At 43.2% G+C, this 136,984-nt stretch overlaps 4 protein-coding genes and 1 long non-coding RNA gene across 8 annotated transcripts; 2 read left to right on the forward strand and 3 right to left on the reverse strand.

Moving 5' to 3' along the window:
* Positions 1-5,045: 5,045 nt before the first annotated feature.
* Positions 5,046-8,012, forward strand: CITED2 (Cbp/p300 interacting transactivator with Glu/Asp rich carboxy-terminal domain 2). Its single transcript, XM_048075775.2, has 2 exons — positions 5,046-5,317; positions 5,967-8,012. The coding sequence occupies exon 2, from the start codon at positions 5,974-5,976 to the stop codon at positions 6,706-6,708; it is 735 nt and encodes a 244-aa protein (XP_047931732.1). The 5' UTR covers positions 5,046-5,317; positions 5,967-5,973; the 3' UTR covers positions 6,709-8,012.
* Positions 8,013-25,010: 16,998 nt separating this feature from the next.
* TXLNB (taxilin beta) lies at positions 25,011-59,713 on the forward strand. Its single transcript, XM_013175331.3, has 10 exons — positions 25,011-25,204; positions 30,889-31,320; positions 33,299-33,390; positions 38,448-38,618; positions 45,077-45,271; positions 46,935-47,054; positions 52,253-52,327; positions 57,057-57,149; positions 57,355-57,450; positions 58,572-59,713. The coding sequence occupies exons 2-10, from the start codon at positions 30,903-30,905 to the stop codon at positions 59,361-59,363; spliced, it is 2,052 nt and encodes a 683-aa protein (XP_013030785.3). The 5' UTR covers positions 25,011-25,204; positions 30,889-30,902; the 3' UTR covers positions 59,364-59,713.
* LOC136790447 (uncharacterized) lies at positions 59,480-65,905 on the reverse strand. The gene is made up of 2 exons (XR_010830373.1): positions 60,696-65,905; positions 59,480-59,557 (listed from the first exon to the last, which is right to left on the reverse strand). It is a non-coding gene; the product is annotated as an uncharacterized lncRNA (long non-coding RNA).
* Positions 65,906-74,151: 8,246 nt separating this feature from the next.
* Positions 74,152-101,229, reverse strand: HECA (hdc homolog, cell cycle regulator). Of its 2 annotated transcripts, XR_010830372.1 has the most exons (5): positions 100,867-101,229; positions 84,757-85,797; positions 81,438-81,592; positions 77,475-78,555; positions 74,152-74,398 (listed from the first exon to the last, which is right to left on the reverse strand). XR_010830372.1 is itself a non-coding variant. In XM_066994230.1 (4 exons), the coding sequence occupies exons 1-4, from the start codon at positions 101,117-101,119 to the stop codon at positions 78,391-78,393; spliced, it is 1,614 nt and encodes a 537-aa protein (XP_066850331.1). In that variant the 5' UTR covers positions 101,120-101,229; the 3' UTR covers positions 74,152-78,390. The 2 variants fall into 2 exon arrangements, 1 of the variants encoding a protein (XP_066850331.1); XM_066994230.1 differs by having other exon boundaries at positions 74,152-78,555.
* A 25,162-nt stretch (positions 101,230-126,391) lies between these two features.
* ABRACL (ABRA C-terminal like) lies at positions 126,392-130,140 on the reverse strand. Of its 3 annotated transcripts, none has more exons than XM_048075782.2 (3): positions 129,989-130,140; positions 127,939-128,005; positions 126,392-126,795 (listed from the first exon to the last, which is right to left on the reverse strand). In XM_048075782.2, the coding sequence occupies exons 2-3, from the start codon at positions 127,997-127,999 to the stop codon at positions 126,611-126,613; spliced, it is 246 nt and encodes an 81-aa protein (XP_047931739.1). In that variant the 5' UTR covers positions 128,000-128,005; positions 129,989-130,140; the 3' UTR covers positions 126,392-126,610. The 3 variants fall into 3 exon arrangements, with proteins under 3 accessions (XP_047931739.1, XP_066850332.1, XP_047931740.1); XM_066994231.1 differs by having other exon boundaries at positions 129,996-130,044; XM_048075783.2 differs by lacking the exon at positions 129,989-130,140 and adding an exon at positions 129,790-129,936.
* Positions 130,141-136,984: the final 6,844 nt, after the last annotated feature.

Here is a 136,984-nt window from a genome sequence, read left to right on the forward strand (position 1 = left end):
GGTGTAATCATCCAGGTCTAATACATACTTAAAAGTATGTACTCTGCTTTCTAATAAATTTTAATTAAATAAAATATTTCATTCTACCTGAACATTTTTAAAAGCCTTTGTTGACCCAAAACAGTATTATTATTAGTTGGCTCAGCCAGCAAACGGAACAAGATTATGTTCATACAGCCTTGCTGGTGACTGTTTTTCATCTCTGTGCTTAGTTTGAACCTGGTGTCATTTTGTTTACGACAGAAGATACTACCACATTTTCAAAGGCACATGAACGTTTTCCTTTTGTTATTTCTGTTATTTTGTTATTTTTGTTATTTTATTATTTTTTTATTTCCCACTGATACCCAAAAGTAAAGAGTAGCAAAAAAAGTCCATGTTGGGGTCCTGTGTGACAGAACAGAATGAAGTGATACTTGATCAGTGACTGATGTATTTATGTGTTTACTTTTTGTATAATTACATTCTCTTGGACCTCTTCATGAAATAATGTTCTTAGTAAGCATTCCTATGTTTTACAGAATTTTGTTTTCAAAGAAAATACCTTGCAATAAAATTACACTTATGGAAGAGCCTCAGCAGTGATTACACAGTCTTGAAGCACTGCATTGAGAGGGCATAACAGTAAAACAACAGAGCCTATCACCAAGACTTTCTCACATGAATAAAACAACTTGGATAAAAGGTGCAAAGCCACATTCACTATCACCGGTATAAAATATACCAGCATATTACTATCTTGAGCCATCTAAACAAACAGGAAATGGTGAGTGGAGGGAGAGCAACACAATTTGCATAGCCCATATTCCTTTATTTAGAACACCACTTTGATGACTGCATCTTCAGTTCCTGGCACATAAACATGGGATGCGAGCCCATGAAACCCTTTAATGTACTCCCAAATGGCTCAGCAAGTTTCTTGCTCCGTGTAATTCTTTGCTTCTCATAAAGATTTGTTGCTAACAAACAGGCTGGTAACCACCGTTCTCAGCAGAGTAACCTCTTCTAATCAGCACAGAGATCGATTACCTTGCGAAGCCTAGCAAAGAGAAAATGAGCCCTGTGCTGACTAATGGAGAGCGCATGCTCTGTTCCTCCCCACATTGCCACCCACTTTCCCACACTAGCCAGCTGTGGGGAGCATGGCACAAATTTTCTGTTGCTTTGACATCATTCCAGTAATTCCTTCTAACATAAGTCACCATCAGTGGGGTCATTACAGGTACATTACCTCACCAGACTGCAGCCTTCCCAAGAAGAAAAGGCTGCTGGAATAGGAGGGCTTATGCTGAGCTCTGTAGAATGCCTGGCTGGTGCCTGGAATCAGCAGTGGGGAATTGTGATGGCTTTAGGAAGCTCGTATTGAATGAATTTAACTGAGTTAATACTGTGTCTTCTACCATAGTCTTGACTTTGGTGCTTGTCAAACAGCAGAACTTGCCAAGGTCATTCCTTCCCACCTGGATACTTGGAGGATCTCATGCCCAGGCCCATAGCTAACCCCGTGTCTGCCCTTCCCCCCCAAACCATTTAAGAACAATAGGTCTCTCAGTAAAGCATGTCAGAAAAAGGAACCCGCCTCCTAGTCAAAAACCCTGTGTTTTCACCCCACAGACAATAAACCCACTGTTCTCCTGACAAAGGGAACTCCAGGAGAGAAAAAAATGCATTTTTAGAGACTGAAACAGATTTCTGTGCTTCCTGGGTGCCCATCTGGAAGAAACTTGTCAAGTTCATTGTTTTTCCTAGGGATGGGCAGTGAAACGCAGCAGGCATCCAGCCTTGGAGCTGGTAGGGCAAGGCGCTGGGACCCTCCTGCGCCACAGTTGCCCCGGGGAAGGGCGGGAATGAAGGAAGCTGTGACGAGGTCAGAAGTAAGAGCAGCCAGAAAATCATGGCTGTCATCTCAATAGAATAGCTTAATCATTTCTACAGAAGGGGCATTTCTTCCAGGATATCATTCTAATATAAAATTTCCTATCAGATAACCCTAGCAGATGTCATGAACTAGGTTTTCCTGACTGCTTTGTGTCAGCGTGGGAGGGAACGCACAGAAACTCACATCCAGGGGTGATGTGGGAGAAACAAGTCACACAGAGTTACAGATTATATTTTCAGAGTTGCAAACAAGGATTTAGAGATCCAAATCCTTCCAGAGCTCATTGCTCTGTATTCCCAGTTCCAGTGACAGATCCCTAGAACCACAAGTATTCAGTTGACTTGAGCATTTCCAGTGAATACCTGGAAAAACACCATCTGGGATTCTCCTTTATGATTTTCCTTTCTGTTCCACCATGCGCTGCAGGCGTTCCAGCCTGGAAGGAGTGAACTGGGCCACATCCGGAATCCATCAATTCCTGTGTGACCTTCTCATCTAAAATGTTAACACCCAACTGAGGATCAATCTTTTCCTCATTTTTCCATTGCTGTGTTTGATAGTTCTCAGGGATTCTTCCTAAATGTGCATAGAAGCAGCATTTTGCTTTCAACTGTACTCCGCGTCTTCACTGAGGAGCATCTCTGTGAACTCTCTGCTTTCATTCCCACCCCTGGCCACCTCCAGCTTTTTCCGGATACTCACTGCCCTGCTTTTTTGTTGTTTGCCTAAAGAATCAACTCAGTTATGCAGATGACTCTGTAGACTACGGGTGACAAGATTGCTTTAAATAACTGTGGCTCGGGTCGGGAGTGACAAACAGAGGAGATTCAGAGCTTGCTACCAGCTCCGTGGTGATGGGCTCCTCATGCTTTGTCCTGCATTCCCTTAGCTGCCTGTCACCAAGTGATTTCCTGAATGGCTGTCACCAGCCATTTCCTGGAAAGCAACCAATTGATTGTGTTCCCATTTTGCTATGGCCATAAACCCTGTAACAATGAAAAACTTGGCTCATCTTGCACCACGCTGCTGAGCCTTATCTGGACCACATTGCAACCCCCAATGAAGAAAGCTCCATCCTGCCTGCTTCTTTGCATACAGGCTGTAAATACCTGGAGATATGTTTCATATGAGCGAGGTGCCATGGAGGCTGTGACATGCATACTATTGCTTCTGGCAGTCTCTTGCCAATTCTCCATAACTCACTTTGGCATCTGATACCACCTTCCAACATCTGAAAGCTGAAAATAGGAAATGGCATTTGCAGGGCTGTGATATGATGTGTGCCTGGCTTTAAAAAGGATCTCAAACTCAAAGCATGGGAGAGCAAAAAGGCATACCAATATCACCATGGATATGTGACATTAAACAAACCACTTGTCATGATACACAGCTGACTACTTGCCAAATGGAACAGGATCTTCTTATTATTCATTGTTTTGCCCTGTAAAACCTACAGAACATTGAGAAAGAAAAATCTCCAGAAAGGTAGTGTCACTCTTCCAACCACCCCTGGCCAGACTGGAGGCCCTGGTTCAGTAAGTGCCCTCCCAAAATTGTACTTACTCACACGCATCAGAAGACCAAAACATGAAATCGTGGTGGGCATCATATGTAATCCCTGCAGGAAACAGAGCTGCAGGATGAAGTCACTTCCTTGAGGTAACTCTGACACTTGCAAAGCTGCCTGTCCTCCAAAGGCTCTAATTCCATCCTTGCCGTGCCTCACAGCTGGGGGTTCAGTGGGATGTTTTTCTGGTATCTTGTATGCATGAGGATTGCGGCAGCCACGCAGGGGATTGTCCCTCTCCTCTCCTCCATCACACCTCTCTGCACTCAGGAACCCAGCTCTGCTTCCACCACAGTGGAGATGAGCTGGAGTTACCCCTCCTTTTGGTTTCACCTCCATAATTCACTGTGGCCAGGTAAGGGCCTAAAGGAGGGCAAGAGGGCTGCCGCGTGGCCAGCATCTCCAAGGATCCCCTTTGCCCTTACCGATGCCTCCCCCCAGAAACTCTGTGCATGTCCTGCACTGCTGTGTCCTTGCACAGCACGTGGAGGGGCAGAAACTCCAGCTCAGCCTTCATGTTGGCTGCTTTGACCTCAAAAGACAAGCCTCGTGTCCGGGGAGTGTGTCCTGCCTACGGCTTCCCCCTCCGTGCTCGTTTGGCAGAGGATAGGGGGAAAGCAGAGAGAGGGAAAGCCAGGTGAAGATGCTATTGAAAATAGGACAACACCCAGCTCATCCCTGCAGCAGGCCTCCCCCCATCTTCTTGGCTACTTCAGCACAGGCACCCTTCCGAGGAGAGCCGGTGGCTTTGGGGCGAGAGGCACACAGTGCGGGAGCGCTGATGGCGGGGGCATTTGGGACACGCATGTCCCTGCTGGGGCAGCACAGGGAGAGTCTCGCCACAGCACTGCGGGGCACCAAATAGGTGGCAGGGCCACGGCCAGGCAGGACGATCACGTTTACAAAGCCCTTCCCCACGGTCTGTATTATCCTATTTTGCCTGCCAACGCAAGGAAACAATTCACTGTAAGAAACCTCACAAAGCCAACCACAGCCCGCACACCTGGGGCGGCCGCAATTTAGCGGCCCAAAGCCGGGAGCAGAGGCAGGGAGGGCCGGAGGGGCTGCGTGTGCCCGCACCCCCTCGCCTCCCGCATGCGGCGCCCGCGGCTGTGGAAAAAGGTGGATCTCGGATCTCGCCGCCGGGAGAGGGGCCGGCCGCGGGGAGAGCCCACGGGGGTCCGCGGGGGTCCCACGGGGCTGGGACCGGGCACCTGGAGGCCGGGATGCCGCCGGGAGCGGGGGCAGCGCCGGGCGCGGGGAGCCCCGCGGGGGCGCCCGGCCCCACGCGTGTCCGCGGCCGGGGGGTGGCCGTGAGCGGAGCGGGGCCGGTGGGCAGCGCCCTGCGCCGGGGCTGCGCTCCGGGCCGCGGAGCCCCGCTTTGTTCCCGGGGGGAGGCGCCGAGAGGGGCGAGGGCGACCCGCAGGCACACACGTGTGGCCCAGGCGAGGAGGAGCGGGGCCCTTTGGATGCCGTCCAGCCCCGCCTGGCCCCTTCCTGAGCCTCCCCGTGTGCGTGTGTGTGTGAGTGTGTGTGTGTGTGCTGGGTGTTGTTTCTTTTTTTTTTTTTTTTTCCCCCTCGCTTGCTCCAGGTTTTACTTCTGGTTGCCTGTAAGGGTTTTGCTCCTCCCTTCTGAAATCCTATATTAGCTGTGGCCAAAGCTGGGTAAGAAACACAGCTCATTGTTGGCAAGTGCCGATGAGCCTCGCCGAGGAGTGAAAAACAGCTTTGGGGCTGCGGCAGCGGCAGCGATAATATCACCATCACGTAAGCGCCGAGGAGAGAGACAGGGAAGCCCTCTCTATGCTGGGTGACTTTTACTGACTGATTTCACCGCCACCTTTGAAGCAAAAGAAGAAAGAAACCGGGAGGTGAGTGCGGAGGTTGTGTAGCTGGTGCTGTGTGTCCCTTTTGTGTGCAACAGGAAAACGGGGACCGGTTAAATACCCGAGGAAAGGTGTTTCTCGGCTGCCTGGCTCAGTCTCCTTATCTGTGCATTCTGGTATTTTTCTTTTTTATTTTTTTTTTTTTAATCGGGACTTAATTGCAAAAGTTGCTGCCAGCGGCTAGGTGGGACTTCCTAATTCTTTGCTCGTTGCCTGCAAGTTAGCAAGAGTGCCTTTTAAAAACGCTGCCTTCGCTGACAAATCCGGGGGGCTCGGCAGCGTTTTGGACGTGGCCGGGAGGAGGCGGCTGTTGCCGTATGCAACACTTCCCGCTGATAGGTATGCACAAGTTGAAGTGGGAAGGCGTGCTGCTGGCTGGATGAGCCGAGGGGACCGGGCTTTTCGTGCCGCGGGCTCCTCTTCCTTTTTCGTTTCTCCCTTTGTGCTCCACGGCGGAGTCGCGGTAGGAGGTTTTTTCTCTCCCCCCAATCCCCCCCCCCCCCCCGAAAGCGAGGACGGCGGCACCGGCGCGGTCGCTTCTCCCAGCGCCAGCTAGCCGCAGCGGGTCCAAGAGCGGGCGGCTGGATGTCCGAGGGGGCGCTTTCCTTAACCCGCTCGCTCGCTAACTTTCCAGGTGGGCGATGGCAGAGCACATGATGGCCATGAACCACGGGCGATTCCCCGACGGCTCCGGCGGGCTCCACCACCACCCTGCGCACCGGCTGGGCATGGGGCAGTTTCCCACCCCCCATCACCACCAGCAGCAGCAGCACCAGCAGCAGCAGCAGCAGCAGCAGCAGCCGCACGCCTTCAGCGCCCTGATGGGCGACCATATACATTACGGAGCGGGGAATATGAACGCGAGCGGCGGGGTCCGGCACGCCATGGGGCCGGGCAGCGTGGCCGGGGGGCACCCGGCCGGCAGCATGCCGCCCGCCGCCCGCTTCAGCGGCTCCCAGTTCCTGGCCCCCGCCGTGGGCAGCCCGGGAGGGCAGCTGAGCGCCAGCATGCAGCTCCAGAAGCTGAACAACCAGTACTTCAGCCACCACCCGTACCCCCACAGCCACTACATGCCGGACTTGCACCCCGGCAGCCACCAGCTGAACGGCAGCAGCCAGCATTTCAGGGACTGCAACCCCAAGCACGGCGGCAGCGGCAGCGGCTTGCCGCCCGCCGTCCCCCACGTCCCCGCGGCGATGCTGCCGCCCAATGTCATAGACACTGACTTCATCGACGAGGAGGTCCTCATGTCCTTAGTCATCGAGATGGGGCTGGATCGCATCAAGGAGCTCCCCGAGCTGTGGTTGGGACAGAACGAGTTTGACTTCATGACAGACTTCGTTTGCAAACAGCAGCCCAGCAGGGTGAGCTGCTGATTCATTTAAAACAAACAAAGGACTTTCTATCGGTGTGAATGAAAACATTCCCCTAGACGCGGTGTCTCACTTTTCAGTGCTTGAAAAGGTGAGAATCTGGAAAGCAAGAGTAAACTATGCGCTTGTATAAATTCTTTTTGTTTTGTTTTGTTTTTCTTTTAATTGCTGCCACTTTTTTTTTTTTTTGTAGCTTTGACATTCACGTCCCCTCCCGTAGTAATAATTTCTAGCAAACTCTGCCTTTTTACGTTGTTCGCCCCCTCCCCTCCTCTCTCTTTATTTCCTCGCAGTAACATGCCCATAATTCCCACAGTGCTGAACTGTTAGATATTAATCTTGGCAAATTGCTTAATCTTGTGGATTTTGTAAACGACGATTTCCAATGACTTGAACTGCATTCAAATTCTGAGTGAACAGGGAAAAAAATCACATTAGTTGGTTGCATGAACTTTGAAGGGCAGATTCTACTGCACAAATGCTGCCATCTTGCTTAATTTTTAACTATGCATTGCAGTGCAGACTAATAATTTTTTTTTTCCCAAATATGCTCAACTGGAAGCTTAACAGATGTGGGCCAAACCTTTCCAGATCAGGAAAAGTAATACTGTTACTTAAAAGTCTGCTACCCATTCCCCCTCCCCCATATGTACAGACAATAATATGGTGTGGATGGAATGCTGACTAGTGGCAAACATTTCACAGTTTGTTTTTTTTTTTTTTAGTTAGAATTATTTTGTTTCTGTCTTCAGCATTTTGACACTGTGCTAATATAGTTTATTCAGTACATGAAAAGATACTACTGTGTTGAAAGCTTTTCAGGAAATTTTGACAGTATTTTTGTACAAAACATTTTTTTGAGAAAATATTGTTAATTTATTCTATTTTAATTTGCCAATGTCAATAAAAAGTTAAGAAATGCTTTAGTTTTTCTAGAAGTCATTTACCAGTATTTTTCTTCAAAACTCTCCCCACTGTCCCTGGTAAGTAGAGCATCTATCTGTACTACCATGTCGGTGTTCAAAAAGACATTCCAACATATAAAGTATACTACACCCATGTATATGTCATGGTGAACTCGGTAGGTGAGCGGGATTTAAACATACTTACAGCATAAAGCCTCATACGTAACATTGTAATATGCCTGTCAGTGTGGTTTTATGAAATTTAAAGTTGCTGAGGTGCAACTTTTTTGTGACTTGCCAACATACTTGCTTTAAATGTAGTTGTCCAGAGTTATGATGCATAAAGTATTTATTATATTTATCTATTAAACTTGTAATTTTATAAATCTGCTTTCATTTATATAGTAGATTTTGTTCTTTTGTATATTTATTATCTCACCTGGAAGAACTATTTAAAGAAAAAGAGTGTTTAACATATAATAAGTATTTGTAACTTGGGAAAAGAGGGTGGTGGGCTTCCTCCTTTCTCTCTCCCCTGAGATGGTTAGCACAGAAGAGTGCAATCCAGATCTGCATCGCATCAGGACTACGTGTCATTTCTAGTGACTTAGGTGAAGGAGGCAGTAGCTAGCACATCTTCCTAAAAGTATTCCACCATTGGACATCTCTAAAACCTTTCTCTGAGAAATTGCTACCAACTAACACCACTAAGACAAATTTATAAATATCTACTTTGAATATTTGGGAGAAAAAAAAAAAAAAAAGCCTGTTATTATAAGGCAACTGACATCTTGTTCCTTAAGTGTCAACTGTTGCAGCCTTCTGCCCGCCCCCCCCCCCCCCCCTTAGTCTTTGGCAAAACTCCCATATAAGTTATTACTTTAGTGAGGATTGCAGGATCAGGACCCTGATAATACACTTAATCCCATTTAGCCTCACTTCCCAAGCTCATTATAGGACCAATACCACCTTGCTTTCTTTTTGCTTAATTTTTCAGTCTTGTGTTCTGAAATTATTAGAAAGAAAAACAGCATGGTGGATGTAGTTAAATTTTAAACCTGCACACGTAAACAGGGGAGGATATCACCACACAATGGGAGTGTAAATAGCAGTGTTTTGAATCAAGCTGGGAAATTAAACTCATTACTATTGCTAAAATTGTCCCAGATGGTGAGAAAAGTGATACTTGGCCTTCTTTGCCTTACACAGACATGAAGGAGCTAATATGTTTTATGACTGTAAAAAAAAATATATATATAATAATAATAATAATACTTGTACTAAAGTATTAACAAAATTAAAAATTGTGAAGTGTACACTTCTGGGAAAATCTGGGAATAAAATGATCTCTGTAGTTGGTAACAGCCCATTCTTAGACAACTCTCAGCATCCAAGAATTTAAAGACCAACCATCTGGTTTCAGCCAGTGATTGCTAATGTTTTATGACAGTAAATTTAACATCAAATGGGAGTGAATCTTAATTTATCAACTCACCAATAACATTAAAGAGTGTTTAGAAGAATAAAGGTGTAGTTTTAAGAGCCATTGCCCATCTTGCCACTATATAAATCCTTTTTCCATTTTAAGCCTGTTTGATCTGCACACATCGCATTGCTTTCTTCTGCTAGAGTTTGGGAGGGTGATTCTGATTCTAATCAACTTCTTACAAAACAGGCTCTCAAATTCTGTGCATACCAAATTGCGTAGATGTTTAAATCCTACATGATCTAAAACAAAAGGGAATATTCTTGTTTTAATGATAAAGTGCTTTTGCTTCATAAAGTTGGTTAAGCAACAGATTCTTCACAGTTGAGACATCACTACTTACGTCTGTCAACATTAAATCCTTCCATATAATCTTTTCCAAGAACAGGCAGTTTCACGGGCATGCTGGTAAAGTCTATTTTATGTACAACTGCTTGTAAAACTCCTGAGAGCCGGTGCCTCCAAACAACAGCAGCTACTGAAAGCACTGGCTTTGGACAAGGCATTGTCAAGGATTTTTGCGATTTCTTAAAAGTGGACCCTGGGGAAATCTGTAAAACAATCATATTGGCTACATTGTCCCTTAATTTCTAATGAAGAGTCAGATCCCAGTGGATATCATGGTTCTGTATACTCTTATTCATAATACCATCCACCAAACAATATTGGGGGCCTGACCCTCATCTTCCCGAGCTGAACCCCTTGGCAACGCTCCCAATGGCTCTCACAGCTGAAGCAGTAACAGACCTTTGAGTTGATCCTATCTAGCCACTACGTTGTTTATAAATAAGTTAAAATAATTTATTATTTGAACCCGGTGGTTAGTGAAAAATGCACGATGACCCAGTTTTCCAGCTACCGCCAGATACTCGCAAACGACATTGCAGCCTCGCGTCCCATTAAGTTGCTTTTAGTACAGGAAACTTGACCTCTGTACTTTGGCTGCTTTTCAAAAACTTCCACCATGGTACACGAGATCTGCTCCTCTTTAAGCCACGTCCATAAATAGACGCGCGGCTTTATTTGGAACGCACATCAGCCCTAAGCCTCCCCGCCGCGCGAGGCGGAAAAATAGGTGCCGATGGACGCCGTCATCTGCCTTTTTCGCCGGGAATGCCGAATTTACGGCTGGCCGCTGGGGCGGGCGTCGGCGGCAGCGGCTGCCCCTCAACCACGGGGCCCGCTGCAGCCGCCATTACGCGACGGGCCCGCGGTGCCCGGCCCGGTCCGGCCCGGCCCGGCTCCGCCGCAGCCACCTGCGCGGGGCTGCGCGGCGGCAACATGGCGCCCCCGTGTGGGCGGCCGCCGGCCTGCGGTCGCGGCACCGGGCTCCGCGCAGCCGCCGCCGGGCTCGGGGGCAAGGCCCTCGGCCGTGTGAGGAAGGAGAAGCGGGCTGGGGCCCTCGAGGCGTCGGTCTCCGGCACCACCTGCCCCGAGGGCCCGCAGGCTGGACGAGGGGTGGCCGCAGGCTGCGACGCTCCCCGGCACCCGGCTCGGCGCGGCTGCCGGAGGCGGTGCGGGGCCTCCCGAAATTTCTCACTGTGGCTTTTAGAGAATAAGCAAACAAACCTTGTGAAAACATGCCTGTTGGTCTCAGGTTTTATTTAAAAAAAAAAAAAAAAAGTTATATAAACGAGGATTATCCCCTGCTTATCTTGTCTTGCTAGGGGGATTGGAAAATTCCAACATCTGGATTTGCAGCGTTCCTTCTATTTTTTTTTTTTTTTTACATATTTTTTTCTTTCATTCTTTTTTTTTTTTCTTTTTTTTCCCCAGGAGATGTTTTCCACACACCAGATCTGCAAAGGAAGTTGCATGCCAAAGTAACTGCGGATCACTGGTGTTTGGCCGAAGGCTACGGCATGTATCTGTGGTGCCACATGGTTACACTTCTCCATGGCACGGATAGTTTCTGCATCATCGTCCTACTTTAGCAGTCGTCCTGCTCCCGTTTCTGCCTTCTGCCTCCGCTCCCTCCTGGCTGTGCTGCCCAGCAGGGCTTAATGTGGGAGCTGGTACTGAGAGGACCAGTTCCCCCTTGAGCTTAAAACCTGTGCAGAACGGGGTGTGGGCAGGGGCATGGAGAGGAGGGAAGTGATGTCAGAAAAAGCAGTTTTTGCCCATGGCCTTATGGCTATCCTTTCTGAAGCCTTCATTTCCTCTGAAATACTCACTGCAGTGCTACCGTGGACGAGAATAAGAAATGCCTGTGTTACAGATCTGGGCTACACATACTGACCTTAACCTGATCTATTTCTGTATCATCACTCTTAGGGATAGAAGTATGAACAAGGACTAAGCAACATTGACAAGAGCTGTTTAAATGATGACAAAGTTTGTTTTTTTTTTTTTTAAATATTCAGGCAAATATATTTGTCAGATAGCACTGCATATGCAATAAAACTAAGATGACAAATCAAAGGAATTGGAAACTCAAGGCAGTAGCATTTTCTCAGGGTTTTGTGTATTCTAAGTGCATCATTTTGTCAGTACAGAGGAGGTGTTTTACATAGTTTCTTAAAATATATTTACACATTTCAATATGGTGCCACTATTGTGCTCATGCTACAAGATAAAGCAGAGTCTCTGCAACAATATTGTTGCAGTAGCTGCAACAATAACGAGATACATCAAATGACTGAACAGATGAGCCACTGTTATGGTAGGTTCTCTGTTATTTGCTCTGCCTCATTTTAGAAAGAAATTTGCATTACCAGGTTTATAATAGAGATGGATCAGGTATTTCAGTCCCAGTCCATCTGCTGTGCCCTTCCCCCCTTAAAAAATTACAGAGGGGCAATTTCATCACAAACCTGTAACTGATTTTGAAAGATACATATTTAGCATATTAAAAATAAGCAAAAGATTTTCCAGCTTATCAAGCTTCATAAAATGCTGATAACTTTTCTCACCTTTTTCTTTCACTGGGACATTTTGTTATTTCTGTCTATTGGAGTTTTCATCTGGCAATATATTCCCTACTTTATCAGTCATAAAGTAAAATAAAAGAAACTTTCAGAATTGTCAACCTAAAACTCTGGCTGAAGATAACAGAGTGAGTACATAGCATTTCTTAACACAAAAGCTACATATTTAGGAGATACTCATCACAATGAGATTTTGGAGTTGCACCTACTTATCTGCAGTTTTGACACTGAGCCTCCTAACAATTGCTCTGTGAATTTTATGCTGCAGCCTACTTAGCCAACATGAACATACTGCCCAGGAGAGGGTGGAGTTCTTGAAAGTCTATAAAATGTCTTATCTGCTGCTACTTAAATATAAGTAACACAGAGGATTTCAGATTTTTTTTCCCCTCTCCCTTTGCTGAGATAAGTATTTAAAGGCTAGTTACTCAAAATCTTTTCTGTTTTCTTCAAACTACATTATTTAGCCCAATAATTAATATTATATCTGTCTACAAACATGTTCTCCATCAACTTTGTATGCCATAAAATATATATTTGAAGGCAGGAATGGATTCCTGGAATTTTCCAAAGATAGAAAATTACATCAAGCCTCTGCATGTCTGCTTTGTACAGGAGCTAAATAGTTATATTTTGTGTTGCTTATAGGCAGGCTTCTGGGTTGGTTATCTGCAGGCTGCTCTAAGGCTAACATGTGATCCAACAAGGAGATGAAGGACAAGGTGTGGAGACGAGTATAAAGCATTTCTAAGTGGTAGGCAGAAGAAAAGTAGTTACAATCACCACAGAGAAGGTTTTAGGGATTAGGTCTAAAAAACAGTCAGACCTAACCAACAACAAGAAAAAAAGGTGCCTGTCTGTGGTATGACTGGAACAACCTGGTTTTGCTTTTCATGTCTGACAGTGCACAAAATTGTACCCCAGATAAATGGAGAATCATTCAAAAAAATGTGATGTTAGCCTTTCTCGCAGATCAGTATTTACAACATAAATCTGAATTTACTCTGATGGAGGTATATGAGTGAAACTGCCATTGGATGAAGCCAATGAAGCCTGCAAACATGTCCTGGCTGCTCTGATCTCAAGGATGGGCAGGAGATCTACATCCTTGCTGCTAGAAGATGACTGGGAAACGGTACTGTTCCCAGGTCAGTCACCATGCTAAAAGCTGTTTTAGCCAAAACATGAACTTGAAGGGCTCAATCCTTCTAAAAAAAACACTTTCTCTATTTTTAAATCCCCTGTAACCCAATATTTCAGTCTCATCTGGCAAGGTTGGTTTTTGGTGGCCAGGAAGCATCACAGGCCCTGTGTTTTCTCTTGTCCTCGCTTCAGTTAAATCAGGGCAGAAACAAGCCATTGAAAGTGTTGTGAGGTGGCGGTGTGTTTGCCTTTGGGATGCACGGTGAGCTTGTGTGGTGGTTCATTGCAGCTGTGCCCTAGGATTGCAGGGGAGGGTGACAGCTGATCTGTCACAGGTCACCTTGTGTGTGACTTTGCCGAATAAGGCCAAGAGCAGCCTCTGACGGGCATCTCGCCCTGTCCCCTGGTGCACAGATGGGGACCGGGTGTGCTTCGCTGGAAGCCAGCAATGCCCATGGCAGGGTTGTTTTTCCCTTCCTTTGCTCTCACCTTCTGAGCCGAGGTCCTCTTTGCCAGACCTTTTAATCAAGCACTTCACATTAAAGACAACAGTGTGCAGATAATCACACGGATTTTTTTAAAGCGGCTATTTAAATTGTAGATACTTACCTGGAGGTGTTTAGGTTCAATTCACAGTTTAAATATTGAAACAAAGCAGGAGTAATTTAACAAGACAGATGAGCTAATGGTTGTGGAAAGGCTGCAGTACTTGGCGTTTGTCCACTAGGTGTAGCTGAAACTCTGCATTTCTTATTGATTAAAGTCTAAAAGAGAAGCCTTTTAATTTGATTTATAGTATATATTTTAACTGAATGGAAGGTAGTCAGAATGAAAAGTGATAAATGCTTATAGAGTAGAGCCTTCACCTAATGCAAGAATTGCATCTCAAGCATGCAGCAATATCATCACAAAAATAGATTAATGTGCACAGGAATCCTGTCTCCTAACCTTCTAATCCAAAAGTCCTTTTGACATATAGAAAAGACAATAGAAAGCTATTAGAAGGCTTGGTTTTGGTTGTGTCTTTTCCCAGACGCTATTACCAGAGGCTCTGTTTCAATGAGGAGACTGGCTCCAGAGAAACCAGTAAAGTGAAGCACTTCTAAAACCCTAAGCTAACTCACAGTTTTTATTTTGTCCTAAGGAAGAAAGGGATAACATTTTGCTTCCTTGCTTCTTTTTCAGGTCTCTCTACCTCTTGCTGTACATAACAGCTTTACCCTGAGTGGTAACCTCATTGCTCTGACTGCAGAGAAGGCAAAGCAAGAAAAGACCTGGTGTGCAAGACAAATTCAGGAGGCTTGTTCCCCATATTATTGTTTTATTTTATTGTTTTCTTTTACGGTTAGCTTTCAAAAGACAGTGATATTGATTTGTGAATTGTGAAGATTAACAGGAATTAAGATCATCATTCCCCTGTGATTTTCCCAGATAAACTTCATCACCAAAATCTAGATAGATGATTCTCTGGGTTCTGAGCTAGATAACTGCTTAGCCAGTGGTGTCCAAGTCAAAGATCAAGGCTTGGCTGACAGATTACCCAGTAAAGCTATACCTTTAGGGTCCCTTTTGGAGTGCAGGCAGTACTTTATGACAAGACTGCATTGCATATTCTGAGTCTAACACAGTTGTTCAGTGTCCACTTAAGCCACCCACCAGTGTCAGTGGGCCTGGAAGTGCTCTGCAACCATTATTCATTTTAAGTGGACTATTCATGACTTGGCCAGGGCACGCGGTACTGGTGAAAGCCAGTCTCTGGTCTTGTCAATCCTTCTTGAGACTCTGGAATGGTACCACTGGAGCAAGCCAAAACATTGCATGACCACAGCACCACAGGTACAGATATTAACCATCCTCTGTAACTCCAACACTTCGTGTTATGATCAAAATTTAAGATTGGATCAAGTCAGGATTCACAATTACTATGATGACCAGGAGCCAATCCAAGGTCCTTATTAACTGAATTCATGTATAATATTACATATTTGAGTATATTCTTAGTGTGGCGTTTGCATCAGGAATAGATTGGAATATTTTTCAATCCATATTTTCCTCTGTCATTAGTTTATTGTTTTAAATTATTTTATAATCATACCATTATTGACTTAGTGGGACTTTTTTTTTCCTCTGCGTAAAATGAAATTATCTGAAAATGTCTTTTTTCCTAGTTTTGTTGTTGTTGCTGTTGTTTGTTTTGTTTGTTTGTTTGCATCACCCTAGTAGCAGGTAGCCTGTAACTACTGAAAAGGAAAGGAAGGTAGATGGAGAGCTGTTAGATGTTTTCTGCTAAATCCGACTGACTAAATTTTTCCTAAAATGTTTGTGTTTTTTGTTGTTGGTCATTTTGTTTTCCTACAAAAGTGGAGAGCTCCAAACTGCTTTTGGTCAGTGGCGTCTGCCATCCTCTTTCATTCTGAGGAAATTGCATGTTACTTTTTAAGGAACCTTAAGTATATGCATGCTGAGGTCTTCACTTTCATGTATGTCACAACGTAGGGGTATAGATACTTTTCTTTTTCTGCTTGTTCTGCTAAATTAATGAAGAAGTAGATGTGTGTCTTATTTAGTATTCCAAACTATTCAGGTTGCCAGTAAAGCATTCATTGTTATCAGGGGATTTTCATACTTTCCTTTGAAAAGGCAAGTTGCCAGCTTATACTTGCTTGTGCAGCAGTTACTGGCTTCGTGATTCCTCATTATTTGTTGCCTGAGATGGGTGATCATGCTGAAATGCTGTATTCTCCTCTTCTTCCACGTTTTGATCAAGGTTACCTGGAAGACTGATGACCTGTGTGTATCCTCGACACCTGACAGTCTAGGAAGGTACAGGATGACAGAACAGGACTTTGAAATTGATAAAGTGTTGTAAGGATGCAGCTAGACAAACATTAGTTGGTGACATATAAGGAAAGAGAAGAGAGAGCAAGCCAGATGTAAAGGAGCTGTATGTTCTTGTTTGGTGTTGGCTGGCACATGGGTAGTTGGTATTTTCTCGGGAGCTTCTTGTCCAACATGCCCTCTGATAGCTTTTTCTTTTTTGTGACTGTTTAGCAAATAAGTTAGAAAGAAGAGTAGGACTAAAGACTTATTTTCTTTCCCATGCTCTGGCTGGTGAAACAGTCCACAGACTTATAAATGGTGACTATCCTTCCTGTCTACTCTACGGGATGATCTCACTGTGAGAAGGGATTACACCACCAGTATTTTTCTCTGCTATATCTAGCCTGTGTAGACACAGGGAGAATTCACATGTTCCACATGAAATCCCTAATACCAGGAAAAAATGTCCACTTGGTACTGCTGGACACTGGCAGTCTGCTTCGTGCTGGTTGTATTGCGCAAAATTGGTCTCAAGATCTGAGTGAAACATATCAGGGTAGAGGAATAGTCACCACTGACCTCTTTCTGACAGAAGGACTGTACAGAACAGCTCTGCGTGCATGTATTTCCTATCTTAATAATGTTCTCAAATGCAATGCTTAAGGTGCCTGGCAGGTTTGTAGAAAAAGTTACTGATCATGATGCAATTTAAAAGGAACAAATTTTGCCCAGCTAGCATGGAAGAAGTGCAGATAGAATGAACATAAATCCAAGTGCAGTTTCTAATACAAGTTCATAATATTTTTTTTGTTTGTTTGGTTGGTTGGTTGTTTAATAAGTGCAGGGTTTTTATTTATTTTCTTTAGTAAACACAGTTTTTAATTCTAACCCCTCTTCTTCTTCGTAATTTAACTAGCTTTAAGATATAAGAATTTTAAGGGACCTTTTCACTGAGAAATAGACAATAACACTAAGGAGAGCAAGTGGCTTGCTGCAGTTGTTATTTTGTGCTGCTCCGGAGCCTAAAGGGAGCTGGAGCCTATGGTGTAGGTACAGTACATGCACGTGACAAAAGGGTGGTCCTGGCACTGGGGAACTTGCCCACTGGCTATCCTATAAGGCAGGAAAGGCAGGTGGAAGAAAAATGTTAAGGGAAAAAATGAGAAAATGTTGTATTTATTAGTTAATAGTGTGAAAATATGACAGCCCAGGGTGGGTTGTCATAGGTGTAACCCCAAAAATGACTCAGAGATCTCTAGATGCTATATGAATTTAATGAAAATTAGAAGATCAATTTTCTATGGTCATGTGAAGGACATTTCTTTTGTATAGGTAATATTACTTTATACTGACTAACATTTAGACTCACTTGTCACATCATTTACCTAACTTAGCCCTCCTACTTCGTACAAAGCAATGTGGTTTTCAGACTGTCTTTATTCAAGCTGACTAGCCAGGTTCTGTGAATTTGACAACCAATGCAAACCATTTGCAATTAGTAAAAGCACACAAAGACCATTTCTGTGAGGTGGAACTCCCTTTCACTCTAAGAGAGCAAGCACACCACAATTTAAGTAGAAAAGAATCTGAACACATCTTGTTCCCATCTGCATGACCTTGGGCAAGTCTTTATTTATTGTGTATTAACACTTTTTGTCACTGTTTACCCTTTCAAATAATGAGTACAATGTGTTTTTTGTTGTTCATTACTGCTTGAGGTTGAACTTGCTTAATAGATTATATTAGATGCTTGCATGCAAGATACTACACAACTAGAAATCACTGCCACAGAAGTTTGTTCCTACATCTTTAATTTAAAAAGTTTGTTCTAAATATTTTAACCATGGACAACCATGATCTGTAGTAAGATACATTTTGGACTCAGAAAACAATAAATAACATCCAAAGGAAAAAAAATAATAGGGTAAACAGTAGCTCGTGATGTGTCTTCTGGTGCTATAGGAACATAGACAATATTGCAGATGGCTGATGGTGATTTCAGAGCACCAGAGTGAAATAGAATTGTTCTCTTTGATTCCAAGGAGGGTGCTGAATAGTTGATTTTTCCCTTGTTCAGCAATTCTACATACTTCAACTGGTTTGGGTGTGTCTGAGTTACCATAACCATTCCATAAGGAGTTGGACTTGATGATCCTTATGGGTCCCTTCCAACTCAGGATATTCTATGTTTCTGAAGGTATTTAGAAGCACTGCAATCTAAAAACATGTCTTTCAAAATGTTTTAAGGGGGAGTTAAAAAAAAACAAAAAACATTTAAAATCCATGTATTAGCAGAGTTTTGGAGGCACATATGAAGATATCCAAGGCATATCTGAAGGTATCTGTATACTCCTATTCAAGCCTATGATCTAAGTTAGAGACCAAATTTACCTCTCATAATAAATGTGACTTGTTTAGGCTTTTTACCTACACAAAATGAAGGTTTGCTATATTCTAACAGAATTATTGACATTGTTGTTGCCTTTGTCATATTTGTCTTTCAGCTCAGAAAAATATGAAAGTCACTCTCAATCACTCTTTTCTTTGTTCATCCCTTCAGATGTTGGGTTTTATTTTCTTCCCAGGTTTTCTTATTTATGTTATTCCCAACAGATGTTGGGATTCTTGTCTTCCTCTGTCTTTATTTATTTATTCCCCCAAAACATGGCATGTTTAAGAAGCTGATCCTACCAAGACTGATAGAAAAACCTTATCTACATATACAATTAAAACCACTTCATAGTTTTTAGCTGTTAATACCAATACACCTTTTGCACCCCTTCGCATTTTCCATGCAGTGATTCTCTTTCCATGTGTGTCTTAAAATAGGTCATTAGTATTTACATCTACAATGATTATTTTAGTCATTACACAGTAGTACTGCCAGCTCTGCAAGTCACTGCATGGTTCCTTCTGAAATAACAGTTCATCAGCCACTCTGTCATTATCCTATAAAATAAGGGTCTCATTATGACCTATTTCACTATCTGCCTCTATTATTTTTCCCCTTCTTTCTACATGCCTTTATCTTTCAGCACAAATGTCCCTATCACTTCCAAGCTTTGTTAAAGTATTATCTCAGTCTGTGTCATTCCCATTGTGTCAGTCTCCATTCTTCCCTCCTGTATTCTTAGCTAGCTGCTCAGCCCACCACACCCACAGCTTGCTTAGGATTGTCAGCAGAATTTGGACCTTGTCCTTTCCAGAGAAAGATGTTTGGATCCAGTTATGAAATGCTTTACCACCCTTGTACAGCCTGTACAGCTGAGAGAGCTAGCCTTCAATTTCTAATTTGCTTTATTCTCTATTCTGCTCACCAGCAGGTGTTGCTTGCGAAATCAATGGGAGCTCCACATACGGAGCAGCTGCAGGACCGAGCCTTTAATAAGTCTTTTCCATTTCTAATTTTTACAAGCCAGTTCAAGCAGCAATCTAAAAAAAAATAATAATACAATGTTGCATGGTGATAACAAAACTGATGCAAGTGAACATTACCAGCAAATGGAAGGGGCTAGAAAAAGAAAGAGAAAAAGCAATCTTATACAAGGCAAGTCAGTTTACCCTATCTTACTGGAATAGATAATTTTCTTCTCTATAACTCATCTTTAACTGATGTACCATTGACATTTAAAAGACTTCCAAATTATATTTGATATGTGATTTACAGCATGATTGCATCTGAATTGGTCCCAGAGATTTCCCCTGGCAGGATCACAAAATGTTCAGGGTTGACAATTGATTGGGCCCAACTCTGCTCCCACTGTCTATTGATAGAAGGTCATTTCTAGCTGGAGGGGCATCATTTTTAAATCAGATTAGATTAAAAATAGACAGTGTCAGCATTCAGTACCTTTTAGAAGTTTCATAGTAGATTATATATTAGCTTATAATGGTGTAAATCAGCAGTAAGTTCACTGCAGTACCAGGAAAACTGGAAACAGATAATACTGCTCTTTTCCTTCCCAATAAATTATCTGTACGTATTGGAGAAGGGCTATTTCCAAACTGCAGAGATGCATTCAGGTGTGACTGCATGCCTCACCTGAGGGATTCCTTTGCCTCAAGTGTGATTTTTCAAGTGAAGCTATTCTCCACTTTGCCAAATTCTTCAAATAGCGCATAGCATAATGTATTTATGGAGAGTCTATCTCTTGGGCAAGCTGAAGCGGTGGAAATTGCCTGGAGAAAATTGAAACCCTGATAATTGATTTTGTTTGCTCTTAAGGTTTCAAAAGACTTGAATCTTTCCAAGAATAAATCAAAAACTGTTTAAAGGCAAACCATGGGGAATTCCTTCAGATTCTTTTCCTTGCTAAAATTCAGAAATTATATTCTTTCTGCTATAGATTAAGAATTAAATTATTTGCTTAAAATAGTTATGTCTATTTCCTATTGGGATTTTCTGTGTCAGCTAATTTGCCTGTGTTATTAACTGTAATTTGTGGCCAGGATCTTTGAGGTATAAAGAGAAAACCTGGCAAATCTTAGGTATATGACAAACCCTTCAGGACATAAAATCTTATTAGAAGGCAAATCATAACCTCTCAACCTTTAGAGAATGATTTGGAGCTAGGAAAGCTGTAGAAAATGGATGCAGTATGGAGTACCTGCTTTGTGTATGCAAATAAAGGAAAATATGGTGGGTTTTTTTATTAGTTTTTTTTTGGTTGGTTAGTTTTGGTGTCCTTTTTTTTTTTTTTTTTTCCGACACAGGACTAATCAGGAGAGAAATGATTCTCAAGAGGTCACCATGCAAAATGTCTGATTAGTCCAGATGTTTACAACATTTGTATAGAAATAAATTAAGCCCAGTGGAGATCAGTCTTGACAGACTTGGCATTGGGACCTCGTAGGACTCTTCTCACAACACTCCCTTCCCACAGCAGGGGAACACTGCCAGATTCAGCAAGCTTCTGACTTTTAGACCACTGTGTACATATGACTATGCTTTTTGTACATATCCCTATGCCCTCTCGAGACCTTTATGAGAGATATTTCTGAACTACTTTATGTTATACTTTTATTATATATCTTACATACATGCTTGTTACTATATATTATGGTTTATTATCCTGGTATAAGTGTATTATGACAGTATATAATAGCATAAGTATATTATAGTACATGTTTAAACAGAATGGATCAATTTTATTTCCAATATAATTAGGTGAAGTGCTAGTGTTACAGAGAATGACTCTGCCCAGGCACAATATAATTTGAAAGACTTGCATCTTCCCAAAAATAAATACAAAATTGTTCAGCAGGAAAGCAGTGAAGAACGCCTCCACATTGTTAGCAGGGTTTCCTTGCTAAAATCCAGAAATGATACTCTCCCTGATACAGATTTGGCACTGAAGTGCCAGCCCATGGCAGTCCTCTGCAGTCTGCATCCCCCCATATGACTTGATAAAGAACAGTTGTCTCCAGATTTTCCTGTGCTGCTAGCAAGCAGCTATAATTTGCAAAGGGGTGCAAATGCTCTCTTCCGGCCAGTGCAGAAGGCAGAAGAACCTATCCAGCCTCTTCACCGTCTAGAAAGAGACAGGCCTGCAGGCCAAATCAGTCCATATGGCTTCTAGGGGATATTAGGGCTTAAGTGGTAGATAAACTTTCATTTAGGAGGAAAAAGAAAAACCCTCAAAGGTTTTTAAGTGACTTTAACCAACGCAGTATTGCTTGCAGACAGAGTCTGCATTTTCATAAAGCCCTTGAACATTTGAGAGGGAGACTCTAAATTTGAACTTAGGTCTTGAACCTGAAGCTTCCCATGGCACACCAAATGAATAACCGCCCCCCCACCCTCAGCCCCCCCCCCCAAGTAGGCATTTCAGTGCCAGCGTCTTTAGCGTTGGTGGGAGTGGGGAACATCAGCAGGTGAGAGCTGAATGTTGCAGGTGAGGAAAACAGCCTGTGGAAAGAAAGGAAAAAAGTATATATACACACACATATATATATATTTATGTATATATATATTTACATATATATATATGTATATATATATGGAAAGAAAATCAAAAATCTTCAACAGCAGTGACTTAATGGTGAACTTGGTAAGGCCGAATTCACTGCATGTCATATCAAGCAAATGAGAAATGTAGGTAAAAATTACTTATTAGATTTTTTTTTCCCCCCTGGGAAGCCTGTTTCTTCAGTAGCTTTATGCTGCTGATGATTATGTTTAATCCAGACACAGGCTACAAGGGGAGCAGTTTCTATGTATCATTACCAATGACATCAGTAAAAATGCCACAGTGCTGGTTATGGATGTGTAATCCGTCTCGCAGAACACAATTGAAGAAAAAATTCAGCCTCACTACAGGAAATTATCAAGAAGTGGTCTATCTTTAAAATGAGGAAGGTATATTTTTCTTCTTTCGCATGGATTAGAGAAAGCTTTTCTTTGTCTTACCCTAAACAGGGACATGAAAAGCCCTAGGCATTCCAAAAGCAGAAACCTCAAAAGCAGTGCAGGTTTTACAGAGAGTGTTTGCAGCATGCTTTCTCCTCAGCTTTAGTCTCAGCTCATCAGATGTAACCATCCCAGCGTGCACATTCAGGATGCCTTCATTCTCAGCATGTACATTGACTGCGTGACAGTTTCAACACGCTCTCTAAATTTCTCAGTGCCTGAGTTCCCCTTTTCATTCTTAAGGTGGTTGTTTCAATTCACAGGCCAAAATCCAGCAGATCCCTTATAATCTTCAGGACCTGCACATACACGCTACCCACGTACTCAGGAACAAGGATTTTGTTTGGCCTGTTCCATTTCCTGACTACCAGAAGCTGTTTTCCTTATTGGATAATTAGGAACAATTCAGAACACATAGCTTTGGATTTCTTGTGGCTAATTTTTATAATGATGTTCTCAACTAATTTCCTATTATCAGTACTTTCTAATGGCTCAGATACATGACGAAGTTACCACTGCTTACCGAATATTTGCATGTCATCTGAGCTGTGAAAACGGTCTGTGTGCATGCTGTTAGTCTGTTGCAAACACGAGCTAACGCATAATAGCCTTAACCACAGTGAAAGAGGGTGAAGCTGAACGTGTCTTGCCTTATGTTTGCCAAGGAGTGAGAATATGCTTGAGTGACTTTCCGCAGCTCGGCTGTTGCTTAGCTCTTTGGTAGATCAGTTGTGCATTTTGATCCCAGAAACCCTGGAGCTGATTTTATTTCAAAAGAAAAAATGAACAAGGGCCTGGAACAGGAGAATTCTCCAGTCAAGACAGAAGCAAAACAAGGAGCCTGTACACTCTTATCTTCACTTGTATTCTGTTCACTCACTCTGCCGTATCACAGACCACAGTTTTATCTTCTCTCAGAACATGTCCAGCCAGTTTCCAAACTCCTCCAAAAGATTCCCAGCAGAAGTCCCTGACCTTGCAAGCTCCTTTTGATTGTCCTTAAATCTGTGACTTCTTTAAGAGCACTACTGAGCCACCACTAGTGTCTGAAGAAGGTTTGAAGAACTGCTTTTTCACTAAACCACAATACCCACACATCCAAAGATAATATGAGCTGCCTTTTCCAAGCAGATAACTATTTCCACAAATATAACCACACCTTTAGTCCTCTGTAGTGAAAGACTGGGATGCTCCTCATGTACTGAACATTTCTGTGCCAGTACTTCTTGATACTGAGCTGCCCAGTGCAGTTTTCTCTTATATCCCGTATAAATCAGATATGGTTATGGAACATTTCTGGATCCCCTAGTGCCACACAACAATGGGTCAGTTTAAGGAACTACTCCAAATCATTGTAGTATACGCATATTTTTACTCCTATTGTTGTTCTGAGCTTTATTATTTTCCACCAGAACCAAAGTCACATTTCTTTTCTCATAGCACTGCCTGCCACTTCCAGCACCAGCCTATCACTGCCCAGTTGTTTGCGTTTTTGTGCATTGAACTGACCTACATCTCTCCCTGGGGAGTGCGCAGCAGATGGTCCCTAGGCCATCTGGCATCTCAAGATGCTGCCTGAGCAGCTTTGGTTCACAGAATTGGGAGATGCTGGTCACTGGACAAACAGCATGCAGCTGAACTCCCTGGGGAGCGCTCTGCTGTTTATACAAACAACTTCAGGCCAACGTGAGCCGGCACGGTAACATGCACAAAGTAGGCCAGACAGGTTACCTTGGCAGCAATGAAAACATTTATTTGAGAACTGCTGGATTCAGAGGGATGACTACACCAGCCATCTCCACCAGTGTTGTTGCCCCAATGGCAGAAATGGGTAAACTATGGTGGCCAGGGTTGGATTACTTGCCCATGAGGAGAGGCTGGGAAAAGTGGGATGTTCAGCCTGGAAAAGAGAGCTCTGGGGACTCCTAACTTCAGCCCTGCAGTACCTATCAGGAGATTATCAAGAAGATAGAAATGGACTCTTCATAAGGGTGTAAGGTGGGAGAACTAGAAGCTGAGCCATGTGAAGTTCAGACTAGATTTAAGGAGAAACTTTTTCACCATGAGAAGAGTCAAGCAGGAGAACAGGTTGCCCAGAGAGCTCATGAAGTCTCTATCCTTGGAGATTTTAAAGACAGATATATGGCCCTAAGAGACCTAGTCTGAACTCACAGCTAAGCTTGCTTTGAGCAAGAGGTTGGCTGAGAGACCTCCAGCGGTCCCTTCCAGTCTGTGAGTCTATGATTAAGAATCAGTCAGGTTTATAATAGATCCAGTCCAAATCCCAGGTTGCAAAGAGCAGTCACAGGTGTGAGCTCACATAGTGGAAAGCCAGCCCAGTCTTTTTGGTGCAGACAGAAGAATTACACAGAGTTTGACAAGTCCACAGTGAATACAGACAAATTTCAGGGAGCACAACACATCAAATCTTTGAAGGACTAAGACTTAGCTTTCAAGGATAGCAGCTGTATATGAGTCCTTCCTGTATTATCTCTTTCTAAGGGCTTGAGTCTCTGGTCTCTCATGCTATCTCTGTCAGAGAAGGGAATAGCCAACATAGCTGGGTTACGCTGCCAACAAGCAGGCAGCCTCCCTGCTCGCCTATCAGAGCCAGTCCCCTGCAGAGCGTGCATTCAGTCTCTGCAGCGTTTGCTCCTGCTGTGTCATTCTGTCCTTCCCTCCTCGCTTGGTCTTCCTGTCCCTCTTCTCTTGGTGGTAGGATCATAGGACCAGTGTCCTGTTGCTGTCGTGCCCTTGTCTGAGCTTTCTGCCTGACTTTTTTCTCCGTTCAGCTCTTCTCTTTGCTCTGGTAAGTCTGACAAACAGCTTCCTCGTTGTCACTGCTTGGTGGCATGACGTAAGGACTTTAATCTAAGTACTTCCCTTAGAGATGGTCAGCCCACATTTTCTTGGAATAGGTTTAAAAACCTGGGCACTGTGTGGCGTGTGAGGAAAACAGGGGAGTAGGTGAGGCTGTTTCTGAAATTAATAAATACTTTTCTAATGAGTGATAAAAATAATAAGAATAATAATAATAAATTTTTTAAAAAATCAACTTTGGTAGAGGTTGCTTTTGAGTGAGAATAGGGGCTGGTCTGATACAACACTAAGTGATCAAGACTCAGATGCCACATGAGATGTGAGGCAGGTGACATCAGAAAGTCTCCGGATCTGGGCTCTTTCCATGCCTGTAAGAAAATGTGCCACCACACTCCCAAAGTTTTGTGTGGTTTTGTACTAGAAAATTGTACATAAATCATAAAGCTATCCAAGTGTAGCATGTCGTTGATGAAGCTGATTTTGTCACAGCTTTCAGAAGTAATATATATGACAGCGTCTAGGTTATAACAAGGCACTTCTATATTTCTGGAGGGTAATTGGAGCTACACCAGTGAAGGCCATTCCAGGGTTTAATACTTGCTGCTTTGAGGTGTTACTGTAGCTCAGTCTGGTGTTATACCGAGGTAAAGCTTTAGGCTTTATCAGCATATGCTGTCTGGTGTAATTATATGGAACACTTTGTTTTAGGGAATTTATGTGTGAGAGTATGTGAATTTTGAGCATAAAGTGCTAAATACCATTGCCCATTTTAGAAGTGCTTAAAATAACTTCTGGCTGCAGAGCAGGTGCCATGTGTCTTTCTGCTGGATACATGGGGAGGCAAGAGCTAAATATAGGCAATGTAGTAAACCCTCTAGAAGTTTGGGCTGCAAGAAGGGAAGGATAAAAAATTCCCATGAGAAGGAAAGAGAAATACTGTTTAAAAGTGATAAAAAAAAAAAAATAAATTGCAACACCATGCAAGCCCAAGCTCAGGACATGTATTTTGTGCTCCGTTTGTGCTGGGACGGTGCCTCCCAACACAGTGACAGCATCCACGCCAGCAGGGCAAGGCGGGCTGGCATGGAGTGCTGCATGGGAGCTGTTTGTCCAGCAGCAGGGGTTGTTTGTCCAGCAGCAGCAGCAGCATGGCTACTGCGTCTTTGCTAAGTCATGCGTGGGCTCTTGCTGACTGGCCTTTTGCCTTGGAAGCACAGACTGATGTTGAAACATGGACAGATATCAAATCACGGTGAACACAGATTGTGCCATAAATGTGAAATGCTAATGGTTAGATCCAAAGAAACTCAACATGACACCAGACTGAATATGCACAATTTTTTCTGTTGCTTCTGGCTGTGCTGCAGGCTTATCCCATTTGTGTGTCTTTGAGGCCAACCTGCTGACTGCTGCTGTGCTGGGCACCAGTCTCAGTACAGGCCAGGAGTCCTCCTACAGAAAGGCGTCAGCCTGGGATTGGCATCTCTCACCTCCCACCCAAGACTGGGGCAGCATCCTGAGGAGGTCCACTGTCGTCCTGAGTTATGCCAAGCATTTAACAGAGGAAGGAGGGGAATGGAGAAGAGGCTCTGCCATGGTCAGCACTGGATCTCAGGGTGCTTCCCAGTGGTGGAGAGGAGGACCATATCTGGAGCCAGGCCCTGAGTTTTGTCATGGTCGGGGCAACCAAGGGCTGAGGTGCAGTTAATTGCAATGCCCACACTTCCTCCCAGCAATGACTTGCAGTTTGCAACCCCAGAGACTCCAGCTTGGCTTTCTCTAACTTTGCTAGTGAGGGGGACAGGCTTAGGGTTTTAAACTTAGGCTGAGAATCAAGGTGAAACACGCACCTAGAATCTGGGCTTGAAATTCAGTCTGGCTATCTCAAGCAGACAGGGAGCTAAAAACTCCAAGGCTGATGTAGGGAAAACCCATTGTATGGTTTTATTAACTGTACTTTCCCATTAAAATAAGTATCTGTAAGGAAGAAACTACAGGTGTCTGGTATCAAAATTAGGGCTTAGAAAGTACTGATCTCAGGGTCATGGAATGGGTCCAGGATCTGGGAACACAGGAGGAAAAGAGTAAACAAGACCCAACACTCAGACTCAATCAGATGACTGGTCAGTCCACTCCCTCGCCATAAAATAGCTTAAGGCCCAGTCAGAAATTCAGGTGTGTGGAGACAACAGTGGTGGTAGTAGGAGTCACAAAAGTCAAGAGGAGGGTCATTTAAATCAGGCTGTGTTTCCCTTCGATCAGTCTGTTTGAAGCCGAGGAGCCAAGGAATTTCTCTGCTGGCTCAGTCACCTAATTTTTAGGCATTACTTTGTCTGAGACAGCATTTAATGTAAACACTTGTGCTGAGAATGACACCGTAAGTTTTCAATGGTCTGATAAGAAAGGATTCCTGATGTATATCAAGGTTAAGCAGGCTGGAGCAAGAGGAGGACTGGGGCCAACTGCAGTAAAATTTCCCCGCACCAAAGGCTGTTCTCAGCAGATGAAAGCTGCCCCGTCTTCCTAAATATAAACTCTGACACTATGGAAGCCATTACACAAAACAAGGTGCAGAAGTCTTAACAGACATTGCGCCTGTGCTGAAAGTAGTTATCAGATCTCTGATCTGCCCAAAAGGAGAATGGACAAAAACATTAAAATATTTACTTGTCTGTGTAAACATGATCCCCAGTATGATCCAGCAGGTGGGAACCCTTGAGTTAAAGGTTCGTCATTGTGGTTCGTCGTATTTCTGTGGTTTCTGTCTGCTTAACATTCCAAGCTGGTGGCCTAAACCTCAGCAACTGTAAATTGCCGTGGCTTCAGAGACTGATTATAATGAATCCCCTTCTAGTCAGGAATGATATAGATTATATTAGGAAAGATTTCCTGTGAGACCAACCTTTAAATAACTTGTGTCCTTGGTTCTAAACATCCAGTTTCTCTTCAACTCATCCACGTTTCATTATTACTGAGAAACACCGTTTATAACTTGATCACTGTTGTTGATTTAGAGCCTACTGTGTTTGTAGGCAAACTTAGTGGTTCTCTTAGGAGGAAAACTTAAGCCAGACAGCACTGCTTCATGAGTTAGGACTTGGAGGGGCTTGGAGCCAGCACGATGACATGGTTGATGGGATCTGGGACTTCACCCGCAAGGAGCCTGAATGTGAGGTGGCAGGTCAGGGTCAGGATTGGGTCTGTGGGGTGGTCTGGGACAGATACAGCCTGCAAATCCACCAGCACGTCCACAGTGACAAGGCATGTCCATGGGCCAGCTGGGAAGCTCTGGTGCTGGATCCAGGTCAGGGCTGGAGCCAGTGGAGGTTCAAAATGGGCATGGATGTCGCTGGGACCTGACTGCGTTGGAGGGGGGCAGTGGTATGGCCACAGCTGAAAAGCAGCTCCCGAGGGAAAGTAAGGGCAGGTCCTGTCTTTTGGCTTTCTTCACAAGAGCTCCTAGTGGAGAAGAGCTGACCTGGGACACAACCAACCTCCTTCACTTCACCAAGAAGACCCCAGGGATGCACAGGGCCCTGACCACAGGAACATCGACCTGTGCCTTCTTACAAAGACAGGAAGACAGGAAGAAGAGAAATTCATATTTGGAAATGAAGGATTTAGTGGTCCAATTCTCCTTCTGTGCTGAACGTGTTACAAAACTACTTGGTTTAAATTGGGAATATACTTCATGAAACTTTTTTCTGTCTAAGAAAGAGCTGATGATCCTAGTTTTTCTAGCTGCTTGATTGCCAATTGCCAATTAGCTCAAATTAATGAAAACAGATTGTAAATATTAGTGTAAACATGTCAGAAACAAACATATTTTGTGGAACTTCTAGCTTAGCATTTACAATAATGTTACTGAACTGGAATTAATTGACAGTTAATTAACTCCAGTTAAAACAAGATCACAAACTCTAGTCTAACATTCTTGCTAACTGGAATTACTTAACCAAACTTCACATGTGGGGTCTAATCTTTCAGTGTAAATTAAAGTCAATAGGATATCAAATCAGACACAATTTTATAATCACTTTGTGGTAGTATAACAACCATGACAAAAGTAGGAAGGAAGGTATCAGATGCATCAGACTCACAGGATCCTTGAGAACAGGGCCATCTGCTTTCCCAAGCCATTGCTGCTGGTGTGTTTTACCTGTAGGAGGACTGCCAGGTCATGGTTCTTTATATACTGGCTTTCAGGCACACCCAGAGCCCCCCACAAAGCTTCAAATATACACACATCAAACCTTTCAAATATAGTCCCACAATCAATTGCTCTAGAGATGATGAAACATAATATTTGGATATCATATCCATAAGCCTGACCAAATAGCTCACCAATTGAATCTTGAAAAATATTGCCTTAGTAATGGTCATCACTGCAGTACCAAGAATCACTTTGACTGAGAAGAGTTTAATAACAAACACCATGTCATATATTACAATAAATTACAACTCTCTTATCATATACTGCCTTTGGCCAAATTTGTTTATCATTCTGAAAGCTGCAGAAATTCAGACACCATAGAAAAAATACATTACAGCCAACTGAAGAGGGAACGAAATGCTTCTCAGTTCCATATTTTATAAACAACTTGTCTTTTCAAAAACAAGAAAGTAAGCACCCTAGACACTGGAACAGAACAAACAAAGCAATCTTCCTCTCCTTAGTCCCTACCAGGGACTGACACTACCAGACTTCTACTACCCACCTGACTGACAATATTGTGTATCATATCATTACAAGGAGGAACAAAATCAGGCTGAAAAAGAGAGAGGAAAGGGCTCATGGCAGTAAGTATCACAATCTTTAGTTGAGCAGAAGTGAGGACTAGTTGCAGTGTTCAAAGGGATGGGAAAATGTAAAGTTCCCATTGCAAATTTGGAGCTAATTATGTGAAATTCACACCAGAAACCACTGTAGATTATCAACCCATGTTACACCTGGTTGTTTTTACAATCCTGTTACTTAGTTTGTATTTTGTACCTTATCAGACAAGCTGTCAGCAGCACACCACAAGTGCAAGAGAAAGGTGGTTTATAGTTGTTTATCTTATTATGAACTGTTCATTGCTGTTACTTTGGCAGTGCCAGGCCAGGCCACTCATAGATCAAGAATCATGCTGGGCCCTCCAAGAGTGCAGCACAATTTTCAGTTCTCTAGTTTCATTTAAACTCATCCTTTTTTCCTGATTATTGACTTAAGATGTGCTGATGGGTGAGAAACAGGAAATGAAACTGATGCAAATATGAAGTGAAGCTGCCCATGTGGGTAGGCAGCCTAGCAGGTAAAAAAAAATAAAAATAATAAAAATCTAGGAAAAAAAAAAAAGTGGCAAACAGTATGTTCAGGGAGGGAAGTAGTATGAATGGCTCTGGTGCCATTTTGTGCTTTATCACTGGCAACAAGAACAAGAGGTTTTGATTTTTCAGTATTAGCTTTGGGCAGACTTCTCTTCTTGGCAGGTGTAAAATTTGCTTTTGTCCCTGTAGGTAAATCACCTTGATGGTTCATTTCAGTGTGATGTATTCTTCGAGCCAGAGCCAGAGTATGATCTGCTTCCCCAAATTCCCCACCAAATCACTCATGTCCTGGCTGAGCTTTGTGATCAGCAGGAAGACTAATTCCTCTGCTTTTACATTAACTCTGCGTTTGCTTTTCATTAGGTATTGCACCAAGCATGGAGAATGACCAGTCCACCGAGCAGCAGCCACAGGCTCCCACCTCACCCAGACTGGATGTCCAGGGGCAAAGCAAGGAGAAACCTGTCCCCAGCTCGCAGCCCCAGGCCCCCATGGACCAGCCAAGCACCTGTCCCGAGGTGGCCGTGTGTGATATCTCAGAGGAGCTGAGCCGGCAGCTGGAGGATATCATTAATACCTATGGATCTGCAGCAAGTCTGATGGAGAAGGAAAGCACTGCAGCAGGAACTGACAAGCCTGAGAAGGGAGAATCGGGCAGCCTGGAGGATGCAGAGTATGAGGATGCAAATGAGGAAAGTGAGAAAGACAAGCCAGCTCCTGGAGATGCTTCAAGAGCAAAGGAGCCCAGTCCCAGCAAGGAGCAAAAACTGGAGAAGAAAATCCTGAAAGGCCTAGGCAAGTGCTTATATGCTTACACAGCCCTTCTGCAAACAGAAATAAAACCACCCTGGTCCTTGTTCTTTCCCTTGTTAAGCCTCTACTGTGGCTGATAGGGACTTCTAGCTACCACTGAAAATGACAGTAATTGTTATAACTTCTTTTCTAGTTGATAATGTTCAGCAATTACCCCCAAAAAATACAGTAGGCTGTATCAGACATTAGTCCTACAAAGAGGAAAGCTTAGGATCTTATCACATGACTCCTGGGCCACCCAAACTAGTAGCCAAAGCTGTGAGTCTGATGACACACTGCAGAAAACTGCTTCTTAAAGAAAGATAAATCTGATCTCGTTTATGCCCTTGTGCATTTATTTCTTCCCCTGCTTCCTCAGATATGACTTCTCACTGCTCATAACTCTGCTAATAGGGCTACTACATGGAGTGGTCAAGAGGGAATCTGCAGAACAAATTCACTTTCACACTCAGGTTATTTTTCTTCCATCAGACTTCTCGCAGACTGATATTGGCATTAAGCCAACGTGCTTGTTCTCCCTAAGCACAATCATTGAGCCCCTTGGCCACTGCACGATCCTCTTAGCTGAGCTACAAAGAAGTCTCAATAAGTGTTCGTAAAATCTGTCCTTTCTGCAGGACAGCCACTAGAGAGCAATGTAGCTACATCCCAATCTGGCAAATGTGTAATTTATTTACCTTCCTACACTTAACTTCTGCTGATCTTCATACTTCTCTTATGCTTGAAAACTCAAACCCAACAGTAGACTAATCCTACAGAAAATTCACTGCAGGATGTGTTTACAGAAAAGGGACTAAACGTAGGACAGGGCTTTTTTTTTCTTTTTTCTTTCTTTTTTTTTTTTTTTTTTCCAAGTTCCTTGAACGTCCAGGAGAAATAAAGTTCCTGTTTCTATGACCTTGGCTTTGGTGCAGTTAGTGATGCCTCTCCAAGATGAGTGGAAACGCTATCAAAGCACAGTTCTCCAGCTCCACTTGCAACAGTTTTCACTCCATGATTGTTTTTAGCTTACATTAATTTATTTATACCAGAGCTGTAGAGAGAACTTAGTCTGAAATTGTGGGTTTTCTCCACAGGCAGTACCTCTGAACTGCACCAGACTTGAAGTAGAACAGGTCCAGCCTAAAACAGAAAGTGATTTGTCCTCACAGCCTTTCAGGAAAGAGGTGCATTTGGAAAAGCATGGGCAAGCCCTTTGCACCACAGCCATCCTCATCTCCAAGGGATGCCAGGGACATTTTGTATTCTAAGAACAAGTGGTGTTCAAACTCCAGCTCACACTCGGGGCTGAAATGAATACGAGGAGATATCAACATTGAAGCAATACCTAAGTGGCTACACAGTGATTTAGCTATGTATGCCAATATAGTTATTAGACTGTGAATGCATTGTCTCTGGTATCCATATTCTCTGCACCAAGTGAGGGAACTAATTTACACCACACTCATATAGCCCAGACCTGGCCAGCAATATCTGCTATCTGTTTGTTTCCATGTGCACCATAGTCTCTGTACCTAACTTAATCTTCCTTGTATCTTCCATGGGTTGAGCAGCACAGGAGTACACCAGCCTTTATCTGTTTGTTCCTGAAAAGAGATCTTCTTTGGGGCCAGGCCCTTTGCATCCTATTCCAGTCAAGTGTACCGTATACGCGATCCAGTCATGTTACTAAAATATGAAATGAAAAACAGATTACACAGGAAAAAGTCATTTTACTTGCCAATGATTTTGCTAGAAGACAGCACATTACTGAGGTCTGAAATTGGAAGAAAATTCCAGCATGCTTTTTTGTACAGGGGAACAAACAAGAAATTCACAGCAAAAACAGTTCCTTTCCTTCCAAAACGCCCTGAGTTTTTACGGCTTCATGTACTAAAAAAAATACTACTAATAAAAAATCATGACAGCACATCAGGTACAAACTACATCTACCATCAAATATCTTCTTCTTCTTTTTAAGGGAAAGAAGCTACCCTGCTGATGCAAAGCTTGAACAAGCTGAGTACCCCAGAGGAGAAGCTGGACCTTTTATTTAAGAAGTATGCTGAGCTGGTTAGTACAGCACTGGTTCTCTCATAACTGTCTATACAGGAAGGTATAAATACACATGCCACATAGCATGGCCAAACCTCACGTCATAGTAGAATCTGTCCTATTAATTTTATCCAAAAATAATTCTCATGGTTAAATAACCAATTACTAGTGAGAAGGAGTGGGGAAAAAAAAAAAGTAAGGAAAACAAGCTGGACTTTGGGTTAAATTTGGAAGGGGCTAAAAAGTTGATGAGGCAGAATATTCGTACTTAAAGGGAAATCTGTGTAAACAATTCTGGTAGAATGAAGATTAACTGAAGGCATAGGTTCATCACTCAAATGAGAGATTATAGCCGTAACAAAAAAACCCACCTCTTTGTTAAATCTGTTTATTCACCATTATTCTTAATATAGTTTTCATAAGTTGATATATTTATTTTAATACCATAAGTATAATTCAATTTTTCGGGGAGAAGATGATTTTATTCTAATCCTCTACACATCTCTCCCTTATTCAAGGCCTGTATGGTTCTTCTGTTGTAGAAACTGTTTTTGTTAAGAGATTATCCATGATTATTTTAGACTAAATATTCATTTTATGCATCCCTAGAGTATTCACAGGAATTCATATAATACCAGATCTTTATGTAACAGGTATTGGAATAGGCCAATGAATTTTGAAACCCTAGATATTTTAACACAGAAAAAAAAAAAAAAAAAAAAAAGGCAAGCCTTTTCTCTATTATCATCTTTTGAAAATAATACAATCTTCCTTTTCCTTGTACATACATCGTACTTCACAGCAAAACTGCCTTTCTTCTGCAGGCAGTAGGGATGCAATAGGCTCAAGTCTTACAGCACAGCCTTCAAGCTGGCACTCAGGCACTGCTAACATGTCCAGATAGCTAAAAAAGACAGGATAGATTCATTTGCAAGGTTAAGAAGAATAGAGATACGAAGCTGTTTCACAGCACCAGACCAACCCACGAGCTGCAGATGAGCACAAGCCCTGCTTTCAGGCTCTGGTTTGCCAGCCCACAGCAGCTCAGAGTGGCTGGCACTCTCGTCTTCCCCTTCTGCAAGGAGCCTTGCATATCTCTGCATGCAGGTGTTGTTTTACATTACATATCAGTGATTTGATCAACGAAAAAACAGTATGAGATTTAGTATAAAATGTTAGAAAGTAGAAAATAGAGAACTGAAGCTAATCATCAGAGAAACCAAAACAGTGAAATGAACAGTCAAATTCTCTGCCACCATAATGTTGCCCCTGTAATGATGCCAGCTACTTGACTCCCCTTCTCTGTTTTTTTTCCACACTGGAGATGCGTTATTTACAGATGAAGGATTTTCTTCTCAGTAGTTAAAGGGCTCTATGATCATAAGCAGTGGAAATCTTACAAATGAAACGGCTGCAACATTTTACAGTTTGTTGAGCACTGAAAAATATGTGAAGTAGGCCATTGACTTTGTAATCAGTTTTATGCATGGATGTGTTCAAGTCTTATCATAATATGAAGTTCAACTTTCCTTTTTTTTTTTTTCATCTAAAATTCTCTGACTTCAGAAATTGGGCTCTGGCAGTTCATAGTTTAGCCCTTGCCTAAAGGAACTTCATGCTAACAGGTTAACTGAAATAGGACTTTCTCTGTGATGTACTCTCCACTGCATTCAAACATTGATGGAACACTTTATAAAAGAGGACCCATATTGCCAATAATCCATGCAGGAGGAAACTGCTAAAACAAAAATACTGTGTATTCAGTTTTGACATTCTGTGCAATATCACTAAAATGAATCGTTTAATTTATATAATTAAAAGCTTGTTGGAAAAAACAAACAAACAAACAAACAAACAAAAACCTTCCACTGCTTGTTCAGCACAGCTAAGGAACGTAGCGTGGTTAACAGGTTGTTAGCAGTCAGCACTAGTAGCTGCCACTCTGTCCTCTTTCCCAATCCCATCACACACTGAAGGTCACTTTTTGCTTTTGCTGAGTCCTTTTCCAGATGGATCAGCTCCCTGGTCCAGTGAACCATGTGGTGTCAGAAGCACTTGTTGCAGCACAGCTCCGGGAATGGTACAGTGCTATGTCAGGATGAATTGGGTGCTGGCAATGGCTTCAGCTGCATTAGGTGGTGCTGCTGGTGGCTCTGGCTGAAGATGCTGCTCATGCCTGGGGACCCAATGTAGTACCAGCATGTCCCTACAGTCACCCAGCTATTTATATTATTTATGTTATTTATGTTATTTAACTGTTAGTACATGCCTTGGCACAGTGTATAGCAATGAGTACAAGAGAAAATGGGTGGCATCAGAGAATAGCTTGGGCCACATCCCTGCTGGAGTGAATAAAGCCATGCCCCCAGGGACAGGGAGGAAGGCAGTTTAGTTACTTGGGCACAAGCTGCACCACACTACTCACTACCAGAGAACACTTTATCTGCTGATACTGTTGTAGTCAAAGTGGTTCAGGTTGGTAGAGCAGACTGTGCTTTATTTTAGCTTTTGCTACAGTTGTTACAGAATTCATAGAATCATAGAATGGCTTGGGTTGGAAGGGACCTCAAAGATCACCCAGTTCCCACCCCCCTGCCATTGACAGGGATGCCACCCACTAGATCGGGTTGGCCAAGGCTCCATCCAGCCTGGCCTTGAACACCCCCAGGCATGGGGCATCCACAGCCTCTCTGGGCAACTTGTGCCAGTGTCTAAAGAACCAACGCCCGAGCCACCTCCACCACCACCACAGCACACCCCCTTCTCAAGCACTGGCCCCACATGCTGCAAGCGCTCACTCAGCACCACTTCTGGAGCAGATTCCTCACTCTCTCGTATTTTCAGAAGCCCTGAGTGTCTCTCAAGTTCTGTATACAGCAACTATACACTAATACATAGACATAAGTATTGTCAGTCTGCAGCAGGATTAAGATAAAACTTTTTTTCCCCATAAATTGAGAGTTTATCTAACTAGGTCAGCCTTCAAAAATCAGAATTCCTTCTATTTGAAGTTAATTTTAGCTAATATTTCATCAATTATTATTATTTTTTAAATCATCCCTGGTGCTCTTGTGTTCTTCCTATTTACTAGTGAGTATCCTTCTTCAGTGCAAAAGTAATGTCATATCCTAGATATTTCTGAGAACTTTCAAACATAATTTTCTACAGCAAGTCATTTTTATGGGAAAAAAAAAAAAAGGCAAAAAATGCTAGGAAGACTTTTCCTATCATGATTAAGATCAGTTTCATTCTAAGCCCCCTACCTCAAGCACAGCTTGAGTGAATCATCGAAAATTTGGACAAAGCATTAACTGCTAAGCACAGACTGCACATGCAAAATGTGAAGCAAAAAGAACATTTTGTGTGTGTTTTTAAAAAGGAAAGGGGAAGGGGCCAAAATCAAGCTTATAAAAGAAAACAAATCTCAGCCTTAATTACAGAGAGGGTTTTTTTTTCTCCTTACAATACTAGAAAAATTACTTCAGCTAGTGCAGCTTGATTAGATGTAGAGGCCCCTATTCTAATCTTCTGGGGTAAAAATACACAAAACACATGCTGAAAGTTGAGCGTAAACTGTAAATATACTTCAAGCTGGCGATTGCATTGGTTTGTGGTATGACTAGCTGTGATTTGATTGATAATACACAGAGCTCTGTACTGTAAGCATAAATTACAGAACATCTGCAGAGAACAGATCCTTGGGCAGAGAAAGTGCAACATATTATTTCTGTCGTCTGCCTTGTTTGAGCTGCACATTGCTCCTCTGCACTCACAAACTTTCCCAGTCATGCGGGGGTTAATAATTAATACCAGCGATACCATATTATTACATAATATATCCTAATAACAGCCATTATTATTAAAGTTTGCATATCACAGCTCGTGAATAACTGGAAAACATCTGGACTTTAGAAATGTCTCACAATGCATTCATGCCTGTAATACAGCGAGGAGGGCTGCTGTGGGTTGGAATGGAAGAAGAAATCTTTAAAAGCTTTAGAAGTGAAATGGTTCTTTGACATTTCTGTTATGGTGTTAATTTGTAGTGCAGCAAATTTCTCCAAACAGCCAATAATAGGCATGTGTCAGAAGAAATGACCAGTCCATTAGCAAGGCCCTTGCTCCCTCTCATCCCACCTCCAGCGTCACGCTCCCCACCAGCCCTTCGGGGAACGCAGGAGCTACGCATCCACAGAAACAGTTCCTAAGTGAACTTCATAGCCTGGCCATAATTTCCTCAGCAATTACGTGGAGCCAAAGAGCTGGAAAGAGGCTTGACTCACTGTAACCCACCCCCATGAGGGGGACCTTCAGAAACATAAATGGCAAATGCTCCCACGTGTCTGCGAGTGAGAAAAGCCTGGCCAAGAGGAAGTGCCCACAGGTTGTTCTGGAGAGCTCTTCCCTGAAGAGCCTTGTCCTGGTTTCAGCTGGGATAGAGTTAATTTTCTTCCTAGTAGCTGGTATGGTGCTATGTTTGGGATTTAGGATGAGAATAATGCTGATAACACACCGATGTTTTCAGTTGTTGCTGAGCAGTACTTACAAGTCAAGGACTTTTCAGCTTCTCATGCTGCTTTGCCAGATAGGAGGCTGGGGTTCTCAAGAAACTGTTCCTATCTCAATTCACAAGTTTGTGCACTTTTCAATTTTCTCCCCTATCCCACTGTGGGGAATGTGAGTGAACAGCTGTATTGTGTTTAACTGCCTGACGAATTAAACCACAAAAAGCCTTCTGCCTCCAACAGCAGCAAAGCCCTCACACAGACTCTATCCTTGGTGTCCAGCACCTTTTCTGCTGTTTTGTTGTTGTTGTCACTGTTGTTTTGTTTTCAACAGTTTTCTGGGTATCTAGGAAATCTGGGGACTTCTCTTTCATGAAGCTGCAAAATAGAATGAGCTACTATTGAGTTATCTTGATGATCTGGAGAAATCTCATTGCATTAAGAGCTACCAACTGCTCTTGTTCTTAACACTAAAACAAAAATAAAATCTCACAGCTGCCCTTCAAATAAATTAATTTCCTTTTCTTTCCTTTTCCTCTTCATCTGTTTTAACCCCCATTCCCTGCCCAGCTTGAAGAACATCGTGCTGAGCAGAAGCAGCTCAAGTACCTGCAGAAGAGGCAGGCCCAGATCACCAAGGAGAAGGACCAGCTGCAGAGTGAGCACAGCCGAGCCATCCTTGCCCGCAGCAAACTCGAGAGCCTGTGCAGGGAGCTCCAGAGGCACAACAAAAACCTCAAGGTGAGTGTTGGCCTTATTGAGGTGCCCAGCAGAGAGAAGGAAGATGCCCAGTACATGGTACTGGGCAGCTGTCTCCAGGTGGTCCTGCTTTAGCAGGGCGATGTGACCAGGTGATCTCCAGAGGTCCCTTCCAACCTCAGCCGGTCTGATCTTGTGATTCTGAGTTCACCTACATCAGCTGTAAGCCATTCTTGTGTTACCAGGTAGTCCAGCACAGGAAAAATAAGTAGTGCCAACAGATAAGTCATGCCAAATTTGCTGTGGCAGGTCACCCTCTCCCTCCCAGCAGGGTCAGTCACCCAGCACCAGGCCTAGCTGCGAGAAGTGTCCATGTTGCTCCAGCTCTCAGCTCCAACCTGCTGGCATGGAGGGTCCAAGTGTGAAGCAGGCAGCTGGGGAAGGGTGTTTTTTAATCTGTAGCAGCTGGGTCTCCCAGAAGATATCTTCTCAGATCCCTGAGACTGCAAATGTGAATACAGGTGTGTGGCCAGAATTATACAAACACCAGATTTGCTGTACAGGACTCACAGAAGGCTGGCAGCTGTTTTCATATGATTTGAGCTCCTGGGCATTTTCAAGCGATCTGTGATGTCTGTCAGTCAGGACATTTTCCTCAAGACATCAGGCTTCAAAACAGCAAGGATGCTGACACTGTTTGTGGAAGTTGTCTGGATTACAAACACCAGTTCAGAAAGGAAATCCTCAAGAGTGTCAAGACGCTGGGACCCATATACCAGATCTGCCTATTCCTTGGTGCACCATGCCATATAAATGTGAAATTTATAATCTGATTATGGTTCTTAAAAAATTCTAGGTTGAAGGTATATATTTCTGTTGTGATCTTTCTTTTTACTTTTGAGAATATGTTAGTGACAGTAGTGTTATACAAAAAGCCTCTGCTTGCTCTATTCAAAATCCTTTATGGAGGTATAGTTATGTGTAGAACAACACATATGAATTCTTAGCAGCAACAACCTCACCTCACATAACTTCTATTAACTGTATAGATTCTCATTCATTTCTACCACCTCAGGAGTGGGCGTTCAGGGACTAGCCTTAACTTTTACTGTGTGTTCGTAAGAATATATCTGTGAGAGGAAACAGCCATGTCTAAACACAAACTATGCATGAGTAGGTGTAAAGCAGTTTAACAGACAGGAAGCATATCTCTGTGTGCTCAGTTACAGTAGCTCAAAACTGTCAGTGTCAAATAAATTCTTGCCTATCATTTGTACCAAACCTGGTGTATATTAAGCTATATCTCAGTATCGATCCACACTGATCTACCAGAGCATCTTTGGCAAAATCTCTCAGCAGAAATACAAACCAATTTTAAAGTGATTTAAGAGTACAGTGCTTTGTATAGACTTAACTGAGACTTCTAAAGCAATCAAATCATATGCCCAAGTCAGTGGAAAAAGGTATAGAGAAAAACTAATTATATTCAGAAAACGTATTTGAAACAGGTTTTGTTGAATGACTTGCACTATCTCCCAGCTATCATATGCTTATTAATCCCACTAGTAGAGAATAACTGTTTTTCTTTCTCTTTGCATACAAATAGTTCATCATGCATTTTGTCTTTACATTTAGGAAAGTCTCTTTCCAACATCTTCCCACTTGTTGGTCTGTTTTACTTTGCAACTAAGTCCCCTAAATAAAATCATCAATTCCTCATTCAGTTCTGATTTTTTCCCTTGTACTTAAGCCAGGGGAGCCAGGAAAGGTACCTAAGCTGATATTTCAGCTAAGGAAGAAGTGTTTGAAATTTGGGCTCTTCTTTCTAAGAAGCTGGAGAACTTTTAAGAAACACTGAATACTGGCTTTCCTCTCTTTCCTGTGTCTTCAGCATTAAAAAAAAAAAAAGTATAACAAATATATTTGCAGAATAAATTAATAAATAAAGAAATTCAATATATTTATCTGGTTTTGTCTCTTTAACAATTTTACCACAATTCTTGGAATATTTGCCTTTAAGCTTTAGCTTCTGGAGATCTGTGAGTATCCAGAATCTCATCTTCTGTTTATTTAAATTAGTGTAATTTTCTTTTGCTTATGACTATATTGAGAGGGCTCAAAACAGGGCTATTGTGTGTTATTTTTAAAACCCCATGCTTAAGTAATTTTTATTTTGGCTTTAGCAGGACAGAGAAGCTGATTCATAATTTTTTTAACATTTGGGATTAGCTTTTCTGATTACGTTCCAAAGGAATGGAAAATAAAAATTGTTGGAGATTGTGTCATTTTAAGAGCAAAGAAGCCTGGCCTATCCAGATCATGAATATCCTCTGACTTGCCATGTGGTACATTATATGCACATCATGTCATGTAAATGTCATCTTCACTCATCTGGTGTGTGGAACTCCCATTAATTGGAGATTGGTGCAGCCAAGTGGTGATGAATATGCAATGCGGAGCTGCACTGAAAATCCACAGTGCAGATCAGAGAAGAGAATTTCTGGTTAGTATTAGATACTGGCCTCAAAATTTCACTTACTTACAGTCCAGCTATTCAGATTATTTCCTAGCAGTTACAGCTCACAGCAGAAAACAGATGTTTAATTCTCCCTCTAAGAAAAGCAAGATAAATGTTCGTGAAGTAACAACATATTCCCACTGCAATGGAGAATAGCTCTGCTAAGAGCAATAGCATCTCATTTCTCTGCATTGTGTTAGTGTTCTGCCAATTAGCTGAAGGTCTGGTGGCTACTTAGTGTCTTGTAGTAACATATCTCAGGTCCCTTGTCCTTCCTGCTACTGGCATTAAGCAGTGACTTTCATACAAATGTCACAACAGTCAACAGCTTTGAATATGGGCTCGGCTCCAAACTGCAGACCTAAGGCTCAGACCAAGCTGCCTGGGAGTGGGGAGAGCAGTTCACTGAAAATGAGGAGTCTGCACTCACATCATCTCTGCTGATACGGCTTCAGCAGACTAACAGTTGTCTTGATTTGCCCTAGAGAGAGATGAGGACCAGAGATAACATTGCCCTTCTATTTGCAAATTATTTCACATTCCAGTGCTAAATCCCAAAGTGCAAAATATCCTTGTCTTAATTTTACAAGGTTTTGTTCAATGCATTTTTACGTTGTTAGCAGCAAAACACACGAGAGTGATAGCGGTGCTGCAGCAGGGGTAGATACAGAGCACAAAGATTAAGAAAGGACAGAGGGAAAGAAACAGTAGTGGCTGGATATTAGTCTTCTACAACCAGAAATCTTAAAAGAATTTACAATTTTTTTTTATTTATTTTCCTTCCCCTCACTAAAACTGAATGTTTAATTTAAAACTGTTAAAAGAAATAAACAGAGAGTGCGGGAGTGTGGTTCACACATTATGAATTCACTGTGGTGATGCTGAGAAGTCACCACTCCAGACGCGCTCAGCTCTGCTCCCTACAACCAAGCAGGGCAGGAGTTCCAGGCTCTGTGCAGCTAACGCAGCTGTAGCAGCAATAACACAGGGTGGAGGGCAGTCTTCAGTCTTCCAGTCAGGGGACAACCTTAATTTTACAAGGATTTTACTTTGCAGTATGGAGTCTTGAAATGGGAGGGACTAAGGAACCTACTGGAAAAAGGGTATTTTCTCACATTATGGGGCCAGGTCTAAAGAAACAGCTGTGGCCTTGTGATAACAAAATCTGTGTGATGCTGATGACTTGGGGGTCTGTCAGACTGTGAGGTGGGTGAAGGGGAGCTGGCAGGAGAGCAGGGCTCCATGGGCATCCAGACCCCTCCCTGGCTCCAGTGCAACCTCAGCCATCAGCTTTTACAGCTAGTAAAGGCTCAGTGTTAAAGTAGACACCTCCACAGACCCATCACTATTCCCATGGTATTATCAGTACTGCTGACAAACCTCTGAAGCTGAACCCTTTTTACCTTTGGGCCCAGGCAACAGTCTAGCATCAGATGGGAGCAGCAGCATCGCAGGCAGCTCCCTGGTATGGCACAGCGTCAGGCACAGAGGGCTTTTGTTCCCTGGCACAGGGACTCTGAGGAGCTCGCTGGGGCACACCCCAGCCCCCATAGGCTTGTTCTCCAGAGGAGAAGAGGTCAAGAGAAATTCACTGCCCTGCAACAAAACGCATCTTAGTTCTCAGCATTTATAACCATGAAACTTTGTATTCTCTCTGTCCTCTGTGTAATTATTCTACTCAGGAAAAAAAAAAAGATGAGCAGAAAATAAGATCCTCTGGGTAACACACGCACTTTTCTTTTTTTAAATATTTGCATGATTGCTACTCTCAGGATGTCTCATTTCACCTTGTAACAGAGCTGTTCAGTGTGACTTATGTGCAAGACACCATTTTTTTATTTTATATTCAGATGGATTTATTACTCCGGTGAGCTTTAAATCACAGCAGTGACATTGTGTTATAACACTGTTTGGTCCATTGAAACAATGAAGTATTTTTGAGGAAGGGTGTTTTGAAGCCATAGAAATAGGACTCCAAACATGTTCAGTTTCTCACTCTTGTATTTGACTACTTGAAGTGGAGGCACCTGGTCAATCTTCTCCCTGCTCAGAGCTGCACCTAAGCAATGGAGAAGAAAGAGCCATGAGCAGTTTTTTAAACAGTGTATTAAAGGTAAAACAGAATTCTGACTTGACTAAACCCATCAAGGAGTTCGAGTTAAATTTGGCAAAGTTTCAAACAAGAATAAAAGTTTCAAACAAGAACAAAAAGGACTACTTTTATATATATATTTTATATATATAAATATCACTTTTCAGAAGAAAATTAAATGTTTCATCTTGGGAATGCTGAAACCGTTGTTTTAAAATGCTTTCTAAGTAGCATTTTAAACTCTATTTTAGAACAGTATTTCTGTTCTAAAATCATCCTTAAAAGAGTTAAACAAAAAAGAAAGTACAAACAGAACACAGCTCAAATTCTCATCAAGCAAAATATTTCAGGATAACTCAAAATCATTCTTACAAATTCCAAAAAATAAAAATAAAAATTAGAGAATTTCTCTTTCATCTTGCTCCATATTTTTTGTGTGTCCAATTTCCACCCCAGGTATTGAACCAGGAACCCCCCCAGCCATTTGCCCAGCTCCCTCTGTCATTCTTTCCTCCCTTTAAGAGTTCTGGGCTCACACTTCGTTTTACACTGTTAGTGAACACACATGCATGTTCTTTTGTAAAATTCAGCGCACAACAGGATTTTACAGTGATTTCTGTCCACTGCTGTAATATTATCACACATAGCTCCAACAGCTTTCCTCCTGTCATCCAAAGCATTGTCATCCTTATTGCTTCCTGGCAGCAAAAGGACAAACGTCTTCTACCTTGAACAGGAGTGTTTCAAGATCAGTCTTGTGATTTGCATGTTAAGTAGAAATTGGGTCACTTGGTATTCAACTTACTTTAAGAGTAGGACCTGAACCAACACCCTTTATGTCACATTTATGATATAAATTATACTTCATTAGAGTCAGTGAAGGCTTTATTCAGATCTATTTACAGAAAATATTCATATGCAGTGTTATCAGAGATTTTTATGTAAATGACTACACTAGTTGAAACCTTATTAGAGTACGCCATTTGCATGCTGTGGAGAGGTTTCTTAAAATGGTTCTGGCATGATTCGTAACGACAGTAGATATTGTACTTGCCACTGCATATGAGGATTACATTCCCCAGAAGGGCAGATTGCCCTGGAAGCAAATGGGTAAAAGGAAATAAAACTTGTCCACGGTTCTTCACTGAAATCAAAGAATCTAGATTCTTTCCACATTCTCTTTTATATATAAAAAGAATTTCAAAACAGAATTTCAACAGTTGGTTAAAACATAATCCATCAATCTTTCTCCAAGACAAATTCTGATTCTCTACGTTGAGTCTCTAAGAACCAGCCCACAAGCTCTCCTTGATTCTACCACCTAATAAGTTCAACCCAATATTAGTGACAGTTAGAAAGCAAGGCTAGGAAATGTGAGGAATGGGAAGGGATTCTACAGAAAATAGGGAATTCCTCTTAATAAATGATAATCCAAAATTCCATAAATTTGATATGAGGGTTTCTAGTTAAACGGAGGCATTTTAAAGGGTGAATTCATAATTCAATCAAAAAGCATTCTGATAAAAGAGCTTTTGACTACTTCCACAAAATATCTTCCAAAGTAAAAGCTGTGCTACAGTATCATGAATTAAGACATGCATGAACGTCCCCTTTTCCAGGATCACTTTGATCTGAAACTCTGTTCTACATCCATCTTTATAAATGCAAATTCTTAGTTCTGTAATTTTTTCAAGACCGCTGTATAATTTGCTCTGTAAATTTAGAATCATGCCTAATGCTGGAGCACATGAAAGGAAGAAAATCTCCAAAGAGGAATGTAAAGATGTATAAACCCTTCAAAGAATAGCTTTATGCTACTCTGAAACAGTATCTTTTTGGAACTGCTTATTATGCATCTTACATTACTGCCTTCTCTCCTGTTATAAACAGGAGGAAACGATTCAGCGGGCACGGGAGGAAGATGAGAAGAGGAAAGAAATTACTAATCATTTCCAGGGCACGCTGAGTGAAATCCAGGCTCAGATCGAGCAGCAAAGCGAGAGAAACATGAAGCTCTGCCAGGAGAACACAGAGCTGGCAGAGAAGCTGAAAAGCATCATTGACCAGTACGAGCTGCGGGAAGAGGTGAGCGCAACACCCACGGAGACAGGCAGCAAACCCAGCTTCCCAGGGGAAAGCAGAACACATTGCCAACCTGTCCCCCCGCACGATATCGTTTGGGTATCTTGGGCGACTTCCACTGTGCTTTGCAATCCGGTTGGAGCTATGCATGCATCGAGCCAGTGGGATCCCATATGGCGAACGTGGGTGAAGAGTTGTCCAGACCGGCATCCTGCCTGCAGCACCCACAGCATCTTTGCCTATGATGGGTGGGGAGAGGGACCAAGGTGCCCAAGCAGCAGGGTACCTGCTAAGCTGCACCCCAGTCCACACACAGCTCCCCCAAGTCCATAAGGAACCCCAAAGTCCCCAGTGAGCACCATCTTTTTGCACAGTCTGGCCCACTGGTGATGCCAGATGCACTTCTGATCCCCCAAGACACAGGTTGCTGAGAAGAGTCCTGGTGTGAATGCTTCCGCTCTTCCCAGAAGCAGAAAACTAATAACAAAAGAGAGAGAGGGGCCCTTTGCTTTGGAATATATTCTTCTTTGCAGGAACAACGTTTACCATAAAAACTAGCAGATAACACACGGATGGAAAATTGCATTAAATGTAAATATTAGAATAGGTCAGATAATTTTGACACAAAAAAAAACAACTCTGGAAAAGTCCCAAGCTACTATTTTTGTTTTGATTTTATGAAAATGCTAACAAATATCACAGTGGGTCTTTTTATTGTTTCTAAATGTGTTGATTGTGAGTCTCAATGCAACCAGACAACATTATCATGCTGAATAAAACATAAGTAACCTGTCATTACAATCTGCAATGCCCGATACAATACACTCATTTCTAAATCTGTTGCATCTTGTATGAAGCCTTATGTTGAACGAAGGGAATGTACATCCCTGTCTTGTGGTTTCTATAAAAGGACAATGTAAAGCAGAGGGATGTGCTCAGAATATTTAGTCTTATTTAAATGCAGCACAAGTTAGGAGGGCTATCAGCAACGCTTACCTCCTGAAGGTCACCATGGAGCCAGAAGTTTTACAGGCCACAGGAGACCTATGGTTCATCTGGTCTGATCTCTTCCACATCCCCACTCATGTACTTTTACCCAAGCCCTCCGAGCCCACATTATGCACGTGAGGACAGAGCAAATGGGATGTACAGGGCATGTGTTAACAGAGAGGGCAGTAGGAGATGTGCATATGCTCCCAAGTACTGCAGGTGCAATGTGTTTCTACACGTTTATCTACACAGTGACTTAGATCGACTGGCCACTTAGCAGCTACAAAAAAGTGCATTCCTTGCATGTTTATTATTGATGGCCAATTATTTGATCTGTAATCAAATTGGAATATACTGATGACTTTATATTTAGATCATAGAACTGGCAAAGATGCTGAGGCTTTTCTTTCTCTTTCTCCCCCCCCCCCCTTTTATTTTTCTTTTTGTTACAAATCAAAATAGATCATGTAAACACATTTCCCTTCCTATGCAAATTCTGGCACAGTTTTTTCTTATCAGCACCACAGCTTTTTTGTAACTGCAGTGGGTTGGGAGTCTTCCTGTTTTGCAATATTTTTGTCTTGTCTTGTTCCGGTAGATAGCCGTACATGCATGAGCATGAAGGTCTGTGTACGTAACTAAACCTGCACATTCAGCAGGATTTGTTTTCTTACAGCACCTTGATAAAATATTCAAGCACAGAGAACTTCAACAGAAATTGGTGGATGCCAAGTTGGAGCAGTCTCAGGAAATGATGAAGGAAGCAGAGGAGCGACACCAGAAAGAAAAGGAATATGTAACTATCTCACTAACTTGTCTTTTATCTAACTTCAGGCCAAAATGAGCCCTGCATGATATTTCACTAATGTTCTACAGGTCAGAGCTGTGACACAGTAGTAGAGAAACACAAGTTTTTAATGCTACTCTCAGTGCTTGATGTAAAAGAACAGCCTCTGAAGACTGCTTTCAGCAGTGTTTACAGCCTTTGACACAAACTGTGAGCAGTAGGTTAGAGCACAGTCTGCTCCAGCTAACTCACTGCTACTGCACAGTTGATTCATCATGATGTTGTGTCAGATGATGCCATTAGTTTCCAAACGGCTCTGATATTGGATGCTCCAGCTCCTCACATGGTGAATGAGCACATTTAAGCAAGAACAAGGAGAACAAGAACATATGATTAAGTCAGCTGAAGGCTGGTACCCACCCCTGACTCAGCCTCCCCAGATGTCCTCCTGTGGGTCTGGTTTTGCCAGTGGAGGAGACCAGAGGAGCATCAAGGCTCCCTTTTCTTCTGCAGAGGCTCCCTCCCCACATTGCTCTGCCAGTGTCTCTTCCAGGCAGGAAGAACCCAGGTTCATTTCACAGATTCATTTGCTGCTCCTCCCTGCCTGGTGGAGGGACACCTCTGGTAGGGGGACAGCAGAGAGCAGCTCCAGGCAGGATGTCCCCACAGGCACAGCTGGAACAGGGGGAGGACACCCCGCCCTGGCCTCACATGTCTTGAGACTTACGCAGACCAAAACTCGCTTCCTCATGCTGCCTGGTATTTTCACAGTCATTCTACCAGTGTTCACCACTGGCACCCAGACCCTTTTCTCTGTGGTGGCAGCAGCCGAGGCTATGTACAGGGGAGCATCGGGCTCTCAGCAGCCGGAGGAAACCTTTAGTCCTCACCAGTCCTGTAGCTAGCTCAGGAGCTGCATTAGAGAGCTCTGAAGGGATATTTATCCCTTTTTTTATCTGAAAAGAGACACATTAGTACAAGCATAGCCAAAATGCCGTAAAATGTGGATGAAACTGTGGGGCTCTAAGCCCTGTGGAGAGAGCACAATGGAAACACAACAAACACCTCTCACCAAAAGTTGTTCCTAAGAGAATTTATCCTCTTTCTCTACACTGATCTTGTGGCTGGGACACCCATTCCTGCTCAAGTTTTACTGCCAGCTGAAAAACTGAGGGGGAAGAGGAGCTGAGACTTCTCCGGGTGCACATCCACATGTCTCTGCATAACAGTGTATGGTCCAGCTGAGTCTGCCCTTTCACTGTGGGGTCTATTTAAAGCCAAAGTCCAAAATTTCACTCATGACAGTTCATCCTAAGCAGGTGCAAACCCCGGGAAACATTTCCAAGAAATGCTTTACAATGACAAGGCAAAGTTGGGCTTACTTTACTACTGCCACTGTGAGTTTTGCTACTGAGTCTCAGATTTCAGATACTGAAAAAATAAAATAAAATCCAAAAGACAGATTGGCCATGTGGAAAACTCACAAACACAGCCTTGTGTCAATGACCATTCTTGCAGTGCCTCAGAGAATATGAGCTTTGGTGCTGTCTGCTGCAGTGCCTGGCCCTGATTGTAGCCAAATCTTCTCTCTGCATTTTATTCAGAGTTGATGCACACAGTTTTATTATTTTTGTTTCTTTTAAAGCCATGAAAGTCACCACCATCTACATTTGGGAGTGGGAGATTTCCTTTGTGGCTTTGCTGAATGTATGACTAGCACCTATGAAATAACAGGTTCGAAAACAAGACACACAGACTTTAAGTAGTGGGTGTATAATTAAATGCACCGTGTTCAAAGATTTTTTTCATACTTCCCAAGCTAATGCTCAGAACCCTGCCTTTGAGATAGTTTGGTGATATATTACTAACATCACCTCAGAGCAAGGTAGCTTTAGCTGGAAAACTTCAGTGACTGGCCAAAGCCATGCCATGAGACAAGGCACGACCAGTATGTCACAATTCATCACAGGTAGCCCAGTACTGAGAGCTAGCCTACACATCTCCCCTCTCAGTCATGCTGCTGAGCTCTTACTCCCGCCCACCCAGCTATTGTGTGGGGGTATGTATATATATGTATGAAATTAAGGTGTTTTTGACTGAGTCCTCTCATTTAGCTCGCTCTCTCTCCAGCTCAAATGTGCAAAGTCAGAGCCTTGCTGCACTCCAGCCTCCTGTACATACCAGTTCTCCGCATACCATTTTTTGACATCCTTGTGCATCAGTTTGCTGCAGGATTTTGCAAATATCTTTAAATGAGACTTTTTATATTCTTTTATCAATTTGATTGCTCCTTGGAGGCTCGCTTTGATGTTTTTCTATGCAGTTCTTCCATGTAGGAATCTTTGCTCGTATACAAAATTTCTTTACCTCATTCAGGGAGAGATGTCCTCTCCTGCAGCCTCTGCACATCACAGCTCAACAGGCAGATTGACTCATTCTCACACAATTCATTCTTCACATGCAACAAGAATGTGATTCCCTGAGTAAGCAGCAATTGTTTGTTTTGCTGTGTGGCCTTCCCAAAGGGTCAGCCTGACCTAAAGATGCAGTTTTACTATCATCCCATTACTGGTCACCACTACTGGGACTTCCTCGACATACCATGCATTTTCAGCACTCGTAAAGCAAACTTTGATTTGTAGTTAACTATAGTTTAAAGCCTCTGTGGCTTTCAAGCATGTGACTGGACGGTAATGATCAGATTTCTACATAATCGGAATTTTGTAAAATCTGGCAGCAAAAAGGGGAAGCCTAATTTTCACTAAACCAGCCCCTAGGTCCATGTCATTAAATCAGAATGTGTGTTCCTGGGGACTGGATCTTTCAGACCAGAGCATGATGTGACTGCCTGGGTCTCCAGCAGCTATCTTAGCTCTAATTATATAGTCTAACAACACCAGGCTTCACAGAAGTTCTGTTTTGTAAACACCACATGCAATATTTAATCATTTCTTTATACTTCAGCCTCCTTGTTACCACTTCATAGCCAATTAATAAATGTGTCAGTTCTCCTGATGCAGTTTCTCTCAGCTTGGTGTTTGTAGATGACCCCAAGCTGCATAAGAGCGCACGTTAATTTGAGCAAACCTCTCTGCAGCTTGCTTTCCTTACAGAAGAATTTATTAACTCTTGGATTTTAACTAGCTACAGAAGCTATGTGGGTCAATAGTAGAGAAGAAACATTTCATTACTAGGCAAAAGAAGCAACTTTGCTTTCTCTGCCCATCTCACGTCTATCATACTGTGGCAGAAGACATGGCAGGGGAAGCAAGGCCTCTTCATTATCCCAGGCACACTGGATAAGAGGGTAACCCTAGCCAAGATTTAAGGAATACAGATAAAAGCCCAGTTCTTGGAAGCAATGACTGGCCTGGAGACTGGGTAGCCCTGGAGGTTTTCAAAGAACTTCCAATAAATGTTCAACCCAGACACCCTATAAATACTCAAATGATTTTTTTTTTTTTAAAATCACCAACTAGATATCACAGAAACCTGAAATTTAAAAATCCAGATTTCATCCAAACTTAAAAAATATATTTTCATGTGCAAGGAACATACATTCTCCCAGGAAACCCTTTTAACCTAGGCCTTTTCCTATCACACCATTTTAATAGCTAGGACATGCTGACATGACCTATTCGAAATCTTGAAATTTTAGCCCACAAGATCTAAACTCAGAATTTGACTTACCTCAATTAAAACAGACATCAAATTAAATTCTTAAAATAATTATTAAGAGGCAAGTATAAAACTAACAGAACATGGTATTTCTTCATACAATACATGGCTAAGCTGCAAATCATTCTTATCCTGGAAACTGTAGATGCTAATAATTCAGTGGGTTTGAATCAAAAGGCCAAATGGATGGAGAAAATGTACCTTTTAGAGCTTATATATAAATATGTATATATATACAAGTCTAATTGAGTCTCAGTGCCACAAATAGCTGGAGAAGGAGAGAAGTCATTATATTGTTCGATCAGCATTTATAGCATACATCCTCAGCCCTTTTGCCAGGTGAAATTCAAGTAGTTTGCATGTGTTATTTCTAACTAAATGTTTAGAATCAAGGTTTTTACTAGGATCAAATATATTTTCTGCATGTGGTTCTACTCATCTTTCACTTCCAGCATGAGTGGGTTCTATTGACTTATACAGAAATTTTCAACATATTTTCAAAGCCCAGTTGTGTTATTTTAAATGGTACGATTTAGTCCAACAGAAGAAAATCCAGTGGCAAATGAAATTGTTTATATTTCATTTCTCAAGCTATCATTAGCATTTTTTTTTCCTGAAATACATTTAGCCTAACCAGTAAAAGTAACACTGTATACATGATGGTTAGGCACTAGAAGTTTTTTTAACACTTCAATAAATGTTCCCCAGTTTCAGATAAACCAATTGCTAGAATAGTTTGGAAGTGCTGATTCCAAACTGCAACCTGTAGAAGTGTCCACACACCTTTTCCTACAATTCATTCACCCTCAGCCGATCCTCCAATGTGCAGTCTACACGTCCCAATATCATTTTGCTAATGCCTTGAAGTAGGGATAACATCTTCCCAGGAGCAGCCAGGGATGAAACTGCAATCAAACTCTTCTTGGGCTGCCTCCTTGATCTAAGTGAGGCATTTTTCACCCCGAGCTGGGAGTCTCTGCTGATGGCATGTCAATGCAAATAGAGCCCTAAGATAACAGACACCAGAGCTTGATTTTGCGTGACATTTACTGTGCATTCCCTTTTTGGAAGCTAGCAGATTTTTTGAGACATGCCTGACTGTGACCACATCTGTATGCTAAGTCCTGATCATTATTGCAAAAAGGAGTCTGCCATTCACAGGAGAGCTGAAATTTAGCCTGAGCCGTGCTGAAATGACAATGCCAGAAGGTGTCGTAACCACACTCTACAGGTCACATGAAGATATGCTTAAATACCATACTTCTTAGGGCATACTGTACTACACACTTCATTCCAAGCAGTTTTTAAACTAATATTCAGATATGCCTATTCTAATCAAATGCCCCATTCCTCTTCTGAGGATAGCAATAAGTATTCGATCTTGCCTGACGCCTCTTCCCACATTCATCTGAGAGTTAAGTTACTCCTTACCAAGGTAGCAGCAACAGAAGCACATGTAGCTGGAGGTTGAGGATTTCCAACTGAAAAATGGGGATCTAACAATTTGCTTTCTGTTGCCCAAACCACAGCTCCTGAACCAAGCTGCAGAATGGAAGCTCCAAGCCAAAATGTTAAAGGAACAAGAGACTGTCCTGCAGGCACAGGTGACGTAGGAGAGGTGATTGCATGGTGTGCCTTTGTTTGCCCACTTTTAGTCCATGAGACACATTTCAGGTAAAGTATACAAACTGTTTTCTGTGTATTCCTTCTAGTCTCATTCGACATCACACAGACTATGGTGAAGGAAAAAGGTTATTTTTGAGCTAACTCTAAGGCAACGTCCCCTACTGCAGATCATGTTGTGGTATTTATGAGTGTTTACAGTGCTAAACCTCACAACAACGTGGGTGCCTTGGCTTGATTATTTACCAGAACTATCCTTCAGGCAGGCTTCTAACCCAGCAAAGCACTGAGGTACAAGCATACCATGGAACATATCTACCAAACGAGCTGATGTGCTATGCGCTTTTCTGGACCGGGGTGTGACAGCAGAGTTTTCTTTAACTTTAGCTTGAACTTTGCCTACAGAGGGTTTATACAGAGAAGCCTCTGGGCTTTTGGTACTTGGATTCTGAAACATTCAATAAAATAACATGACTTCCCCAAATTATATTAAAAGTCAGGCTGGAGTAAGACAGTAAGAGCAAGAAACAGAAAATAGGTAGAAAAAGGTTTCCCCCTACACAATAATTCAGCCTCAAACACAAGTGAGAAAACTAGGTGATATGACAGACTTTCACTGCAAAACAAGACAGCGCCAGTAGATTTTCCTGGACTTACAGAAACTGTCATGGATTCTTATCTTCATCTACATATCTGTGAGGATGGTCCCTCCCAGCAGAGTTTTGGGGCAGTCAGTCCTGCAGCCACTCAGCTCCTCACCCATCAGCAAGTACTTTCAAAGCCCTTGCTCACAGTTCAGCATACTGCTAAGTTGTTCAAGTTTAGCTCTTGTAGACGATCTAACTCCTACCTGTCGATCAGTCAAGATGGGCTAGTGTTAAAATGACAACCCGGAAATATGTTGTCCTTTATGTGGTGTTTCAAAGGCTAAGATAAGCAGGTAGCACACCGAAGAATATCAGGTGAACTGCTGCCGACACCTGTTGGACAGGTTCTGCAATCAAACCTCAAAGGCCTCCGGCTGAGTCAGTCCCAAATGCAGTCCCAATTTTCTCAGAGTGGTTTTAATTAAACTTTTATGGTCAACTAAAAAGAGTTTTGTATGCAGGCAGACCTCTGTAGCCAGTTTAATGAAGGTGAACGTGTTGATAAAAAACAGAGTACATTAAGCATACATTTGAAATGGTAAAATTGTTTTTAGAAAAATCCAGTCAAACAAGTGTGCAAAGGCGTTGATAATACATGTGCCCCTTGCAGGACTGTTTAGATGAAAATTAAGGGGTTCACTTGCTGAAATGAAACGTGCAGTTAGGTGTTCTGTTCACGTATGCACACTATCACTTACACAGCAGCCTCCATTTGGAATTACTGGGAATAATAACAATAATTAGCATTATTTACAGCCTGGTAGCACTGAAGGGCCTCCCACATGGACCAGACACCATTGTGCAAGGTACTGTACAAGTGCAGAACAGAAAAAGCATAAGGAGCTCCTTGATGCAAACAGCAGCATAAAATGACCAATAGATATTAACAGAGAAATGACTGCATGGACATTATGAGAAGATACTGATCAACGAGACAATTAGAAGCCTTAATATAGCACTCACTGCATACTGTACTGAGTGATATAACACCCCAGTGTGGAGGAGGTGATGGAACACCCTGTGCTTCCTTGAGCTGAAGGGAACCTGAGGACAACAGCTTCATGCAGTCCTGTCTCTGGTCAGCACAGCGTGTTTGAGACAGCCAAATCCAGCCCTCCAAATGGTTGCAGGGAATTGGTGCCTGCTCAAGGAATACACCCAAACTGTGGTGGCACCTCCCAGAGGATGCACACCCTCCCCAGGAACATTGCTTATGTGCACTTCTTTAGCATCATGTTTTGAAACAAAGCAAGAAGACAAAAGTCAGCCAAGGCCTTCCATTTTTGGTAGCCAGCATAACACAACCACAGGCCTATGTCAGCTGAGAGGAACATGAAGGAGATGAAGGGGAGTCGTCACTGTAGCAACACACCAGGGTCAGCCTCAGAGCATGGAAATGTGCAAATGTCACCATTTCCCGAAGCCATACGCTCGCCAGCTGTCCCTGTCAGCAGCGGCCCCTCTGCTCTGCCCTAAGACCTCACAGCGGGGCTGGAGGGGTCCTCATCTGCTCCTTGGCCCTCGTCTCCCAGACCGTGGAGCGCAAGCACGCGCTCCTGTGAGAGACAGCTCCCTCGGCCTGCTCCCAGCCACTGTAAAAACATTTGCTCATTTATTATTCAAATTTAAAGTGCAGCAGCTATTCTTTGTGCCGTGGTACTGCCTACGGCCCCAGCTGAGATCAGAGCTGGCCCTGTTCAAACCTGACAGGTTTTTTATCTAATTAAACAATAGGTGAAAGTTGGGAGGGAAAAGCAGAGACAGAACTGAGGTAAGCTTTTTCAGGACAAAGTCTCTGGGCTGCCACCCCAGCTCCATCACCTCACACCAGGCATTTCTCTGTAGGGACAGCCAGTCTGCCGAAAACGGCCTGCTTGGCATCAGGTCCCACCTACACGGCAGCACTCAGGCTGCTAAAGTAAATGTCTCTGAGTTTCTGTTAATGCACATGTCCCAGCTCTGGCTTCAGCCTCATACAAATTCAGGGGTATGCTGTATGTCAGGGAGCTCCGCTATCCGCAGCGCAGAGCTCGGCAGGGATTAACCTCCCGTGCATTTACACAGCTTGGCAGGGAAGGGCTGCAGCCAGGGAGGAATCACAGCCACCGAGACCCTAACTGCCCAGTTTCAGCTTAGCTCAGGCATATCCACACAACACTGCAATTATGGCAATGACGTGTTCCCAGGGGCACCATAACAGCTAACCAGAAGGAACATAAATCATAACATAACTCTATCCGGTTTGAAAATCAGAACTAAACCTACCCCAGCAACACTTAGCAACACTTTCTACATCCTCTTTTCTTCAGCACCTGAACAGTAGCGCCAGGGGAGGTGTGTCGGCTGGCTGGCACCACAGGAAATAAAGCTCCTGGTTAATCTTTTCATCAGCTCCCCGCAGGTGGCAGCTCCCTGGCTGCTTGGAGCCCCCGCCTGCTCTGCGCCCACCCTGTCCCAGGCAGTGTGTGCCACGCCAATTGCACTCTCTCTGAGAGTTGTCAGGCTGGACAGACGAACTGTCCGATCACCTCAGCGTTGCTGGGCTTTCCTGGGAACCAGGATGAAGTGTCTGAGCTGGGGCTGGTGGTCTTCTTTTCAGAAGAGCTGATAGCTGTACTTTATATAGCACCCTGCATGGTTTTGGAGTTTTGAGAGTACTTTGAAAAAATAGTCTCAGATCTTTAGAACAGATTTTTCAAAAACATCCACAAACATTAGATAGAAGAACATGGAAATATGGTTTTCTGACAAAATGCAGCCACAGATGAATTTTCACGTGGCTACCAGAGGTAAACTGATAAGCAAAATACAGACCCCTGCTAGTCTTAAAAGCTGGTACATTGTAAAAGACCTTTTTTTTTTTTTTTTTTTTCTGGTCTACTTCATGAAGTGAATTGAAGCTGGCAGAAGAGGTTGCCAGGAAATTATTTTCTCCACCTTTGGTGGCCTTGCCTGCAGCTGCAGTACACACGCAGGCTGCAAAACAGAGCTGACAGGGTGCCCTCTCAGCTCTCTCACGTCATGGTGCCAGGATGCAGGTTGGCAGCACCCAGAGCAGGATCATGGTGGCATGATGCCAAGGGTGGGCTTCGCTCAGCAGCAGGGCTGCCCCCATGTCAGATAACCTAGGAAGAGAGCAGAGACACTCCTTTTCCGTGGTGGTGTCCAGCGAAGCATCAAATGCTGCCTGATGTCACTGCTGTCCATGACTTGTGCCACAAGTGGGGACTGGAAAGATGAGAGAGGGGAAACCGTGGCTGCAACAAGATGTGGGGATGCCTCACCCCTAGATTGCTCAGATGTCAGCAGCAGTGTAGCTGGGCTGGTATGTAGCTCCCAGCCTGGCTTGCCAGGTAATCAAGATGCTGGGTGAACAGGTGAATAAGCAGGGCTTAATGTTAGCTCAGGCACAGCTCTGACTCTTACCTGGATTTAACCCCACTGCCTGGTCCTGTGCAGCATCAGTGGTCAGACCAGCTCAGGATAGTCCCTGCCCACATTCCAGTAGCCCAGTGCACCCACAGAGATGGCTCAGTTACCACATTACTATTTTCCATTCAGTAGGTCATCCTAGGAGTCTTCTCCAACAGATGTCAGCCACAATCACATACAGGGTTTGTGAGGAAAGCAAGGCACGGGAAATCCATTCAGATTTATTGCTGTCCTCCTGAAGACTCCAAGGAGTTACTTAGGGAAATGTTTCCACTAGTCTCCACTTCTAGGAAAGCTTTTCATTTCTGGTCAACCTGCATAGAGGCACCAGCGCTGCAAAATTCACAAGAATACAGCATCCATAATTCCCAGGTCTTTTCAAAATCACTGGCTTGTGTCTTTCCATTCTTCCTCAGATTTTCTTTCTGCAACAGAGGCATCATAATAATTTGCAGCCTTAAAAAGATACAGTTTTAGTTCGCTTTTGTTGGTGCTTCTTGGTCTCCAAATATTTACATGGTAAAAAACAATACCCATTTTATTATCTTCTACCAAAGTGAGGTATCATCATTCAGTTCACTGTTCTGGTGTCTCTGAAATCACTCTGTTTTTATTTTTCCCATTGATGTAGATCACTCTCTACTCTGAAAGGTTTGAAGAATTTCAGAAAACATTGACCAAAAGCAATGAAGTGTTTGCCACTTTCAAACAGGAGATGGAGAAAGTGAGTAGCTGCTCATATCTGAACTCTGTGCTTGGCTCTCTCCTTTTAAATTTTGGTATTTCTCACTGCAATAATTTCATCTGGGATGAGGAGATTTTTGCATATTTTGGAGAGCAGAGTTATGAGTACAGCCAAAGGGCTGCCCTAATTCCATTTGCAGTGTGGGATCCCTGTTGAGATTCAGCTTTTCTTCCTGATTCTATAGATGACAAAGAAAATGAAGAAATTGGAAAAGGATACTGCTACATGGAAATCCAGGTTTGAGAACTGTAACAGAGCATTACTGGACATGATTGAAGAGGTGAGTGTTCTTTTTCTTCTCATGATGCACCCCTTCCACCATATAATGCTTTAATTGGGAAATGCAATGATCTGAAACTGCCAAAAGTCAATTAAAAACTGTTCTTGAACCTAAGGGTCTTTTTTTTTTTCAAGCTACCTTGATAGTAAGATCTCTTTAAAGAGAAAGACAAAACTCACATCTGCTAAAACTTTTAGATTGTGCAGAAATATGCATCATGTCCATGAGAAATTGAATTATGTAACTGTGAATTTTAAGTGCTCTAAAAATGCATAACTCTTAATGTTGTAATAGAGACGCAAATTGGCATTAGTTCACTTTATGCTACTTTCTTTCTGCATAAGAGCATCCACCCAGGGAACTAATGTGCCCTAATGAACTTTACATTCATACCTTTCGTTAACTTCTTGTGTAGACAAACTCTAAGAGCTGAAAGCAAGCACTGTGGCTCATTGTAATTTTAAACATGCTGTCACAGAGGCGGTGCAGAGGAAATTAGTAAGCATGCTGGAACTCATTCAAATAAGATAAGAAGCTGCCTGAAGTTTCACTCCAGACTTACACTGAACTTGGACCAGGTCTTGATGGTTAGCCAGAAGCTGTGTACTATTTCTATTTCTATGGATTTTTTGTATTTCTTGGTTCCTCACTGGGTGTAGAAGCAAGAAAATATTCCTTTTCAGGCTACTCTCACAGAACCCAGAAGAAAAATAAACTAAAAACATAACAACCTTTTCCCCATACTCAAAATTCATATCCAGCCCCACCCCCCACCCCCATATGTCCAGGTAGGCTTTTGGATGCATATCTGTATGAACATATAGTATGCTCTTCCATCTGTACAGATTATCAACGGGTATTCCTTCAAACATTTTGGGATGAAATTGATCTAAATCTGTATGGAGAATTTTGATACACTACAGTAACAGGGGTGAATTTCCTTTTGCAGCCTCAGTACAAAAGATCATAGTTATTGTAGAGCAATTAGTGAAAGCCAGCTACCTCAAAGAGTCCTGTGAGGGCTGACTAGATCTCAAATTATTTTTTAATTGCCAATGCCACCAATGATTTGCATGCACACAAACTTAGCCTATGCCTGTGTCTAATATCTTTGACCACAGAAAGCCATGAGGACCAAGGAATATGAGTGCTTCGTGCTGAAAATCCAGAGACTAGAGAACCTTTGCCGAGCTCTGCAGGAAGAGAGGAATGAATTGTACAAAAAAATAAAACAAGCACAGTTCCCTGAAGAGGTGAATGGAAATGACATCTTAGAAGAAGAAGAAGACGACGTTGATACAAACCCTTCCTCCTCTGAGCAGGCAAGCATTGAGTTGCGTGCCACTGATGATAGCATGCTAAAGGAGCTGGCTGAGGCTTTCAGGGTGTCCCACAAGGTGGATGAGTCCCTCCCAAGCAACAGCAGCAACCCAGAGCCCCGTGATGCTCAAACATGTAATGCCGTCTCGGAGCCAGAACTCCCCTCTCATCTCATCCCATGGTCAGAGGCTGGGAATCTCTGTGAGCAGCCCAGCACGAGCACATCAACACCTCCTGAACATGTGCCAGCACCCACTGAAAATACAACGCCCACCAAGAATGTGCCAAAGCCCACCAAAAACATGCCCACACTCCCAGAAAGGGTGCCAGCACCCACAGAAAGTGTGCCAATACCTCCCGAAACCATGCCAGTTCCCACTGGGAATGAGGCAAAACCCATTGAAAACATGCCAGCAACCCCTGAGAGCATGCCAACACCCACTCTAAACATGCCTGCTCCCCTTGGAAATATGCCAGCATCCACAACAAGTCCACCAAAAGCTGCAGAACATATGGAAGACCTAGCAGAGAAGTCTGCTGAAGGTCAGCTTGCAGAGCAAACAAGGGATACAGACATGGAAGCGGTAGATTGAAGACACTGATGTGTTCAGGCCTGTCTTTTAGAAACCACAGCTCTACTTTGTTCCCCAAGATTGATATCTTTTTTTCTTTTTAAAGAAACAAAAAGTAGAAACACACTCATACATACCTGTGAGCAAACGTAAAGTGCTTCTCTTTGCTACCACTATCCAGTAACATTGAGTCTGCATATTTTGCTGTCCTTCATCTGCTTGAAGCATAATATTTTCTTAATGACAGGAAAATACAACAAAATTACAGTATCTTTTTTTTCCCAGGCATAATGAGTCATCTCATTCAACAAAATAATTTTAAATTGTTGAAGTTTCATGTTTGAAAAGTCATTGCAATTCTCATACATATATTTAAAGTCTCAGAATTAATTGTATCTGTTCGGTTTGATGTTGCATAAAAGATGCCCTACTTGGAAATGTAGAGATCTCAATAAATGAGGGGAAAGGAATCTGTGATTATAAAGTAAAATAGTGAAACCATCAATGTGGTCAGCCAGATCCAAGGTGAGGTGTAAAACAAAAGGGGAATTTTTGTAAGAGTAAACTACTGCTCAGCACTATGTGGACGGAACAACCACAACCCCTTAGCCTTACCCTGGATTTGTTTTTTCTGCTTGTTGCTCAAAAAGAGGTTTTGTTACCAAGAGAACAATGGGGGAAGGAAAAATGTATTTTCTATATTCTTCATAAAATGTCTGAAAACAACAGCAACTTCCAAACTAATGGCAATTCCCAAGGTAGGGATAACAACCCCTCTCCTGCATCCAACAGAAACTAGTTTTCCAGTTTGTTTTACCATTTGAGATCACAGTTGCAACAGAGGGACGCGTGCCTTCTTCCAGCCAGCAAACGAGTTTGTAAGTTCAGAAGTTGGATGCAGATCCTGGAACTTAGGCCAGGGGCAGAAAACAGAGCGAAGCTACACAAGAAGGTACCAGAAGGTACCCCAGAAGATCCCCTTGTGGTCATGCTTCAGGAGAGTGTGATCCCTCCCGGTCACAGCCATATGAACAGTGAAACTTCCTCACAGCCACACGTTCAGTGAAACTTCCTTCTGGCCCTGCTGCATGTAGTGATGCACTGATGCAAGTGCCTGTCGTCCTGTCCAAGTAAATAAGAGAATAGGTACCAGGAAAGCAGGAATCCCTCTTACCTTCGGGAGACCAGCTGTATTCCCATCCCCTCTCTCGTCTAACCAGCCCTTCCTACCTGCCTGCCAGCACACCATTGGCAAATAGTTTTGCCACCTTGTCAGAACTGCCAAGCCAGAAATGCTGATTCTGGCATCGAGAACAAGGACGAGGAAGGAAGCAGGTAAGAGAGTGCACCTACCAAGACAGCTGTACAGTCTCAAGCAAGGAGAGTAAGAAGGCTTTGGAGAAAAGGTTAAAAAATCCTGCTGGAGCATTTCTTGTTTCTCATCCCCTTCTTCTGAATTCAGTCTAGGTGTTTTGGATCCCGATCTGAACACCTTAAGAACCTGAAAAGGGCAATTACATGGGATGTCCGTATGCCGGAAAGAGAAATGTTACAATCAAACAAACACATGTTTAGAGACAAATCCCAAGGAGCCCCTGAAGAGAATCCCAAAGTTGAAATAGAGTTGAACCAAGAGAAAAGATGCCACTTTTGGCAAAGCATGGGAGACAGTTCACAGAGTCCTTCCTGCACATCACCCTCCAAAACCAAGGTTTGAATCTTTGCTTCCTGCCAACATGCCTGCACTGCTTGTCCAGCCTTTTCGAGAGCTAACCTTTCAAGGATACCACGAAGGATACCAAAGACCACAATTTGCAACTGTAGGTTGTTTTGATATGGCCTTACAAAGTAGCTATTTGGGCTACAGTTTAAAAACGTAGATGCCTTATGATCGATACGCAGACCGGCAGGATTTATTTCATGTCTTTAATCATGGTGGATTGAAAATGGATTATTCAAGTCTTAGTTATCTTAAGCTCCTTTTATAAGTAATGGAGATGAATAGGCATCTTTTAAGGACAAGTCATCTTACGGTAAGACTGGCATCCAAGACAGAGGAAAGTGACTTTCTCTCAGAAGGTGCCATTTCTCTTCAATGATTCTAGGGCTAGCCTAAGACAACTAGTTTAAATTAAAAATGATGATTATTAGGTGTCTAAATAAGGCAAGAGGAATCTCACCAGACATTCAGCTTCAAGGCCCTAAGCAAATCATCCTCTCTGAAATGCAAGCCACTTATGTGCCTGTGAAAACATTAACTTGTAACAAGTCTTCATCCTAAGACAGAAAGCTGTACTCACTTGATTTACTTTCTTTAGTTTCCATTGACTCGAGTCTGTAGAAATCTAGTTTCAGTTATGAGTTTTGTTTGGCTTTAGAGTGGCTTTTAAAATTAATGTAATTTAAATAACTTTTTTTTTTCCTTTCTTGGTTATGTTTATTCTGTTGCCATTTTGGTATTTGCTGGCATGTAACCAGCTTCTTTTTCTTTAAGTAGGCCCTTGGAATACCTTTAATTGTTGGGGTTTTCTTATACAGTCAAATATTCAATTACATAATAATAATGATCAACATGCCCTCATAACTTTAACTCGGTTCCTTTTTACATTAATCATTACAGCCACGTCTTTAATTATAGAATAGTTACCTCATACCTTCCAACTTCAGCAAGCAGGGAGGTGAGGATCCTACAGATAAAACCTTCCTACATAGTCATGATTGATTCTTACAGCCTCATCCCTCATGAATAATTACACAACCTTCTGGGAAAATCACTCCCACTCTATCCCTCCTTCTTCATTTGGGCCTTTTTTAATATTTGCATGTAAAATCGCACTCACATACTTGCAATTCTTATTACTCCATGAGCTTCTACCCACATACCTGTTCCTTCTGCTCTTCCATGCTGTCTACCTGTTTACACTTTATCCCAGCAGTTTCCTCCTTGTTCTCAATACTTACACACAACACTGAAAGCACAGGAGGTGGAATCTCCCTGCTTTCAGTTCAGGACTTGGCCTCCGTTGTTCTCAATAGATGGCAGAAAGAGTTGCAGGGGAGATTTTGGCTGATCCAGGCTGGATGGAGCATTTACAGTCACACCACGGGGGTGGTTTGTCTGTCATCTTATGGTCCGTGGGAGGGAGCATCCTCAGTAGAGAAAGAAAATCTAGAAAATTTGGCCATGTACCTGTTCATTATCTGTTGCATCAGACTGAAGTTTAAGCCAACACCACCATCACAGATTCCCATGCGTGAATCCATTTTCTCAAATTCTTCTTCAACACTGACTGCCGGCCTCCTCTTGCTCTCTTCCTGTACTGGTGCCTTATATAAAAGCTGCCTCTGCATGGTAGCACTGTCATCATGAAAAGCCTTTGGGATTGCAGTCTGTACAGCAGCTCTGCTGCACATCCCTCAGTTACCTCTGGACTCGAGGCCCAGAAACCCCAGCACCCTTATGCGGTCACTCGAAGGCAGTAAGTAGCAGTGGCACATATGACTTCCCCACTGTTCGTTCCTATCATCATTCTCCTACTGACGTTGCCAGCCTCATCAATCCTGGTATGGGCTGTGGTTGCCTTTTTCAGTCTTGCTTTTTTTTTCATATACTTTTTTCCCATACCATTGAGCACAGATTTTTGGGGAGGAAAGGGTTATGGTAGCTCTATCCTCCCGTATCCTGTATCCTTGCTAAAACCACCCATTGCTGTGGTGCTTCCAAACCAGCCATGGCCTTTGATTTGCAAAAGCTGCAAACAAAGAAGCATAACATTTCCCTATTCTGCATGCCTGACCTTTGTCACCTCAAAAATTTAACAGCTCCCCTGCTGAACATGTAAAACAACATTTTTCAACAACCCATAATTTATCCAAATGTGAGGGGATTTTCATGACGACAGCTAAAATCACATCCATGATGTTAACACAACCCTCTCACCTAATTTCTGATCACTGTGGCAGACCGCAGCAATGATAAATCTTGTTGGCCAGAGATTGGTAAGAAACATTACAACCCAGGAAAAATAGTTTTTAACTGTCGTCTCCGAAAAAACTGATCTGTTTCAGCTTAACTTTTCCCACAGAAATTGAACAGAAGTAGACACAGGCATGGAAATATATACACCAGATGACTGAACTTCAGCAACAGTATTGGCGGCGCAGAACAGGGACATATAATATAATATGGGGCAATGTTTTCATAAGCTTCACTGTTAACAACATCTTTAAATTCACAGTCCATCAGACTGCAGCCAACCACAGATGATGTTCATGCCACCTCTCTCACTCCACAACGAGCAGCGTTGCACTCATCAGTATGGCATTTAGACTTTTTGCTCTATTAGAGAATTACAACAGGACTCGTTTCTCTCCTGGGCCCACGGACTAACCCTGCGTTGCCATTCACAATAGCCTTCAACCATTACCTTTGCTTAGCAAGGGGGCAAACAGAGGGATTGGAGGAGGCTGGACAAGGGAGCAGGGAGGGCAGATGGAAACGGCGTTTGCCACTCCCCTTACCCTCAACAGCTTGCACTAACACAGTTCACCACTGTGCAACGCTGTCTTGTCTACTGAGAAAAGACTTAGTGCATCACTTCCAAAGATGGAGAAGACAACTATGTCAAACCCCTAGGAAGACCCAGAAATGTCACCAGCCAGCCCCGGGAGAAAGGCCAGAAAGACGCCAGGAAGCATGCCATTCATGAACAATTTTCTACACCAGCGAAGTAGCTTACTTTCTCAGTTTATCCCATTGAAAATATTTTTACGCTTTTTTTAAAAAAAAAAATCAGGAAGAGGCTTAACTGCAAGTCTGTCTCTGACAAAGTTATTAGGATTTAGCTTTGAGATGCAGATGAAACACTTGCAATGCAGCCTGAAAGAAGGACAGCCTTAGCAAAACATGATATGCTCAGCATAAAAAAAAAAGATTTTGGAGTTGGACTAAAATGTCACACCTTGCAGCCACGAGTCATGAGAAAAGGAAAAGATGAGTAAAATATCTCACATTTGCTGAAAAATAAAACACAAGTGTAAGTACAAGAAAATAAGTTCTGAAATAGTAAAATATTCCTTTTTATAATTTAAAAAAAAAAAAAAAAAAAAGGTGTTCAGGAAGCCCTCTTATCTGCATGAATCATTTTATACATTGATTCCCAAAATATGCCATGGAGTGCCTTTCATCTCAGAGGATCCTAAAATGCTTTTCAAGCTGTAAGTATTGACGAATGACTTCAGTCCAGGCTGGAGAGCCACCTGCTCTGGGCTGTAATTCAGCAGCAGTGCACAGCAGAAATAGAGAGAGTTGGGCAGAGGCTCTTATTAGATATAAACCTTCAGAGCAGAACCCTACCAGTACCTGCCTGGTATTAGAAAGAAACATTTTCAATGATCAGTTTATTCTCTAATTGCCTTTTTTTTCTGTATTTTGCTCTGATAATTCTGGTACTGCTATCAGCAGAAAACAAAGGTCCAACTCTTTGCAGGTGTAAGACAGAGCAGCTCCTTTGGAGCCAGTTGAGCTACACGCATTAACATCAAATGAGAATATACTCCAATTACTGAATTACTGAGCCATTAGCAAGTTCTCTGTTCCTGTGAGTGAACATTTTACCCAGCTGATATTTCAGGGGCCCTGAGAGAGTCAGAATGGATTCACTCAATTAGAATTTGGCCAACAAGTCACACTTAACGAACCTATTTTAGGAAAAGTGCCAAGACGCAATCTTTATTGACCACAGGTGGCCATGGCCTCAGCCTTGCAGCTCATCCAAACATCGAGTGCTTCTGTGTTCCAGCTAACATCCTTTCCTCAAAGACGATCAAGGACAGAGCACAATTTCGTGAACCACTATAACCACTTCCTGCAGCTCTTCATTCTTTCTCACGCTTCTCCTACCCAATGACTAGTCTAAACCCATTCTGCTTACTGAAGCTTGCTGGATATACCTTGTTAAAAATAGACCAAAACATGATTAGTTTTAGATTTCATTTCACACCAGATCTAGGTCAAGTCTGACGAGATGGTTTGAGCTTACGGATGCAACAGCTCACTGACACCATGAAGAATCATAGAATCATAGAATATCCCGAGTTGGAAGGGCCCCATAAGGATCATCAAGTCCAACTCCTGGCACCGCACAGGTCTGCCCAAAAGTTTAGACCATGTGACTAAGTGCACAGTCCAATCTCTTCTTAAATTCAGAAAGGCTTGGTGCAGTGACTACTTCACTGGGGAGCCTGTTCCAGTGTGCAACCACCCTTTCGGTGAAGAACCTCTTCCTGATGTCCAGCCTAAACTTCCCCTGCCTCAGCTTAACACCGTTCCCGTCGGTCCTGTCACTGGTGATAACGGAGAATGAAGGGGGAAGTCCCGCTCCACTCACTAGGTTGCAGTGCTACTTTGTAAAAATAAATAAATAATTAAAAATGAATTCTTAGTGTAGCTCCCAAAACTGGCTTAGAGTTTTGAGTTAGAGTGCTAGTGCTTTGCTCAGCACAGAAGCTGAAAGGAGTCAAGGACTTTTGAGCATTCTTGTGCCCCTGCACATCAATAACAGGTCATGAATTGCTCTTCCAATAGATCATTCTTATTGCACATCACTTTCACTTTGTGAAGCAGGGCAGCCTACAAACTGCCAAGTAGTTCAGTTTCTGGAAAAAAAAAAAAAAAAGTCACAAACTGAACACCTCCAGTGTCAAAGCAGTTGTACAAAGGAAAAACCTTGAGCAAGTCCCAAGGGAAGAGTCAAGTTGTGCTAGCCATCTTGTTATGCAGCTACCACCTCCTCCCTGGTGTTTCCACCCCTTTACCCAGAACTAAAAATGAAACGCTGGCATTAGCAGTAACGTGACTTACAGCTTCCTGCCCCACTCAAGGCATTGCTCCTGCCTGTGCACTACAGCCCCTGCCCTCCCCAGTGCGCTGATGTGTGGCTGCACTTCAACTAGGTCACCCAAAAAATCTGGGTTAAAAATTCCCCCCACATATCAAGAAGAGCTATTTTTTAACTCAGATCATAGCAGGGTGTTTTTTCTTTTTCTTTTAAATGAAAATATCTCATGAAGCTATGACCTAAATTCTGGTCACAGCAACTGCTAATTGAACTTCATCAGTCCTTCGCCCAAAGCAGTGGAGGCAAATGTATGCAGCTGTGCATTATTTGGATGTTAACTCTGGAGCATAATGCTGTTCTCAGAGTTAATACTAGCATTTCCATTGATTATTTTGCAGAAACCTCCACTACTTGTGGACTGAAAACTGAATTTGAAGAGGGAAATTTGTATTTTAAAAATGAATCTTATGCTATACAAAAGACAGGGAAGATACAATATACATTTCACTATGATAGTGAGCAACTACACAGTTTGGAGCTGTGCATTGCATCTTTTGATGGTACAGGAAATAAAAGCTATCCTGCTTTGATGCAGACACCCTGGGCTGAGTTTTTTTCTTTCTTTGCTTATCATACCACTAAATGTTATTAAATCAATGTCTATAGACCACAGAACACCAAAGACCTGTTTTTTCATTACATCAGAGGCTGAATGGAATGGAAAGATGAGGCATTTGTCCCCAGGAAAGGGAAAAAAATAAATTAAATGGTGTGGTCAATGATATTTGTCTTAGAAGCAGCCTTTTTTTGTGTTAGTAATGCAGTGGTTATCTCCTGAAATCAGGGTCACATCTGAATTACCTCAACTGGAGACCATGTTGGTTTTAAATTTGAGCTGCTAGACCATTGCTAAACTGCCAGACTCTTGCACCAAACCACACGTGACTGGTGCTATTCCATACAGCTAGAAAGCCTGTACAGCAAGTCTTGCTGACAGAAATAGCCGCATGACGTAGGGTCAGGAAGAGAGGTACCTGCCACCACAAAGATGTCTTAGTCAGCGGCTCTTCTCTCCAAGTGCCTAGGTCAACCCATTCCTCTTCACTTATCATTTTCAGTATCATTCAATACACCCACATTGCTTTAAAATACAGATCAAAATAACCTCAACTTACAAACAGTTGGCTTCACCAGAAGGAAGATTGAACTTCCCCTTCTAAAAAAGACACCATTTACTTTGTGTGAGCAGAACAGTGGCTCCCATTAACCCAACCAGGCCCTCCACATCTTTGGTCTATTTTGTCTGCCATTACGTATCTTTATGTCTATATTAATCACACGCTAGTTTAGATTCTTGATGGAATATAGCTTCATTTGCAGTTACCAGTGAATTAACAATATACTACACTAGCATCTTAATTATATACTAATGTAACATACCATATGTAATTCATGTAGCGTGTTCTGTCACAGCTATAGACCTGCAGAGCTGTAAAAGACATTTTAATGGCTCCAGCCTTGTAATACCACAGCTGCAGGGGCACACTGCAACTTCCTGGGCAGCAGCAGTAGTGGGAGCTGCAGCTGGAGCACTGCTGCTCCACTTGGTGTCCTTCTCCCCTCAGGGATGATCTGGGATCCTCATGGCACCCTACACAGCCCCATCAGTGCTGGCAGATAGCACGGAGAGAGACATTCCAGGCTGCACACCTGGAACCCCTGCAATCTTTGCATTATACACAAACCCCTGCTCTCAGGGTCCCATGTCTCAGGCAAATGAATGATCTTTCTGCCTCAGCTTCCTGATGTAAAACTGGGACACCACACCAGGTTGCCAGTTATTTTGAATGCAAGTTTGCTTATCAACTTTTACTTCTCAGTAAGATTAATTGCTTTCATCCAATGTAAAGAGCCATAAACAACTACAATAATAGAATACTTCATGTTGATAGGGACCTCTAGAGGTCACCTCCCCTTCCTAACTCCTGATTTTGCTGTTGTAACAGCTCACGTGATCATCTCCTAACCCAGCTTGGTAAAATTGTGTCAGGTGGCTTTAGATTTAGTATGAAAACACTCAAGCAAATCAGATCATTTTCACCTGGCTTTGCTTGGTGGGATGACTTACAGGGCAGCTGTGCTGGCAGATTAGGGAGCAACCTTTGGGATGTGTGTGTGTTTGTCCAGATCCACTGGGAATGCAAACTTCTCAGCCCCTGCAGCTGCAGCTCCAAAAGGACATGTGGCACAGCACCAGTTACTTGCGTTCTACCTCCCACCAGCTCAGGTTCCTACACTTGATAAAGTTCTTCTGAGGCTTTGACAAAACATTCCAAATCCTCAGCAGAGTAGTAATTGTTAACAATATTTACACAGGTGTACGAACTTCCCACGTGTTCTGTTCTTACTTGCCATGCAAAATGTCACAAATATTAACACAAAGAAAACTGTAGCATCACTGAGAACTCCAGTAAAGCCTACCCATACATGTTACATTCAACTAGATAAAGCAAGTAAAAGCCTTTTATAAACCTCAGAGGTTAAGAAGCTTAAGTCAGTCCTGTAAAGACAAAAGCCAGTCTTGTTATACCTGCCTATCACAGAGAAGCCATTCTAGGAGGTGTGCCAGGCTGTGCATCTCTCAGGGCTACTCTAACAAGCAGAGTCTAAACAGTAAGCATATGGTGACCATTTTGAAGACCACTGGATACATATTTTTGTTTTAAACTTTTGCTGAAATAACTTAGTTTAAAGTCTCAGTCACAGATGATGATTAGCAAATGACAATTAACTAATACTTAGCTAGTAAGAGTTGTGAGGTGTTTGCTACTTGGTCCCAAAAGCCAGGGGCAAGGTTAAGACACTATGAGTAAGTTCACATGTGTTGTGCCCTTGCACTACTGACCCCAGGAGTCAAAACATGGTCAAAGTACCTTCCACTGTGCCAGTGCAGTGTTCATCTATGGCAGTCAGAGGGAGTTATGGTGCTAGGGAAGAAAGTCAGGCTTCTTTTGACCACACCACAGCTTTTCAGAAGTGCAACACAGGAGTTTCTTAGTCTTGTTCATGCCCATCCATTTTCAAACTGATGCAGCTAAACCAGTGCAAGTTCTTGCATGCTTGTTTATTGTGCCCTGACCTTTTTCAAAGCAATCAGAAGAAAATGAGAGTTTGCAGTTATAATTTTTTTTTTTTTCTGGAGATTATACGCATCCACTTCAGAGTTTGGCCCGCTCTCTCTGGCTTGGCTCCCAGAGCTATGTTTCCACGAGCAAGCATCTGAGTGCAGGAGGAAAAGAGGAGAGTCCAGCTGCTTTAAGGAAAGGTGTGTGTTTGCACAGACTTGGCCCCTGTGTGGTGAATGGCAGAGCTTTCAGCCCAGGAGCAGAGCAGGGCTGGGCTATGCCGCACTCCTCTCTTGCCAGTACATTTTCATCAGAGAAGGTCAGAATCCACAAATGTGCCAAAATCCACACAAATAACAAACTTCCAGCAAGGCTTTGACACCACTGCCATCCCAGAGGAGGAGAGAGACAGAAAGCAGCCACCTTCCTGTGCAAAATCAGAGTGAAACCCGAAGGCTCTCCCCCCTTCTCAAGGCACTCTTCATTGGCCTGTGCCAAATACTGCAGTGTTAACCCATGCCAGCTCTGATGATGGTAATGACAGGAAAGAGAGATCAAAGCAAGCCTGTTGGATTTGAAAAGGGTTTCTCCAAAGCTAAATTTTTCATTGCAAGTAAATTAATCTAGGCAACCAATGCCTTGTTTGAACATCTCCCGGTCTTCACCAAAACGCTAATTCCATCTTTTTCTCCCCGGCTGCTGCATCCCCTCTCACCATGCTCTGTTGTACATTGCCCAGAAGGGGAACTGAAATGTCATTTCTCCCATCACCTCTTTTGATCTGCATGCCCTCAGCCAAATGTCCTCACCTTGCTTTGTGAATCAGACTTCTGAGACTTTTCTTTCCATGAAAGGGATTTACAAGTGTAATTCCTCATTAGTAAGAACATTATGATTCTTATTAAGAATTCTATGTTAGTAAGAAATCTCCCAATTTATACAGTGCTTACTCTCAGCAATGCCAGTACTCTGAATTTTGGATGTCCAGCAGTTAAACGGAAGCACTAGTAGAAACTCTCTTCTGGCCTAAAGAGGCACACCATCACCTCCACAGACTTAGAAGACAGAGGGCAGCTACCTTGCCAAAATCCTGGCTTGGCTTCCTGGCTCTGCTGCAAGCTACACCTTTTTCATTTGTTTCAGCAACAAATGGGCAAAACTACATCTATAAAAATCTCCCCAGGTAGAAAGGTGGCTGGGGGCTCCTGTCCCACCTGCTGTGTAGCTGCTCAGCCTCCAGGCACCTCAGCTGAAGCAGTCAAATCACAGACACAGGAGCATGTCCCCACCGATCCTCTTCCAGCACATGACTAAGGAAGAAACCTCATGAGAAAGCTTTGTGATGTGGGGAACTTGAGCAAGCTCACAATGCTTTTCGTTCCCCTGGACAACAGGTACTATGATGTCAACATGTTGCCACAGGGCAGTTAAATGCTCTTTTTTTCCCTTCATTTTCTACATAAACTTTAAGATAAAGAGTCCTCGGAAACATGTCACAAGCACTTTACAGATGAAGGAGGGAGAACACAGAGGCAGAGTAATTCACACCCATGCTGGCTCTCTCCAGGGCCTGCTTCAGCGCCTTGGAGGTGCTGAGCCAGCACAGTGGGTCTGGAAGGAGCCAGGCCCTTTTTCCCAGCCGTAACCATCACCTTGGCCCTACCACCGCTGGCCATGAGCCAGGCCAGGTGCAAGGGAAGAGGTGCAGAAGGGGAACAGGGACCCTTCCAGATCCCAGATGCACCCAGAGCTACCAACAGGAAGTTAAATTCAACAAACACTACCAAATTTGAAGTGAGGACTGCTTACTAAAACATTAAGGAACAGCGCTTGACTTGCGCTCTCAACAAACCTGGCTGCCGCGCTGACTTAAGCGGTGAGTTACAGCTCAGGCAATATGTTGCTACTGCCCATTAGCTTCTGATGTCCTTCACTACCACGCGCCAAGGTCTTCGGCCTGCTCCTGTTCTGCCGCCAGCCAGCCTAGCACGGGGCTGCGCTGAATGGAAAGACTGCCCGATGGTGAGGAAAGACTCCCACACGGTTCAATATATTCTTTGGCAGAAAACTGAGATTAAAAGCAGGCTAAACTCAATTACTATTTGTGTAACTAGAGTATCCTGGTTACAGGGCCTGTAACCATAGCAATCATTTAAACAGAGCTTTAAGGAAAAAAAAAATCCCTTGTTATTAAAATGTTGATCCTTGATTCTGATTCAGCTTCTTGATCTTCCTACTGGCTCAGGTCTCAGAGGTGCTGTCTGCCTGCAGGTTTTGCAGGAGACACAGGAAAGGAAGAGCTCAGCTCAGAGCCACCGAATATCCTCAGCTAGTATTCATGTCTTGTGCTGACAGAATTATTAATAGAATTATGCTTCCAAAACATACGAATACCAAAGGATCAGATTGTCATGCGGGGATTCAGACGCTTGTGAACATAATACAAGTAATCGGCTAGCAGGGATGTTTCTTACAACAAGTCTCAGGCAATTAAACCGAGCCTACTATTATTCACATTCCAAACAAGGTATTACTTAGTTCGGAGCCAAACTCATTTAAAACCTTAGGCACAGAAAAAGAAAAAAAGGAAAAAAAAAGATGGAAGCATTTGGCAATTCTATATTATTATTATTTAAGTCTCCTTGATTTTACTGCCGGATTACCTCCCATCTCCAAAGACTCCATTCCACAGTCACGACTCCTGTATTAGTTAAGAGTCATTACACAAAGGGCAGCATTGATTTGTTATTCTGTAACTATCTGGATAACCAGGGAGATTTTTATTTTGAAAAGATCTTGCTGGAGCTTTTTTTTTTTTTTCCCTCCTTCAAATGCTTGTTAAATGAGTATGTAGCCAGGAAAATGGGACACAGAAAGCAGTAAGATGGATGTGATCTGCACACGTGTTTTTCTCACAAGAAAACAAGTGCAATGCATGTTTAACAAAAGGAAGTAGCTTCAGGGTTACGTTATATAACGGACCCAGATGTGAACTCTTGAATGTATAGCACTCCAGGCAGGTCCATTAGAAAAACGAAACCTTTCTGTTCACAGGAGGCAGTAACAAATTTTTTCTTGAAACATAGCTTAAGAGCTGTTCATGAATGCCACCACAGCTGGTTTACACCCAGAAGCTTTGCTCACATGAGCACAGCATCAGGCTGTCTCTGGGTTAATGAGCTATACCAGCAGCCACAATTTCTCTGCGTATCCCATTGATGTTACTTGGACATCACTGAATGAAAAGAAAATATGCAGCAAACACAGTGACTAATAAATGCATTTAACGCCAAAAAATACTAATGTATCAAGTCAATGACAAAACACAGCAGCTGCAGCCTTAACAGGAGACCAGGTTTTGTTTTATATGGCCAGGTTTTACTAGCATCAGAATGAACAGAAGTTGTTTCACAGAATACTGTCAGGATAGAAATCAAATGCGAATATAGCTGTGTGAAACCTGGACATTTATTTTTAGGTACACACTCCCACACACATATGCAGCCTGAATAGTTTGTTCCCCTCCCCTGATACAATTAGGGATGCCTCCAGCCAGAACATGAGCCCAGGCTTGCTTTTAACCCAATTTGCCAGTGCCACCCCTATTTAACTACATACTATATCATGTAACAGCTTGACAAGGGTTTTTTTTTTTTTTGACTTTTTCTTTCCTCCACATTCTCCCAATGCTATTCAGTTTCTTTTAGCAACACGGTAATTACCATTCCAGATCAAACCCGAAGTTCTGCAATTTGAAGCTCAATACCATATGCCTCCCAAAAAGTGGCAGAGACTGCAGTAATTAAACCAGGGGAAGAACAGTCTCCCCTTCGCATTACTTCCCATTTTGTTTTCCCACTCAGGCTTAAGGCTTAAACCATTACCTAAGATCCCTTTAGCAAAATACGAATATGGAATCACTGCATTTACTTGCAATTACCTGACTGTGGCTTATTTACATTTCCATCTCATAAATAGATCTTCATATGTTAAGAGGCAGGTATCCAAAGTGCTTTCTACAGTTAACACAACATGCAGTTATTCAACTTGAATGTTATTCAAGTCAGTCACAGTATTTGCTTCCAAAATTAAATCTGAACAGCTACAGCCAGCTCTTCAGAGCGCTTCCAACCTCCTAATCACACCTCATCTCTTTTGAGCTGTGGCCCTCCTTCACCCGTAGCAGTATTTGCTTTACCTTTTGTAAGTTTGGATTGCTTCCATCACTTACATCCTTCCTGAATTCTGCGGTAATATGCAAAGGTTGAAAAATCTTGCTGTAAGCATATGGAGAAAGGTTTGCTAGATTAGATGATTAGTCAGACCGCCGAGAACCTTACACAGGAAGCAGGGATGTGAGGCTCCCTCCCCTGCAACAGGTTTCGGAGATGAAGTGTTCAGTCGTAACACGGGAAGCCCTTCTGCCTAGGACCACTCTGCCGCACTGCCGTTCACAGAATCCCTTCTGAGATTTCTCTGGCAACAGAGGGCACGTTCCCATTAACAGATGCAACAAAAGGCAAAGGATTCAGCACTCTGCCCTCCGTTCATCCGTCCTGGCAGCACACAAGCACTTCCGAGACAACTCCCACACAACCACACTAGGCTGCAGGAAGGGCATTTCAAATGTCAACACACCGAACAGGACTTCTGTTGTGCAAAGGGACTCGTCACACTCCCATTTGGAGCAGCAGTCTTCAAAATGACTACATCAAAGCTTCATTTTAAATGACACCCAAGAACTGTTTACCTTTAATATTTAAGGTGAATAGATTAAGTCTCTCAATAAACAGCAGGTGTGAGAAACTAGTTGACAGAAGAGCAGGGAAAGAAGAACCGACAGTATTAGGTGTCTGGTATTTATTATTTTTTAATACAGGGAAGTCACAACAAAATATTCTCTAACAACACACGCGAATGATATCATAACCAATTATTTTGATTTCATCAACATTCATTTTCTATGTACATATTCTTCCATCTGCAAAAGTGCAATCCAAAAATGTCTCAACAAGAAACCTTTACGGACAAGTATATTTTTGAGGTGTTTTCTCACCGGTGGCCTTACAACAGCATGTTTGTTCTCAGTTACCTGGTACAGCAAAATGAAGAGTACATGAGGGGGGAAAAAAAGAAAAGAAAAAAAAAGAAATTGTGTTAGATGCCTCCCTCGTAGGAATATTCCCTATTTTCCCAACTAATTTCATTATGAATACACTGCTCACTACTGGACACATGAATGCAAATAGACTATGAAATAGTCAATGGGCTATAGAGCACTGTAATTTTAATGTCTCTGCAGCATTAGACAGAACATGAATTTCAGCCTGCTCACGCTGGTAGATGTCAACTTATGTATCAGCATGTAAAAGATGTCTTCTGTGTTAGTTATGGTTATCAAAATTTACTTTTAAATGCCCTACTGATGGATGAATTCATTTACACATCCAAAATATTAAGTCTATCTAAATGCAAGCCTCTCCTATGGAAAACACTGTTAACTACTGGAAAGAAAAGCATTTGCACATGCAACTCCTATTACTATCACAAGGAGTATCGTGCATTTAAGAAGAGTAGAATGAACCTCCAAATCCAGAGGACTGTATTCTCGTTTACAAAACATACTTCAGGCACAGTTTAATCCGACCACAGGCCAGACTAAAAAGAACACACAGCATCAGAAAAATGAAAGGTAGTGAAGAGTAAACTTTAGCCAAACAAGCAAAGCAAGCAGCTCCCTACACTGACAAACCATTTCCCTTTTGACACATTTAAAAGCTCAATGACTACTACCAGTGCTCATCATGCCAGATAGCAAACCAACTGTTGTCTAGTTCAACCTCTTAAGTAGCCATTAAGTCCCAAAGTTCACTCTGACTTTGTACTTATGCAATGCCTAGCCAAAACTTTCATGGCCAAAGGGTGGGCCTGTCTGCTTGACTGGAGTCTGATGCATCTTATTAAAAAATATATATATATCTTTACTTGCATTGTGCAGTAACACAAGACCAGTTTTCAGCATCAGCAAGAAGCAGAGAAAGTATTCCCTATAAATTAGGGACAATTTACTTTAGAGGAAAAGTTCAGAGGAATCTTTCTCTAGCTCAGCTGGTTTCCATCGAGAATCATTTTACGGTACTACATGTGCTGTTAGCCTCCAGTTGAGAGATGTGCTTTGCAAGAAAATAGGCGTTTCCTCAAGTGGTAGTTAAGACTCACTTAAAATCAGAATTAAAAGGAAAAGGTGATTGAGAACTAAATTGTTGCCTTGGATAGATTTGTAAACAACTTCTTGTTGCTATTAAGACTTTAAACATGCTTTCCCCTCCTCACTTTCTCGGTCTGCTGCATTCTTAATTTTGACTTGAATATATTGTACAACCTTTCACATGTTTGTGTTTTTAAGAAGTGGCCAAATTCCTTTTCTCCACTTCTACTCATTCTCGATTGTCATACATACATACCTGGAGAGGCATCTAAGAACATAAAGAATTATAAATTAAGCTATATTAAGGAAAGTAAGTGAACAAGTATTTAGAAGAACTCCATATCCTGTTTCTGCCCTACCATGTGCATTGCAGTGACACCTCCCCTCACCAAATGGGTGAAAAAAAATAGGTACAGAATGCTACTATTTTGTTACCCTTTCAGTGTATGTGGGGATTAATACCTTAGGCTCAACGCATGAGTGACTAGCACTCAAGATCAAATGCTATATGTATTCTTTAATTTTTATCATTACAGGAGCTTTGTCTTTCTGCTACAAGAGTCCAACATTTGTCTATGTGATCTGGTACCCACGGTACTGCCAGACAACTTAACTCCAAACAACCCTAACTCCAACAGGTTGTGGAAATATACCATTGAAGGTGAAGGGCTCATCCTCCCCAAGTAATTAATTTGAATTATAACTTGATTGTTCTCCATAAGGGAAGTCTACACTGCACAGCTAACCAAGTTTTATCTGCTAGCTAACTTCTTCCAGCCCACGTACACCTGGGCCAGATCCTGCTTCTATGGCCAACGGTTACAGTGCTGGTGCCACTGTAACTGGAGCAGGCATAACTTGGTTTGTGATAGCCACACCAGGACAGTGTTAGAAGTGTCCCAAAGTTCTTCCCACAATTTGTCTTAAAAAGGAAACAGTTTTCCCCAAACTGTCACAAATAGACCCCCAAGGAACAACTGCACAAAACCCCAAGAATGTGCTCCAGACACAAACACACGGACAGAAGAGAGGACAGAGCAAGGGGAGAGCCAGTGATGTAGACTATCACAGCCTGTTAATGTCGCTGTTCAGACCAGCGGTGGTGGATCACCAACATAACCGTTATGAGATAGCCCAGTCCTACCCAGATGTGAAAATCATTAACCTGACTTAGCTGGCTTCTAAGGACATTACCACCCAAGTTAGCAGTAAGTGATGTGTGCCAACATAAGCCCTCTATGCAGCCTGAGTATTACTTGAAGAGTGGCTAATGCTTAAAGGAGCTAATTCTGCAGTGAAGACAGCCAGGAAATAAAACTGTGAACTTGGCATTTTTTACGCACAGAGAAACATGGATATTCAGTTCAAATTTCACGTGCACATTAATTTCTTAACTTAGCAGAAAGCGTAATTCTCTGTCCAGTATATGCAACACTTTCTTGGCTTCTGACTTTTCTGTTTTCCTTCCCAGAGTGTGCAGATTATCAGGGACATTTTTAAGATCATGATTTCAACGGATACACTCTTTGAGATTCTAATTTGGGAAAACCAAAAAAACTTCAGAAGAAACAAAAAATAAACCCACCTCATAAACAAAACCCATACCTCGAGTGACCGATCACTCCATAAACAACAAAAAAACTTACAAAAATCTCAGCTGGCTTTAGAAGCCAAGTAAAAGATTAACGACCTATTTTAAAACTTTTATTTATGTAAGGGAAAAGTTGGGAGCAAGAAACAAAAATTGCAGATTCTACAGGGCCAAACCCTATGACACAAATTCACTGCCTAATGCATTGACTACTATATACAGCACAGAGGCATGTAGAAAGTAAATACACTAAATTTGCTTTCTTAAAAAGTCTCCAAGGTTTTAGATCCTGGACTTACATGATTTTGAAAGACAAAGGTGCAGCAATTAATTGACTTAAAAACTGATGCCATGTGTCATACTAAGTACCTCTCAGCTCTTACTGGTCTGATGGCCCAGATCCCACTTCGTGGTCCTCTTTCCAAGCCAGTCACACCAGTCTGCAGTAGGCAGCAAAGCCTCAGTCCCAGCAGACACATACAAACATCCCCATTCAGTTCAGCCTGTTCCTTCCATTTATCACAAGGTCCTAAAATATCTGTGAAGAAATACCTTTAAATAAAGCATTTTAAGATCTCCAGCTTGTTTTGGTATAAACAAATAACCTGACCGCTAACATTACAACACTGGTGGAAGCAGTACTATTGCCGTACAATCCGTCAGAGAGAAACACACAAACGTATACGGCAGGAAGACGCTATGCCAAAAAATAACTCAAGGTCACTTTTTCTAGCATAGATTTACATTCACTTGTCACATTATCTTAGTTTATCCCATCTTGGGAAACCTGAAAGAAAGCCCACTAAGATGACAGTCTGGGGCATGCTCCTGTGCCCACTGGGACCAATGCAAAAGACTCAATGAATTCAACAGCTACAGGATTATTTCTTTCCAAGGATTTCCCATTTCCACCAAGCTAGAGGGACAACAAGCCTACACAGTTACCCACTTTCCAACTGGACATAGTTCTCTGACCCATGTCCTTCTTACAAACTGTATTACAATAATACAAAAAATAAAACCAAATCATTTTAGCTGAACTTTACCCCACACTTGGGATATATTCAAAGGCCATTAAATTGGCATGCCTCCAACCTTCAGAGATCTCGTCAGGAGGATTCTGGTTTAACAACATGTATATATACATATTCATATGTATACAGACAAAGAAGCTGCTCTTTCAGTTAGAAAAGAAAGGAATTTCATCACAGAATGAATCCTATAAAAAGATATGTAATAAAGTTGAAATACCCATAAAATAGCTATTACTAAAGCAAAGCTTTCGTCAATAAGCCTCCAAAACTTTAAATGAAGAAAATGGCTTCACAAAGTGGTAGTCTAGATTTCCACAGTGAGGACACTGCTGGACGTTGCTGTATTCGGAGAAATACTGCATGCCAATCCGTACATCTATTACTGGCTTCCCACAGTGCTTACAGTTCAGTCGAGCCTGTGGAAAAAAAAGAAAACAAAAACACTTTTGAAATAACCAGATTCACCTCCATTCCTTGCCTTAGCTAAAGAGACACTCAGCCCCAGCCTCTGGCAAGGCCACAGCTTCAGTCAGGAAAATGACAACCATGGGGCCTGCCGGTAAGGATGTTTTTCACCCAGACCAGTAACTCACAGGCACGCAGAATGGTTTTCACATGAAGTAACACCTACAGCCCAGCAAAGTCTGGAGAGCAAGTTATTTCCCACTCTGGCAGGAGGTACAGAATTTCAGACCTTACATATATATGTATAGGTTGTTTTGTGCTAGTTCACCTCTGAACCAATTCATGAGCTCATCGTAAGAAGTGCTGTCTCCATAAGCCACAAACAAAGCCCTGAATTGAGGAGAGAAACTCCACATTTGTGAAACTTCACATTTGTGCCATGCAATCCTTACCTTAGAGTTCCCACTGTGTATTTGTTTAGGTCTATGTTTGAACATGATCTCTCCTTGAGATGTATCAGCATTTTAATCTTTTGGTTTAACAAACGTATAACTTGATCTACTTTATCAGCATGGCATTGTATCACTTTAAATATCTATTTAAACATTTATAATACGTATCAGGTTATATAAACTTAACACAAACTATTCTACAAAATCCAGCTGAGACAGGACCAACATTAACTGGACAGGTAGAAGAAATAATTAAAGGCGAAGGGTGATGAGAGGCAGAGCTATTCATAGTCAGCAGTAACAACAGCAACAAGTGTCTTCAGGAGACATCTAGCTGAGATATCCAGCCCATTTTCTGTGCAGAAAGCAACAGGCAGTGTGAAAGCTCAGCAGGGAGTACGAAACACTCAGGAGAAGCAGGAGATTTAAGACCACAAAGGAGGTTAAGAGTAAAAACAGCAAATGAGCAGCGAGGGCTTGATCTGTACCATAGTTTAACCTCACAGCCTCACGTGCTAACGAAAGCTTCAGCTCTTCATTGAAAAGAACACCAAATGATTTTCTATAGCAACCTTGACTTAAGGGACTTTCTTGGGAGGAGGGGAGGAAGCAATTATTAAAGTACTACTGCTGTTGAGACAAGACTCAAAAAGAAACAAATTATGAAGTCCATAGATATCTGCTTTGCTTGAAAAGCAGAAATTCTAAGAAATGCAGTCTAATGGGGCATAGATTTATGGTAATTTTCTTAAAGTGTGGGTTTTCCCCTCGCTGGTGTCCAGCCCATCAGCCAGCTGCCATCAACCTGACAGTGGATGTAGTTCATTATCCTACATGCACATTCTTGAAGCATAATGAAATATTTTGAAATAAGGTATGAAATTATTCAAAACAAAAATTAGCAAGGCAATTCAGAGTTAAATTATATACCATATTTAAATGTCATTCCTCTATATGCAGAATCATCTGTAACAATAAGAGTGAAACAATGACGCATATTACCCAGCAATCAGTCGCTGAAGCTAGTGGTTTTATATTCAGATCTATTATTTACCATGTACTGTCATACTGTCCATTAATCATACAATTAAGACTCTTTTATAACGAGACCTTAATTCCTGTCTTGTACATTCAAAAGAAGCAATTCAAATTTAAATTTCCTGAATTTTACAGAGCTAGTAAGTTAGCATCTGTGTTTTATCTTTAAAAGTCCCTATTTAAAAAAAGCTGCAGTCTCAAGAGGCACAAAAAGGGAGGCATCTCTGCTTTTTGTTGCAGTCGTTAACAATGTAATTTTATCCAGTACCAGCAACTCCACTTGTCTTGTGATCAACGCATCTTGGTAAAAATGTTAAATTTAAAATTAAACTGTGTCTCACATATTGGTAAAGCTCTATTAGAGATTGCTCTTGTATCGCCACATCTTCAAGGGCAGGGACTGTCTTCCTTTTAAGCCTCACTCAGAACTAAGACTGCTGGAGCTTAGACATTTTACTTATTTTTAATCTTAAGAAATTAGGAGACTGCAAATCTTTATGGAAAGCATCCACAAACCATGAAGTGACCATTCTTGGAACGTGAACGTCTTGGCAAGGCACTTGCTCTAACCCAGTTACAAATCCTGTGTGTCAGGAGCCAGCCACGGCCTTCAGACATGCCAAAAGGGACCCCTGCGCTGCACCTACAAAAACAGCACCCTGTGCTATTTACACAGCTGCCTACCATGGGTCATCCCTACCTCCGCAACACAACTCTACTGAGCTTTGACGCATCAAACAGAAGAAAAACCTTTTGGATGCCAATGGTCCTGCTGCCTCAGGCGTGTTATGTATCTACTTTGGAGTAAACCTAGGCTCTTTCTCACCCAAGATATGAGGTGAGCACTTAACAAAAGCTAAGCTTCTTCAGGCTGTGGCAGAGTACCATCAGCACAGTCAATTGCAGCAAAGATTAAGGAGAGATGGGTAATCTCCAAGGACAAAGACTCTTAGACCTTTAGATTTCCTCAGCTTTTTTGCAATGATTATCTTATGACAGAACTCAACTCAAGCAACTAGAAGGAACTTGAATGCACATATCATCTGCTAAAAATGTGCAAATATTATTAAAATACTACTAGAATTTTACCTGATGCCAAAGGTAATGCTTAATGATCATCCCAAGCACCAGCTTTAATTGTGAATGCATTTAAAGGGGCTTTATTAAAAAAAAAAAAAAACAAAACTTAACCACTGACCATTACATTAGCTTTTGTCTAGCTATAGGCCTTTGTGCTCCATAAGTTAAGATAAAGGGACATGGACTCAGCTTTCTTGTACTGCACGCATAGGCTGAAAAAGAAGGATGGAGGAAGGGAAGGGAGGAGAGAAACACAAACCTTTGCTTTATTTATCATTAGTTGGAATTTCACGTTAGGAATCTTACTTATCTAGGATACTGACCTGACAACAGGGAGATGCTGCCAGAATATCGTAGGTATACATAGTTCCCAGCTGATGCCAGCTTCCATCCCACCGGGACTTGCACTTAATGCAGATAATTTTGTGAACCCCTTCTAAGCAGTCTACACAAACAGCATAGAGATGCATAAGCCTTCCTGTGGACAGGAAACACACTTCTTAAGGAGACTGTAACAGAAGATTAAAACAGACATTTCCTGCAATGTGTTATTTGCCCTTTAGTGTTACAAATCACACCTTATTAAAATCTTTTTGAAAAGGGTGAACGATAAGTAAAAGATGTTTCTCTGTCACAAATACATAGGACTTAACTGAAGCTATTTTCCATGAACGCAAAACTCAGGAACCAGTCATCATCCTGCCCACCCCAAACCCCATTCCTTTATTTGCTGGTAGACCTTAGCAAAGTATTTTGTAAAAGGAGTTGCTTAAGCTACATGAGCAGATGCCAGGTTAAGCTATGTGGTCAGCTGCCATTTTTCCACAAAGACAACTACCCTAGCTTCATCCCCACCCAACAGAAGTGGAGAAGCGTTGAAGCTTTTTAACAAGCCAGGCACAGACTCATTTAACAACTTGCCAAAATCTTTCAGCAAACAGGTAACTAAGGACCTAATACTCTTCGTGGAAAAAAGTAACAGCCAGAAGAACTTTCTTTCCTGCGCTTTTTCCTGTTGATTCATTTACAGTAACTATATTTAAAAACATATGTTACACATACAACTTTAACGTGCCATACAGAACTACAAATCTATCAAGCTCTCCCACGAACTTAGGTTCTGTACGAACAGTGATTTCGAAAACTGAGTTACACTGCCTTCTGTAAAAATCAAGTGGCTCAGACTTTAACACAAAATACTTTCTCCACAAAAAGGTCACTAAACTCAACAATTTGAAATCCAATATGCAAATTTCCCGCAAAACAAAATGCCTTACACAAACTACAAAGATCTGCTATCTAGATTAGGCCTGATTTGCAGTGACTAGTAGTTTAGAGTAGGCTTTAAGTGGACTGACACAGAGTATAATTCTGTAATATACCATATTTTGCACTGCCATACAAGAAAAAGTTACGTAGTAATGCAGTTACAAACAAAACTACTAATGCAACTACAAAACAGGACTGCATATAGTCTGTGCTTATGTTGGATTATGATTTGTGCCCTTTAGCATCAAAGGCCTGCACACATCACAATTCATAATTTAAGGAGCACGCACATCGTATACCTTTTTTCTAGTTATATGGAATAAAATATTAAAAATTGCTGACTAGTAACTAGATACTTTAAAGATAACGGATTGTTTTTTAACTTGTTTTCTTTTTTAAGCCAATTGTTTTAGAAAAAATGAGAAGGAAAATCAGATTCTACCTAAGATATATATAAACAATAAAGTTGCCAGCGTGAGCTGATAAATCCAGTAACTCCACATTGGGCTGTTCAGCTCTAGAGAAAGTGATGTGATGAGACTGAAGAGCAAATATAGTAAGCGCTGTTCCTAAAGCAAACAACATGAGATTGGAGCCTTTCAAATAACTCCATGTGCTAAAGCTTTGTGTTGTGTAGGAAGACAAATAATTTTCCTGAACTGAAGTTCTGCTCTGCTTCTGCATATTAAGATGTTACATTTCCCCACCACTTGATTTTCACAATCCTTGCTATATAGGGAATGAGACTCCTGATATCTTAAACATGCCTGATAAAAGAAGTGATTTTCATTACTAAAGAGAAAATAACACCCTGGAACAGCACCCTTTCAAGCGTAATTTCATTTCAAAGCGTATTCCTGATAATAAACCATTTTACCCAGGACAAGGAGGTAAAAATTTTAACAATTAATTATTCACAGCACGTTGTCTGAGCAAGTTTTTCAGGTGTATCATCCAATGGGTAAAGAGCAATTAACTAAAATATAAAAAAAAAATAATTCAGCAGAGTTTCATTCTTAGTGGCAAACAATAAGAAGTGGCAAGTTTCACTATTACTAAACCATCTATTAGCACTGATAAGATCACAAGCACATTGTGCATGTCTCCTCACAAAAGCAAATAAGCACTGTTATCTCACACAGGTATATTCTGCTTATCCTGGAGATTTTTCAGCTTGTATGTTTGTCTGTCACTTTTTCCCCTTGAAAATACATTAGGTAAGACAGAAACAATAATGTTAGCATGAATACAGTTCAGTGACTTAGTGCACTATGATTTAAATAAAGGAAAAAAATACAAAGTTTGTTGAGCAAAGGAATGTTACATGATAGATATTATAACCATGCATGAGATACAACATTTTATTGAAAGGAGAGAAACTTAAATGTTAAAATACCTCCTGCTAATGCATTCCCATTACACTTTTCAACATGTAATTTTATGTTTTTGAAAAACAAACTAGGAATAGTGTCTCTGACTTATGTTAGCCATACTGGCTGCCAGCAGACTGCAGAACAGACGTGTTTTGCCATGTACCACCTTAATCACTTAGTTTGGGACATATCTCTCAGGAAGAGCTGAGGCTCATCCCAGCCCATGTTTTGTTGTTGTTTTGTTTCTATTTTTCCTCTAGGAGGAGAAAAATGATACATGCCTTGCTCCCAGCTCAGCAGGGAGCTGGGACACGGTCAGGATGCTGTTCAAACCAGCGGCAATTTGGAACCAAATCTAAAGCCCCCACTACCTCAATGCCACTTCATCCCAGCATAATAAAAGCTTACTTTCACTATGTCTAACTTCTCCAGGCCACAGAAACAGTCCTTGCCAAGACTGCACTAACACATGCCAAACTATAGTCCTTGCCATGTTAAAAAAAAAAACACACAACACTAACCACCATGTGCAATAAAACGAAACCGATATTTTCTAGTCTGAAAGCAGATGAGAGGCACAACTGGCGATACAAATATGACTTTCATTGATGCTGCAGTACAGCATGCTTAACATAAAAAGTTGTTTAAAAGGCTGATGTATGTCTTGGAGCAAAACTCACAACACATAAATCAGTACATACACACTGCAGAACAGGGTGGCTATAGTCTACTTAGAAACTAGATGAAATATCTGCTGGTTATAAAACCAAAAGCAAGGCATGGATCTCTCTACACATCTTTTGCTTTTTGTAATTCATTCCTAAGCGTTTCAGCCTGACCCACATCATAATTTGGACATGACTCCAGCCTTTACAAAACTGCTCAAAAATGCAGAATCACGATGAAAATCTAAAATGGGGGGGAGGGTGAGGAAAGATGAGTAAGAGAAAGCAGTCCCATCACAGAATGAAACCTAGCATGACTGACAGGCAACCTGTACCTTGAAGGTGACAGGGAACATCATATTCAATTTCATCGTGTCTTGATGGGCTAAGGAACAGGGTTCCATCCACCAGCGGAAACTGTTCAAACACTGGCAGTGCCCTGTGGCACAGCGCACAGTTTACAACGTTCCTGTGGCTGGCGCTAAGAGCAGCAAGAATAAACTTCCGCAGGTCCTCCCCTTGGCCCACTTGGGCGTCATCTTCCATTCGCACATGGAAAGTATTCAATTTATGCCTGGGGATGTGAGTGAGAAGCTCAGACAGGTCGAGCCTCCTCAGAAACTGCACGGGGGCATCGAAGTGTCCCGATCGATGTGCTTGCAAACCGGCTGCCCCGTAATCGAAGTGCGCGTTCCTGAACATGCCCCCACCGGCCATGTTCTTCTTGTGTGGCTCCAGGTGAATGGCGTTCTTCAGGAATTCTCCCAAGTATCGCGAGGAACGGGGGCCGCTGAAATGGGTGGGGGCAAGAATCGAGTAGCCGGTCGGTGGGGACTGGCCGGGAGAGACGCACGGGGAGCGAACCGCATAGCTCCCGCCAATGACACCCTTCTCTTGGGAGTTCTGCCTGTCCATCGAGTGCCTTCGCTGGATGTCGTGACTTAAGCCTTTCTGCGGCTTGTTGGCTGGCCTGCCCTTTTTGGCCTCTTCTGCTGACTCCGCCATGGACCTTCCCGTGCTCTTCTCCAACACGGACTTTTTCTTCTTGTCATCCTGCATCCGTTTCACCTGGTACCAGTCAGTGTCTTTCTTCAAATGACCCTGCCCACACCGACAGGAGCAGAAGCGGAAAGCGAGGTCGTATCCCTTCTTTGTCCACATGTTTTGGCGACACTGCTTTTCGTTCCAGCTCCTCGCTCTGCCGATGCAATTGAACTGGACAAGAATGCTGCTCTCCCACTCGTAGAAGCATTGAAGGTGCATCCAGGTGCTGTAAGGGCAGTGCTCGTTGTTGCATATGACCTTCTGGTAGTCATCCTTCTCAAGGTCCACTGGCCTTCCAAAGCTACAGATCAGTGGAGTAGCACAAGGGGCTTCTGTGGAACATAAAGCAGACATATTAATAACAGGCTGCTCCTGGCCTGCACATGACACTACTCATGTAAATGCCGTGCCAAATACAAACACGAGTTCTTACGCATGATCCGTACTATCAAAGAGCCCAGAAGCACCAGGTCTGGGTCAGAATAACAAATAATCTTTGCCCAAAAAAAAAAAAAAAGTACACAAAAGGAGCTATAGCAATGAAGGAAGAAGAAAACAAAAAGACAACACAGCTTGTTCAGCACTCAAAGCCGAAGCACCTCAGAAGCATTAACCCTCCTCAAGGCTCTGTGGACGCTGTTGCGAAGGCAAGCATTAAGAAATAAGGAGAAAGCTTTGTGGACATTTCTGGAGGGTTGCTTTGAAGCCTGAGAGGCAACATGGGAAGAACACACAGAAGTGCTTGTTTGAAAAACAAGCAGGATATACAGCTGGGCTTTGCAATCATAAGGAGAGGCAGGCATTGATCTTTTCTTTGGGACCGAGCAAGAGACGATAGATAGCGAGAGAAACAGGAACCACGGGACTTTGAACAGCGAGACAAACAGATCATGTTTCTTGTACAGGAAGGAGGTCCTCCGTTATGTTTTCAGGATATACCACCATTACTGACCTACCTGATAGCTAAACTTCACAAACCAGATAGTTCTGTAACATAGATAAAGACCAAACACCACGTGGTCTTTTATGAGCAAAACAGCAGCCTTTGCTATATCCTTGAGCAAAGAACAGACTATTTCAATTCTCTCCCTGTAACAGTATCACCTACACAAAGATGTTCTGTATTTACGACCAAGGACATTTTCTCCTCCCTCACCTGAATACCACAGATTACAAACTACTCCAATTTCTGACTGCATCGGCGCAGTTGGAAGGCACAAAAAAAAAAAAAAAGAAAAAAGGAAATTCTCATTGGGACTTTTTACTGGATCTTAAGTGAGTCTAATTCTCACTCCAAAACAAGGTTCTCAGATGCTTAGTCAAATATTACCAAGATTTCTTTGTATTTCTACCGTCTTACTTCCTCAAAAGACACCGCTCCAATAGGACTGGCGGGCTGCCTTTTTACCTCTGCATTACTGCATTCAAACAATCACACACTTCTTTAGGGTTTTCCCCGGTCAAGTGCTGCCTCACCCAGCGCAAAAGGCTGCCGGGAGCTCCCGAATCCTGCTTAGAGCTCCAGGACTTGCGAGGGAGACACATGGAGCCTCATTGCAAAAGCCTGCTGCCGACTGGGTATTTTTCCTTAGGATTTCAAGCTTCTACCTGATAAAGGGGAAAAAGAAACTTCAGTTGTGTTGTTCTTAATCCAGCTTGTCACTGCTTGAGTGAGTAATACAATGTAATCTGCACTGGGGTAACAGGTTTTATGCTGTTTCCTTTGCTGGTACTCAAGACGTTCAATAATAGGCACACAGCAGCAACTCAAAGTATGTTTTGCAACAACAGGTCATTGGCATGCTAGAGTTTTTGCCCCTTTCCAAAAATGCTATAAGCAAGCAAACAAAACACCTTCAGTAAATTCAAGACCACGGAAGTTCTTCAGACTTATTTACCCAGAACACACAGGCACAAGGAGTACAAGAAAATTTTCCCAAGCTGTTCCCTGGAACGTGCTACATCCTCATCTCATTTTTCTGCCTCTGCTTCACATGCCAGAAACAGCACAGTTGCAAGGAGAACTTGCTGCAATACCCTTCCTTCAGGGACTGACTATAAACTGCAACAAAGGTGTGTTCCCAAGAACGTTCTCCTGAAGCAAAAAAAAAAGCCTATTTCAGTTCACAATACTGACTCGTTCAGTCATTCAAAAGGAAAAGAAGACAGATTACCAAACTGGAGAGAACAGTGCTAGTTAAGAGAAGCACTGCCTTGGGACTTCTTGGAAGTTCCTCCTATACAGGCGACATGATATTCCCACTGCTTGTCTCAGGTCTCTGAAAAGCCTGCTGAGAACATGCAGGCTTTGGGATGTCATTTGAGAGGCATGAATTTTATTGGCAACCAATGACTAATTTTTCCTCCGTGTTTTTACTCTGTATTATCGAGCGTAATGTCACTGTCTAAATGCAAAAGTGAGTAATTTATCTACTCTGAGTCAAAATCTGTCAGTTTACCAATTCACAGAGCTCTCCTTCCATTCTCCCAGACCGTTACCTTTGATTCAAGTCACACTACGCCACACCAAGCACCTCTGCAAAGTTTTTCGTTATTTGCCATTCTTTTATCACACTTAAGATCTGAAAGCATAGTTTGCAATAGTAGCATCCGATGCAGTTTATCTCAGAAAAGTCAGTTAAATTGAAACCATTCAAAGCTCCTCATCGAAAGTCAGATGTGCAGCAAGATATGAGAGGTACCACTACGAACAGTTCTCACTATGCATTTCCCACATTTATCTATTCCGGTACATATTCATTTCCACCACTGCCAGAAGGCAGGAAGAAAGGACATGCCAACAATCCACTTATGCTCCCCCTGTGTTTCAGAGTGTAAATGTTCTAACAGTCGTGCATGTAATTATAGCTGACAGCCCAGAGAGTTACTACTACACAGCCACGTCTAGAGAATCTCCAGTTAAAAATAAAGACTTTACACTTGTTCGTCCATACCAGCATAATTAACCAACTAGAAAATAAAAGAATTTCATTAATGAGACTTTGAACATGGTTCTGATTTTGGATGGAAGAAATACGTGGTCTCTAACCCTCTAAGAAGTTTACTGCCTCTTTGTCATGTGGACAAGAAACGCAGGGAAACAAACAAACAAACCAGTCTGTGTATTCCACACAATGTATTCACAACTATTTGATCATAATAATGTTCTGTATGTCTAGAGGCTCTTTTAAAGTGTGACTTTCAACAGATTCTTCCCCTTTTTACTGGTCTGTCACGAGGACTGTGAAATGTGATCTTCTCCAGCTCTTCCTTGAGAACTTAAAGCTGTCATATTACCCAAGAATTTGCTACCTATCATAACTATGAGGAAGAAAAACATTCAATTTTTGGACAGCAATGTCTTTTTTTTTCCACATTTAAGTTAATTAGATAACAACTTTATCAGACATTTCCTCACCTCATCTTCTACCCACTCAATGTAAATTAGCTGGTCACACAACCATCATAGCAGAAGCAAGCGTAGGATAGCCAGAAGACAACAACAGAGCAAACAAAGAGTCTTCTCCCACACAAAAGACTCCACCAAACTGCTAAACAGTGGAACCGAAGTCACCCTGGAAAACATCATTACCAAGACAAGCAGCTGTTCCTTACTAACATCTTCTGGGAGAATACCTGAAATTTCACCGCTGTCCCTGCAGTAGCACAAGAACCACTAGAAAACCAGCAGGTCTCTCTACCACGTGCCCACACTCCTGCAGCAAGAGTAATGACAATCTACTCAAGGCAACCAGTCAGTTTTTTTTTTTTCCCTGCTTTCACTGACACAGGTTTATTATTACAAAGTCCAGTAGTTTTGAGAAGATCTTGATAAAAATGCTGCAGTATTCCCACAACAGAATTTGGAGTGCCCATTACAGCTAAAGCTTTCAGCATTAGGTCCTACCAATTCTATACCATCAAACTATCTAAGAAGGCAGAAAACTCCACTAATTGGAAACCGTACAGAAATTATCAAGCCAACATTCAGCTCTGTCTAATATTTCAAACTTCATCACGTCTATTTGTGCAAAACAGAGTCTTCAGGACTGGACATCCCTTGCAAACTTCTCTCCCTTCATGTCTCACGAAAAACATGTCCCTGCATAAAAAAATAAGTAAGAAACAGAAAGCAAAGCAACTTTTTGTCAAACTTTACCAGCTCACAGGAACAGATAAGTCTTAGGAGCAGAAACACCAGCATTCAGATTACTTAGTATGGGATCCACACTAGCAAATGTGAAGAGCTCTTCCCATCAATTCACACCCTCGAAAGTGCTCCGCGTTATTTAATCAACATTTTATAAATGAGACTAAGCGCTTATTAGGGAATTACAAAACTTTAAACATTCTCATTATCAAGCCCTTCTAGTTCCAATCAATTAGAAATGAATTTTAAGATTATTCCTCAAAAAGACAGAGGTAAGATCACTGTACTCATGTTTTATGGTAACTGCACTTCAGTCACTGTCAAGAGCGACCCACAATAAGCCTCTTCTGTGTAAACAGAATTTCACATGAGCCAAACTGCCCATCCACACATGGCAGCCCCAAGCTGGTTTGTCACCTAAATATAGACTCCAAGTAACTAACACTTGTCAGATTTCTGGTTACAAAAAAATAAACTTCAGGAAAAATTAAAGGCTAACAGGTATCAGGGAAGCATCCATTCTCCTAGCGGACCCTTTTGAAAGAAAGCCTAACTGACCATAAAAGCACCTTTATTTTACCTTTCAGTTTCAAGATCTCTTTCACAGCCTGAGAGAACAAAACACGGCAGCACATAGTTTTGTGCAGCAGAACAGCTTTGGTGTTTAGAAACAAGTGTCCTGCTGTAGCGGAAAGGCTGCTGATTTGGAATCACAGCCGCACAGTGACTCTTCCAAGAAGTTACAGTTCCACAATAGATGTTCTCTCATACTCCTCTGTAGTAATTTTGATCAGTAATTCTGAAACTAGGCATATGGAGCAGCACATACATGCTCTCTAAAACAGAAATAACAATATTCCAAACAAACATACATCCGAGCAAAGATAGCTCACTGCTTAAACAAGTTTATATTTTTGACAGAACTTCCATAAAATTAACTTTTTCAAAAACAAGAGCACGATGGAAGACTGCAGGAGCTTGTTTGTGCGTTTGGCTTTTTCTCAGATTTTCCGTTCAGGTTTAAACATCAGCAGAAGTCAGGAACACAAACAGAGGATTGAGATAAATGTCCTTCAACATGGAACACATCAACCTGTTTCTACATTAAAAAAAAAAGCCTTTAAGACAGTATATGAAGACCACCCTTGCCGTATAATGACACAAACGAAAGCAGCAGAATAACAACTGTGAGGAACTTCTCTGGTGAAGTAAATGGAGGAGAATGTTTACTTCTGTTTACACACTCATCAGAAAACCAAAGATGCAACCAGGCTCTATAGCCTCGCTTTTGTGACTGCTCTCATTTGTTCTAAATCCCAGATGCGGATGCCTGAAGCAAATTTTGCTCTTCCCCCCATGTTCCCACATTACCCATTGTGCAAGCACCAGAGACTTTCAGTCAGTGGACAGAAACAGATAATTATTTCCTGTACTCTCCAGCGTAGGTTTCAGCTCCCCTCCCACGCTTAGGATCGCTAGTAAAGCTCAAGGGTGGTATTAACAACGTGAGGCTGGGGCAGAGGAAGGAGAAGTGTGGTGCTGCTGGAAGAGGCAGTCCTATTATCATTTTAAAGCAACTGTGAGGAGACAGTAGGTTTTTATGGATCTGGAAAAAGATATGTCCAAAAAAAAAAAAAAAAAGCTTAGGTCTTGGCATTGAGTCAGCTGTAAGACACCTACTACAGCCTGCTTTTGGTCTACCGTCACTCTAGCACCTCACCATCTACACCACGGACACTTTGCCAGCACATTACTTAGGCTAGAAAGGATACCTGTGGGACACATACATTACACTTTAACCTATATTACCAGCTTCACGTGAACAGGGCTCTCTTCACAACCCTACACATCCAAAAATTGTTCACTCTGTCAGCCTGAACCGGAGTTGAGCCCCATCTGTGGAAGGCTACACCCCACCAACCATCTGCATGAATCTTGAGAGCTTCTCCTACCATCAGGATAGCTTTATTTTAATTGAAGTCAGACAGTATTATCGTGCTAATGCTGTAGCGCAACTATAAAAAGAAAAAGAAAAAAAAAAGTAAAGACACAACAGCAATGAAACGGGCTGAAAACTTGTATTAATTGCCCAATGTGTCTGCTCTGGTAAACCTTGAAATATAATCTGACATGCAAAAGATTACCAAGAAGTGACAAAAGGGTATTGCCATATGCATAGAGCTAAGCAGCACAAATCATACAGCACTACAGAAACGATCAGTCACCTTCCTAAAAGCCTGAACGCAGCAGGAAGAATACACTGGGAAAAAATGTTTCACAAGTGGATTCAAAAGGCAGGCTTGGATGTTCAGTGCAGCAGCAGCAACAACATATAACAGCAGAAAAACAGTAAGAAAAGTCTTTCAAAACAGCTTGGCTCACTGCTTGCATTGATAGCGCTCACTGACGATGACTGATGCCTATCCAAAACTTCTTAGGCAATCTATGCAGACTGATTAAGATTAAAGTTTCCAGACCTTCTCTTGAAGGGAGGGGAAGAAACAGGACAGCAGTATCTGCTCAGCCACCCAAAACATAGGCTTTTTGTCTCACGAGACTCCCTATAACATTCTTGGAAAGAAAAGCCAATGCTACAAGGCCATCTTCAGCGATCGGCAGAGCAGGACAGCGCAGGCTGATGTTTCACCTGGCACAGCATAGTAGCAGTGGTCAATATTTACACTTGGAAGGGTCTTAAAGAGAATAAAAGCCATAAGCAGCCTGGCTGTACCTGGCAGCTCACCCAATGGGCAGGATGTCAGAAGTGAGTAGTCACATGAAGTAACCACCTTCCCTTCCTCAAGGGAAGATTTCAGGTAAGCTGGAGTTACTAAACCCTGGTTCAGCTGGAAATTCAGATGACAGGAGTCCTGGAGGGTGCAGCAGAGGCTAGAACCACCTCCGTGCACTTCACGCTCAGCCTCCAAAGGCCTCTCTTCCCTCAGAAAATCTGAGGAAGGCCTAACCACAAAGCAGAGGAAAGAGGCAACGGAAATCATGAAGGCTTAAGTCGTACCTGTCACATTAACACCTTCTAACTTGAAGCACAGCCAGAACAAATGCCTGTTTATGAAATCTGCGATTAGCACATGATACACGGTTGGTGTTATCTATGGCTCTCACTCAACCACCCACTCCCAGTCCAGCCATCACATCACCAAAGTCAGTCAGGAAATCAAGAGCAGCACTGTACAAACCAAGGACAGGAGGCACCTACATCAGCACAGTAGCTTTGCAGTTTGCTTGCACAGCCATCTGCGCTCCAAGCTGGACCAACTCTGCCTACACAGCTGAAACCCATCATAGAATTCATATGGTCTTACAGAAATTACCAAAATCTGCAAGGTTATCATCATCTAGCTAACCTAGCCAAATCTTTCCATTTAGTCATCAAAACACAGAACAACTCAGTCGCCAGCTTTGGCTTAGGATGTAGAGAGTCTCTCTGCACAGGAAAAATCCTGCCCTGACTTGATGTATCCCCTCAGTCCAACCAAAAACATCACCAGTTCACCATACCAAGGGGAACAGACCCCTCAGGATAACTAATGCCAACGCACTCCTGATACTACCATGCAAATCCTGGGTTGGCATCACCAGGCCAGGTAAGGAGCAGGCCTCTGTACCACAAGCAATTGTGCCAAGGTCAGGAAGACTCCTCGCACTGCTCCATATAGGGTGGATGTTTATGGTGTCCTCTATCATGGTGAATGCAGAGATTGGTGACTACCTCAAGAGCGGTGGGCTTTAATGTCTTCTGAACCTTAGCTGTTGCTTTGTCCACACCTGAATCATAGAATCATCCTCACAGCAAAGCATTTCCACCGATAAATTCTTTTACTATAGCCTTACAACAGCCTTCAATACCTTGAAATGTTACAGTAAACTCACCCTCGTGTCTGACGAAACAGATATCCTAATAACTAAAGTGGACTATAATGCACCTGCCCTGGCAAGTTTTCAGTGCCAAATTCCAACTTATGCTGGAAATAAAGGGATAAATGTGGCAAGGCAAGTGAAGAAGTAGGTGTCTTAATACCAAGCACAGACGTGGACTGGATTTGCCCAGAATCAGAACCAGCTAGCCACGAGGCCCTGCCCAAATGCACAAGGAAGGTAACAGTAAAGGGACAGAAGGCTGACTCAAATGGTATTGTTTCCAGCTTTAAGTCTAGGGGTGTTTGTCTCATTGGTCCATACTTTCCAGGTTTCAATATGACAGTATTTTTATTCTCATGTAAAAGGCTAAAGAAGCTGGTAGAAACTCAGTGGGAAGCGGGGGATGCAGCCTCCCTAGCTGCTGCATCTAGCGTCTCGGCAAGACGACAGCTCCGGAGGTCGGAGCTGTCACTTCCAATAGACGTCTCTCTCGCGATGCTGTGCTGGCTCCCAGCCCGGCCTGTGTGCCACCTCTGGCACCCGCGCAGCACGCAGGGGCCTCAGCTGCACACCGCTCCCAAAATGGTATCCTGGAGCACAGCAGCGCAGCCGGGGAATGCCAGGCACACTCAACAGCCAGGCTCTGACTGAAGCTATCTCCTCTCCCAGCAAGCATTCGAGACGGGAACAGCAGCAATATCCCACTCAAGCCCTGGCAGGAGGACTGAAAGACTCTGCCATCGCGAGAGAGAGAGAGAAAGATAAAGGTTAGAGTGAATGCTCTCAAGATAAATGTCACTAAAGTCTACTGGGAAATGCCAGTGCTCTGCTCAAAATCCTGCCAGCTTTCAAAATGGAATTATCCACTCCAGTGACTAGATTACTACTTCAAGAGGCCTGTTTGAAATTATTTGGATTTCTACGCAAACTGTTTAAAGAAAGCCCGTGCCCTACTAATGCTGTTGTAATTCAGATACCTTGAAGATTAGCTGGATTACCTTTCCCTGAGCCATACGCAAGGTTTACCTCTATTTTTCCTCGCATGTGCTGTAGGAAGAAAAGCAGAGAAGAAAGGATGCCTGCCAGTCTTCATGCTACTTTCATATCAAAGGATGTGTCAATATGCAAGGCTGAAGAAAACTTACAAACATCTCCCAGGACTAGAAGCTGGTTTGTCACTGCTTGTTAGATCACTGGGAGGAAGATACGGGATGAGTACACACAAAGTCAAGCAATCAGTTCAAAAACTGTGTTTCCTCACATGGAACCTAACAAACGTCAAGCATAACCCTTACTCATGTAAGCGTTATGCTTCAACCAGTGACTGATCACATGAGCACAATGCAGTCGGGCCCTGATACCCATTCTGATAGCAAGCAACTTAAAAAAAATTAAATGTGTACTTGCTTGTATGAAAGGATATTTATTTTATTCAGCAACACCATAGACATGATCCCATTTGCAAATGCCTTGCATTTGTCACAAAAGGATGTAACTGCATAGCTTTAAAAATTCCAAAACTAAGATAAAGTGCTTTCAAAACCAATCTGCATTGATAGAGACAGTGGAATTTGCATTCAGCTGATTTCTGCAGTTAGAACTCAATGGAATTAGGAAGAAAAATGGTTCTCCTTTACAAAGTGTGTACGAATTAGATTCTGACACTCACTGCAACCAAACAGAAACCTCATTTTCCAGGTGGCTTCACCGACATCAGCGGTACTCCCTCCCTCAAGCTAAATAGTAAGGAGGTTCCAACACCCAACATCACTAGACTGCCAAACTGGAATTAGATGTTATATGCAGCAGGGAATATTCATCAGCAAATACTAATCCACACTTATATATTAGAGTGATTCATGCTCTAAAAATACATTTTTTAATTGAATACTGCACCGGCAAATCTTCTGGCCCTCTAACTACCCCACCTCCAGAATATAAGTGGTTTTTTTGTAAATCTTACTGGTTGGCTGGTCACAGCTTTCTATATATTAGTCACCCTAGTGCTGAATGATTTGCTTTCTCCATACACTTGTCTTATGTTAATATTTTTATTTGAAAGTAAATCAAAGCCTTACAAACTTGTACAACACAGGCGAAGAGTATGCAGAAGCCCAGCTGGCCATTTTAAAGCCAAGTACCTAGGAAAAAGTTCTCTAGAGATCTCATATGAACATGAGGATATTAAAATACAGTTTTTAAGCTTCTTGGAGAATTTCTTATTTGAGAAGTTATAAATATTCAACTCACTCTGGTACAGAGTACATCGTACAGAGCAGATGTATACTCCAATACGCCCACTGCATGAAGTGTACCTGCTGCACATCTCTCAGGGAACACGTCATTTACGAGGAAGGCACATTATAATTTTAGCTGTGTCCTTCTGGGGTCTGGCCCTCAGCAAGGCGATCCACAGGGGGTTCCTGATGGTAAAGGCAGCCAGACCAAGGCAGAAGTACAACTGGGAGGTACAGAAGTGACCCAGGCAGCCCAGCCCCGTCAACATGGGCACTGCTCACACAACCCTTCAGCTGGCACAGCACAACGACGTCCCAATGGGACCTAAAACACCCACCTCCATCAGCTGCCCCCCCCCCCTTCCTCCCCTGAAGGGTTTTCATGACAAGGATTCTGCATAAATCTGCACCTGGCAATTCCACCACACATCCTACCAATTTGCAATTTAAGGTCTCACCTTTGCCAGTGGGGAAAATGCATGAACTTAAGCACACTGTAAAATAGCAATTCAGAGACAGATATACTTTTTTTTTTCCCCCTCTCAACTTTAGTTTAGTTGGCTCTAATGAACCCTATGTTAAAGGGGAAAACTACAGACATGGAGAGCAGACAGCCAGATTCTCCTTTTCTCTCATCTTCTCATGGCACCAATGCTGGAGAGACGAGGACACGGGAACAAATCAGGAAGATGCTAAGGTAGGGACCAGCAAGAGGAGGAAAAGGACTTGGGTCTACTGGATAATGAGACCAAACATGAATGCAAGGCAAAGAAAATGGATGGAGCAAAGAATTTTAGGGCCAGAAACAACTGTATGAGGGGTCTGGATCAAGAAGTTTATTGGATAAAAGGGATAAAAGGTAGACTGGCAGGAGCTAACGAAGTAAAAGTGCCCAAGCTCATCAGGGCACAAATGGAGAAGGAATTTGCCGCCATTCAGAAACATCAGATCTGACATAAACCCTGTGGACGGACCTTCCTCTGCTGCTGCTCAGAGCAAATGATCCACAAAACACCTTGCCTCCCCACATTCATTTATGCCTGTAGATGAAGATTACCAACTACTGCTATTGCCAATTTCTGTAACCCACAGGGCTGAAGTCACTGAGGCATAAACCAAGGTAGTTACGGATGTAATTTTATATGATAGCTGAGATTTTCCAATTTGATTAAGAAAACTAACCTAGAAAATTATCTAGAAAAATACAACTTTATTTGGAATTCAACCGCTCTGAAGACAAAAATCTACTTCTGAAGACAGGAATCTAACTAACGAGGCTTCCCACTAAACCAAATTTCAGTTTCCTTGTGCATTACGACACTGGTAAATTAGTCCATTAGCCCGCCATGACCTGCTCCTCGTTCAGCACAGAATATAGATGTCACTTTGGTCAAGAAAAATTGAGCTATCATATAGAAAATTTCTCCTTGCTCTGAGGGAAGATGTACACATGGAAATTCTCCAGGAAAAGAAATGGGAAGGCACAGGAAAAGAAGTAAGAGGAAACAGAGGAATGGAAGGCACAGCTACAAAGCGAGAATGCTCCTTGTGGCCTTCATCACAATAGCTGCCAAAAGTTGCAGTGCAACATGGAGAAGAGTCATCACATCCAGTCAGTAATTTATGCCCCATCCTCTCAACCCCCACCATCCAAAATCAGACTCATAAGCCTGAACCCTTCTGCTGACTTCCACCACAGTCTGAGCTGTAAATATGCACTAATTAAAACACCACCAAAACAAAACAAACGGGTGCCCTCCTGGGCAGAGGAAGATCAGTCTGTGTTTCTCAATCATCATGCCAAAAATTGGCTGACACTTGGAGGGAAAATTGTATAAAGCAAAAGTTTCCAAAATGTAAAAGAGAGCAACACCTTTCTGCTGTAAAGGGCTGCTATAAGAGCAGCTCTGCGTAACGCAGCACCGCTAGTCCCGGCTGCAGAGAGAAGCCCAGGAGAAGTTAAAATTTCTGTTTCATTCTGGCGTTTGGACGGGAGGCAGAAACAATATATGGACCACAAAGAGAACAATGAAGACTTACATAAATAAATAAATAAATAAATAAATCTGAGTCACTGTCCCTTCCCCGGATGAAGCAGGGTCCTGATGTGACCATGTAACTAGACTGTCACACTGACATCACGATGCAAAGCCAAGGCTCGCTTGGCCCACAAGGAGCAGCATAGGGAAGAGCCTCCCTGCACCCAGCACACTTAATCCTCAACACAGATAATCTCCCATGAATAATCGAGAGTTGACTGTGTACAGCAGAACTCTATTAACCTCACAACTCGCTGCAGCAGGCTGTGTCCTCGGTAAACTGCTTAGTGATCAATTAACCGTAAGCACACAGCCTCTTACAAACATCTCGAGTCTGGTAACGGGATACTTGCCTCCAAGGCCCAGCTACACTACACAGCTTCATTTCGGATTCATGAGTTTTATAGACAAGAGGGAACCTATTATCATCATCTAGTCCTTTCCCTGCACATGAGAACTGGATTCCCAGCCTCGCTGCATGACAGGAGCCACTTTTTCTTTCATTTCCTGAACCAAACCTGTTGAAAGCTTTGGATGTCTCAGTAAAAATACAATTTACGAAGCTTCCAGCTGAGGATTATCTGATGGGCGGTAGCCTAGGTAAAATAAAACTAGCAACCACACCTACTCCTCCAGCCTTTAGGAGTACCTGAAACGAAAGATATGGCTAGACACAGTGACAAGTCACAGATCAGGTGCGCTCACCAGGCGCTTCAAGTAAATACCGAAACCAACTTCATACCTCTGTTGTGAGGACAAAAAAAAAAAAAAAGGAGCAGAGGTATAACAAAAGAGACAAAGATGTTTCTGACCACTGAAGTCATGAGGAAGCAGGAAGGGAGAGAGTAAAAAAGCATCTGAACTGCATGAGGTTCAACCAGTCCAAGTGCAAGGTGCTGCACCTGGGCCGGGGCAATCCCAGACGTGCACAGACCGGGAGAAGAATTCATTGAGAGGAGCCCTGCAGAGGACGACTCTGGGGTTCTGGTGGACAAAAAGCTCAACATGAGCCAGCAGTGCGCGCTTGAAGCCCTGAAGACCAACTGCATCCTGGGCTGGATCAACAGAGGGAGCTTGGTGGGAGCTGGTGGAGGGAGGTGATTGTGCCCCTCTATTCTGCCCGGGTGAGGCCCCAACTGGAGTGCTGCATCCAGGTCTGGAGCCCCCAGCACAAGAAGGATGTGGGGCTGTTAGAGCGGGTCCAGAGGAGGGCCACAAGGATAATCAGAAGGCTGGAGCACCTCTCCTAAGGAGAATGACTGAGGGAGCTGGGGATGTTCAGCCTGGAGAAGAAAAGGCTCAGGGGAGACCTTATGGTGGCCTTCCAGTACTTGAAGGGAGCCTACAGAAAAGATGGAGAGAGACTTTTTACAGACAGACATAAGACAAGGGGAAATGGTTTTAAACTAGAAGAGGGGCGATTTACATTAGATGTTAGGAGGAAATTCTTCGCTCAGAGGGTGGTGAGGCACTGGCACAGGTTGCCCAGAGAAGCTGTGGATGCCCCATCCCTGGAGGTGTTCAAGGCCAGGCTGGATGGGGCTTTGGGCAGCCTGGTCTGGTGGGAGGTGTCCCTGCCCATGGCAGGGGGGTTGGAATTAGATGGTCTTTTAAGGTCCTTTCCAACCCAAACTATTCTATGATCTCAGGTTAGCTCTTAGAAATGCAACTCTGACTTCATAGAAGTCTGGCAAGCTTAGAGTAGGGATGTGCAAGGCACCTGGGACACTGTCTCAGAGGTGAAGGCAGAAAACCTGTCCCACCAGCAAGCCGTAGTGCTACGTGTGTTCACTGCAGAACTGGTAGCACTTTCCGGACACTGCATGTGGAACATGGCTTTGTGCTCCCCCCACAAAGCATCCACACCTGAACGCACCATTTTCTGTTGTGCTTTAGAGAAAAAAAAATTGGGAATGCCATTTCTCCCCACCTCAAAAGACAAGCCAACACACTAACCAACACGGTCTTGTGCAAGACATTACCTGCAAAGTACATGTCACTGGACTGAAGTCATGATAAAAATGCTCTAGAAATCACAGAATTCACACAGAATCATCTAGGTTGGAAGAGACCTCCAAGATCACCTAGTCCAACCTCTGACCTAACACTAACAAGTCCTCCACTAAACCATGTCACTAAGCTCTACATCTAAACGTCTTTTAAAAACCTCCAGGGATGGTGACTCAACCACTTCCCTGGGCAGCCCATTCCTCCAACTCCTACTAATTTCTATGGTGTTTTTTTTTTCTTTTTTCCCTTGCTCACTCACTCAGAAGAAATAGACCAAAAAAAAAAAAAAAAAGAAATTCTAAGCATTCTCCATGACTCTCTGGAGTAAGTAATATTCTCATAAAAGCAGTCTGGCAAAAACCTTATGAGCCGAAGCAACGCGTAATTAATCGCTAATATTCCTAAGGAAAAGTTTCCATTAAACGATACGCGGGAATTGGACATCTTGAAAACTGTAGTAGGATTCTTGGAAAGGATTCTTCATCGACTAGCAGCAGCCAGGCAAAACTACTGCCAGAAAATATAAAGCCAGTCGTAGCTACCCCTCGCAGCTTTTCCAAAGCCTTTGATTTGGGAGGGGGAAAAGGCAAGACGGGGAGCTCTGCGGAGCTCGTTGTAGAGCTAATGTCGGACCTGAGAATTCTCTTTTTTGCTTAGCAAAGGGCGTAAGGAAACGCGCCAACCTCCAGTTTCGGCCTTAAATACCGTTTTGCAGCAGGGCTATCTCCGAGCACGAACAGCAAAGCAAGTTTCTGCAGGATAAAACCTTACCGAACCCCCCCCCCCAGCCCCAACCAGCCCCCGACCGAAGCGGCAGCACAACACCCGGCCCAGCTCGGGAGCACACCGCCCGCGGGGGGCCGGCCGCGGCGGCATAAAGCGGGGATTGTTCCTCCGGGCGCTGCCCACGGGCGGCCGACGCCCGCTGCTGCCCACCCGGCACCCCCCGCAGCAGCCTCACCCCACCTCGCCGCCTGCCCCAGCCGCCCGGCTCCCTCCGAGCCCTCCCTCCCCTTCCTCCTCCTCCGCCCGCCCGGGGCCTGCGCCACGGCGGGAGGAGGCCGCGGGGCCGGGCCGGCCGCTCACCGCTCTTGGCGTCGCCGCCCGCCGCCGCTCCTCCTCCGCCGCCGCCGCCTCCGCCGCCGCCGCCGCCGCCGCCCGCGGCCGCCGCCGCTCCTCCGGCCCCGCCGCCCGCCGCGGCGCCGCCACCGCCGCCGCCGCCGCCTCCCGCCGCCGCCGCGGCGCCGCCGCCGCCCGCCGCCGCCCCGTTCTCCTGCTCGTCGCCGCTGCTGTTGGCGCGCTTGTTCTTCTTGCCCTTGCCGCCCTTCTGGTTCGGCATGGCGGGCGGGCGGGCGGCGGCTGCGGAAGGCTCCGCCGCTACCTCCGGCTCATGGCGGGGCCGCGGCGGCCGCCCTGCGCTGCGCCGCGCCCGCGGTGGGCGGCGGGGCCCGGGGGAGGGAGGGACGGGGAGGGGAGGCCGAAAGGCGGGGCCCGCTCGGCCGCCGCCGCCGATCCGCGCTTCCTCCCCGGGCGGGCGGCGAGGGGAGCGGCAGGGGCGGCGCTGAGGCGGGGGGAGGCCGGGCACGGGGCCCCGGGCGCGGCGGGGGGGGGTCCCGGCCCCGTTCTTCGGCGGATCCCCGAGCCCCCGCGGGCAGGCCTCGGGCGGCCGAGGTGGGGTGGGACACAAACTGCAGCACCCCCCGGGAGGGGAGCAGGAATAATAAAAATAAATATATATATATCAAAATAACGCAGTCGTGTGTGAGGAGGAGGAGGAGGGAAGAAGCCTTGCAGTGCTGAGACCCTAAAATTAATTTCACTACTGGTGAGGGACAGCAGTGGTGAACCTTCGGGAGCAAGTTGGATGAAGGCTGTCAAAGTGCTCTGCTCGCCTCATGAAGAGCTGGAACGGGGCTTGGTGGAGGGGCGGCAGCCTCAGCGGCTGCAGGAGCCCAGGCTCAGTGGGAGGCACTGTATAAAATTGATAACAAATATTCCCGAGATTCCTGCACCGAGAGGTGAGATCTGCCAGTCAGCTGCAAAACACTGCACTCACGGCATGCCTTTGACAAGCAGAGGTTCCCCACTCCCAAGCATCGCCTGCCCGTGGGTGTGCTCACATAGGTACCTACCAGTTTACCCAACCTGAGAATAAAAAATACAATTTGTCATAGGACCAGCATACCAACCTCCATCCTGCACAGTTATTCTGAGCCTGGCACGCTTTTCCTTGCACAGAATTTAACCTTTTTTCCTTCTGACCCAAATCCTGCAGATTAGGTTTCCATGATTTCCTTGAGGAAGAAGTACCCAGACGTGCAAGAATGTGCCCTCATGGAGGCGTGCACAGCTAGTGGCCCAGTCTGCAGGGAAGAGAGCTTACCCGGGCTGCCTGGGCTGCAGAGGTTAAGTCAAAGTGGGTAGGACAAAAATTGTATTAAGTGAGGTCTGCCCGTTGCGAAGTTGCCACGTTTTGTAAGTCACGTTTTATCTACAGTCAAAGAGTTCTCAAATGTGCTCCTGCTAGAAGCTGGACGTACCTCCTGCACCACCTTGTACCTGCAGCTGGTGCCTTAGTTCACCAAGAAAATTAGCCGCTGTATTTTCAAATACCCTTTGAAGCAGCTATCAAATAGAGTTTGTAGTCACAGGGCCCGGTTTCTTTGCCTGCAGACATCAACATTTTAGAGAGACTTTAAAGCAGTTTCTTGTGTTGGTGGAAACCTTCTGAAGTAATTTGCTTTGCAGTATCTTGTATTCCCGTAGCTAAATGTCCTGCCTACCTTAGCACACAGCTTTGAAGCTTCTAAATTGCATTTCTGTCTAGAAACGAGAGGAACAGAGAAAGTGTGGCCAATTTCTGAAGCTACAAGTTTGGGCAAATCCTAATCCCAGTCATCTCAATAGCAGAATTTCCATTTATTTTGGCAAGAGCAGGTCTCACCCCTAGTTCTTCAGGTTTCCAAGACAAAGAAATGGATCTGTTCCACTGCTGTGCTCACAGTCTCGTAAACGTGCCTGCCTGCCTGCCATGACATGGATCAGGAAATCTTTCCAAGTCTTCATGTTCCTGTAAAACCAAAACATAAAAAATAACCATGGGCGTGAGATTGGGGCCTTATTCTCATACCCAGAGTGAGTGTGGAGTTTCAGACTAAGTGTTCCAGTTTGAGCGGAGGGAGAAGCCACTCACTGTGCCTCAGAGTCACTGGAGGAGTAACTGCTGCAACGCTGTGCCTGGGTACCCACATGATGTCTCTAGCATCAGCTGTGCAAATTTTGGCTTCCTGGTTTGCCAGGCGAGGTCCATTCAGCCCTTGTACCTGCACGTGTCATGCCACAGGTAGGTGAGACCTCTTCGGGGTGAAATCATGGATGAAAGGCCTCTTGGTAAAATTTCTGAGGAAAGATTTGTAGCTAAGTGGCAAAGCTTAATGTACCCAAGCAGTATGTGGGTTAACAAGGAGCAGAAGGGTTGTGAGCAGTGGGAGGAAGGCCAAAGGGGGCTCCTAGATAATACCAGCAGGTGAAATCTCCCCTCTGCAGTGGTCTGTTATCTCCAAGCTGACTGTGTAAAGATAAAGTGGGCATTGCTAGTGGTAGGTATGAGGCCAGCCACAAGAGCAAACCTGTTCCCTGGGAATGGGAGTAGTACCCCTTTTCCCCAGGGGTCAAGATGAGGTCCAGCCCTGTTTAACTTCTTCATTAAGGGTCTGGATGATGGGGTGGAGTAAATGTGCAGACAACATGAAACTGGGGGGAGTGGCTGGTTGACCAGAGGGTCATGCAGCCATCTAGAGGGGTCTCAGAGAGGTGGGCTGACAAGAATCTCATGAAGTTCAGCAAGGAAAATTGTGGAGTCCTGCACCTGGCGAGGAACAGCCCCAAGCACCAGTACATGCTGGGGCCACCCAGCTGGAAAGCAGCACTGCAGAAAAGGACCTAGGGGTCCTGGTGGACACCAAGTTGAACATGAGTCAGCAACGGGCCCTTGCTGCTAAGAAGGCTAATGGTATTCTCGTCTACATTAGGCAAAGTATCACCGCCAGGTCAAGAGAGGCGACCCTTCTGCTCTGCTCAAGGATCGGTGAGGCCACTCCCAGAGTGTCCAGTTCTGGGCCCCCAAATACAAGAGAGACATGGACATACTGGCAAGAGTCCAGTGGAGGGCTACCAATGTAGTCCAGGGACTGGAGACCTTCTCCTGTGAGGAGAGGCTGAGAGAGCTGTGACTATTCAGTCTGGAAAAGAGGAGGCTCAGGAGGGATGTTATCAATGTGTATAAATACCTGAAGAGAGGGTGCAAAGAGGATGGAGCCATGCTCTTTTCAGTAGTGCCCGGTGCCAGGAGAAGAGGCTGTGGGCACAAACCAGGGCACAGGAGGTTCCGTATGAACACCAGGCAGCACTTCTTTACTGTGCGGGTGACAGAGCAGTGGCACAGGATGCCCAGAGAGGCTGTGGATCTCCCTCCTTGGAAATCTCCAAAAGCCGCCTGGACATGGTCCTGGGCAACCTGCTCTGGGTGACCCTGCTTGAGAAGGAGTTTGGATCAGATGACCTCCAGAGGTCTCTTCTATCGGTCATTCTGTGATTCTGTGATTTGAGTAGATAACACCTAGGCAATTCAGCAATTCCTGTGGCTCTGAGGCACACATCAGCTGGGACTGTGATCTAGGACAAGTTTCTAGCAGATCAGTGAGTAGGAGCAGGAGTGTCAGGCAGGAGAAGGTTCAAGGCTTTCTGACATTTGTCCATATCATCCGGTAGTACAAATTCCTCTCCACAATCCAGTCCTTTGCAGACATTTTGTATTTCATAATCAAGAAGTAAGCACCCCTTTTTCTTAAAGATGATAGAAGTTGTGCAGAGAGTAGTTCTGACCATTTCACTCTGAAATGTGTTATTTAAAAGCCAGGTAACTGGTTACAGTATTTGCACAAATTTTGAAAAACTTAACCTTACGTCTGTTCACACCTGCATCTCTTCCATTTATCATACTTTCTCAGGAGTTCCCTTATCAGAATAGATATGATTTCCTCCTTTAATAAAGAACGAAGGTGTAAGAAAAAAAAAAAAAGCCACTTTTCACAGCCTTTTATTCTTATTTGGTTTTAATTTTTGATATTTTATTCTTTTCCCTGTACAAAACACTAGCTGACCTAGGCTTAACTGATTTGCAGATGTTCATAAATTGTTTGGTCACGCTGACTTTTTATTTAGAAAATAAAAAACACCTACACACCCAGTTGCAGTAGCCAGAACTATCACGTTTTTGTACTTCAAAAAAGATGTACATAGAAAGGATCAAGAGACTTCGGGAAAATGTAGGAAGACTGCATCTGTGGAGAAGAAAAATTCCCATAAGTAGTATATTTTGGTTTTACTGGTATTGGCCAGTATTTCATTCTTGATGTAATCTCTTTTGAGGTTAAAAATGAGCTGAAAGTATCCATAACAGAAATAAATGACTGCGCCTAATCAGCACGATGGTATAGGAGGAAGCAAAACTTTCTCAATGGATACAGAGTACATGCTTGAAATCAGGGTCATACTCTGAGAAGAGACCCAAATGACAGGAAATGGGAGTAGATAAAATAGTGCCATTTTGCTTAAATTGCTGACATAGGGAGAAAGCCATATTCTACTCCATGGCTGTCAAAAAGAGTAAGGGAGCTAATAGGAAGAGGTTGTGAATCATTTTGTGATTTTCCTGCCTGAAATACTCAAAACAAATATACAGTATTATAAAATTTTTATTTAGGCACTTGTGTGGAAGCATAGGATGGCAAAGAAAGAATTAGATTAAGGTTAAAACAGTGAAAAGTCAAACTCAGACCTCTGCAGTTCTCCTACACAACTTTAAAATGCTCATTCAAGTCAAATTTCAAGCTGATCAAATAAAACCACTCATAACCAAGACAGAAAAATAAAAGGTCCTTTGCAGGAGACTAAGTAGTCTAGTTTGAACTGTTTGTATTACTGCTAGTTTTCATTCTCCCCTATCCAGATATCAGGATGCCGCTCACTCAGGTGGCCAAAAAGTCACTGCTGGGCTCCAGGTAATAATCTTTCAAAAAAACTCCTGCAGAAGACAGACAGATCCCTCATTCTCTGCCTCTGCAGTCCGCACGTGTGGTTCCACTGGCTCACCATCTCCTCCCATCCTCGGTTATTGAAGCGCCCGGTGCCTGCCTGGGAACGCGTGTGCTGCAGCTCCCCTGCCCTCCACGGCCTTGGCTGAGACTCAGAAAAGCAACGGCGGATGTGAGAGATGAAGTGACATTGGTTCTTCGACCTGCTCTCTCTTTTTTCCTCCTATAATTTCTCCCAATTAGTGTTATATGAGTCCTTCCAATGTTAAAGACAATGAGAGCTGTGTTTCCCAAAGCATCTTTCTCCTTAATGTGGAATAATGGCGAGCAGGCTGTTCTAGTTGCAGTTGGTCAGTGAAGTTTGCCAGGGAAAAGTGGTTTAATCAGAAAATATGAGCGCCTCGGCTCAGAAATGATTTGTGGCAGCTGACTGAATGGAGCCTCTTGCGAAGCCCCGAGTATTTTTTTAAGTCCCAGGAGCTCCAGTTCCAGAGAAGCACATTCAAACCTTTTGCAACTACTGAGGGAAAATTGGTGGCATTTGTAACCTTCACCGCTGCTATTCAGAAGAGGGTAGGTGATGAAGTTAGAGGAAATCATATCAATTTCACATAGTTATTGCTGAGATGACAGGCAGTTCACAGATTTTCCAAGGGAATATCGTGTGCCTGTGAAAAATATCCTTATTGTAGGAAATTGCAACACACAAAATTATCCACAACCTGGAAGTTTTTCCATGTCTCTGTTAGCATTTCTTCTGGTCATTTCTTAACAAAACAAAACCAACCTCCTCCCCCCCCCGCCCCCCCCCCCCCCCCCCCCCCCCCAAAAAAAAAGGACAATATGGGACAATATATAATCTGTAATCTGTTATTCATTCATTGAATAATGGATTCTATTTTTGACAAAGGCCCCAAGCAATGCACAGTCAAGTCTTCTCGGCATCTGTAGGAAGGTGCCACACCAACAACCATTGCAGGGGAACCAATGAAGTCTTCAGATCACTGTCGTGGTGTTTACTTCTTAAAAATAGGGTTGCGTTTCAAAACATGCAGTGGGGAAGCATTTGCCACCCCTGCCGTCTGGCTCTGAGGGGAGGGACACGGTGTCAGCCTCCTGCTATAACTAACTATGTGTAAACGTCTGGGTTTGGGGGTTTGTACTGAGCTCTCAGGAGATGGGTTCTGCTGCTGCTAATTGCTGTTACTCGTTTGAACAGGAAGATTGTTTAGACATCTGTGGCAGGCAAACTGCAAAGCACTGTGGAGCTTTACACGAAATTAAGAGAAGTGCTGTTGTGTGTAATCCCTTGTGCTCAAGTGAGCTTGAGCACTGACAATCAGAACTGAAGGACCTGTCTCCAGCAAAGCAGGAGCACGAGGTTCAGCCTGTGCCGAGCCTGGTACCCGCTGTATTTCCCGGCATTGCGACCAGGTGGCTGTGGCTGCATCCCGGGCATGGGGCTTGCTGAGCACAGCCACGGCAGCAGGCTTACCTCCTCCTAGCACGGGGGAAAGCCCTGCGTGGCAACAGCCACCAGCTATGGCATGTTGCATCTCTGGAGACACCGCCGACTTTTGCGGTAATTAAGGGCACGCTGCTCTTCAAGCAGCAGGGCAGCGCTCGCTATGCTCCCAGCACCCTCGCTCCTGCAAACAGATGGGCCGTATGCACAAGTTAGGTTTCGGATGCATTCAGCTATCAAAAGCAACGATCGAAATCACCACCGCGTCTACAAAGAATAATGAGGATTAGAGTCCGGCCCAGCGTGCCGGGAGGCTCATTTGCATTCCCTGGTCTGGCTGCTCCCCTTTTTCCCTTGTATAAAAGCAGCACCCCACACGCACACGTACGGCTGTCTGTCCCTCAGACAAGAGCGCTAAAAAGCTTTCATTGATGGGAGGGCAAAAGATCATGTTCATCACATCTCTTTTATGCATAATTCTTACACATCACATATTTCTGCCACAATTATAGTTTAATTTATGCCTCTCCAGAAAAATGCACCAGTCGTCTCAGTGGTCACCCTGTTTATCGTCTCCGGCTGCGAGAACTGGTACCAGCCAGGTGCAAGGACAATGCCTGGCTATTAATTTCTCTGCACCAGCTGTTCCCCTCAGCATGCACCAAGTCTGGGTCCTGCTGATGAGAACCCTGTTAGGGCTGCTGCTGCGAGTTTAATTTTATTTTAAGAGCTCATCCAGGCTGCTTGTTCTGGAAGCGTGTGTAAGTATAGCGAGGGGTAAGTATATTTTGTAGAAATGCATATTCCAGGCTTTAAATCTCTCATAGAATAGCTTGTAAGTCTGTGAGCTTTTTTTTTCTTTTCCCCCTCAGGCCCATGGGAGATGTGGGTTGGTAGGATGCAATAATTAGCAGTAGTGGATTGTTAACCTGCCGTAGCTGCCCATCACGTTCTGTGCTCCAGCATATGGCTCAAACCGTGACTTAAATCCCAAGTGACAGCAGTCACAATTCCAGTACCTGACAAAAACAGGTGGATGTACATCCCAGCCCTACAAAGACCCCCTGGCCAGCAGGGGACCTGCCTTGGACCTGCTTATGAGCACAGGTACCAGTCTGCAGGGGGCAGCTTCAAGGTCCTAGGACAATGCCCATTTGGGCATATTCTTACGTGGACCCCAACCAAAAAGAAGAGACGGTGCTATTGTTATGGAGTTCGTAGCGAATGGGTGGCAAAGGAAAGAAAATAAGATAGGTGTACTGTCATGAGCACTTTGAAGCCCATATTGAGGATCCAGGCTCTAGTCACTTGCTTTAAGGAGAATCAAATCTGTAGTTTCCCATTTAAAAATCAAATAAGACTGTCTGTGTTTTCAGAGAATTTCTGGTTCTGGTTTCAAGTTCTGCTGTTCACCAAAACATTATGTGTGAGATTTTAGAAAATTGCTTTGAACAAGACATTTTGTAACAAAAGGGGAGATATAATTTGCAGCTGTAGGAAAACAATGAAAAAAAAACCCAACGAAAAATTAAACTGGGAAAATCTTCTTAGGCATAGACTTAACCTCAATGATGTCATTGACAGATGTCTTCCAACTAATTGCTTTTAATTTAATTTTTCAAGTAGTTTTACTTCCAAACCTTTTGCATGAATATTAAATAGGAACAAAACCTACTGCCTTATAGCTATATCAGTTAAATATAACTTACACCAGTGGAGATTTTCCTTCCCCTCTTCCTTCTCCCAGCTCAGTCGATTCTATTCTAAGTCAAATTTCCCCACCGAGGGATGTATTTCTGCTCCTAAGATTTCTGCTTGCTTCCCCCAGCTGAGAGAAGGAATTTGCCAGTACTTTGACCTTTCTCTCCCAGCTAATCTAACTTGATCAGTAGATGCCAAAGCTAGCTTAGTTATTTTGTATTTTTCCAGTTTTATCTGCCAATAGTCTGTCGTTCTTTGTGTAGACTCAGGTGTCTGCAGAGTAGCACGTTACCTTCTTCTACAGGCTAAACAACAACAAAAAAAGACTAACAGTATGCTCCTGAAGACAGTAATAAACGCCCTGAATAAATGAAACCACCAGCTTTGAGAGCCCACTCAGAAACAGCTTCAGTTTCGATAGCCCTTGTGTTAGTGACTCAGATGTGCGCGCACAGCCAGTTAAACTGTCGGTTCACACAGAGACACAGCAATCGGGACCGCTGGCTATTTTTTGTGGGCATTGGCTCTCAGTGCAGGAGATCGGCATGCTAATCTCAGCAGTTCCACAGGTTTGCAGCATGGTGTAGAGCAAACCAACCTCTCTCTGTAGCTTAAGATTCTTCCTTCCTTAAAATAAGGACCGTCGTGTGTCTGTCCCTTGTAAAATGCCTTGAAATCCATGTATGAAGTCAAACCTTACACTGAAAAATCACCAACATTTACGCAGAGATTTCTAACAACCTCAGAAAGCTATCCTAAAATTAGACAAAAACACACACATTCACTCATGAATATTCTAATTAGATAAAGCTGTCTGAAAAGAACACATTTCCCGTATGTCTTTTTTACAATTTGCCTTTTTATTTTTATTTTTGGTTTTGGACCAAATCACAGCAAACTCGGAAGTGATTAATATTTCCTGCAACTGGGATGTTCCAAGGAAAGGAAAACAAAAGCAAAACAAAATAAAAAACACACAGAAATACCAAAGACGGACAGTTTCCAAAAAAAAAATCACATTCCCAAGTGAATCATGCACTGTAGACAATGGGTGCCTCAGGTAGGAGGTAAGGAGGAAAAGAAAATTAATCTTGCAGGATGCCTGCAGAGAACCAGACGCACCTGATGCATTTAAATTACTGTTCCTCTTCTCTTTTTTATTTTTTTTTCTATTTTTTTTTAACCCTAAACCTTAGCCAAAATTCCAGATTCTGTAGTTATTTTATGTCAGGAAGAGCAATTAATGATAAGAGAGGTGGACGTCATTGTAGCGAGCTGGAGGTGGCCACTCAGAAGGGGCAGCTCCCACCCTGGGAGGTTTTCCCATGCCAAAACGTGTCCTTGGCCATCTGGCTCTCAGGCAGGGCTCATGGGGACACCATGCAGGCAGCAGATCGGGATGATGCACGCAGGGTCGTGCTGGGTAAAAGTGGTCGATAACTTCCCACAGGCATCAGCAGCATCTCGGCCTCACACAGCAGCCACCCCTGGGTCTCAGCACACCTTCACGCAACCTGAACCTCCCGTGTTGCTGCAAGAAGGAGAAGCCTGTTGATTAACTCCCAAAGGAAAAGTGGATCGTGTATCACAGATGACCACACCAGGAAGCATGCACAAACTCAGCACAAATGAAAATAATGAAAATGTAGTATAGATATACATTCTAGAACCCCCAATAATCTGGTACCAGTCAAAAAGGAGGAACTAGGAGAAAATTGAGAGGCCTTTTTCATTCTCTAATTTGCCATCACTCCTTGATTTCTCCAAGTGACTCTGGGGTGGATCATTAAGACTCCTTCCTTCTTTGCTGTCATATAGGTGGAGGCACAACGGGAAAATGAGCCCAGCGTTGGAACCCGTGGGGATGCTGTGGTCCCCAGCATTGTGATAAGACTCCATAGAGCTTTATGGAGGAAAACCCCAGGTACATGATCAGAAGGGCAGAGAGAGTGAGAGTTACGTTCAGTCTTTGGAAACAGAGAATGGCTGAAGTTTCTTGGAAAAAATGAGCTTTTTTTCCCAAGTTCTCTCGTCTCTAATGAGCAAGAGTACTTTTGTCAGGTATTTAGTTTAGTTTTAGGTTGCAGTGTTGTTCAGTGCTCTGGTACAAAAGTCAAATATATTTAATGTCCAGGCCTGTAAATCCTCTGCAGTGAAACAGAAAAAAAAAAAAAAAAAAAAAAAAAGCAGTTACAGAACAAAGACCAGTTAATGGGAGTATATGCATGAACAGCCTGTAGCGTTTTCTCATTAGCTGCTGTGCTGATTTATATTGTTGTCATCACAATCTTTTGGTATTGTTTCATTATATTCACTGAATATTGTTACAATTAGATTGAAATTTGTCTTCATGAGAGACGTTGCCCTCGCTGGAAGACAAGCATGATATTCCTGGGCAACCTGTAATACAGTTTGGCACCGAAAGCTGCCAGCTCACACCCGCTCTATCTTCATCGCTCTGCATAGGGCCAGTTTAACCTGGTGGTTTCAGAATACCCCCGTCGTGCGAATCCCTCGGACAAAAGGCAGACGCAGACCTTTGCACAGGGCTGAGGAAGGGAAGATGCAGACGCCCCCTGCCCGCAGCTCCCCAGTGCAGAAAGGAGGATGAAGGATGGAGGAGGATGAGGATGAAGGATGAAGGAGGATGAGGATGAAGGATGGAGGCCAGCCGCTGTTACTGGCTTTCACGCTCACGCTGCCAGCAGCCCAGGGGATGTGTGCATGTGTTGTGCCTCTCACACTCTGCACATCAGACAGTTAAATAAAGACCAAATAATCATCATTTCACTTTGCCACCTTAGTAAATGCTATTACCCTCATCTTACCTACAGGAAAAACGAGTCATCAAGTTATTGCCGAAAGAGCTGGGGCCAGTGCCAGGGCTGGGAAACAGGTATCCAGAGTCTCAAGTTTGCTGGCTGTTGCCCAGCTTCTCTCAGACAACAAAACTGATTTCCCATGGAGTCAGACTCCAGCTGGCTCCTCTGCAGCAGAGGAAGGCCACAGCCAACCTGTCCTGATGTCCCATGGACTGTCCTGGGCAGCAGGGCCCTGCAGAATCGCCCTCTTTGCCAGGAGCACATCACGCTTCCCAGCTTTTGGCTTCTCCTAGATCATTCGTCATTTGTTGGGGGGAGCTGGGGGCTTGAGGAGCAACATCTCATCAATGTTCTCTGAGGGATTCTGGATAAAAGAGCAGGTCCCTGCCTCTCTCCATGGGAGTCTACATCTGATGACTCAAGTCCCCCCTTTTAGCCCTGCAGCCCCATGCAGTAGCTCTAGTGGCTTCCAGTTGCATCTATAATACCAAAGCAGCAGGCACAAAGAATAACACTGACAAGCTGCGAAGGCAAGCTAATGTTTCATTTCTATTTAATTTGCAGAATTTCGCAAACATGCATGCAAACATAGGTGCAGATTAATGCTTCTCATTAATAAACAAGCAAACAAACAAACAAACAGTATCCTGGACTTTTCTTCAACTCATGTGTCACAGAAGATGCTTCACAGGTCCCATATCCAACCCTGTCCTTTTCAGAGGCAGACCAATGCAAACTTCTTGCCCCTGTACTTGTAAGTCAGTTCGTCCTACAGACTTGCTGCCTGCAGGCCCATGAGACTGCCTGTCTTGAAATAAGCCAGCAGGTGTTGTTCAGCTTGCAGTGCTTCCCTCTTGCAACAGAACAAGGAAAGAAAATATTATAAATAAATAAACAAACAAACAAACATCAAACTTAGCAGAGAAAACAAATGCCTGGCCAAGCCTGGAGCTCTGGGGGAGACAAAAGCTGATTTATCCTACTAACACACCAGTAATTCTCCATGCTACAAAAAAATGTCTGGTTCAGCTTGTTTGGTGTCCTGGCTTTGGGGCTGAAATCCCCCAGCCACATCCTCAGGAGGGAATCCTTTTATCAAAAAAAATGTGCTCTTTGCATTGCAAGTACTGCACGTAGCTGATATTGCCCTTCCATGATACCCTTGATGCGACTGGCTGTAGCAACGAGCCAGCAATGTGGCAACAGCAGAATTTAGCCACAGTTTGATGGGATAAGGCAAGTACAGAGAATTTGTCATGTTTGGGAGGGCTAACAACAAGGAGGAGGTCTCTGTGGATATTAGTAGCTCAGTGGGAAAACTCTGTGGATGCATGAGAAAACAAATGTGATACAACAAAGGGAATATGAGGTTGAGACAGGGATTTGAACCTGGCCTGAGAAGTCTACCTCCTGACTGAACGAGCACAAGTGACAGTGGTGTCTGTGTGCACACGGACAGCGAGGACACGTCTTGTGCTTGCAGCTGGTCGGGGAAGTCTATCTGCTCTGCCTATTTCTTTCTGGAAGGTAAAAAGGCACCCTGTTCTGCATTAAAAATGAAAATAATAAAAAAGCAAAACTGGAGAATTTCGACACTGGACACTTCTTAGCCCACCTGTGCAAATACCTTTGTATCCACTGGCAACAAATCTCCAAGGTCCATCTGCTTCCAGCCAACACACCGACACCCCCGATCCAGCTCTGCGTGCTCTTACTTTATGCCCCTTCATTTTACCAGATCATAGAAAGGGAGGAGGAGGGAGAAATCCACGGGATTTACTTTAATCCCTGAATGTAGCTTTGGATCTGCTTTGTATGGCGTCTGACCCACCCCCTTGCCTGTATGAGCAATGCCCCATGCTGAACAGGCAACTCTATCCTGCCCATGAGAGGAACAAGGAGAGAAGAAAGGGCAGTGAGAATCAGAGGCACTGTACGGTTTAGGTAAGCATACTACAGCAGAGGCAGTGTTTGTGATTTATGCCAAAAGATTTCCACCAGTTTTCTTGGCTTTTTTTTACTAAAACTTGCTGAAGTAAGGAGGCAGAGTGCGATTTTACAGACTCTGACACATTTAGCTGAACGATAGAGCAAAAAGCTTGGGAAATACCTTTCACATTCAAATGCACAAAATAATACGTCTTGTAGTTTGTATCAGCCTGGCTTTCTGCATGCCTAGGATTTAAATGTAAATCTTTGCCAAACGTAGGAGTTTTTAAGAGTGTTAATCACATAGCCCTTTTTACAGCGTGTGAAGTGATTTGAAGTCATTGGGGAGCATTAATACCTCGCGGGGAGAGTTCCAGGTTGGAAGACTGCAGTTGCAGCACTGCTGAAACATATAAATCACTTCAGCTACAGCGGAATGTGATGATTCGAAACCATCAGCTTTGGAAATGGAAAAAAGGCGTGATCTTGAAAGATTCAAACCGCTTTGAATATGCTGAGCCCAGTCCTCCAGCTCTGATTGAGACGTGTGCAACAAACATCAAAGCACAAGCTGCAAGATCAAATACTTTCTGCTGGAAAACTTTCAGTAAAACTTAGCCTTTCTAGCTCTGCATGTATTTAGAAACACTGGGCCTAATTGTACAGCAGTTTGCGCTTGGCGTAATCACCCGCTGTTGTGCAAACTGAGCAGAAAACACCTCTTTTGATCCAGTAATAATTGTACATCATTTTGCCATCTTTGTGAGGTGCAAAGCCATGGTGAACGAGTGCTTTTATTCTGTAAGGAGAAAGAAGTTAGAGTGACACTTTTCTCACTTCGACAAGATTGCCAGGCTATAATAAGCAGAAAAAGATGGCAAAACGAAGGGTGCCTGCAAAATTGTGGAAGTTACATAAAATGGAAGTAGAAAAAAATGGAAGCACAGCAGCTTCACTCCCACTAGTAACATCAGATGGAGAGCAGGTAAACATCATCATCTTTACTGTCTTGTCCTCTAACCTTGCTCACAGTCAGTCTTGAGGACTGCAGGGAAAGCACAGCTTGCAACTGTTTTATGTGTTATTTATGCTAGACCTGCCCTGGTTGAGAGCTCTAGTGTGCTAATGGGAAATTTTAAGAAAGGAAAGCTCTAAACAGGATTCAAGAACAAATAGTTGTCAATTATTGATGCTCAGTATGATGTAATTAGTGACAGTGGATCGGACAGGATGCTTTTAAACATTCCACTCACTTCTTAAAGCCATCATTTATCCACAGAGAAGACTAGGTTTACCAAATTTCTAAGCATACCAAAATCATTCTCTCCTGAACAAGTTTCCCTGCCTTTTGGCATGACTTAGTTCAGCAGTAAAGCTGGTGTGAGAACAAACTGGACTTGTATGTGCAGGTTGTGAGGAGCTGCGTATTCAGCTCCGTTAGTATTTGCTATTGCAAAAGATGTCTGACCTTTTTGGAGGAGCTCAGTCGCTACCACTGCCTTGCAGCAGGCCTCTGCAAGTTTGGAGGGGAATGGTGACAAATGCTCTGCCTGCCTTCCACACAGCTCCGTTCAAGCTGGGATGACAAGCAGCATTTTCTAGGTTGCCGCGATCCTTCCGCCATCGGCATTTGCACACGCAAGATCCTGCCAAAATAACTGCACGAGCCCTACCAAAGGGCTGTGCCCACGTCTGTGCCAAAAAAGGAGGATGGAGAGTGCCACTGCAAACACTCATACATGGATCCAGAGCAAGACCCTGCTTGGCCACCTCCCCTGCAGAGGACTCCGCGAAGAGAAAGTGTTCCCATCAGCCTGCAGACGGGTAGGAAAAAAAGGAGTTCCACACCATGCCAAAGGCTTCTCAGCATGGTCAGTGATAAAGCACCTGTCTCCATCATCTCCTTTACCCAAACTGTAATTTTTGCAGAATTTGCAGGAACTTAATGTCTCCAGGACCTCAACTGCTCCATCAGGTTTGGTTGAAATCAGCTGATAGGTTCAAAACTTGTAAGGGAGAAATAAAGAGAGACAAGGAATCACATATTTTATATCCTTAGGAAATGCATATGCATTAAATATACCTCTGCGTGTGTGTGTGTTTGCATAAGCATACGTGTATATATGCTTAGCGATATGTAACTATTGATACTGATATGTACGTATGCTCTTACACACACTACTTACATAATATGCTCTAAACTGAGATTAAACATGTCAGAATTATCAATGGTACCTTCCACGCAGCCTTAATGCAGTTTCTTGTGAATGTGCAATGGGAGATAACCTTTAATTATTATTATTATTATTATTATTATTATTATTATTATTATTATTATTTTCCACAGGGATCTTGTCATATGGTGAGAACTGTGATAAGAAATAGAAGCAAGACTGGGAAGTAATGATTCTCCTTGCTTCATTTGCTCCATCATATAGGAAATGAAACTTCTGCAAAGACCAAAAGTGGGAGATTGCAATAGAGAGCATGGCTTTTGGAATAAAGCAAGTGAATATTACAAAATAAAATTCAGTTGTATGCCTGCAACTACTGCAGACTTCCTCCCCAACCATAACCACAGCTCCCTCACTCTGTTTCACTGGCAGTGAATCTACATTTTCGACAGGGCAAAGAAGTAGGAGAGTCAGTATAATATGGGCCAATATTACAGCATCTGTCAGCTACGAAAGAACAGGCGAGACTGAATCTGTAAGAAAAGGAAGGTACAAAAACAGGACACAGCACCAAGTGGGATTGTGTAGCTATTAATATCCTAACTCCATGTGATACGGTACAGTTCTTCCATAATAGAAAATTTGCAGTTGGAAAAATTCCCCTGGGACATCTTCTAAGCTCCACCGTAACATGTGAAACACCCAAGTTTTCTGAAAGACCAGTCACTGTTTGAAAAACAACAATAGAAAGTGCTTCCCCAGTCCTCCTTGCCATAACCACCTGTAAGATAAAAGACTGTCAGATGTGAGTCAAGTAGCTCTTTAGCACTCTGTAAGAGACAAAGACATGAAAGCATCTCTGCAGTGCTCCTGACCAGGGGACCACTCTACGTGGAGGACTCAGTGACCCACATCAGTGAACCTGAGCAGTCCAACAGCACACATGCTGCTCGTACAGCGTGGCTTCGGGGGCTGCGTTGTGCTGCCCACACCCTTGGCCGCAGGACAAACCCGGTCACCTCACCACAGCAGAGGAGCCTGCGGGCATCTCCCACTCACTGCTGGTGATTAGGCCACCTGCGTGGCCTTGCCTTTGTCTGGGAATGCAGCAACAAGTTCTCATGAGAACACGGTTTAGGAATAGGGTTGTTTTCTTGTAAAGAAAGTTTCTCAAAGGGCCAAAGAGGAGGAACCTCTCCATGGAGGGGATCTGCACAGGGTGCTGCGGGAAAATCCATCTGGGGCCCGCCAGATGCTGCACAAATAACTGGTGCCTATCGTCTCAATTACTCCCTATTTATATTCCTCTCTTTGTTGTGCATCATTAAAATGGATGTTTTATGAAGCCGTTTGTCCCCTTCTACTCTGCCCCTGTGAGGCCCAACTGGGGTGCTGCATCCAGGTCTGCATGCATAGACTTATTCAAAGAAACAATACTTATTTCAAAGAATTTCCAGCAAAAATCCTTGGTGCTATCCGGAAAGGCAGATGGCTGTCTCTTTGATCAGCTGCCTTTAACTTCCTCCAGCGAGGGAAGAGACAGCCACCCTTTTGGGCAGTCACCCCACGAGCCACATCTCAGAGCTGTGGTGGTGGAGAAGCAGCATGCCCACCCTCCTGCTGCGTGCCACCGAGCGAGGAGGAGCAGGGCGGATGTCCCCACACCGTGTCCCCACGCTCCACTTCCCCATCTCATCACCGTGGGCAGGACTGGGCTGCTCACATGTCAGGTGTTAAAATCACAATAAAAGACTGTGTATCTAGAACATCATTTAACATCTGAGCTGTGGCCTTAGTACCATCCACGGTATGGTGTCACTAATCCATAGTACGGTGCCACTAACTGTTGTTGGCCATGGCCACAAGGTCATGACATTATGCCTGGATGTCTCACAAACTACTTGTGCAGAGGATGTGGACATGCATAAACAATGAATGCAGTTATTATATCTGTGATTTTCACTCTGACTGTTCCCTTGCTCCTATAGCCACGGTCATACCCTTTTATCATATGAATGGCCCCATTGACTGCTAAACACTGGCAAAAAAATAAATGTCCTGTGAAATCCAGAAACATTCTTGGAAATTTGATGCAAAAAAATGTATTTTTCTTGTGACCTCACCTTAACCATAGAATACCCTCAGGTTTCAGATTTTAAAAACCTTGCCCTCATCCTGTAGACAGTGGCTTGAAGACATGACCCATTTACAGTCAGAAAAAAGGATAGCTAAGAAGAGACTCAGCCATTCTTTACAAAAGAACTTTCTAAAACCTCATCTTTACATCAGCCTCTCCATATTTTCACAGCCTGACTCATAAAATGCTGAGTGCGTGTGGGAGAGGTAGAGTGGGAGTGAAGGGATGGCACTGCCATTTTAAAAATGATTATAAATAGATAAAACACCAGCTGTCTGCATTTTATCCTCAAGACATCATTAACTGGCCAAGATTGTTGCTATCATCTATAGCCTATAATGACATAGATGGGCAAAGATGATTAGTTTTGTTTCTTAAATTTAAAGGGGAGTGTCATAAAGCTTGACAGCAACACACACATATATATACATTGCAAGGTATGGCACAAATCAGGATTTTTGTAGACAGTTTCAGATGTTTCTTTTTTCACTTAAAATGGAGATGATCAATATAACAACTTAAAAAAGGTGCTTGTCTGATTGCTAGCAGTCTGTATTAAGGAAAAATTCACAGTATCGTTTACTTTGCATTGTTTATACCATTTATTTCCTCTTGCTTCTGTAGAAATAAGCTGGTTTCGATTTCGTTTCTGCAGAACTGCAGAGCGCACCACGTCTCAGCCCAGCTTTCCTGCAGCAGTGCATCTTGACTGTGCTGGGGCTGCAGACCTCAGGGGAACGTGTAACTTCTAAACCCAAAAGCAGAGCCAGCTGTGTTTGGCTGATTTAAAAATGTAACAGAAGTATGTTGGCTCTTGGCCTAAACACAGTGATGATAATGGGACTGTGGCTTTGTCATTTTTTTTAACCCTTCATTTTTTAGCCTGCATATTGTTAGCCTTGTGAGACTAGATGTGTTCGATAATGTCAGCAAAGCTGTCGAGATCCTTATTAGGGCATGCATTTATGCATGGGGTCCCAAGGACAGTTAGGAGTTCTTTTCCTCACTGTGCAAGGTATTTGACGGGGAACCAAGCTGATGCAGGCTGCAGGCTGCCAAATGTGTTTATAGAGAAGAAAACAATTCTGAGAAGCCACACCATGGCAGTTCCCCTCTATCTAGCCAGCTGCCTGGGCTTGTTTAAACGTAATACAATACAAATGTAAATACACAAAGCGTGCTTTGTTTTCCGCAAGGCAGAGTAAGACGGGGATTCGGGAATCTCACCCTGATGCATTTGCTTGAGCAAGTTGTTTCCTTCTGCGTGGTTAGCAGAGAAGCCCTGACCAACTCCCCCAGGAGCCTGAGGCACAAGGTTTTATAAAGTGCTCTCTCTCCATCTGCTGACATGTTTTCCAGCACACTACGTGCCATGCAGGAGGTAAGCACGTATGGCCAGCAACTACCTGCACTCACCTGCTCCAAGCACGCTCCTGCCCCCTCCAAACCAGAAAGATTTGCCCAGGTAATGAAAGGTCTCTTGGTGGACTCTCAGGAAGAAAATTACAGATATTTCTGTATGGGGCTGAGCGTCCATGCTTCCCAGCACAGATCCTGGGGGAATTCAGGCATGAGTGTGTGCTGATCCCTCACAGACGTGGATCTGAGAAAAGCACTTTGATATTCTAACACTAATAAGGTGGCAATATCTCTGGCTATATGGAGACTCATGCGATTTTGGGTTCCCATCAAAATTTTCCAGTCAGAATTTAGATGCCTATGGACTTGTAGCTGCCTGACTACCCTGTAAATGTCATGAATCACAAGTGACTTCAGCTGCTCCTCCTACAACTTGCCCTTGACATCTTTGTAGACCTCCTTTGAATGCTCTGTATTAGTTTTATGTCCTTCTATTGTAGTGCCCAAACCTGCACACAGTGCTCGAGGTGAGGCTGCAGCAGTGCAAAGCAGAGCAGGACAACCCCCTCCCTTGACAGGCTAGCAATGCCATGCCTGATGTACCCACGATGTGGTTAGCCCTTTTGGCTACCATGTCAAATCACGTTCAACTCGATGTCAACCAGAGCCCCCAGATCCCTTTCTGTGGGGCTGCTCTCCAGCCTCGTTCCCTGGTTTGTACATATGGCAACGAAGCTGGTGAGGGGTCTGGAGAACAAGTCTTACGAGGAGAGGCTGAGGGAGCTGGGATTGTTCAGCCTGGAGAAGAGGAGGCTCAGGGGAGACTTTATCGCACCCTACAGGTACCTTAAAGGAGGCTGTAGAGAGGTAGGGGTTGGTCTATTCTCCCACGTGCCTGGTGACAGGACGAGGGGGAATGGGCTAAAGTTGCGCCAGGGGAGGTTTAGGTTGGATATTAGGAAGAACTTCTTTACTGAAAGGGTTGTTAGGCATTGGAATGGACTGCCCAGGGAGGTGGTTCAGTCACCATCCGTGGAGGTCTTTAAGACGTTTAGATGTAGAGCTTAGTGATATGGTTTAGTGGAGGACTTGTTAGTGTTAGGTCAGAGGTTGGACTCAGTGATCTTGGAGGTCTCTTCCAACCTAGATGATTCTGTGACTCTGTGATCGAGGGTTGCCTCATCTCAGGCGCAGAATCTGGCACCTGCTCTTGTTAAACTTCATGCAGTTGGTGATTGCCCAGCCCTATCACTAGTCAAGGTCTCTCCGCAAGGCCTCTCTACCTTTGAGGGAGTCAACAGCTCCTCCCAATTTAGTGTCATCTGCAGACTTACTTAGTTTACCTTCGAGTCCTGCATCCAGACTATTTAAATTCCTCCAAAGTGATCTTCTGCAACATTTAGAAGACTTAGAAAAGACCAGTAAATGCTGCTCACTATATATATATATATATTTTTTTTCTTTCTATAATTGTCATTTACTGAGCAGTTCCCCACCAGGAAAAAACAGTCCGTTTTCGAGTACATGTTGTGCCAATATGTTTACATAACATGCATATACAAATACATGGTATATACTATTGTCCTATCTGGAGAAAGAACATTAAGGGTGGCAAGGTGGCTGTAAGACTTTCAGTGTCATGCAGTGTTTGTATGTGAGTGAGCTCCAAAAAGGAGCAAGGTCATGAAAATAAATCCGCAGCATTTGTGAAAACATTCGTATCTGGCTTTAAGCATTGATCCAAAAGGATGTTGGATCTGGACCTGATATGACAAGAGTCTGGGGATGCTTCTGTAGGTGGCACCACTCCCTCCCTGGGTACCAGCCTGGTGCTTGACCTTCTGGAGTCATTCAGGTGCTTTAGCTCAAATAAGCATCACCTGCATGATATCTATGCTGCATCACAAAACAGGACTTCAGGTGTTTTATTCAAAATACCTGCCAGGAGCCTAGCTTCAGCTACTGAAATATGCATCTGTATTGTATCTGAGGCTAAAGCTGTATTTAGAGTACTACACTGAACTGCCACCCTCTGGAAAACTTTATTAGAACAACTTCATATTGAGTAGTTTATGTAACTAGATCTTAAATCCACTGGCTTTTTAGAAACACTGTTAAGCACTTACCCTTACCTAACCCATACCATTCTTTTTTTTAAAAAAGGAATACCTGGAAATATTGACCAAACAAATTCTCTGAAATTATTGTACTGGAGCTACTCTTCAGTCTGCTATTGATTTTATTTAAGAATGCCGTTTCAGATCAAAATGCAGAAGATACCTTTCGTTGAAAATCAAACCTCAGAAGATCTAAGTTGGTACAAGGGTTGCATCTTTGAGCAAAGGAAGAGTTTTGTTTTTTAGTGTCACCTGTGACATCAACAGTTTTAACTTCAATCCTGTCTGCACATATTTGAGAGCACTAAGCATTTCCTTTGTCCTCGTGTTTTTGTCTTTTTTTTTTTTTGTGATACACAATAAATGCCCCAAAGGGGTAAGTCTGGGTCTTTATCATAAGCTTAGAGGATGGTTTCCAAAGTAAAAAAAAAAAAAAAAAAGACTTGTCTGTAGGCCAGCACAAACAGACAGAGTATTTTGGCATATATCATCATCTTCTGTGTTGCGAAACAAACTATACCATACTGACTTTTGTACTGAGATATATTCAGACTTAAATATGTCATCAGGTCACCAAACTAATTTTTAATCAAGGCAGATCATATGTTGTTCCAGACAGCTGTCAGACACTGAAACATATTTTTTGGTCCAGAGGATCATTTTCCTTCAAATTGTTCGTATTTAGGTCTAACCTTCACAGCTGACATTGGGATTAATTGCTTTCTTATACTCCGTAAGAAAAAATCCTTCATTACAGAGCAAACACGTGCTATATTTGCTTGAGAAGGACATGAACACTTTCATAACGTTATTGCCTTTGCCAGCTTCTGAAAGAAAAGCATATTCATTTTGTTGTTGTTGTTTGGTTGGCTGGTCTGCTTTAAGTCCTTGAAACCGTGATTCCCACCATACATCAGACATCATATATCAGATGGAGGATTTTCAGGCAACAGTGAACATGACTCATGCTGAACTGTGTAGACCAAACCCTTAGGACTGTTCTTTTATACTAGGAGGGGCTGATATGAAGATACCATTACTGGTTAATCTTTTGATACCGAGTCATAAGGCCAGGCCTGTGGCATCCACTGGTTCATGCTGCATTGGCTTAACAAAGGCTCTGCAACTGTTTAAACTTGCTTACTAACTACTCAGTGCTGCTGGAGGAGAAGAGAATCTCAGCCTGTTTCTGAAACATCCAACTATGTGTAAATAAAGCTGCTAAGTATGAGTGGCAATATAATCAGTTTTTAGCATAGACGAACTTCCTGCTCCTCCTACTCTTCTTCTTTCATTCAAGTGTTGTTTGTGACAAACCAAGTGAAGACAACCAGCTTTACACAGATATGAATGGCAAAAGTGGCATGGCTGTCACTGAGAGGAATCCCCCGAAGTGGAAAGAACACCTCCAGAAAAGCTTTGGAGGGGAGATGAGAAACAAGCAAAAACAACATGCATTTTCAAAATGCGTTCCAACTTGAAAAAGACATAAAAAAGATATTATTGCATATATCTCTACCCTTCGTTTGCTCAAGTTCTCAGCAAAAAAAAACACGCTCACATGAGAAATAGTTGTGACAGTTGAAGCTGTTACCACCCATTGGCAGAGGTTATACAAACCCGTGCCTCAGCAAATTATCAGCTTAGCCAAAACTGCTTTGAAAGGCACGTCTATGTTCAGTCACCGGATTTTGCATGGAAACAGCTGAGGTGATTGCACACGCTTCACTCCACAATTACTCCAACAATCCCTGCTGAAGACAGACAGTAGTAACATCTTAAACTGCAACAGCTAGATTTGCTTGTCTAACCTTGCTCACAGATTCCACCATGCTCTCATGCCTTACACAGATAGGAAACCAAATTAGTTAAGCCACTCTTTCATTTCCCAACATCATCATATGCGGGCAACCACTCTACTGGTCACTCTTTCATGCTCCTATCAAAGACTTCCTGCTCAGGGCAGTCAGGAGATGACACTTGCTATTCTGGAATCACTGGTGCTCCTGGCCAACCTACAAAAACTCCCTCAGACCCACAGCTAGTAAGGTCACGAACGCCTCACAGGGGACTGCTGATCATCCTGTTGCTCAAAAAATAGGTAATGGCTTTCCCATACTTAGCTTTTCTATTATTGTGTCAAGTACTCCAGGAACCACATCTTGTATCCAGGCAGTCAGCTGTGGTAATTATTTCCTTCACAGAGGTGTGGTCCCACACGTGAAAAAAAAATATATTAGAAATGAAGCCATGAGTGTTTGCATAGAGCCTAAAGAAGCCTGCACACTTCTGTGGCCACTAGACACATTGCACAATGCAGTTAGTTCTTGGAGATGCACTCTTGTTCACGTTGTTCCTCGTCTACTTTCAGAAACAGAGGGACAATGAGTCTCAGCTCCCCTGAGCAGCACATAGTCACAGGCTGCTCTGGTTGTCCCAGGTTTGTTTTAGTGCCAAGTTTCTCTGTCTCTTGCTACCAAGTGTTCGCAGACGCACTGAATACATTTATCAGCACAGTTAAGAGGATAAATCTAAAACGAGACATAAAAGTCTCTTCATAATCCTGTCTCAGCTCCAGCCCAGCACTGAGCCTTCAATCTACAGTTGCCTCAGTTTTTAAGAGGGAGGGAGGCCCGTCCTGTGCTTCAAGAGGTGCCATGAACAGAGAACTACAGCCTGGCTGGGGCAAGCTGCTACTCTCCGTGCCAAAACTCACTTCTCAAAACATCACAAAGCACTCAGTTTGTCTGCATGCTCAGGCGATCCTGTGAAGCCAGACAATGACTCAGGCTTTCGACAAAACACAGGGGAAAAAACAATTGTGGTTATCCAGTAACACAGAGTTGCCAGACCTCCTCCCAAATGCAGGGGTCCTGGCCTCTGCCCCCCTTCTTCCCCGCAGCAGGGCACAGCGGTGCGTGCACTCAGGTCAGCAAACAGAATCGCTGACACCAGCAAGCCGTGCCAGCAGCCCACGCTGCTTCTGACCACAGCCGGCCCGTACCCAGACGGCTCAAGTTTCCCCACGTTCTCCAGATGCTGAGGCCAGCACAGGCAGAGGCAGCCCAGATCTGTTTGCACACAGGGTTTCAGCTGTTTTCCTGTTGCACCAAGCAGAGCAAACAGAGATGAAAGGGACCAGCAGCTGAGCTTAACGCGGCTTTGTGGAGAATCCATAATCATACATGCACTCCCTGCATCTGGAAGTAAGACTTTTTCAAGTATTTTGCACTTGTAAAACACAAGTAAAAGACTGCAAAAAATACAAATCAACTAAAGGGTGCATACAGGAAAGCTGGGGAGGGACTCTTCATCAGGGAGTGTCACAATAGGACAAGGAGTAATGGCTTTAAACTAAAAAAAAAAAAAAAAGGTAGATTTAGATTAGATATGAGGAAGTTGTTGTTTACTCAGAGGGTGGTGAGGCACTGGAACAGGTCACCCAGAGAAGTTGTGAATGTCCCATCCTTGGAGGCGTTCAGGTTGGATGAGACCCCGGGCAACCTGGTCTAGTGGGTGGCATCCCTGCCCAGGGCAGGGCAGTTGGAATTCGGTGGCCTTTCGGGTCCCTTCCAGCCCAAACCATTCTGTGGTTCTATGAAACTCACCCACCCGATAACTGCAAGAGCTGTAAGGATGGGCAGCACAGAGCAGCACACTGCTTGCTTACCCACTGCTGCTTTCCCCACGCAGCAACTCTTTCTCCCCACACAACAGGGTATTTTTGCCTGCCAAGGATTAGCAGTAAGCTAGAAAACCTTCAAAATGGCTTTTTTCCCCTCTCCTCTCCTGAAGGGATCTAAAGAACCTAAGATTTCTGTGAGGGGAAATAATCACAACCTAGAGTTTCTATACCCCTCCTGGAGAAGACTGCATGAAAGCATTCAGGGAGCTCCACACCTACCTCTTTCAGAAACTTAGGGAAAAAATAAAAAACATATTACATTGCCACATTGCTAGAGATGAACAAGGTGCATTATCATTCACGGATTTCTGTGCACAATCTGGTCCTTGAACAAAATCCGATGCAAGCAAGTGAACATTTGTCTCTTAAAGATGCATGAGAAAAATTAAAGACAATACCAAAAAATACAATTAAAAGGCAATGAGTTTGGAAATTCTAGCTGGAAAACTAGATCGTGCTTACTGTGTGTTTATGTGCTCTTTCCCTTGTCAAACTGAAGCTTTACAACTGCTTTAACCTGCATTCCTCACTGCCACTGTTTTGATGGAGCTGGAAGCAATGAGGAATTGCTGCAGCACTGGTTTGCTTTAGCCACTCCTCCTTACACTAAGAGAAGGAACATCACAGAGGCAGGAAGGGTTGGAGGTTACAGCAAACTCTGTTGAGGAAATTCAGCAGTGTGGGAAGTAAACTGTGGTTGCCACACAGAAGCAAATTATTACTGGTTTGTGCTTTGTTGAATATGTCGTGCTCGGTTTGCTTACAAACCTGTTAAGAAGCCAGACTACTTACACATCCAACTCTTGGAAATAATTTTGCCACGTGATTCAGTCAAAGACTGCCCATTCTTTGGAGTGGGGAGCAGTAACAAAGAAAGAACATTCTATCTTGCTGGCATGCTTTCTGTGCAGTCATTTAACTATGTTGCTTATAGAAATTCAGTTTGCCTTCATTTCAGATTACAAATAAAGAGAGAATCAACCACTGCAAGAATTATATAAATTGAAGTATGTGCTTTTATTTTATACTTTCGTGGCACATTTAGATTTGTAAACATTAAGACACCGGTTCTATTTCTTCATATATTGAAAATAACCATCAAGTACATTTAGGAGTATTACCTGAGATTTAAAAAAAAAAAAAAAAAAGAACCGGCATCTTTTACCTTAATCATGTACAGTACTGTTTTAGGAAGAATTACAAAAGGGAATGTTTTTCCAAAATAGGATCATTTCCTTTCAACTATAAAGACATAGAAAATACATCAAAATCAGCCTGATACAGAGGATGTTGCAAGTCATTGTCTCAAACAATCCAATTAACACACAACTGAAATGCATATTGCATCAGTCCTGCAGTAGTATGATATCAACATTGTCATGAACACCTTGTAAAAGCAGTTCCCCTTGATAAGTGACAATCTTTCGTCGTTTTGCAGCCTTAAGAGTTCCCACTAGGGCTTCAAAGAGGTTCGCACACTTTTCATCAGCGAAGAGCACACCAAATTTCACGCTCACTTGTCCATCAGCATCTAAATCAAAGACAAAACATGAAAACACATGCAGATATTCTTTCAGTTAGGAGATGACTGGGGGAACTGAAGTGATAGGCAGTCAGTGTGCTGAAGGTAAGCCCCATGGTGTCTCCCAGCTGCCAGTAACCTGACTTCGCTTCCACGAGGTTTGACTTCATAATGGGAAACATACTACGAATGCTGATGATTAATGGTAGACAAAGGTCCTGCCCGTTAAGACTTTCCTTTCCCGCCCGTCCCAGAGATTTGTACCAAGGAACATATCTACTACGTTTATGTTATGAAAGACTGATGTCTTTCTGAAGCCTATGAACAATGCAGGCTATCAGACTTCTTTGAAGCATAAGGAGGAAAAATGTCTTGAAGACCTAAAATGTTTAAATACTTCTTTTTTCCACCTATTAATATTTTAGGTTCCCATTGAAGAAGGTATAATGTGAAGTAATTTATCACACAAAGAAAAAATTTTAAAAGGTTATCTAGGTTATTCTTAAGCAGCAATTCTTAAACAGTCATATCAAATACAAGATTTAGGTATCAGGTTTTGAAAAAGAAATGCAGTTAAATGAAACTGCATCAGAATTTAAATATGTGAGCAGGTCCTACATCCACAAATTGCACAAATATTTGTAAAGAAAGTGGAGCTTTAACAATGAAAAGCAATCTTAAGATAAAAATCTACATTCTAAAGAAGTTTAAGCGAAGGCTGGGAGTATAACTCCTGGATTACAGTTTCAGCCATACAGATCAATTCCCTCTACACAACACTGTGACGAATAAAACTGAAGCATACGACTTTCGAAATACAGAAGTTACCAAGGAAGGAGATGAAATATAAAGGTGTCATTTCTTTGAAGACTGTAGCAAGTATCTTTGTCTAAAAAAGGTAATTTTGCAGTTGATTTTAGTGGGGGCAGGATTTCAGGTCTGCTTCCTCTGCTGCAAAGGCTTAAATGTTTAACTTCACAACAGGACTGCTTTAAAGGATGGGACACTGGGAGCACCACGCAGCCTAGCAATAAATATATATGGAATATATATTTTCAGGTTACCTGAGCCTGCTTAACTAAATTTGCCAGGATCACAACAGGTTGGTATACCATGATTACATCTGCATGTTCAGAGGTATACAATACTTACTTCTGGTTCCCAGCCGCCGAATTTCCTCAACTAAGAGGGTAATTTCATGTTCCACGTTCATTGTGGTCTGGAACATAAAATAAATTTTTAGCAAAGTTATTAGGAGACCCGTAAATCCTTTGCACATGTTCATCTTGGCCTGTTCTCAGATCATCAGGTGTATCACAATATTCTGTAAATCCCAGTAGCCCAGAGGCACATAATTAGAGGATCTTCTAAGATTTTAGACTTGAAAGGATAAAGAGCCTTCACATCCCCACATCTGTGGAGAAATGGATAGAAGAAAATACCACCTTGGTACCTTCTATACACAAACACAAGGAACTCATCTCAAAATGGGGGGGAGGTGGTTTTATGTGTTTCTGCTTGGTTTGGCTTTTAAAGCGTTTAGGCCAATCGTTATTTCAGGCAGCCACAAAAACAGAGCATCCTGCTAACATCACAGGTCTTCAGGATCTTTGCAACTTTCTGTCGACACCCACAATAAAAAGGGAGCATCTTCCTTTATGTTTCCCTCTGGGACCTTAGATGCATGGTAGGTGAGTGGCCTTCGTTTGCATGTGTATTTAAACCCCACCACAGCTTTCCACTCATCATGAGACAGCCCAGACATCCAGCTGGCTACAGCAGGGCTGTGCACGCCACACCTGAAAGGACAGCATCTGCCACATGTCTGCTACCGAGAGCAAAACCCAACCAGAGACAAGCCAAGGAAGTGTCCTAAGGCAGCCAGCGCTCATCTCCATTCATATCGATCCCAAGAAGCAAAACTTATCTCATGCACCTCTTTGCTGTGAAAGCTCCTCCCGTGTGCATCAATGCCTTCCATCACTTCAGTCACATGCAGCCTGGTAGATGGCAGCACTACAGTCACGCAAAGTACTATTTGGCTACAAAGCATTAACAACCAGAGGCACCTAAAAAGCTGTTCTGTGATACAGTATAAAAAGCAGCATCAACACAATGTGGAACTCCTTCAGCAAATGTGGGCATCGAAGTAAGGACATGAAACTGTGCCCCACAGAGAAAGCAAAGTGTCAAATGCAGCTTTTGCTGGTGCTGGAAACACAGGCTGGAATAAAAGCTACAGAGAGCGACCCTGGAGCTCAGCGCTGTCCAAAAGAGTCTCAGACCTGTGAGCATAGCGACCATCGCTACTGTTCAAGAAATAGCATTTCTGCACAGATCTGGTTAAGTAAATGGAGTTAAAAATTAGCATCCAGATGCATCACAAACCCTTCCTAACAGAAGAGCTCCCCTTCTTTCCTTTTTTATTGAGCTAAAAGAGGTAGGGGTGGCACAGTTCCACCTCCTGACCCCTCACCAATTTGTCTGAGACAAAAAGGTTAACAGAGGCTGATCTTCAGATCCTAAACTCACTTAAAAAAAATAAATCTTTTAACATGCAAAATTAAGCAAGCTTACTGTCAGCAGAGGTTTCAGACCCAGCCTCATCCCTTAGTTTCACCCCTAACCCACCCTAAGCCCACCGGGCTGCCCTGCTACCACCTCTTCAAAGCCTGCCTAAAAATCACCTGGCAACACGGATTCAGCATTCTAATTGCATGAGATGAATTCCACGAGCGTCTGTATTTTATTCACTGAGCACTAAATATATCGTTATAAGTCACCAGGGAAAACATGACCCATTACCAAAACGCTGACACTATCATTACTAATTGCTCAAACTGCCAATTTGATATTGGTCACCGCGATGGCATCGTTAGCTTTTTAACGACGTCCTTTCAGCACCTTTAAAGTTCACTTTTTTCCCCTTTAACTTTCAGCTCTCTGAACCGCGGGGTACCTCGCACGGCCCCCAAGCCCCCCGTACCCGCCGCTCTCGCCCACCTCAGCCGCCCCGCTCCCAGAAGATGGCGGCCGAGCCCGCTCGCTGCCCGCCCGCAGCCCCCCGGCGGGACCCCCCCGGGGCGAAGCGCTCCGCTCGCTGCTCCCCGCGGCCGGGCAGCCCGGCACACGGCACAGGGTAACGGGCGTGGGGTGCCGGCCGGCCACAGCCGCCCCGCCGCCGCCAGGCTCCGCTACTCACCCGCTCCCCGCCCGCCGCCGCTGTCTCCCCCCGGAAGGCGCAGGCCGCGGCGCCGCCCGCCGCCGGGGGCAGGGTGAAGGCGGCGGCTGCGGTGCCTCGCTCCGCCCGGCCGGCCGGCGGAGGGGACGGGGCCTCCCCGCCTCGCCGCCTCCCCGCCCCGCGGGCCCCGGTGACGGCGCCCGGCCGAGCGCCCCAGCGCCCTCCTGCGAGGAGCCGGCGCTAGGGCTGCGCGTCTCGGCCCCGGTGCTTCCTTGCCGCGGCGGTGACCCCCGGCTTGGTGTCAGTGCACCGCGTCCCGCCTGTGACAAAGGCGCTGATGAAAGTGTCACGTAAAATCGGTTCCCAACCTGCTAGTAACTCCTGCTCCAGCGACTCTTCTCCCAACGTAGAATAGTTTAAGTTGGAAAAAGACCCTTAGGATCAGCAAGTCCGACCATCACCACCAAATTCACCACTAAACCACGTCCCTTAGTGCCACATCCACACATCGCTCAAATACCTCCACGGATGGGGACTCCACCACTTCCCAGGGCAGCCAGCTCCAATGTTGGACCACCCTCGCCGTGAAGAAATTCTTCCTAATGTCCAACTTAAACCTCCCCTGGTGCAACGTGAGGCTGTGACCTCAAAACCTGTCACTTGTCACAACCCTGGTTCCCTCAGTCACCCCTCATAAGTCTTGTTCTGTAGTCCCTTCACCAGCTTCAGTGCTCTTCTCTACACATGCTCGAGCAACTCAAAGGCCTTCTTGTAGTGAGGGGCCCAAAACTGAACGCAGTACTTGAGGTGCAGCCTCAGCAGAGCCAAGTACAGAGAGACAATCCCTAGTGCTGCTGGCCACACTATTTCTCATACAAGCCAAGGTACCATTGGCCTTCTTGCCTTGCCCACCTGCACACACTGCTGGCTCATGTTCAGGCAGCTGTCAACCAGCACCCCCAGATCCTTTTCTGCTGCTTTTCCAGCCACCCTTCCCCAAGCCCATATCGCTGCACTGGGTTGTTATGACCCAAGTGCAGGGCTCGGCACTTAGCCTTGTTGAGCCTCATACAGTTGGCCTTAGCCCATCAATCCAGCCTATTCCAATCCTCCTACCGTCAAGCAGATCAACACTCCCACCCAACTTGATATCATCTGTGAATTACTGAGGGTGCACTCGATCCCCTCATCAAGACTGTTGATAAAAATATTAAGCAAAACTGAGCCCTGGGAAAACCACTTGTGACTGGCCTCCAACTGGATTTAACTCCATTCACAGCTCTTTGAGCCTGGACATTGTGTCCCTTCAGTCACTTTCTGTTATTGCACCATACTCTCCGTTGCACCTGGTTCCCCCAGGTGATACTATGCCAAACAGTTCTCTTTTCTGAGAAGACTAATGAACAAGGTTAACATAATTTACCTTTCATTAAGTCATGTTGCATTTTCATCTGATTGTTCATTCAGCTCCACGTCCTTGCACTCTACCCTGTAGATAGAATGCAGTTTGATTTGCTACTGCTGTTGTCATTCTTTGCATCCTCTTCAGCTCCTAGAAATATGTACTCTATATGTATCTTCTCCCAGGGACACAGGCGTTAAAACTGAGAGCGGCACAAACTCCTCCAGAGCACTGAGACCACCACCACCAGCCTCCTGGCCAGCAGCCTGACTCGCACAAAATCTCTTCTGAAAATGCCCACTAGCTTCAGGCACTACCATCCCAGCTGCCTCTCCCACCTCTTCAACAGGCACGGCTGCCCCCAGAGCAGAGCAGGTGTAAGAGGCTACTTCCAGTCCCCACAGTTCACATCTTCATGCACCATCTTCTAAAGGCAAAACTGAGACACTCTCTCAGGCTGTGAGCTGTGCAGCTAGGTCTGGTCCATCGCTATGCTGTACAAGAATGAATAAATTGCTAAAGGCATTTTAAACCACTATAGAAGCGCAGCTGGGGTTCATTTGGCAAAGCCTGCAGCTAGATGAATTGATTTATACAGTGGAAATGATACCATGAAGATCCATTTTCATCACTCAAGGGAAGTATGAGAGATCACATCCCTTCCTTTTTCATTTTTTTTTAAATGTCAGTGTTTTTAATAAAATATTAACCTTACGTAATAAAAATCATTATTTATGTGTACCAGAATTTCTGATTATTAAAAAAGTGCTGCTTTCTGCACAAGGAGCTATAATATTCAGCAAGTGATAGCTGCAGAATATATAATCACAAACAGATTAGCCATATTTAACACTTGTAAGGGGTGCTCTTTCCAAAAAAACCAAACCCTGATAATTGAGAAAACAAGTTAAGGGCTACATTCCCAGGTCTATAATGAAATTAATTAGATTTAAGTCTGTCTGAATTGAATCAAAAGAAAGGAGAGAATCCTCTGAAAAGTGTAGCATCTGAAGAGCACTGTAACTATGCATATCCTGGCACACGTACTTGGCATATGTACATACTGCTTTTCTTATGATCATATTGTTGGCCAACACAATATTAAATACTATAGTAAAATGGACAGAACTTTAAGGAAAATATAAGATAAACCTATTAAAATAGAATCTAATTAGTACTTCAGCAAGTATGGGAAATGTTCCAGTTATGTAGTAGTATAGAATAAAAGTGTTAATTTTATGTTTTTATTTTTAACAACATGTTTTCAGTTGTATCACATAAGTACTCTAGATTCCTTAGTCATCAGAACAGCATTACATTTGCACAAATAATGTAGGCCTTTGTTCTGTGTAAGGTAATCGTTAGTATGGATGATTTATGTTTGATTGAGCAATGGTTTGGGACATTTCATACCAAAGTTGTTATTATTATTATGAAATCTATGTTAGAAAATCTTCTCTAAATCTGTTTTGAATCACAGACCCTGACTTATAAGAAGTATACTAACTACACGTCTGAAAAAGACAAATAAATAAATAAATACAGAAATAAATTTTTACCTTAGTTTCTTTTAATCTTTTTTTTTTTTTGAGGAAGAACACTTTTTTTTTTAAAATTTGAATTCTGTCTTTTGTAAAGAAACAATGTCATGTACCCAAGTATTGGCCCTAAGGAAGATAACAGGAGACTATCAAAACATAGTGTGCTTATACAATTTTTTTTTTTTTGCCCTTCTTTGTCATGTGATGTTAAAATAATTCTAGGTAAATCAGTAATCAAAACCACCTGTTATCATGACAATGAAGGCAACAGTGATCTGCCAAAGTATGAAAATGAGCTGGGCAGCAGAAGGACTAAGTGGCTGAGTATGTCCTTATAGGGGCAGCAGCAGAGAGCAGGAAATGTGAAAATTATGAAGATGGTGATTTTCTGTTTTTCTGTTCCCACAAAATGATACTTAAACAAACAAATAAACAAAATATATGTAAAATAGTCATTTACAAGCACACAGGGCAGGCATGGAGATACTGCTCATACATATTTCATATCATTGGTTAAGGTCATCATCAGATTCATGATTCAAATTCCTCTTTCTGTACTTACCATGAGTGGTCCCCAAAAGTCATGAGATTCCACCTTAACACAGACTATTCTAATTTGACCTTGATTAGCATCTCATTGCACTGTTTCTGTCCTCCCAGATTTACAATTCTACATCAAGGCAGCCCAAACCAGGAATTATGCAACAAAAGATTTAAAGTATAGCTTGAGAAAACCAAAGCAGACGCACTGATCTGATCAAGCAATCAGTTTAACCCAGTGTTTTGCCTCCAGCAGCGACCAAGTGCAGGCATTTGGCAAAAGAATATAGTAAATGAAAACTATCGGTTGATCCCCTGGTTTCCCTCCAGGCTCCTGGCACTTACTGGATTAGGTTAGGGATTTCCTGAGCTAAAGGTTATACCCTAATCATCACATTTCGAAGCCAGAGATGGATATTTGTCTGCGAATTTGTCTAATTCCTTAAACTTAAACTTTCATTTCATGTCATCCCATGACAATCATTGCTTAATTAATTTATGGAACTATGTGAAAAAGCAGTTCTTCTTGCTTCTTTTTACGTTCCTTCCTGAAAACTTAGTAAGTGCTTCAATTTCCCATGTTGTAAGCAAGGAATTATTTCATCTTCACCTTTCCCCATCGTGTTCATGACAGCTCTCCCGCTGCTCATCTTATTTTCAAGCTGAAGAGTCTTAGTTTTAATTCTTGAAAGCTGAATGCCTTCCCATGTTGGTGATCTTTGTTGTTGTTCTTTACAATTTTCCACATCATTCCTTGTTCTTTTTTGAGATTGAATTACTAGAATTGTTAGCATTATTCAGTGTGTGGGTAAAGCATATACAATGGCATAACGATGCATTCTATTTTGTTTTCAATCCTAACAATTTCCAACATCTTACTTGCCTTTCTGAAAACTGCTGAGCACTATCCACGGTGATTTCAAAAACTATTTCCAAAGTGGTAGTAATTAATCGTTCTGTTACAGATAATTAGGATTATTCCCTCCACCCCCGCATATTACTTTGTGTTTTTCAGTAAAACAACCATTGGCTGTTTCACTGTGTGATTTGAAATAGGATCACACACATATTGTCACGTCTTTTACTGTGTCATCAATGACAATTTGAACAACACAGATGCAAGCAGAGATCCTGCTAAAAGTACCCGTAACATCTCTCCCACAGGAAAGTTGGCCACCAGCTCTACGTTTGTCTCCTCCTACCTTTGAGGTAGTTAGTGATCCTGAATGCAGCCCATCTTCTTATCCCATGAGAAATTAGTTTTGCAAAAGTGTTTAGTGTTTGCAGTAAACATGTTGTAAACATGTTGTTTAACAGGTTTCTCACGAGACAGGCAGCACAGGCTCAGCCTGAAAAAGGCATGTAGAAGAGTTACAAGGTCATTTGCTAGGTAATGGCCATATTGTCAGTTTTCCAGCATATTTTAACTAAATAACTATCTTTATAATAAATAACCTATGCAGTTCTTGTTTTGTACAATATTGTTCTCTTGAGCTTTTGTTGCATTATATAATGTGCTTGTGAATAGGCAGACACATGCACCATATGCGCTCATGGAGGTCTCTGTTGAGAGAGAAACACGTTCTCTAGAAAACATTAGATCTGACCCTGTGATTTGCAGATTTTATTGCTAGAAGAGATCATCTTAACTGCCCTCTTATGTAACCCAGGTCTCACTTTGTTCTTTCAACAGATTTTTGTTTGAATTGTTGATTCAGTAGACACATGAATTCAAGTTGCACGTACCTGCACATCCCTTTGCTGTCACACCAGCAACTCACACCAGTGCAAGATGCCAGAAATTCTTACTGTCTCCAAATCTGGACAAAAACTTCAGTGCTGTGATTCAACCAGGAGTGTGCGTCTTAGCCCAGTTCCGTCACGTATCTATGCAGTTGGCCGGCCATGAGTCACTTGTCAACATGGGTGTGCCATGCTCTGCAACCCACTGTAGGGTTGTGACTCAACCTGAGGTAGTAAAGCTACTTCAGCCCTGGCTAAAATAGGTCTTTAAAAATATGTTTTCACATGATTTAAAGATTTCAAGTGGCAGAGGGTTGACTACATTCCTAATTCCCATGGACTATATAACACCACAGAAAAAAATAAAATATCTTTTCCTTGAACAAGATAGGGTCACTGGCTGCAATAAGAAACATAAAATCACAGTAGCTCAGTGCTGGCATAGAAATCTGAGGGGAGTAAACAATAATCAGAGTATGGTTGCTTTTAGAGACAGTCAGAAGAACAACTATATTGTTTGAGGCAAGCCATTCAACCAGGAAAATAGCGCTGTATTCTCTTATCAACTCTGTACCCTAAGCATCTCCATCATTCTTGGTCCAGTCATTGGCCATTCTCTGTCTTAAGTCAGCAGTTTTTTCAAGGGAGAAAATAATTTTTCCAAAACAAAGAACATAGTGATGCTTTGTAAAACCTTACACGAATTTTCCTGTAAAGCCATGTTTTAAAAGATTAATTCTATGGATTCTTGTCTTTGCTCTTCCTAAAACTAAAGCAAAACAAAACAAAAATGTTCTCTGTTTTTTTTTCTTTCGATGAGCTGAAAAAGTAACCTAGCAAAACAAGCATTTATTTCAGTGTAAAAGTAAACGTGACGGACCAGCCTCAGAACAAGACAGACTATAAATACAGACACAGTTACTGCTGACAGTCTTGACACCTGAACGAGCACTTCCGTGGAATTAAGTGGAGTGATTCACTTACACTGTTATTCACCTGTGTCTGCCTGTGATAGAGGCCTTATTTCAGAAATGGCCTCAGGGCATCATCCCCTCCTTGTTATCCACTAGATGCCTCAAACAATGCAATGCCTCTTCTCCCTAGATTAAGCATGTTAATCTTTACTACAGCTGAGCAGAAAAGAGGAGGAGTACTTAAAATTCTTGATGTAAATGACTGAAATGACTTGCCCTACAGCTAACCTGAGAGTAAACCTCTGCGTAATGACAGAAATATGCTATATCAGTACAGCCTAAAAGACTGCACTCATAACGTTAAGTGTCAAAAGAAGTACGGGATGACCTTAATCATATGTCTGATAGTAGTTACTTGAGAACCTTAGGACCAAACTCAAAACCTCTCTAAACACGCACAAGGTCAGAATTAGTGCAGGATACATGTTGAGCTTGGGTGATGCTTTTCCGTATAGGAGGCTGTGAAGCAAAGAGGATATGCAGTAATGTGTTTTTTGGAGAGTATCCAAGAGTGTTTGGAGACAGTTTACACAGAGAAAAACTATATAAAAAGCTGATTGTATTTCATGTGTTTTATGGCGTTCTTTGCTATAACAAATGAATACTTGAGAGAGAGAGGAACATGAAGACATTACTTTCTCAGATTCGTTTTATCAAAATATCTCTTGTAGCAAGGAAACAGCAGTACATCTCTTAATTTCCACACAGAATGGTAACAGATGAATCATCTAGTCCCTCTGTACTCCTGTTTAGTATGCATCACATAAAAACAAAAAAACAACCCCCCCCCCCCCTCCTTTCCTCTACACATACACAT

The sequence above is a fragment of the Anser cygnoides genome, chromosome 3 (assembly GCF_040182565.1).
Source record: "Anser cygnoides isolate HZ-2024a breed goose chromosome 3, Taihu_goose_T2T_genome, whole genome shotgun sequence".
Classification (NCBI taxonomy): Eukaryota; Metazoa; Chordata; class Aves; order Anseriformes; family Anatidae; genus Anser; species Anser cygnoides.

Bases quoted from the DNA above. Each gene is read 5' to 3' on its own strand.
- CITED2 (XM_048075775.2), top strand. From the start codon at position 5,974: ATGGCAGAGCACATGATGGCCATGAACCACGGGCGATTCCCCGACGGC.
- TXLNB (XM_013175331.3), top strand. From the start codon at position 30,903: ATGGAGAATGACCAGTCCACCGAGCAGCAGCCACAGGCTCCCACCTCA. The intron at 33,391-38,447 runs GTTAGTACAGCA...TTCCCTGCCCAG, and splicing joins TTAAGAAGTATGCTGAGCTG to CTTGAAGAACATCGTGCTGA. The intron at 57,451-58,571 runs GTGAGTGTTCTT...CTTTGACCACAG, and splicing joins TACTGGACATGATTGAAGAG to AAAGCCATGAGGACCAAGGA.
- HECA (XM_066994230.1), bottom strand. From the start codon at position 101,119: ATGCCGAACCAGAAGGGCGGCAAGGGCAAGAAGAACAAGCGCGCCAAC. The intron at 85,798-100,866 runs GTGAGCGGCCGG...TATGTTCCACAG, and splicing joins GGGCGGCGACGCCAAGAGCG to AAGCCCCTTGTGCTACTCCA. The intron at 81,593-84,756 runs GTACAGGTTGCC...TCCTGTCCACAG, and splicing joins TGTTCCCTGTCACCTTCAAG to GAAGGCTTATGCATCTCTAT.
- ABRACL (XM_048075782.2), bottom strand. From the start codon at position 127,999: ATGAACGTGGAACATGAAATTACCCTCTTAGTTGAGGAAATTCGGCGG. The intron at 126,796-127,938 runs GTAAGTATTGTA...TCTTTGATTTAG, and splicing joins TCGGCGGCTGGGAACCAGAA to ATGCTGATGGACAAGTGAGC.